At 44.5% G+C, this 105,000-nt stretch overlaps 1 protein-coding gene across 6 annotated transcripts; it reads right to left on the bottom strand.

Moving 5' to 3' along the window:
* Positions 1–10,623: 10,623 nt before the first annotated feature.
* LOC129184690 (DNA-binding protein SATB1) lies at positions 10,624–94,516 on the bottom strand. 6 transcript variants are annotated; one of them, XM_054780858.1, is made up of 13 exons: positions 81,600–82,966; positions 79,431–79,669; positions 73,751–73,927; positions 73,342–73,468; positions 67,767–67,890; positions 55,965–56,076; positions 52,781–52,858; positions 47,192–47,691; positions 44,733–44,945; positions 39,384–39,497; positions 35,571–35,726; positions 15,431–15,637; positions 10,624–12,969 (listed from the first exon to the last, which is right to left on the bottom strand). In XM_054780858.1, exons 2-13 carry the CDS (start codon positions 79,642–79,644, stop codon positions 12,385–12,387), a joined length of 2,607 nt encoding a protein of 868 aa, XP_054636833.1. In that variant the 5' UTR covers positions 79,645–79,669; positions 81,600–82,966; the 3' UTR covers positions 10,624–12,384. The 6 variants fall into 6 exon arrangements, with proteins under 6 accessions (XP_054636833.1, XP_054636834.1, XP_054636832.1 ...); XM_054780859.1 differs by having other exon boundaries at positions 82,729–82,966; XM_054780857.1 differs by lacking the exon at positions 81,600–82,966 and adding an exon at positions 94,173–94,516 and having other exon boundaries at positions 10,625–12,969.
* Positions 94,517–105,000: the final 10,484 nt, after the last annotated feature.

Raw genomic sequence — 105,000 nt, 5'->3', positions numbered from 1 at the left:
TGTAACAACGAGCTACACCATTGTATCGACACCAGATGTATTAGCAGCCGTGGGCCGAAAGTACCAAAAAGTTGTTTTGGTACACCTCCACAACTGTACTGCTTGAGGTGAAAGAAATCTGCCTTTTCGGAGAAAAGGTGGAAGTTCAAACGTCTTTCACTGTTAGACTTGACACACAAAAAAAAGCAAAGAGTCCTCGGACTCCTCGACCAACTTGGACTCGTTCAGAAGAATCAACTCACTTCTTCTCCGCTGCAAGGAGCCATTAATCAGCAAGAAGCAGAATCCCTCCTCCCGTCAAGCTGCCATCACGTTCGTCACGCTTGATGAACTGAACGTGAAATCCTCCTGAACCTCCACCAAGAACCGAGCACCACATCTGACAAGATGTTTCTTTCGTCTTTACAGCTTTAATTAGCGCCTCCCTCCTGTGCCCTTAAACGCGCCCGGCTAACGACTTATTCATCCCCGCTAATTTAGCTGCCTCTCCTGGCGTCAAGATGCACTCGTCCAGGATGAGAAGGTGGCACCAGGCTTCTCTGCTAAAAAGCTGCCCGATTCCAACCCAAACAAATGGTGTCAAACTCATGACCTTCCTGCAACTTTCCTCCATCACGCCCGGGTGTTGGTGGTGCATGCACGTGCACGTGCGCACCCGTATACTCCCTCCTATGGGCCATCTGTCACTGTGCCATGCTGATCCGAGCAGCGACTGGAAGCTGCTGTTTGCATTTTTTGCAAACACTCACAGGTGTGAGCGCGCTTTCCTTAAAGCTGCAGACTTTACGCTCAATAAGGTTCAAATATTGCCGAGGTTCAGCGAGCTTTAGGGACATTTAGCAAAATCAAAGATGGAGGCTGAAAGGGATTCCCTCGCTGGAAAGACCTCCGACTGTTGGGAGGAGAAGGCGCAAACGTCAAATCCTCCGCTTTACGTGCCGCCGACGCTCTGCTTTTACGCTGAAAACCTAAAAAAAAGAAAGCCTTCCACATGCAGCAGATGGCGCTATGGTGGGAGAACACAAACATATGGCTCGTAAGTACAAAGTGATGAATCCAGCAGAGGGCGCTGTCTCACAAGTCAGTTCACTCGACATTTTCCAGCAGGAAGATGCCTTGACAAGACGTGATGTTGTGGAAATGCACACAGTAAGCTCCAACCGCAGTTATGGTCCGAAATGTCTCCCAAAATGCAGCATGTAAGGCAGTACTGCGTTTGCCCTGCGGTGTATCGTTGCCCAGACAAAGGGCACTACGCGCTGCTGATTCACCATCATTCTTTGGCCTTTTTTGTTGCGTGTGACTGATAAATAAGTCGCCACGGGGCCAAAGAATGTTGCGAGTGGCAGCAATTTGATAAAGTAGGTGAGAAAAACTTTCCATTGAGTTCCATCTCGCCAGGATGGACGAGAAGTTCCATACATTCATCATTTTCTATGATTTGACATTGTTTTAGAATTACACTCTGTAAAGTCGATTCTTTGTTCATCGGTTTGGGTTTCTTGGATTCACGTCACGTCCTGTGGGAAAAACTGTCTTGGTTTTCGTACGTTTCGGTACGAAAATCTGAAAATCAGAGGTACAACTGTCCTGTTTTCCTGCTCAGTTGCTGCCAGGCAGAATTTGCATTTTTGCTGCAAAATCAAATTTAAAAATGCAACTCGGGGCAGAATACTCCACTGCCACACACAGCTGGGAAAGGACAAGGAGAGCTGGCGGGAGATTGGTCAGGCAGACGAAAAATAGCGCCGTTTCTAGAAAGAATACTGCAAAATAGCATCATCAAAGCATTAACTTATGCATATTTGCACTTCTCAAAAGCATGTTTAGACTAGGCAGCACAGTCAAAGAGAGTCGTTTTCCAAGCAGATGTTTTGGTCCATAGAACAACACGACCTGTCGAGTGGCACCTGAGTGTACGTGATGCTAGCCGAGGCAGTGCAGCCTGTTTCGGTCAAAGCATGAGTGGAGCCGCTCATCCACGAGCGATTGCTTGGGAATGGAGGAGGCGAGGTGGGTTCGGGGGGAGGAGCGCAGGTTCAACGAGCGCTTCAAACAACAAGAGGCCCCATGGACACAACAGCAAAACAACAGAAGCCACACGAAGCGCTAGCATGTTAAGCTAATATTTGGTGGAGCGTTAACCCGGACTGCAAGGACATGGAGGCAGGTTGCTTTCAAGAAGTCTTTCATTTACAAAAGATCTCAGTATGAAACTCACCATGGCAGGTGGAAACAGGAATGCACCCGAAAAGGAGAATGACGCCAGAAAATAAAACGGCTAACAGAGGTTCAATGGGATGAACAAAAGTCCAAGGAAAGCAAAGCATCGGCAGGTGCGCTCCCAAGCGCCCTCGAACCTGAGTAAGGGTGGAACATTCACTCCCAACGTAACAAAAGCACACACCCGAAAATGATGGCAGAAAACCCAAACCAAACGTCCCAGCTGTCATGTGGGACAGTCATGAGGGATTCCTCACATGACTTTTATTATTTGCTATTATTTGTCATTATTTGTCGTCATTCTCACTGAATTGACTTTATTTTTACTGCAACAGACGAGAATATTTACGATGATGACAAATCAATAGGAACTCTCGTACTTCAGAGGTTGGACAAAGTCAGTGTTTTGCTAGTCTCCCAAGTCTTGACTAGACAGGTCGAGTCAAATGCCAAATCACAGGCTTGACATTTTCGAGTCCTTACGATCCAATGTGGCAGATTCTGTGGGGAAATGCGTTTTGCCTCGACAAGCTCTACTCAACACACTCTCTAAAAAGGTTTTGCAAGTCATCAGACTAAAGTCCGAGTAAAATACCGAGTCGAATCGAATCCAAAGTCATCAAAATTGTGACTCGAGTCGTCGGTGTACAGCTTGTACCAGCCACTGAAAATGAGTCAACACATGACCTTTGTTGTCTAAACGTCTGGCAAAACAAGTCAATAGCACGATGCGGCGGAACCTCGGTTAGCGTACGCTTCGGTTCACGTGTTCTCCGGTTGGTGTAGAATGTGGCGCACGCCTTCTTGTGTTGTTCAAATTTTGTACCGTGTGAGTGCGACTGTGTTCTTCATGTATTTTTTATCACAAAACATTTTTGTCAGCAGCCTATTAGCTTGCTAGTACGTGGGAACTGCAACTTTCTTTGGCTCCATTTTGGGTTATTTTGCAGCCTTGATCAAAAGAAACGCAGAGACTTGAGGTGAGAAACACTTTTGAATTCAAGAAATAACTCATGGCAAAACAGGAAGGTGGTGTCCGTGTCGATCTCCCCGCCACCTTGTGTCTTTGGCAAGCATCACATCTTCAATGAAGGTATTTTCTGCATGCAAAAGGAACTGTAAAACAATAAAAAGGTGTTTTTGAGTTTTCTGGAATGGATTCATTTTATTTACATGATTTCTTATGGGAAACATTGATTTGGTTAGCGTACGTTTCGGTTAGAGCTGGACCAGATTAACGATGCTAACCAAGGTTTCACAGTAATTGTGTCTCACCTACAGTCAAGCATGATGGTGGCGGCGTCCACACAGAGATTCCAGTGGAGGTTTGAACCCAGATCTTCTCCATCTCCTGACTGTGTGGCCAGCATGCTAAGCACTCGTCCAGCAAATGATGAGTATTGTGGAAGATAAAACATACATGATATCAGATGTTTCTTATTTAAATGGGTTTACTAAAACCTCAATGAGCGGCCACAAAAACATCATTTGATATTCTAAATAACATACAAAAACATACAGTAGACACATCTCAATAGACAAATGAAGTCAAAAAAGGTCAGCTCTCTCTATGCAAACTTCTCAGGAATGAATCGGCTCTAAGAGCACCACAGCGTGTGTTTAACCCCGCCCCTCCCCCTGCTCACACACACCTTGACCAATGACAGTCGCCTTTAACAGAAAAAAAACTCCCAACGATGCGATCCGGCTCCCGTCGTTCATTTCAAAGAACCGGAGATCTAAGAGCCGATTTGCTCGCGACCAACACGTCACTATTTCCTATTGCGCAGTGGCAAGTAGTGCGCAGCGTCACGTCACGCAGATGCTCTATGAGGCCAATTAATGTTCACAAAGTTGCTAAAACAACACGTTGTTCAAGTTTTGTATCTTCTTCTGCCAGAGGCTGTATTGTTCATCGCTGCTGGTTCTGGGGTTGCGCTTTGTGGAGTGAAAACACATTAGCCTCCTTAGCTTAGCATGCTAGCTGAAGCGGTCACGGCCTTTTAGCTTGCTTTATGGTGACGTGTGACAAAAGAAATCAACCCAATGGAAGGCATATTGAATGCATTGTGCATTGGCATTTTTCATTGAAATGATTGTGTTGAACATTGCTGTGGTAAAGTAGCTAATGCTGTGCTGGAGCACGTAGCTAAAGAAGCTAAAGGAGCTCATTTCAGTTCCTATATGCACTTCTCTATTGCTGTTGAAAGGTAGCAAGCGGCTATGTTGCTTTTTGTGTTGTAATTCATGTCCTGTGACTGAAGGAACGCTTATACTGTACGCTGTATTACACATGGACGGTGACGCTCGGTGTTTCTGTCTCATTTCACATCCACAACAACACAACATAAGCATTGAAACTTAGCATGTTCAAACGTAGCACACGTCACCAGGCATCCTCGTCACTGCAGCCACAGGTTGGTTTGTTTCACTTTCTGTATTAAACGGCAAAGTACGTGTTTATTGGTTCTACAGCTGACATTGACTTTCATATATTTTCTACATTTTTGCAAATTGTGGTGGCAGCAGAAGGTGTTTATTGTGTTTATTTATTGTGTTATTTTGTTGGTTGATTGTTTGTGTGGGGGGGGGTTCCAGCAAAGCTAGGTAAGAGTGATGTTAAATGTTAAGTTGTCCATCATTTTCGGCATGTAAAACTCGAATCATCGTCTATAGAAGGTGTTTTGTGTTGATGTTTTTCGGTGTCTGGAACGGATGAATTAGAAGTACCTTATCCTCTTGGGAACATTTGCTTTGGGTTTGAGTCCGTTTGGGTTTGAGTCGGACCTTCTGGAACGGATCGATGACGTCAGCAAGGCACCACCCTACTTACAGCGTTTATTGAATGTTGTCAGTCCATTTTGTGACGGACCACATTTGGTCCAAATTTTGCCCAAATGTAAGAATCCACCTGGAGCGATCCGGTACCTGGTGATGGGCCCAGAGTGTCCCTGAGAGTAGAGTACATACTCGACACATACTGTACATGTTCATGAACACACTCAGTCACCACAGTGTTTTTCATCACACGTGGATTCATGTGATTCAGTTTAGGATTCTTTGTTTAAAGATGGCGGCCACACTTCCTGCTTTTCGTGAGCAGAGATGACTATCAGGCTTCCTCTTTGATTTGTCCCGAGGGCTGGCGCAGAGCAGACCTGCCGACGTCGCTCTGCCGCCACCTGACATGAGACCTGATTATCTTTTATTCATTTGGAGATAAAACGTCGGGAGGGACCCGTCCGCTGCGTCTGGTTCAGGTTCTGGCGGGGGGTCTGCATAGGATCACGGTTCGGGTGTGGACTCCACTATTTCATTCTGGGGTCAACACAAAGGCAGGATCAGCACTTCTGTCTTATTTGGTCGAGTGCAAGGTCCCACCGAGGCCAAGCCGTCCTTGACGTAGTCGCTGAGGACTCCTGGCTTTTAGGAACCCCCCCAGGCTTGTGGAGGCGCATCGCAGCGCAGAATGTACACTTGCTGTCCCTCTCTTGTAGTGGGACGTCAGCCCCCAGGCCCCGTTTCACCCCCAATACTTGGTGTATTTGTGTAAGATTGGGTCCCGGGGAGCAAAGCCAGCAGACATGAAAGGTGTCATGGATCAGTGCTTTGGAAAGTCACTGTGTTGCTTTATATTGCATAGAAAAGGAACGTGAGCATGTCGGCCAAGAAGAGAAGAAGAAGTATTTTAGGAAAAGAAACTTAGTATAGTTTCAGACTGCGTGAAAGACTTTGCCCTGCAGTACTTCCTGTTCTTCATCTGGACGCAACCAATCACAGCATGTCGGCGGAAATGAAATTATACGTCCTCGTGATTCTCTGCAAAGTTTGGGATTTCCTTCTTTGGGCAACGTTGACCATCAAAGTATCACATGGCAGACGTCACATGATGGCCACATGCCAGCCTGCCTGGGCTCGCTGGCTTACAAGAACAACTTTGATTTTGTTGTTCATCTTTTTCGAGAAGGACGCATGAGGAAACAGTCAAGTTGTCTCCAGCAACACGTGGCTCGTGAGGAAGGATGACGGGCGTCAAAGCGCCTTCATCTCAAGTCTGTCTTGTCGCTCGGATTATCTGGAATCGTAGTGGTCAGGGTGGGGGGGCCATATCCTGATTAACGACAACCAGGACACTGAGCCAACCAAAGATGCCTTATGACGGGGGGGGCCAACTTTTTTCAGCGAGGGCCACATCTGCAAAATGAAAGGATGCAAGGACCACTTTGGTTTTTGGTGTTTTGGGAAGCGCGAAGAAGTTGGATCTCAAGAACACACTTTGTGATATACAGAAGGTGAACAAGTCTGTGCTCTTTTTCCCTGCTTTTTTGCTGCTGTTTAAAAAGAAAAAAACAAACATTTCAACATTATTTTTAAACAGTCTTTGTAGTTTTTCCTGTATTATTATGACTTTGTTCCCATCAGAGTGTAACTCCTCTCCCAGCCTAATTGGATTGTTTTGTTTCTCACATTTAAGAAAGATTTTCTTTCAAATTCTTTCAAACTTTATGCTACTAAAATTACATTATTTTTCATCATATTATTGCAAGGCCCGGAGTCAGCTGGGATAGGCTCCAGCATGCCCTGGCGACCCTAATGAGGAGGGGCGGCATAGAAAATGGATGGATGGATATTATTGCAAGTTTGAAAATGAGACATTTCTCTTAAGGAATAGTTTGGATTTTTTGACATGAATTGATGACGTCCCCATCAGCGATGTAGTTCATCAAAACACGCAAAACATGCAAAGCCAACTTCAAAAACTTGGTGTCTTTGAACGCAACTCTTCACGGCTCATAATAACTGTGCTAGTTAGGCAAGTATGTTTATTTTCAGACGTCAGGTCCAGTATCGTTTAGCTCAAGTGGCGCCCTGGAGGGCCGAGACACTGCAGGTTTCTCCTCCAAGCAGTTTCTCCAGCAGCTGATTTTGATTGACGAGCTTCTTCCTGCAAATTGAAGAAGGTGCTGATCATAAAAATCTCCTGCTTTAGTGACCGGATGGAAAGAAAACCTGCAACGTCTCGGCCCTCCACGGCGTCTTTTAGCTTGAGTTGAATGTTCCGTTCATTTGGAGCTCGTAATACATCCAAATGTATATCATCTGTCCTAGTATTTATCTTTTTCTTCATAAAATACAGTAAAAGTTTCACATAGTTACAAATGGTGATTAATCATGATTAATTCGATTACATTTTTGAACTATTTGACAGCCCTAACGGCTCAGTGCCCATTGAAGTTTATTTATTTTGAATAACAACCTGATGACAAACAAGGAATTCAAGGACCTCAAGTCATGCTTCCTTGGCTTTGAGGTCAGCGTTGTGGTTGATTTTGGGTACAGTAAAGGAATGAAATGAAAATGAAAGATAAAAACTGCAGCGCCGTGATTGACAGGTGATCAGTCGAAGGTGAGGCCCACCTCCTGCCGTCCGTGACTCTGACACTTTCGACGGTCATGCCGCGTTCTTTCACATAAAAAATAAAAGTAGAGATGTTTGTCAACTCCCCTGCAGACTTTGACGACCGCTTTAGACGCGCGGCGAGCCATCTGTGTGGATTAAACCCTCGCCGACGCCGAAGCAAACACGGCTTGATCCCTCTCAAAACAGACATAATGAGCAGGAGCGCCAGGCGGAGTTCCTCTTGTTTGTCGCCGTCTTCACCTCTTGTTTGTCGCCCAGACAGTTGAGTCGCTTGCTAATTGAAAACTCTCTTCCTCTCTGACTTGAAGTCATGAAGTGAGTATGGGAACATTTGTTGTCATGTAACATGTCATGTGACTGCCCCAGTTTATGGCTTGGAAAGAATGCCAGTGGGTCGGGGTTCTTATACCTTACAGTGGGCTTTTTAAAGTGTATTTATTTGGACATGTTCTCTCGATTTTGGCATTTTGCCTGCACATTAAATCCAAAATAGTTTATGGAACTGAAAGTCAGCCAAGGTTCAACACAATTTTCCACTTTTTAAATCAGATTCTTAAATGTCTCATGGCGACTACAAAACTAAATAAAGTGAATAAACGCCTTTGCTGAAAGCACACACTCTGCGACAGGGACTGCGTTTTAGAACTCCCTGGCATTTAAAGTCACTGGCCAGTTTTAACGTTTTTAAAAACAATCCAAATTCTGTGGGAAATAGACTTTCACTGGTGTGCCACTTTGCTGGGAAAGCGTTTGGAGCACAGGTACCTTCTGATGACAGCGTCAGCAGCAACTGGAGGATCAGTACCTTTCTTGGCGATGGCCACAGAACCAGCAACCTTCCCTCTCTACTATCTTTGGCTCTTTGCTTCACGTGTGTCCACAGCATTCGTGCAGATTTGGACGAAGAATGCAGTTTTATTGTTATTTTATTTGCCGTATTATTTGAGATATTGTTGTGAAAGTGTTTGCCCCTTAAATGTTTCACATTGAAATATTAGTCAATGACAACACAACTGAACACAAAACGCGTTTTTAAATGAAACGTTTTATTATTAAAGGAGAAACAAAATGAAACAAAATAAAACAGCTAACTCTGGTCTGTAAAAAGACCTGCTTAGAAAGTTCAACTTGTGTCTGGTCAGACCACAGAGTATTTTCCCAAAGGTCTTGGGGATCATCAAGATGTTTTCTGGCAAAATTGGGACAAGCCTCAATGTTGTTTTTGTTCAGCAGTGGTTTGGGTTTTGGAACTAACTTGGAACGTTTTTGCCCAGTGTCTTTCTTATGGTGGAGTCATGAACACTGACCTTAACTGAGGCAAGTGAGGCCTGCAGTTCTTTGGATGTTGTTGTGGGGTCTTTTGTGACCTCTCGGATGAGTCGTGGTTGCGCTCTTTGGGTCATTTTGGTTGGCCGGCCACTCCTGGGAAGGTTCACCACTGTTCCATGTTTTGGCCATTTGTGGATAATGGCTCTCATTGTGGTTGGCTGGAGTCCCAACGCTTTACAAATGGCTTTATAACCTTTTCCACACTGATAGATCTCAATTGATCTCAAGTTATGTTTTAAAGGGGGGGGGCAATAATTTTTTCACACAGGGCCATGTAGCTTTGGATTTATTTCTCCCTTTATAATAAAAAGTTTCATTTAAAAACTGCATTTTGTGTTGAGTTGTTTGTTTGTTTGATGATCTGAAACATTTATGTGTGACAAGCATGCAAAAAAATAAGCCATCAGGAAGGGGAAACACGTTTTCACGCCAGTGTGTGTAGTTTTTAAATCCCATCTAGAGACGAGCACTGCAAATGAGCTTCTACTATAAGCATCATGGCGCTCGCATGGGCTGCTGCTTTTTCAGGTTGCCTGTTGTTGTGTTGTGCGTCCAATGCGCATCGAGGTGGGAAAATATGTGTGTTTATTGTATCACATTTATCATATGGCTTTGCAACATGTGATATGTCTGATCCATACACATGTACATATGCTGGCCCATATGCTGAGGAACGTTCAACCAAAACCGCTGCTTTTTGTCGTTATGGCGCTCTTTGCTGCCGGTTTAAATGATTTGTAGGATGTGTGGTAGCATGAATTTGTGCGTACTGTATCTATATAGTTGTGGCATACATAAAGCCTAGGTCGCAACCACATGGATGAGTTTTTTGACCGTGCGATTTTTGGTGTTCCCCAAATCGCAGGTTTTTTTTGTGGAAAACGCAGTTGTGACCATGAAGGCGTACGATCTCAGCACGTGTGGAGGGCGTACGAAATATCATTATATAACATGTATCAATACGTATTTGGGGTGCATGTGTGGTGCAAGACACACATCGACGTCCACACGTGCCTCGTACTAAAAATGTGACATTTTGCCCAAACCTGACACCAGCAAAATGTACGAAGACACACGTTGGCCGTACAGACGACGTACGAAGCGCGTATGTTTGCCTTGCGACCTGAAAAAAAACCTAAGCACATGCAGGAACGTAACCTGCATTTTTTTTGCATGTAGACCGGCTGTAGTGGCCCATGCAACTAGTTGTGACCTAGCCTGAAGACATACCTACACGGGGCAGTACGTACCTCTTGGTACCATACCTACACACACATGGTCACATATGAGTTAGCAAGTTAGCTGTGACTTCTGTGGACGGGCCACAACTACAGTATATAGAGTAGGCTGCATGCATGTGAACAACGTACGTCTGCCGTGTGCTGGATCTCACCATGAGCTCATCAACGTGTGGGAGGTAGACTTCCCCAGTATTGCAGTCTGTCCATTCCTTGTGTCCCGTGTCCCTATTGTCACCCTAGCAGTGTCTTGTATTGGAGAGCGGCACATTTTTCAGTGGTTGACCTTTAGGACGAACGTGTTCAAACAAACTCATGCACGTCCCAAAATGAGTTTGAGGTAACGTTTGACGCCTGTTTGGTTCCTTACGCCCAAAAAACATAGCAATGGTGCGGCAAATGGACACAGGTGCACACATTTTCCATCTAACGCCATCGCTTAAGGGCCTCACCTCGAGAGAGGATCAAAGTCGATGTTAAATTTGGGAAATCTGCTTTGCGTGTGTGTGATGAACCAACCAATCAGGCTCTCGTGGGCGGGGCTAAAGGAGATGAAACAGGTGTTCTTAAAAGCATGCCAGGTTCTTTTAGTAGACTTAATGGCGCTGGATTCTGCACCACACGACCTCGGACCGTGTGGACACGCTGATTGATTTCTTTCAAACACCAACAAATTCACACTCTGGCTTTTTTTTTATTCATGAATAAAAAACAGCAGAACATCAATAGGACGCCAGCGCAGACCGACCCGACCGGTACACACAGCGGGGTATCGAACAGGCCGGGACACCTGTAGCCACCCCCTCCACCCAGCAGGTGTTGACATGTTTCACAGGTGCTTGACACACACTCAGCACAAGATGCAGGAGAAGAGCCCAGGTGATTGAAAGAGGCACAACAGAGTTTCCATTTTGTCTATTTACACTCTTGACAGCGTGTGCGATTTATTTACACTTATTACAAAGAGCGTGTGCTCAGCTCCGATCCAGGAGGGGGCGCCAAAACAGCCTCAGCTCGTGTTAATGCCAAGAAATACAAAGAACCGACAATCCAGATGTAGTTTCTGCACAAAGGAACCGGGGACACTTAGAAAACAGTCAGTCGTAGTAAAATAACTCCTTGAAAATAAGCAAAGAAAGACTTTTATACAGCTGGTTTGTACACGATTAGCTGGATCAAAGGAAGACACATCGCAGACATCGATCATTTCCACACAGATTGCATATTTTTTTCTCTCTACAGGGTTAGTCGTTTCAGCTAGGCTTATTTGCATGATAGGAAAAGTTGCATACGACATTAAATCGACAAGCTTGTAGCATGATTCGCTCGACGCACAGCACTTTTATTCCACTTTTTAATTATAGGCAACCTGTAAAGCACATTGCTCCATTTCAAACGTTTAAGACACTTTTTGTTGTTACTGCCTGTCGAAATCACATCGATAAATAGAAGGAAATGTCAGTGGGACTGAGGCGTGCTTGGAAACATCAGGAACACGGCGTGGAGCGCAAATAAATAAAGTCAGACAACACAAAGATGGCATCATTCACATTTCTAATTGTGATCCAGTGAGAAAGGTTGAGCAAAACAATGGAACACCGGCAGTGCCGTATCGTACAAGGCATTGTTGGCATAGTTTCCTAATATATATATGTCTTTATATAGAGAGAGATTTCTTTATATTCTATTTCAAATAACACTTCACGGCTGAGAGCCATGCGGGCCGGGCGCTGGCGTTCCACAGTTGATTCGTCATCACGTGATGCACTTTTTCAAAAGATAACATGGTGAATTCATCATAATCATCATAAGAAGAAGAATAAGAAGAAGTGGTGTGCCAGCAGGCTGCAGACGTTGATGCCTGGTCTTTAAGGCCGTGTCAAACAACTTGGTCCTTGATTTTGTTTGCTCGTTAGGAAAAGGAGACAGTTTAACATCACACACGTAAACACAAACATCCTCCCCAAAACTCCGCGTGGACTCTTTGCTCCCCGCGTGGAATCAGTAGCTCGGGAAAGACGGTCAGTGTAAAAACATCGAGTGCAGTCAGCAAATATCCACGTCTTTTTGTCATCTTTGTGCAGGTTACGTCGATGATGCTTTACAGTGAAGAATACGAGTACTTTTACAAAATGCAAAAAGTCGTCCCAGACGCTGCTGGTGTGGTCCTGTTTACTCCTTCACCTCTGGTTCCAGCTGGACCTGCCCACCTTGGCCGAGATGCTCCTCCATCTTGACGCAGAAAGTGGTGCTGTTGGTCTGAGTGCTCTCGTCCAGCTCCTTGAGCAGCTCACCGCCCTCCTTCTGGTCCGTCAGCTCCTCGTCGAAAGCGGGGCTGCTGCTGCTACTCCTCGTGCTGCCGCTGCTGTTGTTGTTGTTGGTTGGCTCCTTGGGCGCCTTGGCCGGGTGGTTGACGTAGAAGCGCTGGTTCTGGAAGAACTTGATGATGGTGAGCTTGGGGAGGTCCAGCTGGGCCGAGAGCGTGTGGATGGCCTCCTCGTCCGGGTACAGGCCCACGTCCTGGATGAAGCTCTGCAGGATGCCCAGGGCCTCCAGGGAGATCTTCCCCCCGCCCGTACGGGACTTGACGCCGGCCCCGCGGCCGACCTCGTCCTCGGTCTCCGCCGGGGAGGCGGTGGAGGGCTGGCGCGGCGGCAGGCGGGAGCCGGTGGTGGGCTGCTGCTGCAAGGGTTGCTGGGACAGAAGCGGCTGGGAGGGGTGCTGCAGGGACAGGGCGGGCTGGTGGTGCTGCTGAGACTGAAGAGGTTGCAGAGGGGACAGAAAGATGGCATCACTCGAGTTGTACAAGTCAGAATTTAACATCTTAGGCAACAAATACAAAGTATGTTGCGCAACGCATACCTCGCAACACCTCGTCTTCATTGTCTAATTTGCATCATTGACGCTTTAGCATCCAGCGAGTCACAAACATGGGAGCAAAACAAATGTTCACCACCGCAAATGAACAACTTCTCTCGCTTCTTTTTGACATTTTTTTCAATGTGACAAACAAGACTGAGCCACCTGTAGACACCCGATGCCCGTTAAGAAGAGCGATTAGTGCTTTCACGTCACACTCTTTTTACTAGATCTGCCGCTGGAGGATTACTAGATTTGTATCTCGAGGGATGTGATTACCCGTCGGTACACTAAATGCATGTGAAATACTGCGCTCGCTCGCTCGCTCACAGCTACGTTTGTGTGCATCGTAAAGACGAATGGTGGAATGTGAGTACGCACTACATCACCATGATGCGTCCTCTCGTATCATCAAAGTTAACGTAGACTCTTTGATGCTTCTTTTTACACTTGTATGACTGTTGTGTTATGACCACAGGATCGTATCAGGATCATATCAGGATCATATCAAGTTCCAAGACCCCACTTTGGAAAGGCCGACCACATCTCCATATTCCTTTATCCAACATACAGACAACTTCTTAAACAAGCTCCCCCTGTACGTACAGCAGTTAAAGTGTGGAATGAAGAAACTGATCAAGTACTTCAGGACTGCTTTGGCTGCACAAACTGGGATGTGTTTAAAACTGCAGCGGGGAGGGAAGACTGTACTGTTGATTTGGATGAATATGCTTCTGCTGTTACTGGCTACATTAGCACATGTATAGAGACTGTTACCACCACCAAGTATTACAGAAAATACCCTAACCAAAAACAGTGGATGAACTGTGATGTAAGGGCTAAGCTACGTGCTCGTTCGACTGCATTTGTCATGGGCACCGCTGAGGACTACAAAAAGGCCAGATATGACCTGAGGAGGTCCATACGAGAGGCCAAAAGACAGTACAGACAGAAGCTGGAGGGCTACTATTCCACCTCAGACCCTCGGCGCATGTGGGCGGGGCTCCAGCACATCACAGACTATCGACAGCGGAGTAGCGTAGCCACGTCCAGCCAAACCACACTTCCAGATGAGCTGAACGAGTTCTATGCCCGCTTTGACACCCAAACTCCTGATGAGCAGAGAGGGTGGCTGGACTTGGGGAACACACAGGACTCACCTCTCATGGTGACATCAGCTGATGTGCGCAGGGTTCTGAACAAAACAAACCCACGAAAAGCAGCAGGCCCAGACAACATCTCAGGACGTGCACTTCGGGTTTGCTCATCAGAGCTAGCTGATGTGCTTGCTGACATATTTAACCTGTCGCTCGCACAAGCATCTGTACCGACCTGCTTTAAGTCCACCACCATAGTGCCCGTACCCAAGAAGAGCAACGTGACCTGCTTGAATGACTATCGCCCTATAGCACTCACTCCTATTGTTATGAAGTGCTTTGAAAGAATAGTCATGACCCACATCAAAAAGAGCATCCCGGCGGCAACTGTGGACCCTCTACAGTTTGCATATCGCCAGAACCGGTCCACGGATGATGCAGTCAACACTGCCATCCACACAGCCCTTTCTCACCTACAGGGCCAGGACACATACGTCAGAATGCTATTTATAGACTATAGCTCTGCTTTTAATACAGTCATAGCACTTTATTTATTTATTTATTTATTTATTTGTATTATTTATTTGTATTAATGTCTCTTCTGTTGTTGTTGCTTAATTTATTGGTATTTATGTTTCTTATGTTCTTATTCTTTCTTGTGTTTTCTTTCTTTTCTTGGGAGAATGAACAGAATAAGATTTTCATTGCATAGTAGAACTGCTGTTTTACTGTGCACATGACAATAAAACTCTTCAATCTTCCTTTGGGGAAAAATGTTTCCTAATCCAAACACACCAAAGTTTGACCGGTCACGGAACAAACTGTGTCCATTCTGAGAAAAAGTAGTCCCCCCGCGTCCACAGTGGAGTGTTGTTGTCAGGAGCGTGTGCAGGCATGACTTTAAGGAGAGCTGCAGTGTTTGGAATTCAGCTATCAGCCTCCATTGTGATCTAGAGCGTGCGTGTAAACACGTGACACGTCACTGCTCAAATATTCTCATTGTGTGTTTGAGGAGGAAGCGAGTGGGCGACCGGCGGCCCCTGTTGACCAGGCAGAACGGGCCCGCTTTTATCTTCTGTGAGTCAGAACGCTCGGAGAGGAGTTGTTCCGTTACAGAAGGTTTGCAAAAACGACACTTTTCGCCTTCACCCTCAACTAGTCTAATAGTTAGGGACACTCATGAGAAGGTGATGTTTTAGTGCAGCTGTCAGTAGAGTGCAGTCATACGCGCCATCAGATGAGTTCTGGGTCCAGGGTCTCACCTGCAGGTGGTCGGCCGAGACGTGTGAGAAGTGTGACGGCCGCTCCCCGTGGTGCTGCTGCCCGGCGCTGCTCTCCTGCTCATAGATGGCGTCCCGCTCGGCCTGCGACAGGCTCAGGAAGCGGCGGATCATGGAGAGGTTCTCCCACAGCGTCCGGTTCTCCGGGGACGGGTCCTCCTTCCAGCGGAGCAGCTCGCACAGCCAACCCTGGGGGAGCACAGAGGTGGTTGCTTACTTTAGTGTTGGGACAGCTACAACAGATTCCGCTCCTCTGAAGAGGACTTTGTTCATTTGTGAGGCTGCAGGCTCCAAAAAATTAGAGTGGAGCGCGCTAGCCATCGGGCCAAAATCCCGAGCTGTCAACATGTCACCCAGCTCTTAAGGTGACGGGGAGTGAGTTTTACCAACAGACTTCCTGCAGAGCCACAACAGCTGGCACCTGTTACACTCCCCCCCAAGCCTCACGCTCATCTGGATCCTGACACCAACGTAACCCGCCAAGTCCAGCCAGCCCCGCGTACCACGCGGACACGAGAGCGCTAGCCATCGGGCTAAAAGCCCAAGCTGTCAACTCGGCGTCCAGCGCGACTCTTAAAGCATCAGGGAGTGAGGTTTACCAAGGCACTCTCACGCCGCCACACCTGCTGGCATCCTTTAGACTTGTTCTAATTCTTCCACACCAAACTCCTCCAAACAGGCCTTTATGGACCTTGCCTTCCCCAAAGTTGGAATTGTGCACCGTGTCTTGCTAAGACATTAACACCTGTGAGCAACTTCTGAACTTCAACCTTCTTGTATGACTTCAAAACACTAAATGATGTCCAACCTTGAAAAACGTCCACCTCATGGTGGCGTGACCGAGCGTCGCCGCAATCTGGCGGCTGCTGCGCGTCACCTTTCATTTGCACAGGATTACGCCGGTGCTGCCTGCGCTCGCGCTCACGTGTGTGCTCGCGGTGGCAACCGAGCCATGTCGCCACGCTGCATGCGAGAGATAACTCAGCAGTTTGCTCGTCCCTTTCCAGCAACTCCTGTAAGCCTCATCAAGCCATGAGGGGGGGTTAGAGCCGAGATGTGGGGGGAGCAGGAGGGGGGGCATAAAGCCTGCGTGCCCACCTTGTTCCTTTGCCACATTTATTGTAGCGTTTTTAATTTGCATGCAGAGGGATTTGGACAATGCTCCAGTTGGGCCGTCTGTGGTTTCAGCTGATTCGGCAGTGAGGGAGGACACACACACACACACACACACACACACACACACACACAAGCACACGCACACACGCACGCACGCACACACACACACACACACACACACACACACACACACACACACACACACACACAAGCACACGCACACACACACACGCACGCACGCACACACACACACACACACACACACACTGGTCTTGTCCAACGCTACCCGGCGACGGCGTAATCCAACTCAAACACTCTGCAAAGCAGCAGGATTAAACCCAAAGTAGCAGAGCCAATCAAAGCCGACACGACGGGAACTCCCCTTCCATGCCAGGAAGTCCATTTGATGACATCAAGTACGCGCAGTTTATTAGCTCGCCGCTCGGAATACTCGCAGCGCTTCCGAGCTTGCCGTGTCGCTCCAGGCTGTGGGGGGGGGAAGCCACAACACGAGTCGGAGCTCTGTTCCACGCAGCACTGCGGACAGTCAGCGTTTTCCACGGCAACGTGAAGGAGCGTTTGTGTTTGTTTAATTGCATTTCTTCCACAGGCCCGGCAGGCCTCGCTGGCTCGCTCAACTCAGGAAAGTTCTGACATGAAACACACACACTCGGCGTTGTTGTTGTGGAGTTGCTGCTTAGCTTCTATTGTCTCGTGTTATTTTGCCGAGCCTCTCCAACGCCGCCGACAAGCACCGAGCGCTCTCCATCGGATCGGAACTTTACTGCCCCCGGCCTCTGAAAAGCACTTCAACGCCGTCCAGAACACGAAAGTCCAGAGCTCTTGAGCCTGGAACACTCGGATCATGAAGAGCTTTCTATGAATAAACACGACCGGCAGAGCAGAGTGTGGAACAACAACACGTGTTGGCGCGCTCCGGACAGGAACCGGTTTAGGTAGGATGCATTTTTAACGTGACATTCACATGCCACTGTGGTCGGAACGTGTCACATGATCAGTGGAACAAAGACAAAAACGTCAAAATGATGGGCTGTCCAACAGAGACCGACATGGACGCATGAGCGCTGCATGCTAAGCTAGGATGCATTCTTGCCTTTTCGATTTTGAGTGAAAGATGACAAACACTAGGCAGAAACGTCTAACATGCCCGTCCAGTCTCGTCAGCAAAAACTCTCACGACTCGTCACGTTTCAGTCATCAAAGAGCCGCGTCTAACTCGTCACCGTCTCGTTTTTGACATGAAAAAAAGCTTGAATTCTTTTGTTAATGTCGTCGTTGACAAAAACAACACTGCTGCTGTGGGCCCCCCCTTGTTTGTGACATTTAATAAAAACAACCAAAAGAAGCAACAGAAGAAAGTTAATTTGTCGTTCTAAAAATATTTGTCATGCTTTTCATGCGGATTCCTCTCTGCTACAGTTACAGTTACAATTACAGTCGTCCCTCATTTATCACGGTTAATTGCTTCTTAACCTGACTGTGATAAGTGAATTCTGCATAGTAGGATTGCTTATTTATAAATATAAATATTTTGTAGTTAGAGCATAGAAAACCAGTTTCGTACCTTGTGAATACGATTTTGAAATGTTTAGAGCCCTCTAGACATGAAATAACACCCCTACAGTCACTTGCACACTCCTGTTACCAATAGAGTAATAAGAGAAAATAAGACAAGAATAGGTACATAATAATACGAAAAGAAGACATAATACAGACACACACAGTGTTGCCAGGTCCGCTTATTTTAGTTGACTTTTTTTTGTAAAGTCGGTTGCAAATTCCCAAGTTCCCTGTTTTCGGGGAACAATTTTATCCCATAGAACATAATGTAAATGTAAGACAGCCCAAATATGAACAAAACATACATTTTAGACAATAATTAGTTTGGCATGCAGAAAATGATGGAACATTATTCTAAATAAGGAAGGGGTGAAACTTATTGCTGATGTGAGATCAAATGTGATCGTGTTTCTCACTGTCTTTATCCAATTCCTGGCACTCGCAACCTTCTTTGGCCCCATGGCAGGTTATTTAGCATTTGCACCGTGCACAGACGGTAAGTCAGCAACGCGTAGGGTGCTTTGTTTGGGCACTCGATTTGGCGGAACGATACAGTTCAGGGCAAACGGACATTTGTAATGTGCAATATTGTACGAAAACCGAGGCAAAATTTTGGCAAAAATGTTGGATCAGAACCAAATCATACGAAAACTGGGGCATTCGACTGTACTTGTACATTTCCAGGTGACCTAGTGGGGTCAATCCCCTCCTACAGACGTCCACATGCTTTATTTTGTACCTCTCGGAACTCGCAGATGCTGTAAACAGGTTCATCCAAGCAATAAGCAGTGACTGGCTCAGGATTATCCCGCAGTGTTGGCACACACCTGCGACAATATTGCACCATAATCCTCCGCCTCTGGGTCACTGCCGCTTAATTAATAATCACTCCCCAACTAGGGTGCCACAATCAAGAAGCCGGGGACTCGCATGGCTTGAGCTGTGGTCAAAGGGTGTCATCAACCGGTCTTTGTGTGCCCCCACCCCTTGTTTAAAAATAGCAAGCAGGTTTTCTGACGACACCACACACAATAGTTGAGTTCATGCAGCAGTGGAGATGTGTGTGAGAGCTCAAGTCACAAGCTGCCAATGAGTCACACACACACACACACACACACACACACACACACACACACACACACACACACACCTTCCTTCTAATCCCATTTTCTCGTTATCAGGGCCATCAAACTGACCTCGGCCACCGGATAAATGAAATAAGCCAACAGATGTCCATCGGTTTGCCTTTTGCTTTTTTCCCCCCTCCCCTGCTTAAGCGAGTCCTAAAAATACCAACACAGTCCTGCCCCGGCCTCGCATGTGTTGCGTTTTCTTGAGCTTTTACGCGCTACACACACATTGAAGTCCGAGATAAGGATAAATAGAAGGCTCGCCCAACTTATCCTCAGTGTGAACAAAAAAACCCAACAAGATGACAAAGCATTTGTGTCTCCGTGGACCTGGCCTCAGTCCAACTAAAGCTCAGTCAGATAAAAGCAGCCGATAACGTGGAACGCCGGAACCGGTTTGTCCTGCCCGAGCAAGCGGCATCCGTACATGCAAGCTAACGTGCAGCACGTTGTAAATAGATTACGCCACACTGGACGCCCATCTGCTGAGGACAACGGAGCCTGGGAAACGTCCTCCGTGCGGCGCCATATGCGAATCTCCCGCAACAATAAGCAATAATTGCAGCCCGATTGTGGGGAGTGGGGGGGGGTTATAGTTCTTGTCTTGGTATGCAAACAGCAGAGTTAGAGCACAAATGTCCTGCTGGCTGAAGGGAGGGGCCAAAGGAAATAGAATAGTGGTCTTAAATGACCCGCACAGGCACACAATTGATGTGGCAAAAATATCATAACTGCAAATCATTCAAACCTTCAATGGAGGCAATTGTTTGCCGACCATTTCTCAATGTGGCTTTCTTTGTGAATTATAGAAGGAAGCTTATGGGGGGTGGGGGGTCACTGTTGAAAAAGTCCGCTGCTTAATGGGGATGTCATACAACTTCATGTCAAGAAATCCAAACTATCTCTTTAAAAGAAAAAGAACAAGTGGTCATTTTTGTTGAAGTCAGTGGAGGAAAAGCAGCAGGCAGAAGTCCACAGTTTGTTCTGTACGGTATTGAGTGCTCAAACAAAGCACCCCACACGTATGCATTTTGTGCAATAAAATGGTACAGGGCAAACAGACCAGTTAAGTGCAATATTGTACGAAAACTGAGGCATATTTTAAATAAATTTTCAACAACAACCGAATCATACAAAAACCAGGGCCACACGGTGGCCTAGTGGTTAGCATGTTCGCCACACTGTCTGCAGATGGGGAAGATCTGGGTTGGGTCTCCCTTGGGCATTTCTGTGTGGAGTTTGCATGTTCTCCCCGTGCGTGTCTGGGTTTTCTCCGGGTACTCCGGCTTCCTCCCACATTCCAAAAACATGCATGTTAGCTTCATTGAAGACTCTAAATCAGGGGAGTGAAACTTGTGCCCTGGAGGGCCGAGACACTGCTGGTTTTCTCTCCAACCAGTTTCTCCAGCAGGTGGTTGAATTGATGAGCTCCTTCCCTCAAATTGAAGGTGCTGATCATTAAAATCACCTGCTTTAGTGACTGGCTGGTAAGAAAACCTGCAGCGTCTCGGCCCTCCATGGCACCAGTTTGACACCCCTGCTCTAAATTGTCCATAGGTATGAATGTGAGTGTGAATGGTTGTTTGTCTATATGTGCCCTGCCATTGGCTGCCCACCAGTCCAGGGTCCATGTACCCCGCCTCTCACCCGAAGGCAGCTGGGATAGGCTCCAGCATGCAGACGACCCTAGTGACCTTAAGCGACATAGAAGATGGATGGATGGATGAATGGATGGATGGATGGATGGACAAAAACCAGTGCAGACGAAAACCGAGGTTTGAGTGTATGTGAAAAAAGTTGTTAGTTGGGACACACGAACGGTACCACTGTACACACTAACTTATCAGGTGACCAAAACTATATAAACCTCATCTACGTCTTTATGGAAATGTTCAATGCGGCACCGGCTGCGCAAGGCGTCAACTTTGTCATGTACATTAACGTCGGAACGTAAGAAAAGCAGAATGTCGCAGGCAGAGGAAGCCAACGACAAATTGTCAAAAGGGACAGGGCTTACTTATTGGTGTGAAGTGTGAAATATTTTTGTTTTTAAAAATGAACACAGAGACTGATGTCCAATCAGAAGGACATAATGTTCCTCACTGTCTCGCATACGGCTTAAAGGTTGCTGTTGGGTTTCCCCGTTGGAATCGTGACTTTGAATGTTTTCACTTGAACTCGTAACTGAGCAATTGCGTTTTCCAAATGTTGTTGGTGTTTGTGCCGATGCACTTGAAGGCATCACCGTGCACTCCTCTGCGACAGTTAATCCATGAGGTATTTACTGTTACATGAGGACACGGTGAAAAATAAATATAACGTCTTTCTTTGGAATAACAGGCCCCGAGGACGAGCACAGGAAAAGATGATGAAATTGCGTGTTTAAATCGTGAATCATGATCTCTCTTAAGGAAAGCGGATTAAAAAGTGACTCATCTGAATGATGTGAAAGTGTATGTATAATACAAATATATATTTCAATCGTGTGTAAATGGTGTCCTGCTGCTATAGAATTGGACAAGTGGATGTCAGCCGTCCTTTGTGGGAACGTCTGCAGGCCTCAGCGCTACGTGACAACTGGACGAGCGGTCGTGACCCACGAGGACACAATGGTTGACTTGATGCACATTGTGAACGCGAGGCATGACTGTGCAGGAAAGCCACCTCTACATGTCAGCACTCGCTCCCACAAACAATGGTGCGGTGGTTCAGTGTAGCGCCTTACGTCACGGCCACTCAACCAATAACGTGTGTGTGTGTGTGTGCAGGGTGGGGGGGTGAGGTTTAGGCAACCAAACAGAGGCAGATGGAGCATAAAGAATAACCAAAGGCAAATGACCAGTTCATCTTAAATGGAGCACATTAAACATCTGTGTGGCTGCGCTTCTTTTTAAGCACATCTTTTTATTCCTTTTCAGCACACACAAATGTTAATAAGACAATCAGGTTAATACCAGCAGCTTCTCTCTCTGCTGCAGAGGACACATGCTATGGGTGTGTACTGTGAAATATGTATTCAGTTGACTTAAAATGCACCTTTTACTGATAATACGGACATGAGTTGTATTTTACCGCAGTGTAGACGCAACTTCCAACATACACAGATTATTGAGGGAAAAAAAAAAAGCAAAAGATTGATATTGTTTCCTGTGTCAGGTGCAGTGATTTTAAAAGGGAACGTACATGTAACATCTCAGTACAGTGGTACCTTGGTTTTTATCATCAATCTGTTCCAAAAAGTCAGACCACAAATGATACTGATTCCCATAGGAAACACTGTAAATCCAATTCATCTGTTTCAGACACCCAAAAATATGAACACAGATACATTCCACAGAGAAAACCTACAGGTTGACATGCAAAACACAACATGAAACAGCGTATTCTGAAAATAAGGAAGCATTTTTGCGAAAATGTTTGCCAAAAGCCCAACCTGGCACGTTAATCATTCAAATTCAAACGAAGGTTTGAACTTTTTGGAATGAGAAATTTTAGAAAATGTTCATGCCTGTCTGATAAAAGTGTATCAAGTGTATGCTGAGGGCTTTTACAGCCTTGAAACATACAGAATCATTGGAAACAAAATTAAAGTTGGGTACTTCACGGATTTCACTTATTGCGGCCTATTTTGGAGCCTATCCCCCGATAAAGGAGGGAACACCGTGCACCGTTTATGGGAGTGTGTCAGTGTCTTGCATGAAAAGTTCACATTGCGGCATAATGTTGTTGTGCTTTTGGGTTGCTGGTGAGGCTGATAGTTGTTTTTGCAGCATCAAAAGTTTTCTGTATCATCTTTTGCGTAGCTTGTGTGCTGTGCAGGCAGATGGAGGATAAATGCGTAAACACGGCAGAGATGCACTGCGGTGAAAAAACAACAACAACAGCTGCATTTCAAACAGAAAAGCACAGGCGTGAAGTCGGATTCCGTCAATTAGGGCGCGGTCGTGATTGAATCCAAATACGGGCTTTAATTGCTAATATCAAAGTGTAATTAAGATGATAAATCGTGACTGATCTTATTGAATTAGAAAGGCGGCAGAGACACAGCAAATTGACTGTCAGCTAAATAAGTGTTTGTAATTGGCTGACAAGTTTGCTTCCAGCACTGACAAACACATTTTTACCCACAAAAAAAATCTAAATTAATACTGCCGTAGATTTTTATAGAATGTGCTCTTCAAATTCCCTTTTTGAAACTTGTGTGATTTGGAAAGATCATATTTGGTCTGTTGCGTATGCAGTGAGAACATTGTGGTACTTTACACCAAAACATTCAATAGAACCTCAACCAGGAGCCTCAAAGTCGTGACCCCCGGGCAATTTTCAGCAACCGTTAACCAACACTGAACTTGCAGTGCAATGGCCAGGGGGATGACTAGACAGACACTGACGACAATCACGGTGCGAACACAAAAATGACAGCACAGCATGTGACAGGTAAGTAAACACACACAGGGTGACTACTACTACTACGGAGGCAAATGAACAACTACTACGTTCATTCCAAACCCGTAACTCAAGCAAGTTTTTACGCCGCAAGGCATGCTGGGAAGCCGGAAACACTCCCATATCATACTTTTATATTTACGTTTTATACTTTTTGTGGCCCACCCCCACCAGCTGCCACCAGGTACCACTAGGACTTTAGACCCCTGCTCTACACTTTGGATGACAGTCAAAGTATTTGCAAAAGTTGCAGAAAATCCAACTAGTCAGGCAAGACTTCAGCTCAGTGAGCATCTACAAATATGCTTTGGCTTTTTTGCCGTTTACTAGTGATGGTAAAGAGGAAAATGTGAATACTTACTAGGACATTGGGAAGTAGTACACACATCACTGTCCAGGCTACTCAGTACAATATAGATGAAGCCAAAAAAAATGAGCGGAATGTACACATCATGACTCGTTAGAGTTAATGGGCAGTACAGGGTTAGCTCCTTAACTAGTAACTTGCCTTCAGTAATCCTACAATCATCAAAGTACTGTTTAAACATGTTTATTGTTTTTACATTTTGCTATTAACTGAGGTTAACTTCTTTTTCCACGTTTATGACAGCCAAGAACGTTAAAACACGCCTTCAGTAATCCTCTGTCCATTTGCTCACATGCGTCCATCACTTGTCATCAAAGTTCTGTTTAAAAATATGTTTTGTCGTTTTTACATTACAATGTTCCCTCACTCTGTCGCGGTTCACCTGTCACGGACTCGCCGTTTTGCAGAATTTTCTAGAGTGCTTCTTCCTTTTTTTTTTTTTTTTTTTTCTACAGCATATGAACGCTGTTACAGGTCGAGCCTGGCCCTTTAAGAAGAATTGCATTGTTGGAAGTTGAGTGTCTCACTTCCCTCCCTCGTCTGTCTGCACCGCCCATTGTTTTCTGCATCCTGATTGGCTGTAAATGAATCTTCGGTTCGAAGGACTGCAGCAATATGTTTTAACAAGCATACAAAAATGCTACAGTACAGCAGAACGGCGCCAGGACGAAAAGGCACGGTCACGGGAGAAACAACACACGTGAGTGATTGAATCATTTCTTGTGTCCAACCTGTAAGTTGATCATTAAAATTCAAAGGAAGGTTTGAACTTCTTTGAGAGTGTTGAAACAAGAGAGAAGTGGGATCAAATGTTATTGTCTGTATGAGAACAGTGTATCAAGTGTGTGGTGGGGGTTTGACAGCCTTGCAACATATAGAATCATTGGAAACAAATGAACAAGGCTACTTCACGGATTTCACTTATTGCGGGCTATTTGGGGAACCTATCCCCCGTGATAAATGAGGGAAGACTATACTCTTAATTGCAGTTAACGTCTTTTTACACTTGTAGACCAGTCCAGATTGTTAAAATGCCTTTGATAATCTTCTGTCCACTTCCTCATACGCATCCATCAGTTGTCATCGAAGTTCTCTTTAAAATGTGCTTCAGTGGTTTTGCATTTCACGCGTAACTTCTTTGTACAACTATGACTTTTTAGGAATTATGAATCACCTGTACAGTCAATGAAGCTTTTAAGATGGCGACAGTCCCACCCTAGAATGGGTTATTTCCATGATTGTTTCGAAAGCATTGTGATGTAAGGGCTAAGCTACGTGCTCGTTCGACTGCATTTGTCATGGGCACCGCTGAGGACTACAAAAAGGCCAGATATGACCTGAGGAGGTCCATACGGGAGGCCAAAAGACAGTACAGACAGAAGCTGGAGGGCTACTATTCCACCTCAGACCCTCGGCGCATGTGGGCGGGGCTCCAGCACATCACAGACTATCGACAGCGGAGTAGCGTAGCCACGTCCAGCCAAACCACACTTCCAGATGAGCTGAACGAGTTCTATGCCCGCTTTGACACCCAAACTCCTGATGAGCAGAGAGGGTGGCTGGACTTGGGGAGCACACAGGACTCACCTCTCATGGTGACATCAGCTGATGTGCGCAGGGTTCTGAACAAAACAAACCCACGAAAAGCAGCAGGCCCAGACAACATCTCAGGACGTGCACTTCGGGTTTGCTCATCAGAGCTAGCTGATGTGCTTGCTGACATATTTAACCTGTCGCTCGCACAAGCATCTGTACCGACCTGCTTTAAGTCCACCACCATAGTGCCCGTACCCAAGAAGAGCAACGTGACCTGCTTGAATGACTATCGCCCTATAGCACTCACTCCTATTGTAATTAAGTGCTTTGAAAGAATAGTCATGACCCACATCAAAAAGAGCATCCCGGCCACTGTGGACCCTCTACAGTTTGCATATCGCCAGAACCGGTCCACGGATGATGCAGTCAACACTGCCATCCACACAGCCCTTTCTCACCTACAGGGCCAGAACACGTATGTCACAATGCTATTTATAGACTATAGCTCTGCTTTTAATACAGTCAGCCCCCACAAACTCACAAATAAGCTCCTCACACTTGGCCTGTCACCCTCCCTCTGCAACTGGGTGTTTAACTTTCTCACAGGCAGGCCCCAGTCAGTCAGAGTCCACAATCGCACATCCAGCTCAAGAATTGTGAGCACTGGGACCCCACAGGGGTGTGTGCTGAGTCCGCTCCTCTTCACGCTCTTCACCTACGATTGCGTGGCCTCCCAGAACAACACCAGCATCATTAAATTTGCGGATGACACTACAGTCATCGGCCTGATCACTGGTGGTGTTGAAACATCATACAGAAGAGAGGTGGCGGACCTCATAGCTTGGTGTCGTGATAACAATCTCCTTCTCAATACAGATAAGACTAAAGAGATGATCATCGACCCAAGAACAAGGGAAAAGGAGCCGCATAGACCCCTGTTTATTGATGAGACTGAGGTGGAGAGGGTGAAAACCTTCAAGTTCCTTGGCACACACATCAGCGAGGACCTCACCTGGTCTCACAACACCCAACAAATTCTGAAGAAGTCCCAAAGGAGACTGTACTTCCTGAGAAGACTGAGGAAATTTGGCATGTCCACCACAATCCTGAGTTGCTTCTACAGATGCACTATGGAAAGTGTCCTTACCGCCTCCATCACTGTTTGGTACGGTAACTGTACAACACGTGATAGGAAGGCACTCCAGCGGGTGATCAAGACCTCACAGAACATTGTTGGGGCAGCCCTCCCCTCACTGCAAGACATTTATAAAACTAGAGTCCTACGAAGAACACACAACCTCATCAAGGACAGCACACATCCACAACACTCATTATTCACACTCCTACCGTCAGGCAGACGCTACAGGAGTTTGAAGTCCAGGACCACAAGGCTGGCAAACAGCTTTTACCCACAGGCCATCAGGCTTCTCAACGAAGCACTCACACACGCCGCACGCAACACACGCACACACTCATAGCACCTTTATTATTTATTTATTTGTATTAATGTCTCTTCTGTTGTTGTTGCTTAATTTATTGGTATTTATGTTTCTTATGTTCTTATTCTTTTTCTTGTGTTTTCTTTCTTTTCTTGGAAGAATGAACAGAATAAGAATTTCATTGCATAGTATAACTGCTGTTTTACTATGCACATGACAATAAAACTCTTGAATCTTGAAAGCCGAGCTACTCTACCAGACATGTACGTAACATGTAAGACCTGCCACTGTAAGTAAGTCACAAGTAGCCACATAAAGATCCTCCTCACTCGACTGTGTGTACTGTGTTACAGTACACAAGAGTAATGACTGGATGATGATGATGGAGCGTTAAGAGTGGGAAAAGACTGAAACACAACAAAGGAAAAAACCAAGTGGACACAAGCACCATCATGAGCACTTTTATCGGCCCTAATATCTCCCCAAGCACACACACACACACACACACACACACACACACACACACGCGCGCGCGCTCACACACTGCGTAGTTAAATTGAAATATTTGCCGGCGTGTGTCACAAGCATGCAGGATGGTAATTATGACAGATCTGATTAGGCGGGCCGAGTCAGGCGGCTCCGGGCTGCAGGTGCGACCTTGTGCATTCCTGCATGTGTAAATAAAATTAATTACAAGCGCAAGGGGGGGCGCGCCATGCGTGACACCGGAACGGGCGGGGCGGTGGGGCAGGGGCTCCCACGGGGGGCACCCTAATGGAATATTTTCCCCGAGTCTAATAATACAGTTGGTATTGACTTGAGGTAATTAGGGGGATCATTAAAGCGCTTTTCCCGGCGTATTTGCCTGCCTGATCAGATTAGCAGGAATGGGCTTCAGAACAAGCCCTGTGTGGTCTGTCGGGAGGAGAGGAGAGGCTTGTGAATGTCTGAAGGAGACCGAAAGAGGTGAAAGGACCACAGTGAGCTCGTGGTCCACTCAGGCGTCGTAGGGCATCACAGAGTCACGGCGACGGGGAGGAGGAGGAGTGACGTGCAAGAGGGGACAGATGGGGTGAGAAATGCTGCGTGGAAGAGAGATGACACAACGTGGGCTGAGCATGCTCAGTGAGGAGGAGGAGGACGAGGAAAAAAAACAGGCTGCTGGGAATTCCACTGTCCATTAAACCATTTAAAGACAGCCTCATTTCTGAGGGAGGCAAGGATACTTGGATGCAGGATAATTCACTGAATAAATGAATGATTCAGACAGCTGCCACTACACTTCAATTAAAATACCATTTGGTTTCCATGGCAACCTAATAAGCAGGCGGAAGATAAATAAATAAATGGATTCATAAACAGTTGCTGCCATTTTTTTCTAACCCCTGGGGGCTGTGACGCACTAGCGCTTATATTTTGGAATATTCTCATCATAATATATTCCTAATAAGAGCCAGTAAAGAACACACAATCAGGAGAACACACTCACACACTCCTGTTGAAGAGACGAGACGTGTCCACACATAAAGCACAACCTTCACCTTTTCCCACAAGCAGAGCAAGACAAGATCACACACACGTGGCTCCACTAAAGTGGTTCCAGCCAATTAGTGCTTTTCAAAACAAGATGGAAGCTGTTCCAGTTATCTTGCCCCCCCCCAACTGCTCGGCCACTCCCCCCACCTCCACAGACCAGTGGACGCTCCACACCCCCACCCCGCCCGCCCACTTCTACTCATGGGACTGCTGTGCCAGGCGAGTGCAGGGTGACAGATGGCATACACCCCACCCCCACCCCCACGTACTACACTCCCCCGTACTGCTGCACTGGGGCACCCCCCATTCCATGCCTCCCCCCCTCCCTTGGTGGCACCGCGGCGGACCAGATCACTGCCATTCTGTCTCATTAGAGCCTGGCTAATTAGCGTAGCCTCTTCCAGGGAGAATGAGCAAGGGAGGGAGGAGGGACTTCTGGGGGGCGAGGTGGGTGTTGGGGTGTTCTTGACTGGTCACTGACGAGTCGGAAGGCTTTGAGCCCAGCGGCGTGCGGCGTTCCCAGGGTGCTTGTTTTATGACAGCAGGGACTCTGATTCCATCTGTTGTGGAATTCCTCTTAGGAAGTGTCGGGAATGTTTCAACATAAAAGTTGTGTCAAAGGAATGAAACCCCCCACCCCCACACCTAACCTCCCATAGCTCATCTGAAGGTTAGCCTGCCAAGCTAGCAAGCCTCTCCTGTTTGTGTCAATGGCAATAAAACACACGGGAGGGGGCAGGGTCATAAGGGGAATAAGAGAAGCTAAGCCGTGTCATGTTGGGATTTGAACCAGCAGTCTCAAAAGTCCAGCAATCAGCACGGTCCAGGCAGCAGACAGGTAAGTGGTTATGAGTCAGTTCATAACGTTGTCCATACGTCCATCGTCTTCCGCTTATCTGGGGGGTCAGGGCGGGGGGTAGCAGCCTAAGCAGGGAATCCTAGACTTCCCTCTCCTCTTCTACTTAGTGCAGCTCCTCCCGGCAGATTCTGAGGCGTTCCCAGACCAGGGTCTTCCCCGAGGCCTCCTACTGGGTGGACGTGCTGGGGTGTCCGGGAAGCATCCTGAGCAGATGCCCGAGTCATGTCAGCTGGGATCCTCTCAATGCTGACGAGCTCTTTAAGGGGGAGCCCAGCCACACTACAGACGCTTGTACCCACGATCTTGTCCTTTTGGTCGCTACGTTGTTATGTTTTCCTGAATTCCAGACATCGATAGGTGTGACTGGCATGTGATTGTCTTTGTGAGCAAGTGACTCATGATTGGTGGACAACCAGGAAGTGAAGCGTGCACGCAGACAACACTTGTTTGGGACACAGAGTTGTTGACGAAGGTTACAGACGACTGTTGTGATTTCCAAACAAACCTTGAGTAAAGATGCAGGACAGGACGGTGCAATATTGGAATGTTTTAATCCTGCTACTGCTGCATACTGCTGTGGTCATCAGCAGCCCAGCTGTGTGACAACACAATAATAATAATAAAGACAGCTCCCGATGGACTGCATATGTTATGCGGTACATCAGGGGTCCTCTGTTGCATTCGTCCAAGGGCCAAACGAGCACTTCTCTAGTGAGACCGAATGCTTTACGGTATGTGGATGATGGTGCTGGGTCTCGAAAAATGTGCAAATGTTTTGGCAAGTTGTGAAGGGGATCAAAATAAGTCTCCTGTAGCACTATTTGGAATTGAGTTGCCAATGGTGGCGGTACCAAAAGTGTAGATACATTCCTCCTTGTTTGCCTTCACATGTGGTAAATATATTTGGTTTTGTAATGATATTGTTATGTATATATTGGTCACATGATTAGGTGTTGTTGTTATTGCTGGTGTCCATACCATGTTCTATATAACAGTGACATCTTGGAAATGTGGATGTGGTGTGAATGAGAATGGAGGATGGGCTGGACTGGCACGATGCCCAGACAGGGTCCGGGTAAATAATGGTGCTGGGGGGCTAGGGGTAGGTTCTCCCCAATGAGCTTGGCACTGCCCTGACATTTGTGGTTCTGTGTCTCAGTTCTAGCGTCTTAAACAGGACTGACATTGATCAGCGTGGTTCTGGTTCTAGTGTTTAGCGTGTGAATGTGTCCTCTAAAGAGAATCAGCATAGAGCCCCCTTGAGTAGAATAACAGTTAAAACTAGTTTACTGATGCATGCAAGGGTGTGTGTGTGTGTGTGTGTGTGTGTATCAAATATATGTTGATGTGCAGGCCCCTCTGATTGTTCGTGTGTATTTCGGAAGGGGGGGCAGTTCTGGAATCCTGCCATGCTGATCTCGCTCAGGGCTCGTAACCATAGCAGGCCTCTGCCAGCCTTTAACTGCGCCTTCCACCCCCACCTCAAGTATTCAATGTGGCATTTCAACCGCACTTCAACTGCCTCACGTACCGATCGGTAACTGCACTGAAGACCAGACATCGCAATCAGACCTTACAGGGATCTGAGGTTTTTAGATATGGGGTTCTTTCACTTTCTCTTTTGTCCTGTGTTAGCATGAGTCCTTCCAGCTGTAAGGCACCAATACAACACCGTAAACAAAGCACAACAGTGGAGGAAGTGACCGGTCTCTGTCCACCAATCAACATACTGCAATGCGATGTGTGCCTAGCTCCACTGCCTTCAGTACGTCAACTTTATGGTGCCAAAATATGGCACGGGAACAAATCAGTTCTTGCCCTTCTCAACTTTAGAGACGAGGGATGCTCCGATCGATCAGCCACGATCAGTATCGGCCGATTTCCATGAAAACGCACGTGATTGGCATATGCCGATAAATCCCTTTAGACGCTGATCACAAAAACCAATCACCTGTGGCTTGTACTATTGCAGCGTGTAGCGACCCCTATGTGCAGTGTAGTGTCTCGCCCTAACGTCTTGGGGAGCGTCACCCTCCCACTTTCCTTCTAACTGCGCCGGCATGCTAAACCCAAAACAAACATGTCTGCCATGTGGAATTTACCTGCCATTTCTGGGCGTTATAGAAATGTTGCACCCTGCAAAACATGCCACGAAAAATATCTTGTGGGTTTAGCACGTTGAACCAACACTTGACCTGAGTATGGTGCGTTTTCGAGGCTCACGATGTGTGTAGACAACACTCACCCGTACGTGCATGACTGCCAGAAGTCTAAAGCAAATAACCCGAAAAATAAATGAATTCATCGGACTAGACGGCCAGCCTCTCTCAGCGGTGGAAGCCCGCTGCGTGCTACCTGGACGTCCTGCTAGAACGCCATCAAACTATGTACTCTCACATCCAAAGTCTCCTTCAAGAAGGCGTCACCAGTGCGCTCATGTTCTTTCGAAAAAGTAAGTCAAATATGTTTTTGTCTAAATGAAGGTGATTTTATGCTTCCCTTTTTCATATCATATAGCCAATTGGGGTCCCCCCCTAGCAGTCAGGGTACCTTGGCATTGTCCAAACTTTCCCCCCTTTTACAACACCCCTGGCCAATAGCACTCATAAATTGGATCGAGCGATTGATGGGTGCATCCCTATTATATGCCGTATTGTCGCAAAGTTGAGGCCCTCAAGAGATGGTCAGATGGTCAGCTTGCTTCGAAGAAAATGCTTTTTAATATGGCAAGCAACAGCCAAACAACTACATTAAGTCTAAACATGGAACCTTTGCAACTGTTTCATTTGAAGGCATGCTGGCAAGCCGTACGCCCTCCCAGCAATGCTGTTTAATAGACCAGGTCTCTTCCCTTCCCTTGAAGGAAGCTGCTTTAAGTCCACCACCATAGTGCCCGTACCCAAGAAGAGCAACGTGACCTGCTTGAATGACTATCGCCCTATAGCACTCACTCCTATTGTAATGAAGTGCTTTGAAAGAATAGTCATGACCCACATCAAAAAGAGCATCCCGGCCACTGTGGACCCTCTACAGTTTGCATATCGCCAGAACCGGTCCACGGATGATGCAGTCAACACTGCCATCCACACAGCCCTTTCTCACCTACAGTGTGGACACATACGTCAGAATGCTATTTATAGACTATAGCTCTGCTTTTAATACAGTCAGCCCCCACAAACTCACAAATAAGCTCCTCACACTTGGCCTGTCACCCTCCCTCTGTAACTGGGTGTTTAACTTTCTAACAGGCACGCCCCAGTCAGTCAGAGTCCACAATCGCACATCCAGCTCAAGAATTCTCAAGTTCCTTGGCACACACATCAGTGAGGACTTCACCTGGTCTCACAACACCCAACAAATTCTGAAGAAGTCCCAAAGGAGACTGTACTTCCTGAGAAGACTGAGGAAATTTGGCATGTCCACCACAATCCTGAGTTGCTTCTACAGATGCACTATGGAAAGTGTCCTTACCGCCTCCATCACTGTTTGGTACGGTAACTGTACAACACGTGATAGGAAGGCACTCCAGCGGGTGATCAAGACCTCACAGAACATTGTTGGGGCAGCCCTCCCCTCACTGCAAGACATTTATAAAACTAGAGTCCTACGAAGAACACACAACCTCATCAAGGACAGCACACATCCACAACACTCATTATTCACACTCCTACCGTCAGGCAGACGCTACAGGAGTTTGAAGTCCAGGACCACAAGGCTGGCAAACAGCTTTTACCCACAGGCCATCAGGCTTCTCAACGAAGCACTCACACACGCCACACGCAACACACGCACACACTCATAGCACTTTATTTATTTATTACTTATTTATTTGTATATTTATTTTTATTAATGTCTCTTCTTTTTGTTGTTGCTTAATTTATTGGTATATATGTTTATGTTTATGTTCTTATTCTTTCTTGTGTTTTCTTTCTTTTCTTGGGAGAATGAACAGAATAAGATTTTCATTGCATAGTATAACTGCTGTTTTACCATGCACATGACAATAAAACTCTCTTGAATCTTGAATCTTGAATCTTGAAATCTCCAAAAACTCATCTATTTTGGCTGGCCTCTGACACTTCAAGTTGCTGATTGTTTCATTTTATTTATTTTTTTTTTAGGTGTACCTTGTTGCCGTCTATGAATTTTTGTGGCTTTTTATTTGTTGTCTTTTCGTCATTATTATACAGCAACTGTGGTTGTTTAAAAGTGTTTTACAAATAAAGTTGGATTGGATTGGAGTACTATTAGTACACTGAGCCAGTGGGATTCCTCTAAATATGCCGTTATTAAAATGTGTCAAGCTGTTTTTGGAGACAAGCAAATAGCAAGAATGCAGCTGCCGTTAAACCCTAAACAGACACCGGACAAATCATGGAGCTTGAGGAGCAGTCCTCACATTTCCACCCACACTGAGAGTTCTTGCTAGTGAAAGTGAATAAAAGAAGAATTGTCTGCCCACAGCGTGAAACTAAAGCACAGCGACACTCTACCGTCAACCAAGACAGAATTAGAAGAGGAATGCTGAGCACCTTGAAACAGACTGTACCAGCATGATGCTATACTACCATATAGTACACCAGTATGAACCTCACTTTTCACACGCCCCACTTTTTGGATGATTCGGTGTCCATCTAAAACTTTCACCAAGATTTTGCCACTCTGCCCGTACAATATTGCATGTGACAAACTAGTTGGTTTGCCTGTACTGTGTCATTCAGCGGAATCAAACGGCCACACAAAGCACTCTACATGTTGCTGACACACCGTCCGTGCATTTTTTGTGACTGCTCTCATGAAGAAATGAATATTGCAAATGGAGGTACTACTGTAGTGAGACATCAGATGTGCAAGGTCGTGTGCATTATCGTTAAAAATCAGTGCTCACTTACCCGCAAACAACACAGCCTGTGCGTGTTGGAAGTCACGTCTACCACTGCGCTAAAAAACACTCTTAGATTCCGTGACTGATGTCCGTAACATCAGCAAAAGGGACCGTTTGCGATCCTTTGAATACATATTCATACGGAATGGCTACAGAGGAATTGTATTTACATGATTTCCTGTCGAGGAAAAAAGCCTTGCTTTTCGTGCATTTGGTTTTTGTCTGACCTTTTGGAAGGAATGAATAATAAGAAGCATGTACCAGCAGTACCTGTGTCATAGGAGCCCCATTATGTGCAAAGAGCAAAAGGTAACGTTTTCATATTTACAACCTGAGGGGGAAACTTGGAAATAATTCCAGACCGTAGACTCGCACGTCGATATCATTATCAGCAGAAAACCCGACACCAACATGATCCGATATCTCACTTTTATGCCAATTATCTGACATCCTTGTTTGGAGCCTCCGCTTGATCCGAGCTGAACCCGGGGCTGTGAAGTCCTGACAGGGAGAAGGAAGAGCGGCGGTTGGCGTGGATGTAACAATGCCGGCTGGGTTGGGGGATTGGTGGGAGGGTTGGGGGGGTGTACCAGCTGCCCGGGGAGCGCCCATTACGAGATGGAGGCAGCGATAAGTGCTCTCCCAGGCCCCCTTTCGCAGGCATAATTAGCACACTTCTTATCTGCTCCTCAATTCACATTCACAGCCGCCTGCCATCAATGAAGCGGGCGGGAATCGGCGGCCAGACACAACCACGTTGCCACACAAAAATGCCTCGTACACCCTCGCTTGCACACCCCCGACTTTTTTTTTGTCTTTTCTCCAGTCTCCAACCTTAGAGTCTTTGAACTCTTGTACAAAAAACAGTGGTTTGTGCATCAAACTGCAATTTGGTCAAACAAAGCTATCTGTGTAATCGTGCTAATCAGCAGGAAAAAAAGAAAGTCTTTGCAGATATTTTGGGATGATTCCCGCCCCCGGTGATCTATTCCCCCCCCCCCGCTCATCTTCTTCATCAAGTGCAATTGTGGAAATCTTCCCGAGTCTGCCTCCTTTAATAATGGCTCGTTATTGCTGCGTCTTTAAATGGCTTTGTTTGACAGTTAAACTGGGGGGTGCGGCTGAATGTCTTTTTAACACACAATGGGTGGGAGGGACGTCTAAATGGACAGCTTTACCTTCAAACCTTCAATTACAGGCCCCCATGTGGGGGGTGTGTGTGTCTACCTGGCTCTTGGAGGCGGCCACCTTGGCAAAGAGCGCCTGGGAAACTTTGGCTCTCTTCATCTCCTGCTGGATCTCGTCGTAGATGTTGGAGTTGATGTTGAGGATGCAGCTCTCCGTCTTGCCGTTCCACTCGCTGGGCAGGGGTGACGGCTTCACCTGCTCCGACATCACCACACAACAACTTCTAAGTCATGGACTTGGTTTTAAAGTGTTTTCAATTATAAGTCTGGGAAATTGGACTACTAAAAATAAGAGCTGCAAACAATGAATCCAATTTGACAACTACTGGTATTCGATTCATCGTTTTTTGATTTAAATAAAGTAAATACCCTCTGATCAGCTTTGACTTTGGAAAACACTGATGGACACGTTTGCCTCTTCTGATGTATTGATTTGATTTGGTCCGTCTAGGGCAGGAGTGTCTAAAGTGCAGCCGGTAGAATATTTGGATTGGCCCGTGGCACATTGTAGAGATGAAATTAAAACAGAAAACAGAAAAAATGGGAAAAATAGAGCAAAAAGGCAAAATGTAAAAAGAAGAAGCTGAAATGTTGATACTAATAGTAACATAAAGCTTTGTCTTTAAATATATAAAAATAATAATTAAATATAAAGTAATAATAATATGAATGATATCATTAGATATAATTATATAATATTAGATAATAGCAACAATGAATTATTATTACTAATAATATTATAATATTACATTTCTAATAATAACTATATTTTTGTGCCTTTTTACCAAATGTTATACATACATAATTATCAACGTGGCCACCCCCCCGCATCTGTTGGTCTGTTGACCCTCGGTGGAAAAGGTTTGGACACCCCGGTCTCAGGTCTAACCGATTACTCGGTTCATCGAAACAACAAGTTTCAGCTTAATCGACTCGGAAAGTAATTGTTAGCTGCAGCCCTGATCCACTTTCTTAAAGAGTAACACCATAGAAAGGTGTATGGGCGGTGCAATTAGCAAGAACTTACCTTTTGATCACATTCATGCAATATTTGTCCTCAGCTAGTAGACAAGTAAAATGCATATTTCCACCAAATAACAAGATAATAGAATCAATCATTCAAACCATTTGGACAGATTATTAGGTACACAATCTAATGCGATCCAATACAAAAGCGATAATATGAGAAACAGAACTGGTATGATCAAATAAAGTTGAACATCCCCAATGACAAACATATTCATTAATATGAGTTTTAGATATTGGCTCTCATTAGACTGTGTACCTAATGAATTGTCTAGTACATCTTATTTGCTATCATTTGACCTTGCTTTTTGTTTTTTTGTGCGCTTACAAATAAAATGTATGATTATTATTATTATTATATTAAAAGCATGCTAAGATGTTGTACTGCATATAGTGAATGTCAGCTTTGTACCATAAGTGAATTATTGTGTATTATTATTACTAATGCATACTATACAGTCATGACTAGTCCACGATTGTTTCTTCAGTTTCTTGTTCATTTCAATGCCTGGTACGACTAAAGGTGCCTTAGTTTGGACAAATATAACAATGACAACATAAGAGTTCAATGAGTTGGCAGTACAATGCTATAGCTATTCATGTAACAACTGAAGTGATGTTCAACTCTTATGAGCTACTGTGTATTTGTTATCATCATTGTATTTGTCCAAACAAATGTACCTTTAGTTGTAGCAGGCATTAAATGGATCAATAAACTGAAGAAACTAAAGTGCTCTAATGTTCTTTTCCACGACTCTGGATTAGTATGAACTATTTCTCATTTTGTTTTTATTTTTTTGTGTTCATTTTTGCTCTTTCTTTTCTACTTTCTCTGCTGTTTTTTGGTGTAGATTTCTTGTTGAGGCCGCACGGTGGTCTAGTGGTTAGCACGTTGGCCAACACAGTAACAGCTTGGAGATCGGGAAGACCGGGGTTCGATTCTCCCCTGGGCATTTCTGTGTGGAGTTTGCATGTTCTCCCCGTGTGCGCGTGGGTTTTCTCCGGGTACTCCGGTTTCCTCCCACATTCCAAAAACATGCAGGTGAGGTTAATTGGCGACTCTAAATTGTCCATAGGTATGAATGTGAGTGTGAATGGTTGTTTGTCTATATGTGCCCTGCGATTGGCTGGCGACCAGTCCAGGGTGTACCCCGCCTGTCGCCCGAAGTCAGCTGGGATAGGCTCCAGCATGCCCCCGATGAAGCGGTATAGAAAATGGATGGATGTATCTTTAGAATGTTGCGTTTACATGCATTATTACAAAAAGAATCTGGACCCGGATAAGCGGAGGAAGATAGATGGATGGGTGCATTACAAAAATGTACTTTTCATTGAAATGCAGTGGACCAATAACTTGGCGTAACTTTAGAGCAGTGGTTCTCAGCTGGTTTGGTTGCGGGACCCACCACCAGCCTTCAATGACAAGCGGCGGCGCAAATTGCAGAAATGTTTCAACTCAAGCTTCTCATATGTCTTCTATCGCAAGGGACTGTTTGCAACCATTATGTGCTAACTTTCCAACGTGAGCAGTCCTCATCGTGGGCGGAAACGGATGGGGGTTAGGATTAAATAAGGTTCGCTTCTTCCTACTCCTTTTGGCCATGTGGCACGGTGAATTGTAATATGTGATGTACTCCAAGGTCACTTGTCAATTTAATGAAGCCATTACCATTTTTCCAGGGAAAGTTCCGTGACCCACTGAAAACAGCTCTGCAACCCACCAGTTGAGAACCACTACTTTTGAGCAGGAGTGTCCAAACTTTTCCCACAGAGGGAGGGCCACATGCTTGTAAAGTGAAAGGCTTCAAGGGCCACGCTGACATGTTGTAAAGCAACATGTGGAGATATGCTGTTCAGTAGGAAAGGAAAAAGTGCATCTCAGCTTTGTCATGTGAGTGAAAAAGCCCATTATTAGAATCAACTTTGCTCTTTGGTCACATTTTTGCTGTTTTTTTATTTTCCAAATATTTCTTTTTAAAATCATCTTTGTAAATGTTGTTTTCATAGTATGACTTCATTCTTGTAATATTATAACTTTATTCCTATTATATTATAACTTTCCCTGACCGAATTCCTCTAAAAGCATATGTTATATTAACATTATATGTTAATATAATATTACCCCTTTAAAAAGTAACTTCTTTTTTATTTAATATTTCAACTCTATGCTAGGAAATGACATTATTTTTCCTCATAAGATTACAAGTTTATTGTCATAAAATTGCAACATTTTTTCTCTTAATATTTGACTTTGCTCTCTGGAAATTACAACCATTTTTTTCACCCCAACTATTTCAACTTTCTTCTTGCTAATTTGCTTCTCATAATTGAGTTTATTGCCATCACATTAGGACTTTATTCTTGTAACATAACTTTTCCCGCAAGTTGCTTTGTTTGTTTCTCTCATATTATGACTTTAAACAATCTTTCTTTAAAATTTCCACTTGATGCTACTGAAATGATATTATGTTTCCTCATAATATTACAGCGTTATTCTCGTAAAATGATGACCTTTTCTCATTAGATTACAACTTTTTCCTCTTAATGTTTTGACTTTATTCTTGTAAAATCACTGCTGATTTTTCCATTTTTGCTGTTGTTAAATTATATTTTTAGAATGTTCCACAGGCTGCACTTTGGACACCCCTGCCTTAGAGTAACTCAGTATGACAAACTCAAACATTGAGTTGTGTATTAATCATATGTGTTTAAATGTGCGGATGACAGGAGGAACCAATGAGTGTTCTGGCAGCAATGTGTGAGTCTGTGACTGTAACTGTGTGTGTGTGTGTGTGTGTGTGTGTGTGTGTTTTCCAATGGGTGGTACCGTGTAAGAGATTTCGGGGTAGAGGTGGGGGTGTTTGCTCACAGGGGAAATGCCCACAGGGATGCGAGGGTTCCAGTCTTCAGGCCGCACGCTGTTGCAGTCTTCCCTCCGCGGCTGCACAGTCGGCACACAAAACAGCACAATTTTATTTCAAACACACACGCAGCAATCCAAAAGCACTTTGATATGTCGTACTCTGTGATTTGATTCTCACGTCGAGGCGGTAATTAAAAACAAAATCAAATCATCTTCATTCAGAGGCTTGTTGCTTCTTGACAAGAATCCTTTGACAAGGCAACAAGTCTCCTAATAAAAAGCAAGGCGCTATTAGCATATGAATCATCGCTTTCGAGTCACAGCACAACGGCGTCGGGGTTGACTTCTCAGGACGTGTCCTGAGATATTTACCTTCGTCCTCACGTGAACGCAGTGAAAACTCTGTAAAACTGCGCTTGCGGTGTTTCAGGAATGTGTATGTTTCATTTCCACATAATGTACACATAATACCTAATATGCTGCAGTGGAACCTCACTTCGCAGTCGTTTCTTTCAAAAGGTTCACCGAAAGTTCGAAAACAATTAGGAAATCATGTAAATCCAATTCATCCGTCGCAGACAAAAAAATCAGAGGCGTGGACCCCAGTCGCAATTTGAATGTCTTAAGGGTAGAATTTGCAACTCTACTTGCACTCTGACATCAATGACTCCGGACTTGAAAATACTTGAGATTCTCAGTAAATGTGTTAAAGGGATAGTTGGGATGTTTTGCCATGAAGTTGCATGACATCCCATCAGCAGTGGAGTACATCAGCAGTCACTTACCCCCCCAGTCACTTACCCCCCCCTCCGTGACGAGGAAATCCTCGCTGGGGCCACTTAAGTAAAGATCATCTGTCGTCTCTGCATTCGTGTGTACGTGAGGAAGACGCTCGCATCTTCTTCCGCGACGGAAGTGTGTTCCACAGCGAAAGAAGATGCGAGCATCTCCATCACGTACACACGACCGGACAGGCAACGGCACGCAGGGATATGGCGGGAGACAAATATAACGTTGAGCGATGTGTACCTACTCTTTTCACCACATTTTGTTTTGAGAAGCCAAACTCTTCACTTAAGTGGCCCAGCGACTAAGAGGAACTATGTTCCTCGTGACGGAAATCTGACCAGAACTGGACTCACGGGCCCAAGTGATACTACTCTATACAATGATACTACACTGCTGATGGGGACATCATATTATCCTTTTAAGTCTAATGTGTCCCCATTCAAAGTACTGAATACAACTAACGTGATGGTCATTTCAACAAGATCGTCTTGTCTTGACTTGGACTTGCATGGCTTTACTTTACTTGCAAAGCACTGACTGTCCCCCACCTCTGCAAAAAGTCCATTTTATAGAACGGCTGGAACTTATTGTTGATGTGGACCTCCCACACATCCTGGCAGGATGGAATTCTTTCGTGTTTCTTACCTTCTGCATCAAATTGCTGCCACTATATTTTGGCCCCATGTCGGGTTATTTAGCAGTTGCACTCGATAAAAAAAATGCACGGACCATGAGTCAGCAAGACATAGGGTGCGTTGTTTTGGGCACTCGTGGAATGATACAGTGCAGGGTGAGCGTCTACTTTGTATGAAAACCAAGGCAAAATGTCAGCGAAATTGTTCACATTTTGGACACTCCTGATCCAAAGGATCACAGCGTTTAAGCAAACACGGAAATCATCCACACGGGAACGGTGTTCCAGGTGACCTGAAACGGTATTTTGTCAAAACAGCTTCTGGTTGCAATATGAAAATGATGACATCACCGGCCCGCTGTCATCACGTGACCAGAAGTGAGCTGTGACGCGAGTATTTAGACGGACGTAACTCACCCAAGTCGACATTCTCCTCATATTTTCTTGTCTTAGACTCCACAATGACTCGCAGGCGTCATTCCACTTCTCGTAAGTCTAAAAGAGTCTTGAAAAGTGGAAGTCAACGGACTTATGTCTTTCTTCTTCTATGATTTGGTGTGTCACGTGGTTCCGCCCGCCTTTTTGTTTACAGCGCCACACGTAGGGTTGCCTTGTGTATTCCATCGTCTTCACTCACGTTCTCGTCTGGATGCAACTGTTTACTAATCCCGCACAGTATGGGAACTTGTTTTCAACCCGCCAGAAAAAAAAAAAACGTTCCCGTGTGGACAGGGCCTAAATGCGCGACGCAGATCTATTTTGACCCAACAAATGGGACCATTTTTAAAAAGTGTGAACCCAATGTGCAAAAGTGATGACAATTCCAAAGGTTGCACAGGAAGTGGGAGGTGAGGCCATGGTGGGAGGCCCTGGTCCGCCGCTAGTTGCCATGTGGTGCTAATTGTTAAGGCCGAGGCGTGCTCGGGCCGGCCGTGCTGTATGAGTGAGACATACCGCCGCATGTGTTTTTACGAGGCCTATAAAAACCTTCCTCTGTCTTGGGCTCAGTTGCCACCATGCGTGATTTATGCGCGCATATTCATGCTGCATCGCGCCATACAGGCTGGCAGATGGCCAGGCGCAGGAGTGCGTGTGTGCGCACGCACGTGTGTGTGTGAGTGAGCGCTTGTTGGTGGCTTGGTAAGAATTGCCTCATGTAGGTCTACATGATAGATGTCATCGGGCTTTAAATCACGCGGCTAAATGATATCAGCCTGGAGATATTCTACTGATGTTGTTGACTTGAGAGTAAGCGCGCCAATTAAAAGGCAGATGATTTTTCATGTCGTCGTTCCACTCGCTTGCCAGTTCTCCAAACTAGTTCTTGATTTTTTTTATTTTAATAATACAGCCGCACCTCTGCAAAACAAATCAAGTTGAGCCTCATAGAGAATGTCGCTACCAGGGTCGGCTCCAGACTGGATCAGGCACAAACCAAACTACCATAGCGTTTTTTAGTTTTACGTTTGGCAACACGTAAGCCTACAGCTCCTTTCAATCAAACCTTAAATGCTTGTCCCTAAAGCAGAGACGGACAAAGTGCGGCCGGGGGGACTGTTGGTTTTTATTGGCCAAATTCTAAAAATATAATTTAACAAGAAAACTAAAAAAATGACAGCAACTGCAAAAATGGAAAAATATGCAGACATTTTACAAGAATAAAGTCAAAATCTTAATCTACTGAGAAAAGGTTGTGATTTTACAAGAATAATGTTGTATACCGTCATTTTAGTTGCATACGCTGAAATATTAAGGAAAAAGTAACATGAGAAACAAACAAAACAGCCAATAAAGTTGTAGGTTTTCTGGAAAGTAGCTTGTGGAAATAGTTCTAATTTTACAAGAATATAGTCTAAATATTATGGGAAACTAAGAAAACTACAAACCCAGTTGATGTAAGTAATGGTGCACCATCGTTTCCTGTGGAAAACGGAGACAATGAGCTAATTGTACCCTTAGTGCTGTGAAAGACATGATTAATCGGGCATTAAACCAACAAAAAGCCCCCAATATTTTAGAGTTGCTGCTGACATTTAAACATTTCCTCTTCAACAGGACACTTTAGTTCATATTTTGCTGAACTATTAGCTGAGGACTTGAGCGTTATAAAAAATATTGACGATTATATTTATTTATATTCATTTCAAAAAGAGAATTCACTATTTTATTTTAGCGTTTAGGTTTTTTTAATTTTAATGAAACAATTTCGCATGCATATTTGACTTTGACTTTGTCTAAACCCACTTAGTGGGAAAAGTATCAGGATATATATCAGATATCGATATTCAACCTAAATATATCGGGATGTGAGTTTTGGTCTATATCGCCGAGCCCGGGGAAAAAAACATGTCATTTTAGTAGCATAGGGTTGTCAATGCCGCGTATCTTCTATTAGGGTTTTGGGGGTACACCCTGGACTGGTCTCCAGCCAATCACAGGCACATATAGACAACTCACGCACACACGGGGAAGAACATGCAAACTCCGCACCGAGATGTCCGATGGCGACTCCAACCCAGATCTCCACTAGGCCACCGTGCGGCCCAAAGAAAAATATGTTATTTAAAAAAAAAACAAAAAAAACAAACAAAGTTGACATTTTTGGAAAATTAGCTTGAGCAGAAAGTGTGAATATTATGGGAATAAAGTAATGATACTAATAACAGGCTTTTTCACTTAATATCACAAAGCTGAGATGCGCTTTTTTCCTGAAATATGTATAACTTCTCCCCATATCTACATGTGCTTCTTCACTAAATATCAAAGTGACCCTTGCGTTGTTTCATTTTGCAGCATGTAGCCCTCGCTGGAAAGAGTTTGGACATCCCTGACCTAAGGCTTCATTTCCAGCGAACAGCTCAGACACAATTTGCCGCATTTTGACTGAAAAGGGACCCAACCCATGATGGAAACACATCCAAACCACAATCCAAAAAAATCAAATGATTTTATGAATACTTAATCAGCTGCATCACAAACAAACGCTACCACTTTATCAGCAAGCCTCACCGACCAGGGCGAGTTGACGCCGCTGCCCCGGTTTCCGGCAAGGCTTGCTGGCTATCGTTCATCAGCTCGAGGGAGTCGCGATCGCGTTAATCCACGTATTTTTCTTGAGATGTGTCTTTCTTACGTGCATGGATAAGCACATGTACCATGTTTTTGACTTGGTGGATTATTTCCAGGCTTGTTAGTCATTTCTGTCAAGTCCTCTCATGAAGAATGGTGGACAGACCATTTGAAGTTTCCTTAAAGCTGAACAAGACAATGAGGACTCTAATCAAAATAATGATAATAATAGTTTTTCAAAAAAGCCAGTGATTTCTTTAAAAATGTGGTGCCTGTGTGTGGCATTCTAAGCAAAGAAAAAAAAGAAATCCCGATTCCTATTTTTTGCATCCTTAAAGGAAAACCAAGCAAATGTTTCATTCCGTCCATGAAGTTGATTTCATTCCAGATTCAACAGCTTTCCTTTGAATTGAGTGTTCTGTGCTGGCGACTGCTGGAACTCTAACAGCGTCTGAGTGTAAAAAGATGAGCTGTTCAGCGGACCTGCTCAAGTCCAGCTCCGCTGCCTCACAATGACACCTTTTCGCTTTCGGTGATGGTGCACATAGCCGTTGAATGCGCCTTGGGTGGTGCATTTTGTACGTGTAATAAAAAAGAAAACAGGACAGAGGACGCATTGTTGGCTCTTCTCAGCGGTGAGATGGAGCCGACTGCACTCGAAATGTGCTTCTCATGCACGCGCCGTAACTTTAAACAAGGGCCACTGGCTCGGCGTGTGTTGTGGCGAGCTTTAGAATGTGCGAACGTCAACATTAGCCCCTGATTTGAAGCCTTTGTGGTATTGTGCTCGTACATGAGAATGTGTGGAGGACATACAGCACCTGCACAGGCCGGCTGGGTGGAGTGCTGATCAGCGGGGCAGCGCCCATGGCGGAGGCCGCCGTGAGACTGCGTTCCCTCTCTTCCTGGTAGATGCGGTCCCGCTCGGCCTCGGGCAGCTGCAGGAAGTTCTGCATGGCCCGCAAGTTGACCAGCAATGACTGCGAGGCCGTTTTAGGATCTTCTTCTTTGCGGAGAATCTCTGACAGCAAGCCCTGCGTGGTGGAGGAGGGGAGGTCACATGACATGATGCCCCAATGACAGTTACTATGTCATGTCCACCACATATTTGTAGGCTGCTAAAGCAACAAGTGGAGAATTCTACGGGACTGTTAAACTAATATGAAGTCGGGAGACAGTCAAGCCAACAGCAAGGATGCCAAATGGAAGAAACAGTGGACGAATGCATGTGGACTGCATTTTTACAGCTGAGATACACACAAATTAATATAAAACCATTCAAAATCAATGAAAACACTTAAACTAAAAATAATATATATTGCATTCAATATGTATTGATGTAAAAATATCAAATCCACACAGGAAATCATACTTTGAAATCTTGCTTTTTGCTTATTAATAGTAAATTCATACGTATAATAATATGAATATATTACAGTTAGTATAAATATTGCAAAATGACTTAAGTGCTTAATTAAAAATATATATTATTTTTTAAATATAAATGCACTTTTGCAAATATTTATTTATTTTTAAAAAAGATTATATGTAACGTCTCAATTATACACAGGAAATCAGGCTAGAAAATCTTGCTTTACAAAGATTCTAATGAGCCATTCATCTAAAGTAATATTATAAGATTTATAGAAAACATTGCAAAATGACTGATAAATACATACCAAATATATAGTTTTCAAATATAAATGTAATATATGTCAAATGAAATATTTATTTCAAAATAACCTTTTTTCTAAAAGATCTCAAATACACACAGGAAATCAGACTATAAATTGTTGCTTTTTGCTTCACCGGTGAGAAACTTCAATTGTAACTCCTGGAAAACAAATCCCCAAAAAGCTTTGCATGTGCACCCACATACTGTACAAAACTCTCTTTAAAGTGTTCTGGGCAATCTTGGGACATATTCTCAGTGAGCGCTGGCGCGACACAGCTGGCAATCAGCGCGGTCTCTTGTTTAATTCTCAATAGCGCTCGATTCGCTCGCTACGAGCGCGTGATTGGGCCTTTTTACGCGTGCCTTGGCCGCACACTGCGCCGATTCTCTCGCCGTCAATAGGTGTGATTTGCTATTAAAAACAAGGTGATGGGGGAAAATATGTGCTGCTGTTAAGTCATTTGTGTGCATTTGTGAAACATTCAATCAAGCTGGGATAAAGAGAGGAGCTCTAAAAAGACACTGTTATCTAATTGTGTCATTATTTCAGGTCCAGAGAAAATGTAGCAGTGGACTGCACGCTCGTTTAGGTCTTATGTAACAGACAGCAGCCACCAGTAGATTTGGCGTTACCTGTTCGCCCTCATAAACACATTATAAGGGGACTGTCTTTGAATGTAGTTCCAACTCAGTACAGTAGATGGCATTGTAGCTCCACTTCTTAGCAAACCTCGTACACACCTGGTCTGCCCCAGAATAAGAAGACGTTGAAAGAGGGATCAGTGTTGCCAACGTAGCCACTTTATCGCTATATGTAGCAAGAATCAAGCCCCTCTACATTCTGCTTTTAAAACAACAAAAAAAGTGACTCGCAACTTTTTCTGGACACTTTTGGAGACTATATCGCACGTGCGGGCACTCACACGTGGCTCCGTATTGCTTGTGACATTAATATGCCCCCGAAAAAGAAGCGACAAAAGAAAGTGCATTTGTATTTCTAAACATACAGTATGTGTTTTACTTTTCATGTTTTTGCTCCCTTTTTGCCACCCACAGCGCGCATAAGCATGACCCGCACATGCGTCCTGGCCATTTATGCTAATTAGATGATGATGTCACACAAGCTTGTCATCCGTCTTCTTCTTCCCCTCAGTCAATCACTTTCCCAAATAGCACAAGTCCTCAGCTTCCCCCTACGCCCCCTCAGGCGCACCTCCTGCACTGACAGCAGCTTCTTTCAGACCACCCCACATCACCTCCACCCCCGCTCCTTTTATTAGCACACTGGAATGAAAAAACAAAACAAAAGAGCTAATAAATAATCCTCCAAAGGTGAAGTGGTCTGTGAGCACAGATAAGACTTGCTGTTGTTTGCGTGGGAAACTGGCGTCACTTTCTTTTTTCCTCTCCTTTTTTCCCCATACTCAGCCACAAAGCTGACGGCTGTGGTAATAAACTTGTACAACTCATTTGACAAACCTCTGGAAGAGAAGAGACCGCAACGCTTCCACTTGGCAGCATCAAGAGACGTTTTGTGTGTCAGTGTGTGGTCAATACTTAACATAATACAACAATGCATGAAGTAGCAGCAGCATTAGCACTAACCTGGGTTCTGTTGAAGGCAACCCGTGCAAAGACAGCCTGCGAGATGCCAGCCCGCTTGAGCTCGTCCCGGACCCACTGGTAGATCTCGGAGGACACCTCCGTGTTGGAGCCCACCTGAGGCTCCAGGGGCTTGCCGTGCGAGGCGCGGTTGACGGGCGGGTGGTTGAGGTACTGCTGCGACAGCGACTGCTGCGCCAGCAGGCGGTTGACGGCGTACTGCTGGTTGAGGATCTGCGCCATCACCAGCTGCTGGTTGACCAGCTGAGGGCTGATGGGCGTGGACACCAAACCCGGGTGGTGCAGGCCGGAAAGCTGGGGCTGCCGGCCACCTGTCTGGCCGCCGTGGGTCGGCGGCGGCGGCGCGTGAGACAGCGGTGGCACCGGCGAGGAAGGCGTCTGCTCCGCCGTGCTGCCCGGGATGGGTTGCTGCTGTTGGGAGAAGCCCAGGTGGTTGTGGTTGGAGCTGGGCGGGGAGAGGTCGGACAGGCCGTCCATTTCAGCTAGAGGACGAGGGCGGGAGACAGAGATGAGAGAGATGAGAGAACAAAGCAGGATTTAGGACAGTACAGTAAAGTACATGTTGGTTGAGTGCGAAGGGCCCCAAAATCCAAGGGGGCGCATTCTCAGCCCGAGCCAATGGAGGAAAAAATGAGATGAGACACTGTGCCATCAGTCCCTGGTGGTGTAACGGTACAACTGCTGCCTTTTCAGGCAGGGAGTGCTGATTCTATCCCAGCCTCGGACAGTTTTTTTTTTATCTGTTAATTTGTTATTTAAAATATTTTAATACTAAAAATAAGACATAAAAATAAATACACAAATAAATAAATACAAATATAATTCTGCCTAGGGCCCCAATTTGGCCAGGGGCGGCCCTGTGTGTATGTACTTCAGTGACAAATTAGTTAACGTGCAAAACTTGGCTGGCTGGACTTGATGATTGCTGGTTTTCAGGCGCTTGGCGACACGTGACAAGCGTCAAGTTGCAGGGTTGTTTACGAGAAGGAAGCAGTCTTAGCAGAAGCACAGCAGTGATTGGAGACGGCTCGCCCGGTGAATGAACATTTCGGAGCTGATAAACGTTTGCGCTTTTGTCTTGAAATGTGAAGGTACATATGGTGAGCCTTTTCACGCGCACCAGTGAGGGGGCAGCTCTGAAGGATTCATACATTAACACCTCCAAAGAGTGGCCTCCGCACTCCATAGAAGGCTAAACAACATCGTACGGGATTGTGAGCGGCTGTTATGATGAAGAGGAGTGGGGGCGTCGGGGGGTCTTAAAGAAGATGTATGTTTTTTTAGCAGATGAAAGATTAAGCGCATGGACCTTTTCCAAAAATATCCGCAATAATCGCGTGTTTCTTAACTGTCAGTGAGCACAAAGCGCTTGGCCAAGATGAGTCTATTGAGTGTTTGTCAAAAACAAATGATGGGGGGGGGGCGGTGATGTGGGTTTGTGTGGGGGTTGGTGGGAGGAACAAAACAAAAAAAATCTTGGTAATAATCACATCTCTTCCCCATAATCCCTGGCATTCCCACTCTCTGATGGTATGGCATGCCTATTGACTTGTATTTGAATGTGTGTGTGTGTCAGTGCTGGGGGGCACACATGGAGGCATTTCCATGCAAATTGAAAAGAGAAGAGGGCTGACAGAGGAGCATGGCAGGCCCTGGGATGAGGAGGAGGAGGAGGAAGAGGAGGGTGCCACAGAAGTCCTCGCGTGGAATCCTGCCACAAAAGAGCCCTGGATTAAACGCACAATGGGAATGGGTTGGGGGCCGCGGGGGTGAGGCAGGGAGGGAGGGTTGGGGGGTTATGTGAGAAATGGGGAAAGAGAGCCATGCAAAGTGACTTGCTTCACCAACAGTGGCCTCAGCTGGCACAGGTGAACCTACGAGCACGCCACTCCTGACTCTCTGTTGGCGCTCGCCAAAAAAGTGGTGCTGGAGGGAATGTTGAACGCCGAACCCACAAAGCCAACCCAGCTCGCACTAAATGGGAGGGAAACTGTCATGTTGGCCTTTTGTTTACACAGTGACGCTTAGGGCAAACGCGCCGCAACGCCCCAACACAGAAATGATCTAAACACCCAAAATCACACACAACAAGAAAATGCTGCAAATGCCAAAAATACCAAAAGTTAGCCAGGCTACCAGGAAGTTGTCCAGGCTACCAGGTAGTTAGCCAGACTACCAGGGACGCCAGACCTAAGGGATATCTACCGTTTATCCTTTTATTCCTCTTATGGAGGAACTGTTTTTTACGGCCAAGTGTTTAAAGACATCTTCATATCTTTGAAGACAGATTTCCCTCAGGTCTGACAACCCTGGTAGCATGGCTAACTTCCTCGTATCCTGACTAAACTTCCTGGTATCCTAGCTAAACTTCCTGGTATCCTGGATGACTACCAGGTTGCCTGGCTTACTTCCTGGTATTCTGACTCAACTTCCTGGTAACCTAGCTAAACTTCCTGGTATCCTGACTAAACTTCCTGGTATCCTAGTTAAACTTCCTGGTATCCTAGCTAAACTTCCTGGTATCATGGATGACTTCCTGGTTGCCTGGCTTACTTCCTGTTATTCTGACTAAACTTCCTGGTATCCTAGCTAAACTTCCTGATATCCTGGATGACTTCTTGGTCTCATGGACGACTTCCTGGTTACCTGGCTAACTTCTGTTTAGTTACTTGAATTTGCAGCATTTCCCTCATGCAGTTGTTTTGGGGGTTTTAGTGTGTTTTGGGCATTTGCGGCATTTTGCTTTTGCATATTGTTTGGATCCAGCAGCTTTCAGAGCATTTGGACGTTGCTGCACGTTTGCCCATGTCGGCCAATGTACTTTTCGGGCTGAACATGTGAACATTTAAAAACAGTGTCGATCAATTACGCCTGCGGGATCACGATTTATGACACCAATTACGTGCCACCGTCACATACCTGTACGTGCTGATGAAGGCTATTCTAAAGACCACAGTCGTCATCGAGTTCCTTGACAAGGTAACATCACCAACTACTGGCTTGGAATGCATACTACACTATTTTTTCACCAATGTCATAAAAAACGCTTGATGTGTAGTGTATTGCTGCGTGATGTTTGTCTAACGTGGCATGTTTTAGCATTGGTGGTTTTCTTCTTATCTATCAGCAGCTCATTTCTTCTTTGATTCGAAAATAACATGTTTTTAATCACACACACTCGTGGAACAATAATCACAACGAAAGATGTGAAGCCTTTACTATGTTTACTGCTGTGTCTGCCGGTATGCCTCGTCCATCCCTGGGTTCTCCAACTAGTCTCCAAAATCCTACTAAGGTCCTCACAACTACATCCCTGCTATTCCTGCACCCCATGACTATCTGGACCATCCAGCACTACAGAATCAGGCCATGAAGTGGATGCGCTCACCATCTGTGGCTACATCCTGGTCCCTTCTCGTCCCCTAACCCTTCCCCCATGCCCCCCCACCGAGACTCCAATCACAGTCAATGATGTGACCTAACGCTGTCTCCTCTCTCTCAGCAAACGTTCTTCTTTGTCTATCATTCGCCTTTTCTGTTCGGTGGTTTTAACAACACATTTGCAATGCAACTTGAACAGGAGGGGTAAAACAATCGGAACGCAAAGCTGTTCCGGCAAAACAATCACACAGTTCACTCATACTACATGGCTAAGCCGCCATTTCATCATGATTTATTCTGCTTTTATAAGGACCTTTGTAAGACGCTGAGACAGATACTGTGTGACTTCCTGTCTTCTGGATGATTCTGAATATTGTATTTTGTTTTAGCTTTTGAATACACAAAGATTATTTCCCCCTGCCAGAGGATGAGGTTATGTTGCGTTTCTATGCACGTTTGTTTTTTCGATATTATCAGCATAAGTCAAAGATGACCCAAAGATGAACCAATACATTTTAGAATATGATCTTAACAGATGCATAACTTTCAAAGGCTGAGACCAGATTTGATGCCGTGACAGTGGTGTGAAAAAGTGTTTGCCCCCTTCCTGTTGTCTTATTTTTTTTTTGCTTCTTTGTCATACTTAAATGTTTCAGATCATTGAACAAATGTAAATATTAGTCAACGACAACACAACTCAACACTTTATGCACTTTTTCAATTAAACTTTTATCATTAAGGGAGAAAAATCCAAAGCTACATGTCCCTGTGTGATAAAGTGATGGCCCCCTAAAGCTAATAAGTGGTTGGCCCCCCTTAGCAGCAACAACTGCAATCAAGCATTTGTGATAACTTGCAATGAGTCTCGCTGGGGAGGAATTTTGCACAATTGTTGTCATTCAGCCACATTGGAGGCTTTTCCTTTTTAAGGTCATGCCACAGCATCTCAATAGGATTCAGGTCAGGACTTGGACTAGACCACTCCAAAGTCTTCATCCATTCAGAGGTGGACTTGCTGGTGTGTTTTGGATCATTGTCCTGCTGCAGAACCCAAGTTGCTTTCAGCTTGAGGTCACCAACAGATGGCCGGACATTCTCCTTCAGCACAATTCATGCTTCCATTTATCACAGCAAGCCTTCCAGGTCCTGAAGACCATCACACTACCACCACCATATTTTACTGTTGCTATGATGTTCTTTTTCTGAAATGTGGCGTTACTTTTACGCCAGATGTAATGGGACACACACCTTCCAAAAAGTTCAACTTTTGAGTATTTTCCCAAAGGTCTTGGGGATCATCAAGATGTTTTCTGGTAAAATTGAGACGAGCCTTAATGTTGTTTTTGTTCAGCAGTGGTTTTGGTCTTGGAACTCTGCCATGCAGGCCGTTTTTGCCCAGTGTCTTTCTTATGGTGGAGTCATGAACACTGACCTTAACTGAGGCAAGTGAGGCCTGCAGTTCGTTGGATGTTGTTGTGGGGTCTTTTGTGACCTTTTGTGAGTCGTCACTGCGCTCTTGGGGTCATTTTGGTTGGCCGGCCACTCCTGGGAAGGTTCATCACTGTTCCATGTTTTCGCCATTTGTGGCTCATGGCTCTCATTGTGGTTGGCTGGCGTCCCAAAGCTTTCACACAGGGGCATGTAGGTTTGGATTTTTTTCTCCCATCATAATAAAAAGTTTCATTTAAAAACTTCATTCTGTGTTCAGTTGTGTTGTCATGGACTAATATTTAAATTCGTTTGTTGATCTGAAACATGAGTGTGACAAACATGCAAAAAAACAAGAAATCAGGAAGGGGAAACGCTTTTTCACACCACTGTTCATTCTTTGGAAACATCCTCCTCTGTTAGACTGTCGTGACCATGGTCGTGAAAGATAAAGATGGTATCCTCAAACACTGTATGAGCGCCAGTAATAACCCAGCAGTGTAGTGGTCTCATTATTGAGACTTCCTCCTCCCAATAAGCCTGTCTCTCCCTCCCTTGCAACGCCCCTTCCAGTGTGCAAGACAACCACAGGTATAAAAGTAAGGATTTTTTTATTACTGTTTCACTTAATTCTTGTATTTTATCTTTTTCTTTCTGCACTAGGAATGGAAGTCATATGTAGACCGAGGACCCCTTGTATTAGTTTCTGTATGAGGATATTACCGTTCGTGTGCGTGCGTGTGTATTCATGGTGCAACATACCTAGTGCATTAGCACGCGGGCTCTCGCGGAGGACGCACGACCCCAGGTAGCCCTCCAGCTGGGACGTTTGGCGCATGCCTGCACAGTTGAATGGAACACATGCACACGCACACACGCACACACGCACACACGCACACACACACACACACACACACACACACACACACACACACAGCATACGGTGGAGCATGGTGAGGGAAGAAGCAGGGTTTTGTTTAATGATACAAATGTTTGTGCACTTGAATGACTGACAGCTGCTGGAAGTATTAGTCAGCAAAGAAATGCTATTTCATATATCTTTAAAAACACACATGCAAGTGTGTGAAAGGGTGTAAGTCATGTGTCCACAATATGTTGTTCTACGTAAAGAGATAGCATCACAACATGCTGGCTGGCTCGCTGGAGCTGCAAAGGCATTTTGATTCAGCATTATCTGCCGTGTCATCGCAGGTGACGTGCATGCGGCCAAAGAAGAAGAAGAAAAAAAAAAAGATTGTTTAGGCTAATATCTCAGCACACATAAAAACACCCCCCAATAAGATCTCCAGCTTAACAACGTGTTATTCAGTGTACTCGTCTGCTGGGTCAGAGGGGATTTTTTTTTTTCTGGGTAATATAAAGCATGCCTTTAAAATGGATTTGATTTAAAAATAAAAACAGCTAATTGAATTTCAGAGCAGGCGGTGGTCAGTTGAGTACAACATCACTTTGTGTTCTGAAAAACATACAGTACTGCGCTAAAGTCATGTGTTTTATGCGCCGGATGCAAATCTACTCTGAATTACATTATCCCCTTCATTCGTTTTACACTTGTCTGCCTGTTAACATCTGCCTGTACACTTAATAAAGCTTTTATGATGGCCACTGTTTGAGACTGGAACAGATAACAGTCAAAACTTGATTTTTGAAGGCCCAGCTTTTGCATGATTCGGTTTTCAACAAAAATGTTGTCTCTGTTATCGTACAATATTGAGTGTAACAAACTGAATCGGAATCAAGCGCCCAGTCAAAGCACCCTGCGCCTTGCTGACTCACTGTCCGTGCATTTCTTTCATCAAGTGCGACTACTAAATAGCCCGCCATGGGGCCAAAGAAAGTTGCGAGTTCCAGCGATTCGATGAAGAAGGTGAAGAAACAAGAAAGAGCTCATCGTATTGTGGCCAATCTCGCCAGGATCTAAGGGAAGTCCACATCAACAAGAAACAAAAAACCAAAGAATCTAAAGTCACGAAAGGTGTAAAGGTGTCAACAAGAGATCAAGAGTTGTCAATAAAGTGGTGTTAAATGTTCATTTATACATTTAATTCATAATTTACAATTATTTTGCATTGTTGTTGGCATGTAAAACTATAAAAACGTGTTTTGTGTTTACATTTTTGGGGTTTTGGAACAGATTAATTGGATTTACATTATTTCCTGTGGGGTTTTTGTATGTTTTGGTTACCTTTGGAAATGCAGTGGACAACCTCACTTAGCATACACTCCGGTTAGCGTCTTTTTTGGTTAAGGCCGAAAATTTTGCCTTGAATCTCATACTTTTTGCGGTTAGCGTACAATAAGGTGCGCGTCTCGTCGTGTTATTAATATACTGTGCGAGTCCAGCTGTGCCCTGTTATGTATTTTTATCATAAAATATCCTCGTTAGCATCCTATTAGCTTGCTAATACATGGAAACAGGAATCGGAAGTCAGCTATGTCATCAGCAGTTGACACTTAATAAATGTTAACACAAAACACGTTTTTATAGGTTTACAATTATTGTTTTACGTGTCGAAAACTATTGAAAATTCCCATAGACGATGAAGGAAATTGATAAATGAGCATTTAATGTTACGTTTACCATCATTGAAGATTGCTGATAAAGACACAATGTGGCAGCGAGATCAACACGGACACCACCTGCCTGTTTTGCCGTGAGTTATTTCTGGAATTCAGTTGTATTTCTCACCTCAAGTCTCTCACTTTTCTTTTTGCAGAAAATTGCAAGCGCCAGCATTTTGATAAAGAAGGTGAGAAACACTATTGAATTCAAGAAATACCTCATGGCATGGCGTCTGTGTTGATCTCGCTGCCACATCATGTCTTTGACAACAATAACGTGCCTTTCATTCGTTATTTACATGCATTTAGAATTGTTAACTGCATGTAAAATTATACAAACGTGTTTAGTGTTGACTTTTTCGGCTTTCTGGAACGGATTCATTGGATTCACATTTGTTCTTGTGTGTTTCGGAGCTTGGATTAATGACGCTCACCAATGTTTTAAAAAAATGTAACCTATCACAGGCCAACAAGCATCTCAGAAGGGATTGTGGTCAATGTTACAAGTTACTCTTGTATGTGCCTTGATATGTAACCTTCCATAAAGCCGAGGTATGACGTATGATTTTTTTGTTCAGGGCGAACGTAGTTGTGGTGACCATGGAGGAGTACGATCTTGAAACGCATGGAGGACGTACGAAATATCTGAAAGTGCATAGCCTGCACTAATCAGGTATGTGGGGTGCATGTGTGGCGCACGACATAGACAGGAGTCCGCAAATGTGATGTACAAAAATATTGACGTTTTGCCCAAACTTGACACCAGCAAAATGTACAAAAGACACACGTTGACCACATGGATGACGTACGAAGACCTACGAAATGCATAAGTTTGTCTTGCAACCTGAAAAAAACGTAAGCACCCGTAGAGTATGACATGACAAAGAACCTCTGCGGCCAGTCTAAGGCTCAAAAATCATCATTTCACACACGTGCGTTTCTTGCGTTACTTTATGCAGAGACCGGTCGCAGGAGCAAATTACGAGCGGCTGTGACCTTGGCTTTACATCAGTTACGCCATTACGTGCTGATCTGAGACTTGAATACACTAGTGTATTTATTTAAGCTTGCACACAAAAAGAGAGGCAGATAAAAAGAGTCCAAGGCCTCAATTTGGCTGCGGAGCTATTTGATGAATCAAAAGCAAAGTCAGCTCAGCTGCTAAACAGTGTGGCGTAATCGCAAATTATTAGATAACAAGATACAAAATGTGTGACAAAGAGACAGTCAGAGAACATATTGCATTAGTGTGTGTGTGTGTGTGTGTGCGTGTGTGTGTGTGTGTGTGTGTGTGTGTGTGTGCGAGAGACAAAAGTGTGTGTGTCATACTTTGAAGCCCCCCCTCCCGGTCGGTTTTGCTTACCCATCATATCCTTTGTCTTCTTGAAATGTTTATACCAGCGCCCAAATTCCTGACACTTTGCCGCCGACACATTTGCATAGTAAGTGCTGTTGACAATGGAGGAAATCATACTCTGAAAGAGAGATTGATTGAGAGAGCGGGAGAGGGAGACGTTAGGATCCCGCCGTGCAAAAGGCAGACAAAACGTTAATGCTTGTGAAACATGCGGCGACACAGCGGCTTGTCACAACAAATAAAAAGACCAGGTCGGGTGAAGAGCAACTGCTTTGGAAAAGAAACAAGATAGGAAGGGAAAGGCGAGCGAGATATCAGACGTGCAAGCGGTTGGGGTCTTGTAAAACAAATACAAATCAAACAAGGCTTTATCTGCACTTATCAAATGCCACTGAGTTTGTCTGAAGTGTCTTTTTCTTCTTCGAGCGTCTAATTGAGAGTGCAGCTCCGCATCTGTTGGGAGTCAACATTAAAGATATTTACCTTCAAAAGGCCAGCGTCTGAGTCATCTCATAGTCATAGCAGCACCAGCATCTGGCCCATGCAAGCAAGCACACACTGTCTTTATTGAAACAATCTGTTAGGAACTTCAACTTCAAGAAGTTGGCAGGTCGCGGTGATCATGTCGCACGTGCGCTCCCGTCTCATCTCTTTGACGTCGGTCCTCCCCATCACCCTCCTCCTCCTCGGAGATAAACAAAGAGGCGAGATGCTTCTCCTCCGTACCGGTTTCATTATTAAAATGAATGTTTTAACACCTTGCTGGCCTGCGGGTGAATATCAAGGTTGGCGCGGGAGAAAAACAGTTTTCGATCGTCATGCATATTCACGAGAGCCCAGCCATCTGTTTTCAAATTACAGGTATGCCATCTTTATCATTTTCCATAATGTAAACACTGGGGGCGGCTGCTCGCAAGCTCAGTAAGCCCCTACCCGATTATGATCCTCTGCACTGGAGGAAGTGCCTGACCCCCGAACTCCTTACCCCCGACCTAAGAGCAGATATTCTTTTTATGTGAACTATCACGCTCCAGACAACCACGGTCTGTTATCTGTAGCTTTAATGCTTCCCAAATACGATTACTACTACTACTGACTACCACTATTTATTCATGTTGCAACACCAGTTACAGAAAGGATCATCCTTGCTGATGTATTGGTCCAGAAACCAAGGTATACGAGGTCGGGCACAGGCACAGGCACAGGGGCAGCCTGCTAAGACGAGAAGCCCAGGCTTCCCTTTCCCCGGCTGCTTTGTCCAGCTCCTCCCGGCAGATCCTGAGGCGTTCCCAGGGTTGCTGAGGGACATTAGTCTCTCCAACATCTCCTGGGTCTCCTGGGACAGTGCTCCTCACCTTATCTGTCAGGGAGAGCCCGGCCTCCCTACGGAGAAACTCATTTTGGCCGCTTGTGTCTGCAACAACCCAAAGCTGCCCAAAAAGTAGATGGACAAGTAAATTGAAAGCTTTGCCTTCCAGCTCAGCTCTCACTTCACCACGACGGTCAGTGAGTGCCTGTCAATCTCATGCTCATAGATCGACCAATAATTTGAGAGCTTCGTCTTTCAAGTCAGCTTCTTTTTCACCAACGTTTCTCACCTGCGTCAGACTGACGCAGAGTCCACATCACTGCAGACGCTTCAGCAATCCACCTGTCCATCTAACGTTCAAGGTTCTACTATGTCATATAATACAAAAAGGATAAGGTCACATGACCATCCCCAGTACAGGATGTGACAAGCGAAGAAAATTGCTGGGTTGCAATCACATGACCTGGAGGCAGTCCGCATCACTTTTGGGTTTGACTTGGGGGCAAACATTCTATATGTTAAGTTAGCACAACGATGACTACTCCTTATACAGTATTATAAAGGTTTCGAGCCGCATATACTAGCCAGATATCTGATGGAGTTGATGCAAACACTCTTAAGAAGAAAGACTGAAGATTTAAGCAATTTTTCTGGAAGTCGACATTTCAAATGATCTGGTGGCCCACATTGCCTTCTACGCTCAAATTTTCATGAGCATTTTGAGTTTGACAGCTGGAGGAAGCAGCTGGGGAAAGGGAAGCCTGGGCTTCTCTTCCTGCGACCAGACCTCGGATAAGCGGAAGAAGATGGATGGATGGATGGATTTTGGAGTTCCAACAAAATTTTAACTTTTGAGTTCAAACTTGAGCATATTCCTACTCAGCTTCACTCAAGAGCAACAGGTTCAGCAGCCACCTTTCTCTGCGGTTTTTGGTTGCTTCTTGAATGCTTTTCTCCTTATGATGGACTATCCTAGGAATTCTGTGAGAATTTTTTCTGAAAATAACTATTTCCACATGCGAGAATGTGTCATTTTCACTCTTTCAGTCACTTGATGTCTCGCTACGACTACGCTTGTTTGTCCCTATCTGCTTGAGCCTGTGACGACGGCAACCGGACGTGACGTCCAGCAATGATAAGACAAAACAAACTGGGAAGACATCCAGTGGTTGACTCGCCATCCCTACTCAGTGATGGTTTTTTGCGAGTGTCTCTCTGCTAGTGCCACAGTCACCTGGGCTAGGTTCCAGCTCCCTGAGAACCTGAACAGGATAAGCATTAGAAATGGAGAGTTGGAACTGGAAGAACTTTCTACAAGATTTTGGGGCATTTCTCCATCTGCGTTCCAGTTCATCCCAAATGTGTTCCGGTTGGGAATTGTTCTTCCACATCTCCAAATGTGTCTTCCTGGACTTTGCTTGTGCACTGAGAACAGAAAAGGGCCTTCGCCGAAGTGATTCCACGACAACTGAGAACTGGAGTCCAACCTCCGGGCGTTTTACATCGACACAAAAAAAAAATCCATCTTCCTAATTGACGAGTATCTGGCCTAGAATACTGCTGCTCGAGTGCTAACTAGAATTAGGAGAACAGATCATTTATCCAGTACCGGCCTCACTACACTTGCTCCCTGTACAACCGAGAAGCCTTCTCTCTCTCTTTAAAATATGTAAAGAAATTAGCCTCGTGTTCCGCCCGGGCTGGAAGCTATCAACTCAATGTTCAGCGTGACTCTTAAGGAGTTAGAGAGTGAGGTTCACCTACGTACTTTAGCACAACTGCAGCAGCTGGCACCTGTTACGTCTGTATACCACTTATCCTGTTCTGGGTCAGGGTCTGCTAAGATGCTACATTCACTGTACAACTGGTTTGGGCATCATGTAACATGTTCCATCAATGCATTTTGTATGGTGACACCTTGGTGGGGGTTGGCCTGCAAAAAGGAGCAAATGAGCCTCAACTTGTTTTTAAATACTGGAAGCTAGCAGGATGACGCATTGTATTACAAGCAGGCTTTTATGGTTCTATTGAAAAGTCTTCATTCAATGAAAGTTGAATTGAGGGTTCAGAAGACAAAATATTAATTGTAATAGTTTATACATTTATGCATGAAGAGGTTTTTTATTCTGCATTCATGTCATACTGGTATTAGTGGAGGAAACCTCAGCTTTTGAAGTCGTGAGCCGGGGCAATGTTAAAGGTTGACTGTTTCGAGCTTGTCCTCACTCCTTGTGCACATTCAGGCATGGACATTATTGGTCTTCTCTGGATCTCTTGCTATGTAATGAACTCTCCTGCAGCCTGCAATGTTTTATTTACAGCATATCCGGGCTAGGGAAGCTGCTGGCAACAAACAAGAAGCAAAGACGCAGGCTCTCTTTCTCGAGCTCTCTCGCCTTGTCCGCCATCTTTGACACAGATGTTCTAATAAACGCTGCTCATTAATCAGCCCTCTCCCTCAATACATCATTCTCTTTCCCTCACGGAGGGGGGGGGCCCTCTGCATTTTACACACGCACATAAAAAAGCAGGCACCTAACAGGACCCTGTGTGCCCCCGTGGTGCCATCAGGAGAATTGGGGCGGGGGGCTCGGCTATGACGTGTCAACAGGTAACATGGCACTGCACCTGTGTGTGTGTGTGATATGTGCTTGTGTGCACTCTCTCGGTGATTGCTATCTGCAGCTCACAGAGCTTATCAGCAGGACCAGGAAGTGACACTGGGCGATTATCGGACCCTAACATCTACTCCAGTCCCATCAAGGGAGACAGGAAGTCTGTGTGTGTGTGTGTGTGTGTGCATGCAACTTTGTGCGTCTGTGCTGCAGCAGGCTCGGACTGTCGGCTGTCAAAGTGTGCCACAGAAGCACAGAGCGACACACGTGCTCAACTGGACACACACATTCAATCTCAGCCTGGCCTGGAGTCAGCACGCAGGAGGTGCTGAGGAAGTGCACATCACACACACAAACACGCACACACACACACACACACACAGCTCAATTACACCAATCACCTCAACTGGGGTGACCCGCCCCCTTCCCCCTCCATATATGCATGCACACACTTGCATGGGAAGATGGCATTTTGATGACTGTTTGCAGCTGGTGCATCAGGGGCCTCGCAGTGAACGGGTAAGCTGGGGGGGGGCAACAATGGGAGCGGGTGGAGAGATGTGTGTGTGTGTGTTGGGGGTGATGGGGGCTGGGTGTTGGCTTGTTTGTTGCCATAGTGTCTGTGACAGTGGGCAAGGGGGTCTGCCAAGCTTGGTATCAATGAGAGCGCTGCGCCTGATTGGCTCAATGAAGAAGCAGGATTAGCATCGTTTAAGCCCCTGATGGCGGCCGCAGCTAAACGTGTACATCACATTAACAACCTCGTCCCATTCGTGGAACTTTCCTTTTTGAACGCCCCAGTTTTTGTGTGATTGCGTTTTCCACAAACATTTTTGCCAAAATGTTGTCGTTTATTTAAAAACTTGCTCGTTTATTCAGCCATTTTGGATCACACACCTAACACCAAATCTCACGATACTTAGTTTACACAATGCTAGGGTATCCTGTAAGGCCCACATGTTGGTGGCTCAGTCTTTTGGTGGTTTTAATACACTGCACCAGTCCAACAACTCTTATGACATCTTCAGTGGTTTACTTTGTAGTTCTTTCCTAATGAACACAGTTACACCACAAGTGTCTGATTTTTTCTTTTTTTTTATTAGGTACGGCTGCAAACTAACCCACCATGGGGCCAAAGAACATTGCAAGTGCAAGCACTTTGATAAGGAAGGTGAGAAACACAATTAAAGAATCAAGAAATAACTCATAGCTAAGCACAAAGGTGCCATCCGCCGTGTGGGCCCGCCTCTGCTCCTCCCTCTCCGGTCCTCGCCAACAAGATTTATATGATTTTTCACATTCACATTTTCTGCATGTACAATTGCAATTGTTCTACATTAAAAGTGTTTTGTGTTAACATTTTTGGGTGTCTGGAACACATTAGTTGGATTTACATTATCTCCTATGAGAAAAATAGTTTGCGATTTTGCATGATTCGGTTTTACAGAAAACCTTTGGAACGCATTAACAACAAAAAACGAGGTACCATTGTATCTGTCTACGGGGCTATTTACACTAGACAAAAACAGTAATGATGACAACAGTGAAGTTTTGAAACCTGCAAACGTGAACTCCCATCATGCATTGTTTTCCTGACAATCGCCATCGCCAGCTACTGTCCTGGCATGCACATTACAGCGTTCGTCAATGCGATCTTCATTCTAACACACCCACAAAAATTATTTGACTCGGCTAATTCCTGCTCATCACTGCATATTCCTCCCAACTTCTAATTTGGCCACGGACGACATCACATAGTCGCATCTTACACACAAGATGTGCCACTGTACCTCGCCGCACCAAAATAGGTTAGCTCACAGTATGGGTCACAGGAACACGAGATGTCTCTAAAACGTGTGAAGTCGCAGCAAAGCAGACCACACAGAACCCTGCAGAGATGACAGATGTCAAACGCCGTGGTGGTAGAAGCATGTGTAGGTGATGGAGGTGTGAAGGTAAAACAAAGCATGACCCCAGGTTGCTTTGATACTTAACATACAAACCAGCTGTTCTCTCTGAATAATTACAAAAAATGGAGTTGATATTGTTTTTTTCCACCTTAAACATATTGCCTCAAAAGCCTAAGTATGAAATAGACAATTGTGCATTTCCAGAAATAATACAGTGGAACCTCGGTTTTCCTACGCCCCCGTTTTCATAGGATTCAGTTTTCTGCAAATATTATTGCCAAAAACATGTACACTGTACGCGCCTGTGTCTGGGTTATTGTACGGCCAAACAGTGCGCCAAACAAACTATCCACGTGTTGGTGACTGAGTCTCTGAATGGAAAGAATGGAAAGTGGTCCTTTTAGAGTTGGGACACTATGGACAGATTCAGGCCAGGGAACCCTTTAATCATCTATATTATTTGTGCATGGGTGTGGTTTATTATCTCCGCAAAGCGCAAGCGCAGCACGGTGGTTATGTTTTTGGCCAGTGTTTATCTGTTTATCTGTTTGTTTGTGTTCGGAACGGATTTGGATAAAATTTTCAGGAATTGCCGGAAATGGGATATGAAAGAACTGAATACATTTTGGGGGTAATCTGGTTTGGTTTGGTTTGGTTTAGTTTATTTGAACATGAAGGTTCCAATGGAATACATCTCATGAATCATCCTTTCACCGTTCCACATGTCCAAAAGGAGTAGGAAGAAGCAAAGCTTATTTAATCCTACCCCCCATCCATTCTACATCTAGTACAGTACATGTTGTTCACTTCCTGCATTCCATGTCGTGTTTTCTGTGATAGTCAGGATAACACATAATAGATAACGGTAAGACAGCCCTCCCCCCCCCCAAAAAAAAAAAAAAAAAAAAAAAAAATATATATATATATATATATATATATATATATATATATATATATACATATACATTAATAATAATAATAATAATAATAATAATAATAATAATAATAATAATAATAATAATAATTAATAAATAAATAAAGATTTTTTTTATAAACAAAAAAAACAAAAACATAACAAACCTGACAGAACAGTCAAGACTCTTCTGCCTTGTATTTAGCAAACATCAACTGCTTGTATTGTTTATGAATGTGCTCATCTCTGTACTTTGTTGGACTTCCTTACTCAATCCCTTCCATAGTTTAATTCCACATACAGAAATGCTGTGGCTTTTCGGCGTAATTCTCGTGTATAAATGTTTTAAGTTTAATTTTCCTCTAAGATCATATTTCTCCTCTCTGATTGAGAAATACTGGATGAGGTTTTTGGGTAACGAGTTATTATTAACTTTATACATTATTCTAGCGGTTTGTAAGTGTACTAAATCTGCAAATTTTAATATCTGCGATTTTAAAAATAGTGGGTTTGTATGTTGTCTATACTTGGCATGATGAATGATCCTCACTAATATGTGATATTAAAAATAAAGGTTTGTATGTTGTCTATACTTGGTATTATGAATGATCATCACTAATATGTGATATTAAAAATAAAGGTTTGTATGTTGTCTATATTTGGTATTATGAATGATCATCACTAATATGTGATATTAAAAATAAAGGTTTGTATGTTGTCTATACTTGGTATTATGAATGATCATCACTAATATGTGATATTAAAAATAAAGGTGTGTATGTTGTCTATATTTGGTATTATGAATGATCATCACTAATATGTGATATTAAAAATAAAGGTGTGTATGTTGTCTATATTTGGTATTATGAATGATCATCACTAATATGTGATATTAAAAATAAAGGTTTGTATGTTGTCTATACTTGGTATTATGAATGATCATCACTAATATGTGATATTAAAAATAAAGGTGTGTATGTTGTCTATATTTGGTATTATGAATGATCATCACTAATATGTGATATTAAAAATAAAGGTTTGTATGTTGTCTATACTTGGTATTATGAATGATCATCACTAATATGTGATATTAAAAATAAAGGTGTGTATGTTGTCTATACTTGGTATTATGAATGATCATCACTAATATGTGATATTAAAAATAAAGGTGTGTATGTTGTCTATACTTGGTATTATGAATGATCCTCACCATCTTTTTTGCAGTACAGTGAGTGAGTGAAGATTGCTTTTATAATTATTTCCCATATCTCCACACAATACATTAAATATGCTAATACTAAGGAACAGTACAGAGTGTGGAGGGATTTATGATCAAGAACATATTTTGCTTTATTCAATATAGAGATATTTCTCGCCACCTTTTGTTGTATATTTTTAATATGAGATTTCCAACTCATTTTTTCATCTATTATGACCCCCAGGAATTTATATTCTTCCTCTTTTTCAATGTCCACTTCGTTTATTTGTATTTGGTCGTACGTATCCTTTCTGCTATTTCCAAATAGCATTATTTTAGTTTTACTTAAGTTCAGGGATAATCTGTTCCTGTCAAACCATGACTTTAATATGACCTTTTCATCCTTGACCTTTTTAATTAGTCCTGTGTGCTTTCACCAGAACAAAATGCGGTCGTATCATCCGCAAATAAGACCAATTTTGCATCCTTTGTAATTTTACAAATATTGTTTATATACAAATTGAACAGTTTAGGTCCCAGTATGGACCCCTGGGGTACTCCACACGTGGTGTATAAACTCCCAGATGTGTATTCTCCTAGCTTTACAAATTGTTTCCTCTTTGCTAGGTAGCTTTTAACCCAATTCAAGACTAATCCTCTAATTCCGTACCTTTCTAACTGCTAGCAAATAATTCATTCTTATTAATACATTTGTCCAACCTATTATTAAATAACTTCTCCACAATTTTAGAGAATTGTGTTAACAAGGAAACTGGCCGATAATTTGTAAATTGGTGTTTGTCTCCTTTTTTGAAAATTGGAACCACCTTGGCTGTTTTCATTTTGCTAGGAAATATTCTAGTCTGAAATGATAAGTTACTAATATATGTTAACAGGTCTGCTATCTCATTGATGACCCTTTTAACTGTTTCCATTTCGATTCCATGACAATCAGTTGATGTTTTTGCCTTAAAATGTTTAACAATATCAGTGATCTCCTTCTTGGTTACAGCAGTGAGAAACATAGAATTAAGATTCCTATCAATAATATCATTCCCTTCATCAATTGTGTCTTGTTTTGGAATTTCTTCTTCCAGTTTTGGTCCAATATTTACAAAATAATCATTAAACATTTCAACTACCGCGTTCATGTCCTTCCTGTTAGTGTTTCCAACCATGAAATAGTGGGGGTAGTCAGCTTTCAATCTTTGAAAAGTCTTTTTTGCCTCCACCTGTCTTTTCTTATAATGTTCATTGTAAATAGTGAACACTGGAAGATGATCACTGATATCACTAATTAGCAGGCCACTGATGGTGTTGTTATCAAAGTCATTGGTGAATATATAATCTGGATCATCGTCTGGATCATTGTCACAGCTATCACCGTTTTTCAAACATGTGTTAATAAATCATGCTGTTTTGTGGCTGAATCCAGCCTCTTATTGGTCAAAAATGTGCAAATATAAGCAATTTTTACACATTTGTTGCCTAAATTAAGCACGTTCAAGCATAAAATGAAGTAACATACAAATATAAGGCATTCAGAAGATGCATTCAAAGACGTTGTGATGATATGTAGTATTCTACACTGGTCACCAGGTGTCAGGCTTTCTATGCTCTAACCTAAAAAATATTCAATTTCTAAGTAAGGAATCCTACTCTGCAAAAATTCACGTATCACGGTCGGGCCTGGAACCAAGTAACCACGATCAACGAGGGGTTACGTAATAACGAAAATGGCGGTACCGCCTATGCTGACCTCTGACTGACACTATCAGTGATGGCTGTAGTCATTTAACAATATGGGAGTTATGCAGCTTATTAGTCAGTAAAATAAGCAGAAATATTAGAAAGTGTCCAAATAAATAGAAAGAGTGCAGAGACACAGGAAGAAACATATTGTTATGTTAATGAAAAAGGACAGTTGAAGATATTTTCCAGATCATCTTTCAGCCTCACTGGAGAACTGAAGCAATCTTCAATTTAATTTAAAATCGGTGTGTATGTGATAATGTGTGTGTGTTTGTGTGTTTTGAGGCATGCGTGTGTGTTTGCGCACTCTCTTCTGAGCCTTCTTCACATATGGACCGTAAACAGGGTGATTACCAGACTGGGCTGGGCTCCGCCTGAACGCCACCCAGGGACTCTTTACATCATCAGCGCACAACTCACGCCCGGCTAAACACGCAAATACACAACCGCAGCAATGCTAAAGCGCATACGCGCACGCAAACACACACACACACACATGCGCGTGCACGAGGCGTGAGAGGGTCTCTAGGTGACCATACGCGATCCTGGGAGCAGATCTGGCAGCACACAGACTTGGATTTAAACATACTGACAACACAATGAAATACTGTTTGGAATCACACACCTTGTGCACATTTATATGCATTGCACAAACTTTACATTGTAACACACACACATACACACACACACGCACACACACACACACTCTCTCTCTCTACTGGTCCCTGTGAGAGATATACAGCCATTCATTCCATTCAGTCCCGAGCTGCCACCGTGATATAGTGACTACAGCGCCTGTTAGGACAATATATGCCCCCAGCTGACACAAACACGTCCACTGCGACACCTAACACACACATACACACAAACTGCAACATATGTATACACAAGGCGTAGGATTTACCTTGTGATACGATATGACTGCACTATTTTAATGTTCAAGGGGCTGTAATGCAACGGGGTCCCCGGCTGCCTATTTCGAATGTGCTGCAAGCATTATTTCCCGCCTCTTCCTGCTTTCAGTACATCCTCTTCCTGCTTTGAATACGTAAAGTATGCGCCGCGTAACATGCGCAATTTTAGCGACTAACATTAGCTACTGTTGAATATAATACAGCCTATCATAATAACAACATGAATGTAAGTTGTTGGTTGCCTCTGCAACACTCACAACGAACATGTATGTCAATTATATTATCTTACGTTACGTTATCTTACGTTGTTGTTTATTTGTTCATAGGACACTCATAGGACAACCCAATGTCTGTCTCCTTTCTTCCTCCTAATAAGGCACTGGGTGCCCTGCCCTGATGATGCCCTGATATGTTATGTCACGTTACGTTACGCTATATTATGTTCATCCATTTTCTGTACCGCTTGTGCTCATGAGGGTCGCGGGTATGCTGGAGCCCAACCCAACTCTCTTCGGGCGAGATGCGGGGCACACCCTGGGTAACTGGTGGCCAACACTATGTCATGTTATGTTATTGTCGTCATTTGCAAGAATTGCATTTTTCCCCCCATCCCCAAAAATAATACAAGAAAAAGCAACCCCAAATCTAAATAAACAAAAACAAAATAATAACAAGCACAATGAAAGCAATATGATAAAAATAATATCTTACACATCCCATCTTTTTTATGTTTTGAGGAGAGATGGCAGGGTTTACCTGTACTTATGAAATTATTTTATTGTTGACCACTTTTATGCAGTTTCACTCCTAATTGTGAAAAAAGAGCCTTTTTTTGTACTATCTGTTCTTCTCAAACCACTATTGGTAACACATGCTAGTCAGTGTTGGTGTTGTTATATTTTTTGTCAGTTGCATGCAGTCCCTTTAACAACACAACAGTAAATGGATGGATGTTGCATCTTTTGAAAGGCATCACTGTAAGTTAAGCGGACTTCTGCTTAATAACGCCTGCTTTATCGACTGCGTTGGTTTGCAAACCCACCAGATCAAACTCAGGGCATTGGATAATAATAATAAGTCAAGAATAAAGTATGATGGAGATAGTGTTGCAGGTTGGTAGCATGGTAGCAAAGTTGGGCTATTTTTCGTTCTTATTGTTTCGTAAGGGGGAGTAACAAGCAGACTGGGCTTCAGCACCTGTGATAAGGGACATTCTTTAGCCAGAGAGCTCTGATTCATGTCTTTGAGTAACTCCTTGAGGGCGTTTCTTACTGTAGAGTGGCTCCACTGCTCAGGTGGAAGGTCCTCCAGCTTAGGACAACTGTGGAAAGAGGGTGGGGTGGAGTGGGGTGGGGTGGGGTAGGACGGGGAGATAGGAGTAATGAGAAACAATTCAGATGGAGAGCAGAGAGATAGGAGGGATAGCACTGATGCTATCTAGAATGAAATTACAGCAGCCACAATTCAATGTCCCAAATGATTTCATCTTCATTTAAATGTTAGGACAATTCCCCAATATGTGGCATAATAGCACCGATCTTTAAATCTGCTAAATAACATTAAACAGGATTACTAATGACACTGTGTGTGTGTGTGTGTGTGTGTGTGTCTGTGTGTGTGTGTGTGCGCGCGCGCGCACGGGCTTCCATCCCATCAGCTCGCAGTATTTGACTTGCTTTGTTCCAGAAACTGAGCAAAAAGCGAAATAGAAAACTCTAAAAATTGGGGCTGTCAAAGTTAATGCAAGTTTCCTTTAACGTCACAATTTTTATTTTTTTGATGCGCTATTATTGTGCGCATGTCCTGTTTGATCCTCGGCCCACACCATAGCTTGAGGACGTAGCGGTGACTGTGGAGACACAGGCAGATGGCTCGCACAACAAGACCAAAGGTATTTGTATCTACCGTCGCTGTGATTGGAATTGTCACGAAATATGTCGACTTGACAGAGAGAAGCGAGAAGGTACGGAAGAACGGGCAGTAGTTTTACTGGCATTTATACATTGGTACCTTGGCATGCGAGGGTCCCAACTAACAAGTGTTTATTTTAGATGTGAGCCGTCTCTCGGCTGATTTTTTGCTTTGAACTTCGAGATACAATTTGGACCGGCCCGATCTCGTGGCGGAAGCTGATATTATCTGATCTTCAAAATACAGCGGATCCTGAATATCGGATCGGAGCATCCCTAAAAGCATCATGTGTTCATTGCACAAAATTAGTTTGAGGGAAGATCCGCGATATCGGACAACATAGGTATCGGTAAGAAAATAACAAAATGCCAAATTGACCTGCACAGTTAATATATAACATGGATTCACTGGTTGAAGACATTGCTGTAGAAATCGCGTGTGAATGCTGAAGCTGAACTGTAATGTAGAAATATCCTAACTAACTGAGCATTGAACCAGCGGCCATCAGGTTTGGAGACGCCATTCCACCAGTCACAGAATAGGCAGAGTGCAACATGTAACGTTAAATATAAAACTCATTTCCACCAACAGGGGGCACCATTGAAATTGTCCATTAAATGGGAAAAATGTCACAGAAAATAGAGCAACCAAAATGAAAGGATGTTCTTCCTAAAGCCTCACCATCACAAAAACATTGTTTCGCTTTAAAGTCACACTCGATGGCCCAGTCTCGTTCCCAGTCTGTAAAGGAGCCAACAATGTGCACTCTCCAAGCTGGATGCAGCATCAGTGGGAGTGAAGCAGCAGACTGAGTTGTAAAGAACGAGAAGGGAGCACTCATGCACCCCTCCCCACCCCCACCCTCTCTCTCATTTTTCCTGCTGCAAGCGCCCCTCCAAGACAGACAGATTTCATTTGGCGCATCAAGCAGATGCATCTGGAGATTACCCCCTCTCTCCCTCTCTCTCTCTGCTTCCCCCTCTTTCATATTCTCTCTCTCTCTCCCTCTCCTGATTGTTCTGATTAGTTAATTACTTTATACAACACATCTGCTGGATTGATGCATGAATTATACATCAGCTGCATGTGGCCGCCATTATTTTGTCTTACTTCTACCTTCTAGCAGGCTTCGCCGGGCACTGCCAAAACAGTGAAGGTGCTGCTGGCGAGATATCTGCAGTAGGATGGCGGCGGTGGGGATGCTGGGGGTGAGGTTGAGACAAAAGGGATAATAGGGAGAAAGCAAATATAAAAAAAAAAATAACAATAATGACGAGCGAATATAGTTCATCACAGTCGACTGTGGCGACAGCCACATTGTACAAATTTTACATTATTTATCAATTTAATCATTAGATTTATTTTATTAAATTATAACATTGTATTAAATACCTTTTTATTAAATTATAACATTGAATTAAATGCATATTTTTATTAAATTCATTATTTATTATTAATTGTTTTCTCTCTGACAAGTGGCCATTTTATCAGCATAAAACATGAATACTGCACACGGTAATACAGGTAAAACCTACAGCATACACATGTACCCTTGTTAAAAATGACCACAATTTTGACTTGTTTATGTCTTTATGCGCCACAGAAAATGTTTTTTTTTGTGAAGCGTTGAGATTTTGCACTTTGTTCGGCAGTCCTTGAACGCAACATAGTTATGGAAGCACGAGCTTCCACAGGCAATCTGGCCTCAAAACTTGCAGCAAGGTGAACACAGGTTAACATACGATGGTGCAGTAAATTGCAAGGAGCATGGATTATGTAGACGCGGCTTGGAACACGTTCTCGAGCCTGCTAGCCTGACGACCAGGCTAAAGGCTACATTGTGAACTCTGATTCCATCTGTTTCATAGATCACCTAACATTATCATTCATTAGTGGTGAGTATCTATACATTTTATACTTCAGATGTGTGTGGTGCATATTTGGGGCTTAATCCTGCAGTGAGTCACGAGCGAACAATGGCAATTGAAGAAATAAGTGGAGGAAAACATTAATTACTTCCGTTTTTTTCAGCATTTGCGGTTGATCTTGGCCGTAACCAAGATCCCCTGTGCTCTCTTTTGCCGCACGGACTACAAAATTTGAAAAAAATTCTACAAAAACACGATGAATGAATCGTCTATGGTGCTAAACCCTAAGAATGATATTGTAGCATGGCAGCAGAGCAAGGAAGGCCGCACTTTATCAAAGAAAATATTCCTTTTTATTTTTTGTCTTCTCATTCTGGAAGTGTCCACCTATCAACACACTGCACTGTGTTTTGCCCCGCCCCTTTTGGTACCCACTGTGTTTGGTACACACAAGGAAACACACTGCATGTTGGCACCAGTGATTGAATTAATTGCCATTAAACATGTACAATAGTATCAGATCTGCGACTGAACATGGGTTGATGAGTGCATGGGACACGTGTGTGTGTGTGTGTGTGTGTGCGTGCGTGTGTCCATAAACCTGCCAGTTGGTGAATTGGAAGCATTACAAGCTAGAAGGTAACCGGAGAGTGTTTAATGGTCAAGGCCAACATCTGCCTGTAGGAAGACACCTTATACACACACACACACACACACACACACACACATGGAGTGGAGTGGGTTTTCCAGAACACTGCAGCAGCAGCAGCTCGAGAGCCTCGAGGGAGACGGAAGTGAGCACGAGGAGGAGGAAGGGGAGGATGGCTATCCATGCATTCAAGGCCAGCATGCTGGAAATAAACACAGCCTTCTGTATTCTGACTGGTGGACATGTGCATGTGCATCAGCCTGTGTGTGTGCGTGTGTGTGTGTGTGTGTGTCTTTGTTGATGAAGTTGCATGGAGAAGAAAGAAAAGGACGGAGTAGCACAGTAGATAAAAAAAAAAAAAAAAACTAAGACCAGATCTCCAGAGAGCCTGCAGAACACTGGGTTAGCGTGCAGTTGGCACGGACTCAACATCAGCACCACTTGGCTGATTTTCTTTGTGTGTGTATGCTGGCCGTGCTGCCTCACACCTACAGTGAGCATGGACACTTTGTGGACTGATGACACAAGAGCAGCTAGCAGTATTTCATCTTGTTGATGGTGGTGGACGTTGTGTAAGGATTTAGGGAATACATTTTCCTTAAAATAGCCAAAACCACTCAGGCTCTATTTTAGACCTGCAGTCTCCATGAAAACACACTAAGTAGTCCTCCCTTGTGTATTTAATTCAGAGAATACTCTCATTTGCTGGGATGGTTTCTAAGATCCATAAATGAAAGCTTGGAATGAAATAAGTAACGACACTAAGAGCACTCCTTCATTGAATTGGCTGTACATACAGTGGTGTGAAAGTGTTTGTACCCTTCCCGATTTCTTATTTTTTGCATGTTTGTCACACTTAAATGTTTCAGATCACCAAACAAATTTAAATATTAGTCCATGACAACACAACTCAACACAACATGTAGTTTTTAAATGAGTTTTTATTTTAAAAAAAACCTACATGGCCCTGTGTAAAAAAGTGATTGCCACCCGCCGGTTAAAACATCACTTAACTGACATTAACTGAGCTCTATCAGTGTGGAAAAGGTTATAAAGCCATTTCTAATTCTTTGGGACTCCAGCAAACCACAGTGAGAGCCATTATCCACAAATGGCCAAAACATGGAACAGTGGTGAACCTTCCCAGGAGTGGCCGGCTAACCAAAATTACCCCAAAAGTGCAGTGACGACTCAGGTCACAAAAGACCCCGCAACAACATCCAAAGAACTGCAGGCCTCACTTGCCTCAGTTAAGGTCAGTGTTCATGACTCCACCATAAGAAAGACACTCGGCAAAAACGGCCTGCATGGCAGAGTTCCAAGACCAAAACCACTGCTGAACAAAAACAACATTAAGGCTCGTCTCCATTTCGCCAGAAAACATCTTGATGATCCCCAAGACTTTTGGGAAAATACTCTGTGGTCTGACCAGACAAAAGTTGAACTTTTTGGAAGGTGTGTGTCCCATTACTTCTGGCGTAAAAGTAACACCGCATTTTAAAAAAAGAACATTATACCAACAGTAAAATATGGTGGTGGGAGTGTGACCGTCTGGGGCTGTTTTGCTGCTTCAGGACCTGGAAGACTTGCTATGATAAATGGAAGCATGCATCCTGCTGTCTACCAAAACATCCTGAAGGAGAATGTGCGTTCTGCAGCAGGACAATGATCCAAAACACACCAGCAAGTCCACCTCTGAATGGATGAAGACTTTGGAGTGGTCTAGTTCAAGTCCTGACCTGAATCCTATTGAGATGCTGTGGCATGACCTTAAAAAGGAAAAGCCTCCAATGTGGCTGAATGACAACAATTGTGCAAAATTCCTCCCCAGCGCTGGAAGAGACTCATTGCAAGTTATCACAAACGCTTGATTGCAGTTGTTGCTGCTAAGGGGGGCCAACCACTTATTAGCTTTAGGGGGCCATCACTTTTTCACACAGGGCCATGTAGATTTTTTTTCTCCCTTAATAATAAAAAGTGTCATTTAAAAACTGCATTTTGTGTTCAGTTGTGTTGTCGTTGACTAATATTTACATTTGTTTGATGATCTGAAACATTTACGTGAGACAAACAAGTAAAAAAATGAGAAATGGGGAAAGGGGGCAAACACATTTTCACACCACTGTGTAATCTAATATATGTACGATAACAAAGGTTTCTCATCACATTTTTGATCCTACGTTACTGTCCAATAAAAAATATTTTGCTTGGTTTTCTGTCAACAGCCAGGGTTTGTGCATGAGTGTTAATAACGTGCATTAATGCAATGCTGTAGAAGTACATAGGAACACACTTGAGATCAGAGCATATGAATATTTATCATCTGTGTGTGTGTGTTTCTAACCTGTGCAGCTGGATCTTGAGCGTGACCACGTGGTAGACATCCTGCAGCATGTCGGCCACCGTGGCGTCCGGCGCATCCGTCACATATGACAAAGGGATGGGGTTCCACTTGCCCACCTGAATCATTCCTGGTGGAAATCAACCAGCAGTAAGCACACGGACACGACTGAATTGTTTGTGTTTTCCACCTGACAGCTAACAGCAAATTACACAGTATAAGAGTATCCATATGAAGGTTTACTAAAAAGTATGTGTGAGTGTGTGGTGTCAGTGCTGCAATGTGTTAGCTGGGCTTCACATCAGCTGTTCGGTGTGTTACCCACAGAAGGTGTGAGCGCGCACGTCTGGGAAACCCTGTGGAGTGGACGTTAATGAGCATTACGCCACAAAGCGACGGCAATGGCGCTTACCTTTGGCCTGGGCGGCCGAGCTGTGGGAGTAGCCCAGCGACAGCAGAGCCATCTCAATGAGCTGATTGAAGAGCATGTCCTTGCGCACCAGCACAAACTCGGCATGCTCCTCCTTGCTGTCAAAATCCATGGGATTCTCATAGTGCTCCACCACGCAGAAGACCGGCAGCATGTTGCCTGCAAGACACACGGCGGAGGTTCTTAGCGAGACGATCACAATCGTAAAAAAGGCATTTTTCTTCTTTTATGGGCCAATTTCAACCTGACCTGTCCACTATTTTGTCCCGCCGCCAAAGTGCGACAGCAGCGTGAGGAACCAAAAACACTTTGGGAGCACAATAACCTGCACATTGAGTTCATTCATTAAGATGTCTTTTTGATAGAATTAAACCCACAGGTCAAAGCCAAATCCTGATTCTTATTCATTTCATTACTTAATAAAGACATTATTATGGTGAGACACTGACTCCTTTGCAGGTTTTTTATGTTAATACAGGTTGATCAATAAGCGGATAAAAGGAGAATAATTTGCTTTGGTTAAAAAAAAGATTTTCAAATACTTCTTAGCCACGTTTATTCATTTTTTATTAACTGAAAAACATTTGTCCAGCTCCAGCTGGTGCTGGAATAAAAGGAAATAGACAATACAAGTACCAATACGAGTTTAAAATAAAAAACTATTTTAACGTTTTCCAAAAATGCCTTGTGTCCAAGCAAAGTAGTCTTTGGAGGACAAGCGGCATAGAAAATGGATGGATGGATGGATGGATGGATGGATGGCGCTGCAGTGCTGCCTCTGTCCACTATGCATTATGGAAAAATGTTCAAATGTTTTCAGTGTTATGTTGCTGTGTGATGAGTTTAGCGCTCAGTGTGAGATGACACAGTGAGTCAGACTGCTATATTGCGTAATGACCTCCTGCGATTTCCAGTGGCTTGACGAGCTCGTCATGAGTTCACTGATAGCTTGTGATTGGCTCCTACCGTTTCCTCAGTGACTGGCGGGTGGCACAGTATTTAAATGATTAGTGATAGTTCTGAAGTATTGGAGATGTCAGTCCATTAGAACTTCGCCATAAATTGGTGTATGAGCCGCAGGGTTCAAAGTTGAAGAAAAAAGTAGCGGCTTATACATTAGGATTACATAATAACAATGCTTTTTCCTACACCTTTTCGGACTTAAATATTTTGGATATATACTGTACGTATTGTAAAATGTTGAATGAATCAGGTTATTATGTGTTACACTTTATGTAAATCATTTTTGCATAAGGAACAAGGTCTTTTGAAGGACACTATAAGCTTTTGCTTCTTCCTGCTCCTTTTTGCACACATCACTTGTATTTGTGTATTCCCGCACAAAAAAAACCAAAACAATTTGACATAGTTAGCGGCAAAGCCACACATTTGTGTGCGCTCGTCCATCATGGGAGATGACCTAAGATCATGGGATCGTGGCAGAATGAACAGTTCTGTTGTGACGAAAACGTCAAAAAGTGGAAAAAAAATAGACAAAACCGCAAGATTGACAAAAAATTGTAAATTGCCATATTTGTTTGTCCGTTAGTTAACAGCCTACTTCCTGGTTTACAGAGAGCGACGTAAGACATATGGGATGGACAGACGGGAGTCGCATTTGCGTTCTGAGGCGGGGAACGACTCAAACGGCTAAAACGCAAAAGTTTTTGTGATTGCCATTTGTTGGCAAATAAGAGAATAATCATCATGATCTAAGATCACGTGACGCAGTGACGGTATCGTCATGCCTTACTCAACTGTCAACAGTGCTTAGTTGGTGTTTTTTGTCCAAACACCGTGCAAATCTCACTGCAGGTGCAAATTTATAAAAATAACATTCCCAAAACCAAAAAAAGACACCGTGCTAGGAGAGGAAAGAAGTCTATGGGAGCTACAATACAGTGCATTCACACTACATTCCATCATTCATTAGTCCATGCTCATTAAACTGACATTACAGTCTAATATTTTCCAATCTCAGGCATTCCAGAAGATGCGCACAAAGCCCTGGCAAAACAATCAATAAGCCGACAGATGCCAGGGAATGTGCTGAAAGAGACGCTTTTCTCCTGCCCTGATTTTAATAGATAAAGATCTAACAATAAAGACTGCTGTGTAGGTTCATTTGGGGGATCAATACTGGCTTTGTTTCCAGGGAGCCCACTGACGGCTGTGGTAAATATTGTTCCGGGCTTGGACACAATGTCCACTGTGGGCCTTCTGCGAAGCCTTCAGCAGGGGTGCAGCTCATCCCTCCGCTTGCAGCCGAGGAGGAAAAGGAGGCCGAGCGCTGGCCCAGATGATGGAAGTAAGGAATTAGACTCTCTCAGCTGGAGCGCAGCACTCGCAAATTAAAGGAGCAAATACGAGAAACGGCCCATCTGAGGACTCTCGGGCGGTGGCGTTCCCACACCAACAGCGGCCAAACAAAGCAACTGTTCTCAAGCCAAGTGCAATTATTCCTCTGAAACCTGCAGGATTTCCAAAGTCATTTCCTCCGAAAAATAAAAAACAACCTAAACATAACTATTAAAAAGTGCCACCCTTTGGACAGTTCTGCCGTTGCCGGAATTAAAAAACTATGTCATACTCGCAAAGTTGCTCTTAGAGGACGGAAAGTTCTGGCGTGTAAACAAAAGTCGGAGCAGGAGGGCGGCAGTTGGACAGAGGAGCAGTGACACAGCGATATGCAGCACGACACAGGGATGATTCTCACAGTGCTCCTCTGTTAGCCATTGTCTGCCACAATAAGTGAGAGTGTGTGTGTGTTTGCATGCTGCGATGACTAAAGGAGCATTGTGGAAATGTTTTAAGAGTTTTGGAGAGCATGCAGAGGGAGGATGGCCGTGGGCGGAAGGTGGATGTGTGCTGCTTAAACTCGCTTGCGTGGTGTTTCACGCACAAAAGTAGCCGCTTTACAGCTTGTGTATGTCGCTGCCTCAAAGTTACATTTTTTTTCCAATCAAAAAATGTGAGAGCCATTGGTGGTTTATAAGAACAGATAAAGTAATAGATGTCTATATTTTAAGTACAAATTTAATATAATAAAAAGCAATCACAATCACGGCTTGCACCCGATTGGCGCTGCTGCGATTTATTGATTAAAACGATTCATTTGATTAGGGAAAAAAAAACATTGATTTCGATTCGGTTGCATCGATGATTCCTTTAATGAGTCAAACAAATAAAAATGTTGAAAATCCGGACGGCATCGAGCTCACGGATCTATAGGTGGAAATAGTTTGTGCACGGCTGCTGCAGTAGGGCGCGCATGAGAGCGGCGATGCGGATGCTGCGGTCTGTGTGGCGGGGAACAGCGCAGAGCAACGATGGAGAGAGATGGCTCGAAGGAAAGGGGAAAGAGACGGAAAGTGTCCGGGGGAAACGACAGAAGCTGTCAAAAGTTGGGGATCACTTCCAGCTGAAAACGACAGACCACATGGTGCAATGTTTGCGATGTCAAACGGAGCCGGTGTTCCGCAACCTTACTACGCATTACCAGAAAGCACCATGCGTATTTACACAGCAAACAACCACAAAGTCTTTTAAGCAGCTAACTATTGGTTTTTACCTGGTTTTAGGCTACTTTTTGGAAAAGTGCAATTTCAATGTTGATGATGTGCATTTATAAGAAAAAAAAGTTATGGCAAGCAGAAAAATCTTTTATTTCAACGACTTTCCCTAAACATGGAGGTGATAAAGTGTGTTTTATCCGATTACTCGATGAATCAAACAAACTATTACTGTCAATAACAATTACTATCTGTTTCGATTACTGTGTCCAAAGTGCGGCCCCGCGGGCCATTTGTGGCCCATGGCTGTTTTTTTATTCTAAAAATACAATTTAACAAGAAAACTATAAAAAAAAAAAAAAAAAAGGATTTTTCCAGTTTTGCTGTTTGTTTTTTTTAGGCATCCTGCAGTAATTTGACAACAATAAAGTCAAAATATTTAGAAAAGAGTAATAATCTAACACGAAAAACTCATAATTTTACGAGAATAAATTTGTCATATTTTGAGGAAATTTCTTGGAAAATTTGGTTGAGGAATACGTTATGGGAAACATTACGGGAAATGTTAAGAATATGGGAATTAAGTCAAATTTGTATGGGAATAAAGTCATAATTACGCAAAGAAAAGCTACAAGAAATAAGTTCAAATACTTGGAAAATTAAAAAAACAAAAGCAAAAATAGAAAAATCAGCTGTAATATTCCAAGAATAAAGTCAAAATATTAAAAGGAAAACTGTCAATTTAGTAGCATAGGGTTGAAATATTACAGAAAAAATGTTTGTTTGTTTTTTAAGTTAGATTTTGGAAAATTAGGTTGGAGAAAAAGTTGAAATATTATGGGAATCAAGTCATAATATTGCGAGAAGAAAATTTACAAAGATTCTTTAAGAAGAAAGTTGAAATATTTGGGGGGAAAAAACAACAACAGCAAAAATGGGAAAAAATGACAAAAAAAACATATAACAAAAACAACATAACAATAATAGACTTTACCAACTATGTCACAAAGCTGAGATGCAGTTTTTTCTTAGCACATCTACAGTACATGTGTTGCTTTACAAAATATCAAAGTGGCAAAGTTGCATCCTTTCATATTTCACTATGTGGCCCTCGCTGGAAAAAGTTTGGACGCCCTTGACGTAAATAATCGATAGCTGCAGCCCTACAACCTATTCTGCCTGTGCACACTGGGAGGCTGAGAAAAAACGTACACCAAAAAAGGACACAAAGCGAGAAGTAAAAGTGGAGAAAATATTGGAGTTGCTTTTGAGAGGTGGCGAGATCTTTGAGAAGAAAAGGAGTTAAAAACGGATGCTATGATTGCTTTTCCATACACTGCTTTTGTGTGTTTTGTGTCACTTTAGTATGGTACAGATTTTTTGGAAGAGTTCTGAAGGGTACCAAACTGATTCAAATCATGCCAGCCACTTTGGTAGGAAACCTAAAAGGGCGGAGCTAGACACACTGCACTCCGTGGATTGGTCACTTCTCTGTGACAGCTGACTTGAATTGGATAATATGCTTTGTTTGATTGTCTGCCATTACCGGGGTCTTACCCTGCTCGTTAAAATGATATTGGGTCCCAGGGGAGCACTTAGTTTGGTTTTATAAAATACTCCTTCAATTTCAAAGTTGGGTTAAAGGCTAATCTGCCTTCTTCTCCTCTTGGCTGAAAGGCTCGACCACTCCTACCCTGTTGTGATCGGGGGGTCACAGGGGTTGAGGGTTAGCTCCACGGCACCCGGCAAGTTGCAAATGAAGGCTAGGGCCCTTTTAAGAGGTGGTTCTTAGTTGCAAACAAACTTTCTGCGTCAGTTGAGCAGAAGTGTGAACGGTACACGAACCAGAGGCACGGACCTCTTAAAACGACAAATCATTAATTTGTAACAGTCAAGTCTAGAAGCGTCTTCTCATTGCGGTGGATCTCCATCTGTTGGTGTAGTGAAGAGGCTCCTGGTGCTTTTTTGTAATATTTATATTTACTTCGACAAGTCTTAGCTGCTAGAAATTCCACCATGCTAACACAGATCTCAGGAGAGTTATGTTGTTGTTTAGTTTGAACGTTATCCGTATGCCTTTTACCGGTGAACCTGGACCAAATGTGAATGCGGTACACAAAGCAGTGATCCCAACGCCGAACCCCTCGTACCTCGTTTGTGGCAGGTCTTCAGCAAGTGATTGGTGGGCTTGTAGGGAAGTCCGGCTAGCTTGGCGCCAGTGCTGCCCAGTCTCGCCCGACCCAGGGGGCTGCCGTTCTGCTCCATGCGGGGGAGTTTGGCCGGCGGGGCCTTGGACTCTGCGACGCTGTTGACCAGCTCTGAGTTCTCCTTGCCCAGACACGTCTCACTGAGATGGTCCATCATTCTCAGCACCTCGACTCACTATCACCTGCAAAGAGAAGGGAAAAAGTGGGGCGTATTAGTGCCCGGGCTGTCCATCTGCCTCAGTTGGTGACGTTTCTGTGCCACGGTAATGTTCCCGTTTTTTAGCGCATGTATTATGTATGGATGTCCCACTAGACATTCCCACGCGAGGTGAGCCAAACAAGCATCGGTTTTTAGCGCGAACACATTAATTTGCAGGGAGATTCCACTTGAATGCATACAGCGCCGCTCAAGAAACAAGATTCTGCAGCGGAGCACGCAGAGCTGAGGGTTGTGGAGGAGGGGTTGTGGGGAACCATCAGTTTCTGAGTGACTTCATCTGGTTTTACATTCGTGACGCAAACAGCAAGGGGGGCGGGATGTTGCACGGCGGCCCAACTTTACAGGTGGGGACTTTTATTTTTAGATTGTGCAACATTCGAGAAGACAGAAAGCAACTTAAGAACAGGCTGCTGCTGACTCATGAAGGTTAGCCTAACGAGCCTTTGGTCGTACGCACACTCGGCAAATCGTACCATGCCTGGGCCCGTGTAAGACCTAAAGTCCGGCACGTTTGGCTCGTGTGCATGCATGCATGTAGCATTTGAATGTCACCATATGATAAACCTGATTCCATGAATATGGGACCTACGGTAATGAGCTTTAAGTAGCAACCGAAATCGGACAAGATCATGGATACATGCGGCCAAAATGAGTTTTCTCCGTAGGGTGGCTAGTCTCTCCCTTAGAGATAAGGGAGAGGTGGCTCGGGCATCTGGTCAGGATGCCCCCTGGGGTGGCAGGCGTTCAGGGTACGTCCCATTGGTATGACGCCTCGGGGAAGACCCAGGACACGTTGGAGGGACTAGGTCTCTCAACTAGCCAGGGAACACCTCAGGATAGCCAATGAGAAGGAAGTCTGGGCTTCTCTTCTTAGGCTGCTGCCCCCACGCCCCGACCTTGGATAAGCGGAAGAAGATGGATAGATGGATGGATGCGTGAATATAACCATTTTTTTTATCCATTTCTCTGCTTGCCAACTATTATATAGTCCACATGCGGGATACACTTGTACAATGTCGTTGCTTGTTTGCCTAAGCAAGAGTTAACCCACAGGTCATATTGATCAGGCCGTACAGCTCACATACTGTAGTAGACCATAAAAGGGTTTGTTTATTCTAGATAAGAGTTGTGGAGCCAGATCAATATAGGAATTATTTTTACGAGCGGAAAATACCAGATCGGAGGACGAGGTCAAGCTCCAATTGGAAAAAGCGGAGAAAGGCTAGGCATGGGAATATTATTATTGTTATAGCTGACTAAGTAAGTAGTTTTTAATTGTGGTCCCCTGGCCAGGCTTTGGACACACCTAACTCTAAGGCCATTTTAGCCAATCAGAAGCCTGAAGAAAGTCCTTCTGGAAAAGGCACAACAGCAACAAAGTTAAATTGAGAAAAGCGGAACCATCACGATCGATAGAGAAATGACACCTGAATCTCTCAAGTGAAGTTAACAAAACGATAACAAATGCATTCCACTCCTGGAAAGTTTGCCTGCAGACAACAGACCAACACGAACTGTACAGCAAATACATGTTTTGAAATAAAGCCATGTTGGTGTGGACGTGGCCATTAAGCTGTGAGAGCCATGGTGCATGTCAGTGCATCATGTTAATACACTGCTGCTGTCAAAGAGGACAAACTCGACCACCCCCGCGTTGAAAGATCATCAACTCCCCCATTCATAACATGCAATGAGCCAAGTAATTCCCTGCAATTAGGAAGAAGTGGGGGTGGGTTTGTGCAAAAGGAATCCAGACCCAGATAAACATCAGATCCAGGTCAGGATTTTGAAAATGACCCTCAAAAAATTCAAATAAACAAATAAATTCAAATAAACAACACCAACAGTAGCTGCAATGGAAGGTGTTTACTTGACAAGTTAAAGAAACCAACCTGAAGCACAGCAGCTTGGACTCCGGTCTTCTTCAAGTTGGCCAGCAAAAAATAAAATAAAAACAACTTCCAGGTTGCCTTTGGCAGCTCCGAGGAGGCTCAGGCGCAATTTTGCCAATTCAGACCCTTGCCACTCTTTTCCAAAAAAAAAGCTACCAGCGACAAATATAGTGGCTTTTCATGATGTTACTGGAGACTTTTAGAGACTCTGACGTGAAGGCACATATCGTTAAGTCTGGATGATGCTTCTGCGTAGTCACTACGCCGTTCCCTCTTGTCAATTTTTTTGTCGGGATTGAGTGTGATGTGCAATTCCTGTGCCGAGACACTAGGGGCAGTGTTGTTCAGAAGGTCAACTCAACTCTCATTGACCATTATCTTGTTAGCTACCTTCATAGCTAGCCAACAATGGCAATTGAAGAGAGTTTTATTTGAGATCAATGGAATTAACAACAACCAACAGTTACTTTTATTGCAAAAGTTAATCCAAAATCAGAGGAAAATGTGTTGGCGAAATGGTTAATTATGCTAATTAAATGTATGGCGTCATTTAGCGACTTTTCGGACAGCCAATAGCTACTTTCCTTACTGTGGCGTTGGCAACACTGCTCCGGCGGCCGTGAGGTGGGACCACGGAGCCTCTGACCGGCGGACATCGGTGAACGTCTCTCCGGTGTGTGTGTGTGGGGGGGGGGGAGTGTCTGCTCTCCGCTAGCTTACACCGTCCGGCTGGGAGTGAAACACGGTGACATTTAGCTAACAAACAAACAAACCGAACAAAAACAACCAGAAGCGGTCCAAGTGAGGGGCTAGCGGCGTCCTCGGGAGGGCGACTTTAGTTAAAAAAAAAAAAAAAACACAAACATGGCCGGGGAGAGGCAGCCAGCCAGCCGCTAGCCACCGCTGGGGAGAGGGCAGAGAACAGAATGTAACATCGTAACCACCGGCGACACGGCGCTTCAAACCCGGCTTGGAAACTGGCTACACCTCGGCGAGCACAAATAGCGAGCAAGCGTCCCTTCTGTTGTCGGCGGCGCGTCAGATGAGGAGCCGACGCGGGAGTCTGGAGCAGGTTGGCCACATTGAACAAGAAGCAGAAAGAGGAGGAGGTCAAAAAGTGAGCTTTTACTTTCCGATGTCGAGGATAAACGACGCTCCGCCGCCGGGTGCACATAGGCGGACTGGCCGCGTTGCTGCCGCCGCCGCCGCCTGGAGGAGGAAGAGGAGGCGGAGGTAGTGTCCTGCTGCTCGGGCTCGGAGCTCCAGTGCCTCGCTATCCGCCTCTCGGTCTCTCCCCCTCTCGCTCCGGCTCTCCCTCCGTGTCCCCATTAAATTATTAGTTGTATTGACTCATCACCCCCCCGCCTCTCCTCTCTTTCTCTCTCCCTCTCTCTCCCAGTCTCCCCCCTCTCTCTCTCGGCTGCTCTGCCTCTCCTCTCCATGCACATGGCCGAGGGGCAGAAGCATTTTCGAGGGGGAGCACCATCACCATGAATGTGTGTGGAAGTAAAGTAGTCCCCAGAGAGCAGGGGATGATTCCCTCTTGCACCCGGGCACCCTCCATGGGGGGCATATAAAGTGGAGAAAGTGCACGTTCATTCATCCAAGGGAGGGGTGTGGGGGTTCTGTAATTTCTAATCAGCTTGATTGGAGTGAGAGCATTTATTAGCCAGACACACAAACTGAAAACCTATAAATCACCATAATCAATAATTCATATTTCCATGCCCACTCACTCCAGTTTATATTTTACAATACATGCAGGCAGGAGGACAAGTTTGTCAAAGTTGTTCAGCTCAAGAGCCAAATTAAGACTAAAACGTATACAAATATAGAAACCCAATGTACGTTTCAAAGTTGACAGTAGCAGCATAAAAAAATGCTATGTGCATAAGAACACCTGGCTGTAAAAAGGAGCAGCAGTGTACCTGTTAACTGGCCTATATTGCCAAAACAATATAGGCCAACAATATGAGGAGTATACAGGTGCAAAAACACTGCAAAATGTCATCGCCAACATCTCAAACATTCAATGTGACAGGAGCAAGGATTCTTAGCTCACAAGTATGCTTGACTTCCTCTTGTTGCCAGCCCACAACAATGCTGCTGTCAATAAACCTTGAAAAGACACCTGACTCACCTCGCGCATTCCGTGCCTGCTGCACTGTTATCATGTTGTCATTGCGATGCCAAGTAAACCTGCGTAGCAGGTCATTGTGCGTCTTGAGTGTCGCGTCGGCTTGTGCCAAAATATTAAGACGGGCTGCCTGGTGTTGATAGGCTCAACAAAACCTTGAACTGTCAAAGTGGCAGAAGAAGTGAATACATAAAAGAGAGAAAGTGTTCAGAGTTTGTGCATCTGGAAAGCTCTGTAAGCTGATAGATAGTGTTATAAAGGATTCAATCTTTTCATGCTGGCAGCCTGAATTGTCACACTGGCCGGTCCACCAATCCTCTCTAAATGTGCTAGGCAACTAGCTCAAAGCCTGAGCTGTCAATTCATTGTCTAGCGCGGCGCTTAAGGCGTCAAAGAGTGACTATCGCACTATCTGATGATATCCATCTATCTTCTACCGCTTACCCAAGGTCGGGTCGCGGGGGCAGCAGCCTAAGCAGGGAAGCCCAGACTTCCCTCACCCCGGCTACTTCGTCCAGCTCCTCCCGGCGGATCCTGAGGCATTCCCAGGCCAGCTGAGAGACATAGTCTCTCCAATGTGTCCTGGGTCTTCCTCGAGGCCTCCTACCGGTCGGACGTGCCTTCCCAGGGAGGCGTCCGGGAGGCATCCTGAGCAAATGCCCGAGCCACCTCATCTGGCTCCTCTCAATGCGGAGGAGCAGCGCTTGTACTCCCGAGCTTCTCCCGTATGACAGAGCTTCTCAGCTTATCTCTAAGGGAGAGCCCAGCCACCCTACGGAGGAAGCTCATTTTGGCCACTTGTACCCACCATCTTGTCCTTTCGGTCACTACCCAAAGCTCATGACCGCAATACAATGTTTTTATAAAACTACACATGAATGCTTCTCCGTGTCGCACATGCGTGATTTGAATCGGCAACAAATTTACAGGAAAATCTCCTAAAGTCAGACATGTGCTGTCTTTTACCTTGGTTTTCATTTTCAGTTCATTTGGAGCTGTTAATACACACAAATATATATCATGGTGTCCCGTCATTTATCTTTCTGTAAATAAAATACAGTAAAAATGGGCATATTTCACACATAGTTACAAATGGTGATGAATTATGTTTAGTTCATTTGAAAACATTTGAAAGAATTGTAATCATTTGCCAGCCCAAGTAAAAACAAAACAGTCTCAGTCTTTGGCTAGCGTTCGACTAAGCCAGGGGTGTCCGTAGTGCGGCCTAGGGGCCATTTATGGCTAACGGCTGTTTTTTTTTTTTATATATATAATTGGGCCTCAGCACATTCTAAAAACACAGGAAAATGAAAAAAAACAAAACAACAGCAAAAGTGGAAAAAAGAGTAGTCATTTTACAAGGATAAAGAAAAGATATTAGGAGAGTTAAGTCACAATAGTATGAGGGAAAAATGCATTATGATGAAATATTCAAGTCTAAATGCGTCATCATTTGAAAAACAAGAAAGTTGCACTTTTAGGAAATTTTGGTTGTAGGTAAAAGTTATATTACATGTTGTACAGTTATATTACATTACATGAGGATAAAGACGTAATAATAAAGAAAAGAAGAAAGTTGAAATATTTGTAACAAATAAAAACAGCGTAAAGGGGAACAATTCATGCATACTAATAATATGCTGGACACCAATAACACAAAGCTGAGGTGTAGGCTGGTTTTTCTTTCAATATAAAACAACATCTCTGCACGGGTTGGTTCAGGAAATGTTAAATCATCATCCTTTGATTTTTCAGTATGCGGGCCTCGGTGGAAATAGTTTGGACACCTCTGGAATAAGCACTGTAAAAAAGATGCAAAAAGCCAAATAAAAAGCAAAACTCACATTTACATTTAATCCTTTGTAGCTCGTGGAACTGAGGTTTGTGTGTGTGGTGTGCGGTGTGTATGACGGTGACTTTAGAGGCGTATTTTTAACTAAAATGGTGGTGTATTTCTCAATTGTGTAGTGAAACCATTACCTTCAGAGGAGATTCTTGTACTATTCACAGAGAAACCTCCCAACTGTTGCATGCAAGGTCGGACCTCCGTAAGTCAAACAGGAAACCAACACGCGGCAGGAAGCGTGTACGCAAACTGTGACAGCCAAGCCCGAGCTGGCGAGCCATCCTTGGAGGGCAGGTGTATGTCAGATTGGACGTGCACACGTTGACTCGTGAATATTTCCAGGGTCATAAAGCCTGCGGATGTGCGGGCATAAATACTGTAATCGCCTCATCTCACAAAGCTGTTTTTTCATCAACATGGGCGACGACAGACGTCAGATTTCAGCTAAAGTCAATGAACTTAGCAGAAGACAAATTAGTCAACCGTAAGACTCGCACAGATGAAGAAATGCTAGGATAGGAGACGCCATGTCTCTGTGAGAGGTCAAAAGTTTGGTCCGACTGCGTGAATTCCCCACAAAAGCAGACAACGAAAGCTTTTAGCAGGAAACTACGACTTTGAAACTTTCTCACTTGCGACAGAACGACGCCTGGCAATATCGACACCAGATCCCACAAAGTTTAGGGGGCGGCCACAGTGTGAAAGAGTCCCATGACTGTCAGAGTGTTTTGTTTTGTTACCATTTTAACAGGAAGGGGAAACGCATTCAAAAGCAGAGTTTGTTGCTCCAATTGGGTTGTTGTGCCGAGCAGTCAAATGTTTCCGTCGCGATAAGGTCCACAAACTGTCCGAAAAGGTCGCTGGAAATATTGCTCTTGTGTGTAAATGATGGGGAAAATGCATGCTTGTCCCATTGAAAAGAAACTTGATTTCAAAACAGAACACATCCAATGACGTCTTTGCCTCACACGAGCTGATCTTGTGTCATTTCATGCAATGATTTGATGACTTTATGTGCACCTAACTATATGTTTCATTATTAGGGCTGCAACTAACAATGATCTTCTTAATCGATTCATCTGAAGCTTGTTGTTTGGATTAATGGGGTAATGGGTTAGGCCCCAGACGACACCAAATCAATACGAGCCAAACACAAACAGCTAGTGGTTTGGTCTGCAACATAGAAGAAAAGAGGCAAAAATGTCCATCACTGTTTTCCAAAGTCCAAGCTGATGTGTGTGAATATTTTCTTTGTCCTAAAACAAATAGGTCTACTTTCATGGTTGACTGAGGAAATAAAAAAATATTCACATTTGAGAGGATGACATCAGAGGATATTTACATTTCTAAATGAAAAAACGATTCATGGAATACCGAAAGAGTTGTCGATTAGGTGGGTAGTCGATTAACCATCGATGAATTGTTGCAGCTCGAGTTACATTACCATCTTTATCCTGAACGACGATCGCGAAGGTCCGGTGTTGTGAGCCACACATAGTGTATTCTAGTTTTTAAGCGGGTCCCGTGCGTGTTTACGGGCCAAAATGAAATAAGATATGGGAGCGCGTACATATGACGAAACGTAGAACGCCACAAACCGAGGACCACCTGAATATACATGTTTTGAAACAGCAGTAGGACCTAAGCCACAACCCTAAGAAATAGTGGAAATATGATAATAATGATAACTGAGTAACAAATATATGCACCCAGAACTTGTACATTTATTTGAGGTACTAAAAGACAGGATGCTTAGTGTGTGTAATATATGCACACGCACACATATACACACCCCTAAACCGGCTCGACATCATGCAGACCTGCACAGCGTCGCCGCAAAAACACCGTGTGTATCAACATGCTCTACACCGTGTTTTCTCTCCCTCTTTTTTTTTTTCCCCAGCCGCCTCGCCCGCAGTCGGCAGCGTTCGCGTGGAGCCATTGTGGGCAAATGCTCTTTTCTATTTGGCATGACGCAAGCAGCCGCAGTCATTTCCACCGCGATTGTCGGGCACCATCAGAGAGCATCGATAACCCCTGCCAGGCCTTGGCACCGCCAACAGGTGCCGGCGCTGCCAGCGAGCTTGGCAGCGGTGTGGCTGCGAAAACCCTCTGACATCCAGAAGGGCGCAGATTTGCACTGAATGCACCACTGAATCAACACTGCTGATTATCAATTAACATATAGCGTTTTGTGTGGGGCAGAAAAGAAGGAAAATGGCTTTGGAGACAGACAACAAAAATACTAGCTGTGCGGTGTTCTAATCGCGCGCTGAATGCAGAATTACCTCGGCTCAAGGTGCGTTTCTCAGCGCCATTGTGGCTCCGCGTTGGCCGGATACACGACACACACACTGGCAGGATTTGGTGCCGGTTGGCCACATTTATAAGGAAAACGTGAGAATGACATGAGAGCAAAGGCCGCATCGCAACAGAAAACGCTTTGTATTGAGCATTTATCTCCACTATCGCACCCGGGCCTCTGAGCAGGACAAGAATATTACGTTTATTTCAAAAAATACTAATGGGAGAGGCGACTGGAATGATCGCAGAAATGTAGAATAGTTGGCTCAGCGCGCGGAAGCGTCTTTATTTCGTGCGTAGGTGTTGTAATGTCTTCATGCCCGCCCCTCGCCACAATTCTAATGGGCATTAATGCCATTATTTGGAATTACTAATACAAATTAGTCTGAGCAAAGCGGCTGGTGGGGGCTTCAGCGCCGTCTCGGCTCGACTTTGTCTGCAAGTGTCTCCCGCAATACAAAACACACACACACACACACAATAGTGTTATTAGAGGCAGCGAAGGATTTAATAACGTGTCGTCAAACCACGGCTCTATCAGTGTAGGTGCTTGTGGCAACACAAAACCACCCCGTACTTAATTAACTGTGTAAATCTGTGGATGCAAATGTATTATTTACACTCACTGGCCACAACATTAGGAACACCTGCACACCAATATAAGAGTGGTGTGCAACTAATAGTAATGGGTTAGGGCCCACACGGACCAAATCAATATGAACCAAACACAAACAAGTGGTTTGGTCCGCCGCATGTCGTAAAAGAGGCAAAAATGTCAATCGTCGTTTCCCAAAATCCAAGCTGATGTGTGTGAATATGAATATGTTGTTCTGCCTAAAACACAAAGATAAGATAATAGGTCTGCTTTCATGGATGAATTTCCAAAATATTCACATTTGAGAGGCTGACATCGGAGGATATTTCCTTTTTTAAATAAAAACATGGTTAATTGAAGAATTGGATAATCCATGAATCATCTATTAATTGTTGCAGCTCTACACTATATTGTTATCTATGCCTAATGAAGCGGCCAGGGAAGGTATGAATGAATTCCCAGTTGTTTTTTAAAAAAAAACATCTATTCCAGGAACAAATGTTTGAATGTGTGTGTGAGCGTGTGGGTGGACAGGTTTCATGATGTGTAACAACAGCACACAAAGTGAAAAACAAAGATGCAGGAAATCTGAGACAGTTACGGCAATTGACATCATTTGACATCTCGCTCGCACTATTCAGGATTTCACAGCATCAGTCATTAAAACGCACACACACACACACTTTGTTGCGTGGTGGATGTTTTATTAAGCACCTCATGTGACGAGCACGAAAGACAACTTAGTCGGTTGTTCTGAGCACAGATACAGTAGACCAAATATTCCATAACGTTGGCTACAAATCCAATTAGTTGACGCCTTTTCCGCAAGCGTCCCGTATGGCGAGCGTGGCTTTCAATTAGCAGTGGAATAAGGTGATTTCCACCTTTCTCATTTGTCCGCCTTACAGTGTGGGGGTGTTGGGGGCTGTTTTAATGAACAGAGAGTCGTCTCCTAAGTGCTTTAATTGTTTTCTAATCACGTGAAATCGACAGAAATAAACGCAGAGCAAGCCGACACCTCCAATCTGGTGACACGGCGACCTGATGCCGGGGGGTCAGCTTGCACCTTTTCTTACATCCTCCAGCCGCCCACCCCCCACACCCCATCCACACACACACACTCTCATCTGTGTAACCCCACACAATCCTCCCTTGTGGGGATTTCAGTCATCTTCGTGTCATCTTCAGGTCGGACATATTTAACCCAAAAGCCCCCTCCCTTGTCAAACGCCCCCGCACTTTGTTCACATCGTACTCGCTGTCTTCAAGTGTGCCACTTAACCATTGTTACGCCACCGTTTGCCACGAATAAACCAGAGTACAGTAGGACCTGCCCCCCTAATGTTTAAAGCAGCGCCATTCAAAGTGCCGTCTGGGGCCCAGCTCATTCTTTATTCTCAAAATAATATTTATTCCATAATAATACGATATATTAGTAGATATTGCACTTACAGATCATTTTTGCTGAAGTCGCACTTTTTGTCCAATATTGCACGTAACAAACTAGTCCGATTGCCCTGTACTGTGTCGTTGTTAGCGACCAAGCAAAGCAGCCCACACCTGGCCGACTCGCCGTCCGTGAATTTTTTTTCTTGAGCATGACAGCTAAATAACCCACCACGGGGCCAAAAAAAGAGTTGCACTACGCTGGATTCGATCTGGCCAGGATGTACGGGAAGTCCGCATCAACAATAACTAACTTCCAAGTTTTCTGCATGTAAAACTATAAACATTCACTCTAAAATGTATTTTTGGGTGGAATGGATTTACATTATTTCCTATGGGAAAAATGACCTTTTGGAACAAATTAATAATGAAAACCGAGGCGTCACTTTATTTGCTTTGTCACCTGTAACACAAAGCTACGATGGCAATGTTTTGTTTTGTGCTGCATTACATGTCTTTTTGCATCTTTAGCGCACATTCTTCCATTTTCTATATGCCACCAGCAGCTAGAGAATGTGAAATTGTACTTATTGCGACGTAGGAAAGTGGTGCACAGGTGTCTGTCCTGGCTGCTCAGTACAACATACGGCGACAATGACAATAAAGACCTGGTTTATGTCCGTCAGTACGTTCACCGACAAAGTTTGAGCGAATGGAATCCTGCGAGGTTCCACTGTAAGGAGATGAGAAAGAGGGTGTTAACCACACTGGGACGCTGAGAGAGGACAGGCAAGAGGTGGTTGGGCTGTTTGGTTGTTAAGACCTGCTGGGAGTCCCCGGACGTGGAGGGGAAGGCAATGAGGGGCACCCTGCCTCAGTTGGGAGTGTAGAGCTGATGGGACGGCGCCATTATGAGAGTGTTTTGCAAAAAGAAGTCAATAAATAAAGAACGCGGGTGCAGACTTAAAGATGCGTGCCTTTTATTTCCATTTTTTCTTTGCAGGTTTAATCCCTCGTCAAAGGACGCGTCATTCATCCGGCCCGGGAACAAACCAGTCGATAAGGCGAGTGTGTGAGGACGCAGTGTGTGTTGTGTTGCAGTATGTGGGAGGGTATTAACAACCTGATCTCAGACGGATGCGCTTTCCTACAAATCACCCCCCCCCCATAAAAAAAACAACAACAAAAGGATTCCCAAAAACCTACACAGATCGGATAAAGACAAGCACCGCAATGACAGACAATGACTTTTTTTTTTTACCCCCCTAAGAAAAAACCCCCATCAAGCCTTGAGCTAATGTGATTTGAATGGTGAAAACTTGGATGTGCCTTATTAAATTCTATTTGCCACGGTAGCATGAAGCGCGCTAAATAACAAGAGAAGAAGAGCGCATATAGAAGACGATGTCATTCTGTACAAGCGTGACAAAACCAACATGACGGACTTTGCTTTTGTTTGGTTTTTTATCTCCCAGAGAGGACACGCCAACCTTTTCAGGACCCGAAAACAATGCAACGCTTTTATTATCGCCGGGCTGAGAAATGTATGAAAATCATACGCACTCTTTAAATTGACTTCTAAAAGAAACTTGAAATGAGCTTTAAGTGCGCGCTGAGCAGGGTCGCATGGGAGGGGGGGTCAGGAATGCAGCATCCCTTCTTAATACGCCACCTCAAACTCGCTGCAACATGCCATCAAAAAGACCAAATCAGCCCTCAGTCGATCATTGTTATCGTCCCTCGTTAATATAAATCATAAAATTTCACGGCGAGCAGAGGTGGATTCCCCAAAAGAGACGAGCGTTTAAAGAGAAAAAAGAAGACGACGGGAGACAGGCCTCTTATTTACTGGCGACAGTCTCATAAAGGCATCTAAACAGGTATTTACCTCGCTGCCTACCGCAGGTAGAATTCCACTCTGTGCCACGCACCGCCATAATTATCAAGCTGGTAAAAGACGGCAATTAATGGTTTTAGGTGAGATATCCTTCTCAGCAAAGTGGGGCTATAAAGCAGCCAGTTGTGTGTGTGTGTGGGAGGGGGTTAATAATCTTCATGGAATGCAGCGCTGAGACGTGCACGCCGTACGTTAACTCCCGTGTTTCAGCAGCTTTCCCAGCATACTTTTTGAAGATTTTGATTCCTTCATTTGACTGAAAGCATCATTTCATCAGAGAAGACAAACAAACAACGCAAAAAAAAGCCACCTTGCCACTAATTGGTCTCTGGGGGTCAAACCCCCCTCATGTCTCCAAGCTCCGCAGGATGCCGCAGGAGAAGGAGTGGGCTGCTGCGGCTCCCGTGGGCGGGCGTCGCACAGAACTGAATGACCGCACGGCGGTTTCTCGAAAACAGCGACTTTAAGAAGAAAAACAGATAACAGTGACTTCCTGCAGCGTGTGAGTGGAAGTGAAAAACAGCGTCAAAGTCTGCTAAGAAAAATTCCACAAGAAAATGTCAATCACCCAGAATTGAGATTCTTTGGGACAATTTTTTTTTTTTCTCACACTCACATGACACGTTTCTTTTTGGATTATTTTTAGCAGACCCTTCATTGTCTTGCTCTGCTGGAAAGAAACGTCCGCTGGTCTTTTTGCCGTTCTCCAGAAAGGGGGAACACTGGACGGGGGGGACTTTCTTTGTAGAAAGACTGAAAATAATCCATCAAGTCACTCACTCCCCAGTGCATTTGTGCACATAAGAAAGACAAGTCAGTTCATTGATGCCACCGCTCCTATTTTGGTATTTTTGGATGCAAAAATGTAAATGATCTTTGTGTTTTAGGCCAAACAAGATATTCACACACATCAGCTTTGACTTTGGAAAACAGCCACGGACATTTTTGCCTCTCTTCTGATATGTCGCAGACCAAACCACTTACTGATTTGGTCCATCTCGGGCCGGACCAATTAGTCCGTTCATCTGAGAAAATCATCATTAGTTGCAGCTCTAACAGCCAGACAACCAGGGCGAGCTGGCGCCGCTGCCGTGGTCGAGAGCGAGGAGGAAGTGCAGTACGGTGTGATCCCTTCAGTAAAATGGCAGAATTTGTTTGTGATGCAAAGTGAAAGAGGAAAAATCAGCGTCATTATTTTAGAAACGAGATGACATTCATGTGAACTGAGAAACTTATCAGTGGTGCTTTTTCCACCGAAGGTCTTAAAGACCTTAAAGACCGAAGAGTTAAATCACCGCCTGGTAAGAGAAGAGTGACGGATGTTTGGACTCAACCTCTGGATTCCTCCGCCGACGCCTCGCTGATTGATATCGCTCCTGCAGGACTGGTTTGCGTGCCCGTTTAACGCCACCACTTGGCCTGATTCTGCACTTTTTTTTTCTTTTTGTTCTAGAAAAGTGGCACGCGGCGTGGCAACGCTCGAGGGACACGCTGACCAGACAAGCCGCAACGCCTTCGAGCGACGCACTTTTGCTGAGATGAAGTGGTGCAACCTGTTTCTCCACCGTGCACTTGACCTTTTAGGTTGCACATCAACACACACACACACACACACACACGATGTGAGGATGCCCTGTAATTATCTCATTCTAATTTCATGAAAAACCCGAGTGACAAACCAGCTCAGCGACATACTGTACTTGTCAGGCTGTTGGGCCTTTACGCCTGTCACATTATTAGGTTCGCCTGCACCCTCCCTGCCTGTGCAAAGATGATTCATTTTGCATTCTTCTGACATGATGGGGTGCAACTGCACCGCTGCTTGCATTCTGACGACCTAAGTTGTCCCAAAATGTTCGAGAAATATGACCGTCATAAACATCTCTGTCTTATCTTATCTGTCATATTTTGTCACTTTGACACATCACACATTAAATACGTGGTGCGTGCTGCGTCCTGAAAAGGAGAGCCTTGAAATTCAAATAAATCAGCAAAGCCACTTTGTGTGTTTAAAGTGTTGAAATGAACAAGAATGAAACATCATTTTGCAGAAGTTTTTTTTTTTTTTTTCTGCGCGTGAGGCCGTTTTAAAAAGAGATGAATTTTCCGAATGCCGTCATTTATATTTACCATTAAGCACAGCCTGCTCTTAAGTTTTTAATTCCTATTTGTGTCTGTCTTTATGAAATATTCAATCCCGCTAGCAGCCACTTTGGGTCCGTGTGGGTTTTAAGTGATTCGGAAGGTCTGCGCATCGCCTTTCATTTATTTAGACGCCACTTTGCTTGTTTTTAAATATTACATCCTTGAAATTGCAACGAGAAGCACTCTTTAGCTTTATGCGAGTGGAACGTCATTGAAGTGATGCCGGAAGATAAAAGCAAATCAAAGTGTGGCGGTGGACGTACCTGTGAAGTCAGCAGCGGCTCGACCTCTCGTTTTCCATCAAAAGTTGAGCAACCTCCACTCACTGCTGCAAACACCGCGACAGATCCAAAAATACAGCAAAAATCAAATGTGGATTTTAAGATGTATCTTCCCTACGGTTGAGCAGTTGTTTGGGGGGTGCCGTGGTCGCTCGCTTCGGAGGCTGAAGTTTGGGCTGCGCGCCGCGGGAGGATGGAGCCGAGGGATACGGGCGAGGAGGAAGATGAGAGTCGAGTGGCGGCATGTGAGAGGAGCACTTTGAGAGGGCGGCAGGTAACGCAAGCACCGCCCCTCCCCGCTGCTCCTATGCTCAAATCGATCATTTGCCAGCTGTGCCGCAGCTTGCCCCACTTTGCGTTTTTTTAATACGCGTGTGTGTGTGCGTGTGTGTGCTTCCTCCCCGGGGACGAGAGAAAGCGCGTGCACGTCAGCGAGAGCTCGTAAAGAAAAGAAGTTGGTTCAGATGAATAACGCGCTTTTACACAAATTCTCAAATATTTACTCGTTTTTCGTAGAATAAAATAAAAGCATTTATTTGGTGTTGTTTCCACTGACACTTGAACGCATCTTTGCCCCCGCCCAGTCCACATCAGGAAATGAGTGAAGTAAAGGCCCGATTCAATTAAGAAAAACTTTATTTGGAGAGAATCAAAAAAACAATCATAAATAATCTATTGATGCTAATTGTAATATAATGGGCTTCAGCTTTAATTTAAAAAGATGTGTGGTGCACAATATTCTCAATTCTGGGAACTCCTGTAAGAACACAGCTGCAGATGAACGATAATTCATTTGTTGACTTATTTTCCTAAAGGGGGGGGACACAAACCCTCTGCTAAAATCTAACAAGATGATTTCAAGTGGCAACTTATTAAAAAGAATACAAATGCTCATGCAACGTCGATACCTATTAGGTGATATTGTAATTATGGTAATTATCATACCTCTGCATTGCTAGCAAGTGCAGTGATGTAAGTATAATTGGCTTAAAATCAGAAATATTAAGAGCATTTCTATTTAATTGCCGGTGTTCGTCTTCAGTTGCTGAGTGATTGACACGTTGCAGATGAGGCAGTTACAGCAGCACTGCCAGGTGGAGCTTGAATAACACGAGCATCTATTTACATGCACAGGTGACAAAATAAATCCATTTGCAGCAAAACTACCATTTTTCTTTTTTTTATTTGCCTGGCCAAAAAAAAATGCAAATAATGTTCAGTTGCATGCATCTCAGAAAAGTTCATGTGTGTTTTGAAACTCCACAAAACTTTCATTATGAAACATGTGAGATCTGCATTTATTTAAATAAAGAAGAAGAAGAAGAAGAAACAAGTCCTCGCAGGCGGTGCGTGCTTTCCACCATCGGTCCTCCAGGGAGACAGAATGAGAATAGGAAAGAGATTCCAATTTGCTTTGTGCATCATTATACATTCTTGCAATGCTGGGAAGCGTTCTCATCATTACGGACAACAGCTGGTGATTTCAATGTGTGTCTTTTGTTGTTTTGGGGTTTTTTTTTAAAAATCCCGACAATTCACACACACAAGTTGGAGGAGCTCCTTAGCTGCACGCCCCCATGTGTCCACAAGGGGGCCCTGGCGGGTGTGCTGTGAGTGAGGAGGAGTGCAGCTAATGATGACCCATCCCTCCATTAGGAGCTTGAAAACTTTTGGGTTTTTCCGCTTGATGCATCGCAGCTGCTCGTGCTCATTCGATTGCACTGATTGGACGACGACAAGCCCTGACCCCTGCTCACACACACACACACACACACACACACACACACACACACACACATTTTGGAGCGGCATGTGAGCGCCGTGGACCACTTCCAAGACGTTAATGCAATATGTTAATGTGTGTTTATGTGGGCAACGCGTAAGGAGGGCAGGCACGCGCACAGAGGAGAGAAGTGAAGGCGTGCAAACAAATCAAAGCAAACCTTGAGTGCAGACACTCCAGTCGTCTGCACTTTTCCCAGATAACAATAAAAAGCACTTGGAAAATTACAAGCGTGACGCACCCCTGAATTAATCTTTCCAGCCCGTAACTAAACACACAGACACCACGGCCTCTTCATCAAGGGGGTGTATTTTATATCTTAATGACAGGCTATTGACTGCTCGAAGTCATTTGTCTCAGAGAGAGATGCCTGAGAGGCAAACGACAGACGCCTCGACTCAATCTGGAATGCTCAGACATTTTTTTGCTCAGGTTTTTGTGGTTTGCTAACTTTCCCTGGAATTTCCTTCTCCTTTAATTGTTGGCCTTTTAAAGCTGAACAAGGATCCCAGACGCGGGTAAAGGATGCCGGCTGCTCTCAGGGTTGGCTTCCTATTACCTCGCAAAAATAACACTCATGTGAACAGAGAGTGGGAAGAGGCCAGTCAGCCGTGGATGTCAGTCAGCTGGTCTGCAGGAAGCAGCATGACTAGCGTCTGGGCTTCTAGCAGGTTGTAGTCGGTTGGTACAGCGCTTTCATTCTGCAATGCTGCAGGTTCCAACTGTGGCCACCATAAAAGCTGTATAAAGTCACAAGTGTAAAAAGAAGTGCAGCAGTGTGTCATCCATCCATTTTCTTCCTCTTATCTGGGGTCATGTTGTGGGGGCAGCAGCTTAAGCAGAGAAGCCCACACTTCCCTTTCCCCCAGCTGCTTCATTCAGCTCCTCACAGCAGATCTCGAGGCGTTCCCAGGCCAATTGAGAGACATAGTCTCTCCAGCGTGTCCCGGGTCTTCCCTGAAGTCTCCTACTGGTTGGACGTGCCCTGTACACCTCCCCAGGGAGGCGTCCGGGAGGCATCCTGACCAGACGCCCGAGCCACCTCAGCTTTTTCAATGCGGAGGAGCAGCGGTTCTACTCACCGAGTTTGGCCTGGATTGGCTGTCAGTCACATGACCTGAGACGTGGGAGAACGTCAAACAGACTTCCGGAACTTCTCCACCCTGGATTGCTAGATCTCAAGGAGGAGTGTTGAAACTTCTTGGACAAGTTGTATCAGGACGTACTCTTCCATGTGGTACAGCTGTAAACAGAACAGATATGCGCCTGATGGTGAATGTTTGACCAAACTGTCAATTCTTCGGACTTTTGACGTGGATTCTGGTGGATGAATCGACTCCAGCAGTCAGGCACCAGGTGCTGAAGACTGCCAGGTGAAAAGACGTCCTGACGGCAACAAAAAGTCTCACATACGGCAGGCGGCATGGATGAGGTGGTGGAGTGGTCATCTCCCGGTTCAACCCTTCGTCCTCCCGTGATCGTGTCAAAGCGTCCTTGGGGAAGGTACCGAACCCCTAGTTGGTCCTGACGCTGCGTCATCAGTAGGTAAATGTGCTAGCTTTGCGCTTTGAGTGCCTTGGAGGTGGAAAAGCGGTGTACAAGTGAAAGACCAGTTACCATTTGCCGCATGGACATTGATTCAGCCCGCCGCTCTTTCCTGGGAATGCCAGTGGTGGACGTTCGCTGAGGCGATAGCGGCCTGTCGAGTCTGACGTGCATCACAATGCAGTGTCCTGGAGAACCTATTAGGACTTCATCAATGGTGCCACACAAACATAGACCTTGGCGGACCACTGCAACATTTCAGGTCAACTTCTAAGTTCGACAGACACAGCTTAGTGCTGACTGTCGACGGCAAAAGGAAGCTAGGAGGTGCTTGCTAATAAGAACTTGATTAAAGTTAATTAGCGTGAGCTGTGTGGGTGGAACTTAGCGGCGATACAGCTGTCAGTCGCAACCAGGTGGAGCGCCACGGGGAAACGTTCGCTAACTTGTCCAAGATGAATCACTGACAGCGACGTGGGGAGATGAGAGGGAAAACCGAACTCTGCGTGCTGGAGTTGAGGGGATTTTAACACTGAGTCATTTCAATTCCAAACTGTCAGCAACAACTTAGAGCTGTTTGTCAAGGGGGGAACAGAAGCAACCCGCTAAACCTCGGAAACTCAGTTTAAGTTTGAACTTTGTCTGCCTCCTGCACAAGGCCGAACGTAATGGAGTGCTCGTTAATCAATCAGGACCAACTTAGACATGCGTCGTTTAAAACAACGGCCTGTCTATGTCTCAGCTAGCTGATGGGCTCTGATGAGTCGCTGCAGGTACTCCACTGGGTCAGGACCAAGTAGAACTACTGAGGCCCATAATGGCTTCAAGAAGGTCAGCTGGCGGTTCATTGAGTTGAGAGACTGGATCAACAACTCATTTGGGGGGCTATTTTCTTCCTCATGATGACTCAAGGCACATGAGGACCTCCAGGTGATCAAGACAAGGATGATCTCAAACAAATTATACACCAATGAGCCTTTTTTCTCTGACCACATGAGTGTTGCTCAAGTAACGTATTCATGGGGCCACGTTTTCAGACTTGCACCTTCCGAAGCGATTAATATAGATGGTCCACGGTCAACAGTCAAAGGTGATGTCTTAACATGAGTCAGCAACAAGCAGTCTGCCAAGACAGTGGAAGAGGAGAGTGATTGTCCTGCCCCCGAACACAGATGGGGTCTACGCAGCATTTTTCTGGATTTTGAATAGACTTGCAGGCCGGACTCGGCCTGGTTTCTTTGGGAGTGGCTTGAATGCAGTCATGGCTTGATGCCGTTGCATCAAGAGGTTGCGGTCTTACTGCATTCTACACAACAATTCCAACCTCTGGCGTCCTTGTTCACATTCGGTTGGCACATGTGGAGTTCAGATGACAAGGGGTGAAAAGATTGAGTGCTGATGCGGTCGTTGCTTCCTTTGTATCCGCGTCTCATTCATCAATCATCTCCACCGCCACTCATCAGTCACACAGCTGACATCTAATCCTACGCGCGCACTCAAGTTTTCTTTTGACGGCAGCTTAACCACTCCAGTGCAACACAGTGGGGGTGGAGAAACCCTTGGGGTGGGGGCGATGGATCCTCACCCGGCTCCCCGCGGTTGCCCCCGGTGACGGAGGCAGCAGCGTAATTGCCACCTCGTCAGACGGCTTCATTAAGACGAGTGCTGTGTGCGCAGCTGAACGGCGGCGGCGGCGCGAGAGAGAGAGAGAAGAGGAGCACGAGTTGAGGAGGAGGCGGCCCACAATGCAATTATTGTCGCGCTGTGACAGGTGGACCCCCCGCCACGCTCGGTGTCGAAGGGGGGCTCCCGATGCACTTTGGGGAGCCTCTGCATCATTTTTCTCCCCCTCCCCTGCCATTAGCGGGTAATGATTGGATTATTTTGCAGATGAACGGCAGTGTGCGTCTCACTCCCAAACATATCCTGCAAGTATTAATCAAACACATCAAGGCGGACCAGTCAGAGGCGATTAAGAAAGCAACATGTCTGCATTAAAAACGACTGCCATCCCTCATCGTCAGCCTCCTGACTGTGTGTGTCTGTCACATTCTATCCGTGCTCTTGACGGTGTGATTTGTAAAGTGGTAGTTATTGCTAACATTTAAGGCCACGGCCTTGTTGCGACGGCCATTTGTTGGTTTGTTACCAAGAAGGCACGTCGACCAACAAAGAAGCAACTTAGATTTTGTGAGGGTGAGGATATGGATGATATCATTACAGAAATTTATTGTCACTTTTGCCGCACTTTTTGTTGCTGTGAGCCAGACTACACTGAAGCACCAGACCCTCAACTGGGGGGCGCTTGGGCTAAGGCAGCACCGATGCATCTTTGTGAGAGTGACTATGGTATCTATGGAGACTCTTCCACACAGGGATCACGCAAAATATCAGTTACACTAGTGGGACACCTTTTTCACATAACGAACACTCCTGATCGCAATTTTGAAAAATTGCAAGAATTTACACTTTGCAGTGTAGGACCGTAAGCAGATTTTAAGTGGAGCTTCAAAATGCAAAAAGACAAAATGGGAGTGAGACAAAAGAAACATAGAATCAAAATAGTCAGCAATTTATTGCAAACAAGAATGACAATGAAATAGGTTGTTCATCAGCTCATCACCAGCTCAAAAAATCCCAAACTTCCCTAAAATAGAAATCCAATGTTCAAAAGAGGACTCAGTAATGAGGAGCTGTGCCATTCTTGTTAATCCCCTGAAAAGCAGGTTTGTTCATGCTTGATGCCAGTGTTGCAGGAGGCCAGTGGGAATGTTGCTCCAGGTGGTGAAGATGGCTTCACGGAGGGCATCCACTGTCTGGAGCTGATGGCCATTTTTATAAACATCCCTTGCCATCCATCCCCAAATGTTCTCATTTGGATTTAGATCAGGGGAACAAGAAGGATGGTCCAAAAGAGTGAGCTTCCTCTGGAAGACATCCTTTGGGAAGTGTAACGTTGTCCTGTTGAAAAACCAGTCCTCACCACACAAACAAGGGCCTCCAGTCATGAGGGATGAAAGGTTTACATATAAGTCAATTAAAAACACTTGCAAAAAGAGAAAACGGTACAGAAGAGAAAGGGGCTCAAGGTTCTTTCCATACATTACAGTCATTCCAAAGGCTTCTCTTTTGGCTGCTGAAGTTGGTGATTGCATAATGTGCCATTTCTTCTTTTTGGACTTGTTCGCTCGCATTGCAATAGCTGGTTAGTCTCCACTGTAACGCTGTTTCAGCTCAAATTGTGTTAAAAGTATACTAAGAGCTTTTTGTACATTCAAGCTCGCTGAGCGGTTAGCATCTGTCTTAGTGTCACGATTCCTGGGCGACCAGTCCTCCAGCGATGGTGATACTTCTCAGAAATGCACTTTATTTGCCACCATGGATGTAAGAATGAGTAACTTTAACCGTACGAGCTGTAGCACTATATCACATTTAGCTGTAGCGCTGTATCACCTTTAGCTGTAGCGCTGTATCACCTTTAGCTGTAGCGCTGTATCACCTTTAGCTGTAGCTCTGTATCACCTTTAGCTGTAGCTGTGTATCACCTTTAGCTGTAGCGCTATATCACCTTTAGCTGTAGCGCTGTATCACCTTTAGCTGTAGCTGTGTATCACCTTTAGCTGTAGCGCTATATCACCTTTAGCTGTAGCGCTGTATCACCTTTAGCTGTAGCGCTGTATCACCTTTAGCTGTAGCTGTGTATCACCTTTAGCTGTAGCGCTATATCACCTTTAGCTGTAGCGCTGTATCACCTTTAGCTGTAGCGCTGTATCACCTTTAGCTGTAGCTGTGTATCACCTTTAGCTGTAGCGCTGTATCACCTTTAGCTGTAGCGCTGTATCACATTGACTTCTTGCACCTTTTTGCAGGACACCGTTGCGTGTTGCGTAATCAACTCGAATTATCACACTAGAATGTAAATTTCTATCCTAGGCCAAATTTAGATTGTCTATTGCACAGTCATCCCTCGCTACATCGCGGTTCAAACATAGCTCCTTCATTCTGTTGTGGTTTTTCAAAAATTAATTCATAAATGATGTCTCTTTTATTGTTGCCTATGGCGTATTATTTGTGAAAAGATATCGACAGACAAGTCATAGGTAGTATTCTGGTGACTAGGCTTTATTAATGACCCAAAACATTGATGACACATGGCATTACATGACCGTACACTGCATGGAGTCAGCCATGGCATGTCCAACATGATGGAGAGAAAAAAAGTTCTCCTCCCATTCAGTGTAGAAGTGGTATGTTTTTAGCGTCTTACTTTTGTCCTTCTTCCCCACTCCATTTGAAAACCTTTCTTAAGTTTAGAATAAATAAATTGGAGGCTAACTAGATAGCTCGCTAGCATGCTATGCTTAAAGCTGTGGGCGTCTCTGCTGTCCCTGCAGTGATCCCGTGGCGTGCACATCAGCAATGTGGTGTAAAAGAATAATAGGAGTGGAAAGGTGACTATAGGAGTGTTTTTTCGTGTCTACATGGCTCTAATGATGGTATAAAAACATATTTAGAAAGCCAAAAACATGTTTTCTGTGGTCTAAATGTGAAAATATTCCATTTATTAATATTGAATCCTACTTTGCAGGAATTGACTGATTGCGATAAACGAGGGACGATTGTATATAGTTTATATCACCATTCCTAACCACACAAATAGGAAATGCACTCCACTGGAGAATTGAGGTATTATTGTGCTTGCTTACTCTCAGTTTGAAAGGATTGTGGGACTCATTGTGAAATGGAGGCAGTAAAGATTTACATTTGTGGGGTGAGGAGATTCTACAGTAGATGTAGCCAAGGCGTCGAGGGAGGCCAGTTTGGGGGCCTTAGGCTCTTGTCTCTGCTGTTCGCAGACGATGTGGTCCTGATGTTGTTGCTTAATTTATTGGTATATATGTTTATGTGTTTATGTTTCTTATGTTCTTATTCTTTCTTGTGTTTCCTTTCTTTTCTTGGGAGAATGAACAGAATAAGATTTTCATTGCATAGTATAACTGCTGTTTTACTATGCATATGACAATAAAACTCTCTTGAATCTGATGGCCTCATCGGGCTGTTCCTAGGGAGGTTTGCAGCTGAGTGTGAAAATTCTGCAATGAGACTCAGCACCTCCAAATTCGAGGCCATGGTCCTCAGTGGGAAAAGGGTGGATTGCTCCCTACGGGTTGGGAATGAGGTCCTGCCCCAGGTGGAGGAGGTCAAGTATCTCGGGGTCTTGTTCACGAGTGAGGGAAGGTTGGAGCGTGAGCTCGAAGGGCGGATCGGCGCAGCGTCTGCAGTAATGCGGTCGCCGTACCGGACCGTCGTGGTGAAGAGAGAGCTGAGCCGGAAGGCAAAGCTCTCGACTTATCGGTCAATCTATGTTCCCACCCTCACCTATGGCCATGAGCTTTGGGTCGTGACCGAAAGAACGAGATGGCGAATACAAGCGGTTGAAGTGACTTTCCTCCGTAGGGTGGCTGGACTCACCCTAAGAGACAGGGGGAGGAGCTCAGAGTAGAGCCGCTGCTCCTTCACATGGAGAGCAGCCAGTTGAGGTGGCTCGGGCATCTAGTCCGGGTGCCTCCCTGGTGAGGTGTTCTGGTCATGCCCAGCCGGGAGGAGGCCCCGGTGCAGACCTAAGACCCGCTGGAGGGATTATGTCTCACAGCTGGCCTGGACTTCCCGACTGAGACTGCTGCCCCCGCGACCCGGACCTGGGTAAGTGGAAGAAAATGGATGGATGAATGGATGAGGTGAGGAGAAAACAAATGATCGATATCCTGAAAGACTTTGGTATGATGAAGTGCGACGATGGGCCTGAGTACCGCTATATTTTATTGCCATTCAAGAAACGGCCCTTGACAATTGATCAAGTAAAGAATAGATTCTGAGAATCATCTTAAAAATAACAGAGCCTACCATGCTTGGACAGAAAAGCTGGACGCTCATGGGATTCGCCACAACATGCGCAACGTGCAAGTTTGTAAAGCACCATGGCATCACGCATTTGCAGAAGGGAAACACGCAAAACCGCCAAGGCATCAAGTGTCTTGTCTTCGAGGTCCAGCTTATTGGTGGAAAAACAATACGTTTGTTTTGTTGACGTCATGATGTAATGACCAACAATACTGGAGATATGACGGTTAACATGTAAACCGAAATGTTGTTACTGCTATTGTGTGCATGTATATCCTGTGCAGTCTTTGTGTCAGTGCCCTTTCTACACAACCCTAACACGGAAAACGATGACTTTTACAGAATTCAGCCAGAATCAAAAGCGTCATCCATGAGCTTTTCTTCATAGTTGGACTGGAATGCGTCAAATCCACCTGCAAATAACTGGAATAAGAGTTAGGATGTTTGTTGTCATTTAGACCAAAGACTCCTTTATTTTACCTTATTTGCAGCCTTAAAATTGATTTTCCCTTTGGCCTCCTCCAATCTGCTCTGAGACTCGTGAAAGCAGCCTTTAAAGCCGAGTCCACCCCCAGAGAAACATTCCATTCATCTGTCGACATGCGGCGCGATCAAAATGGCCCTCGGTGGGAAGCTATCATAGCCATCCACCACTCTTGGACGGCTCCCGCCGGGCGCTCCTGTCCATGCCAAGCGCCCAAGCTCGGCCGAGAGCCTCCAGGGAGGCCAAGGCTTACGTCTCCGCAGGCCAGCAAGCCCGGAGGTCCCATTGCCTCGAGACATGTAGTGAATTTGGGAGGCACCTTGGCAGGAGAGGACACCTCCCCCATCCCCATCCCCTACAGTCTCCTCCCATCCCTTTAGCCTTTAGCTAAAAGAAGGCTAATGGTGGCCAACTGTGCAGTGTGTTGGGAAAGCGTGTCTCTAGGTTCATCTGGATTAGCGTCGATAAGGATGTGCACTCGCTGTCTTCTGCCTATCACTGCCATGCACAATGTGTGTGTGTGGGGGGGGGGCAGTGTGGAGGGCCTGGCAGACCACCCCCAGAATGCCAGCAGTGACTGATGCCACATTAGACGTTCCTTTCAGAGCAAATGGCGGCGGTGTGGTCAGCATCATGCCAGCTTGCACAAGCCCTCAGGACACCCCCACCATCCCCAACCCCCCCTCCTCCCGCCCTCCTTCCTTTGAGCACAGAGCTGGCAGCCGTGGCGTAAGATTCCAGTGAATGTGCAGGAAAACAAATAAAAGCTGTGTCGGTTTGAACTTTTCAATTTAATTTGTGTTCTTTTCAGTTCTTTTTTTTCTTTTTTTTTTAGTCTCGATCAGACGTTTTATCATCATCCCTGAGCTTCAATCTCCATTAGACCTTTTTTTCTCCCCATCCCTTCCATTTAAAAACACAAACATTGCTCTGTCACGTCACTGATTCACGAGTCAGGACCATCAAATACACTTTTCAGAATTTATCAGGACATTATTTTCTGCTGCATTTTAATGGGAAATAGTGGCGTACTTACAGCTTAAAGGGTTGAGTTAAGTGTTCCAATCAAACATGCAATCTCTTTAAACGGGAGGAGG

This window comes from Dunckerocampus dactyliophorus, chromosome 7, assembly GCF_027744805.1.
Source record: "Dunckerocampus dactyliophorus isolate RoL2022-P2 chromosome 7, RoL_Ddac_1.1, whole genome shotgun sequence".
NCBI classification, from domain to species: Eukaryota; Metazoa; Chordata; class Actinopteri; order Syngnathiformes; family Syngnathidae; genus Dunckerocampus; species Dunckerocampus dactyliophorus.
This window is presented reverse-complemented; position numbering and strand designations above follow the sequence as displayed.

Excerpts from the sequence above, each read along its gene's own strand:
- LOC129184690 (XM_054780857.1), bottom strand. The coding sequence starts at position 79,644 with ATGATGGACCATCTCAGTGAGACGTGTCTGGGCAAGGAGAACTCAGAG. Across the intron at positions 73,469-73,750 it reads CTCGGCCGCCCAGGCCAAAG|GAATGATTCAGGTGGGCAAG; the intron begins GTAAGCGCCATT and ends GATTTCCACCAG. Across the intron at positions 39,498-44,732 it reads CACCCAGCCGGCCTGTGCAG|CCGCGGAGGGAAGACTGCAA; the intron begins GTGCTGTATGTC and ends CCGACTGTGCAG.